Source organism: Camelus dromedarius, chromosome 7 (genome assembly GCF_036321535.1).
Source record: "Camelus dromedarius isolate mCamDro1 chromosome 7, mCamDro1.pat, whole genome shotgun sequence".
Lineage (NCBI taxonomy): Eukaryota > Metazoa > Chordata > Mammalia > Artiodactyla > Camelidae > Camelus > Camelus dromedarius.
Genome location: NC_087442.1, coordinates 24622034 through 24766212, shown reverse-complemented (window position 1 = coordinate 24766212; position 144179 = coordinate 24622034). Strand labels below are relative to the sequence as shown.

General features: G+C 37.2%; 2 protein-coding genes across 5 annotated transcripts; both read right to left on the bottom strand.

Moving 5' to 3' along the window:
- Nucleotides 1-53368: 53368 nt before the first annotated feature.
- Nucleotides 53369-113350, bottom strand: IQUB (IQ motif and ubiquitin domain containing). Of its 4 annotated transcripts, none has more exons than XM_064487390.1 (13): nucleotides 113262-113350; nucleotides 101745-102160; nucleotides 99154-99288; nucleotides 95985-96146; nucleotides 95728-95900; nucleotides 95361-95516; nucleotides 86192-86402; nucleotides 77218-77393; nucleotides 69339-69509; nucleotides 66860-67036; nucleotides 60742-60990; nucleotides 59639-59824; nucleotides 53369-55205 (listed from the first exon to the last, which is right to left on the bottom strand). In XM_064487390.1, exons 1-13 carry the CDS (start codon nucleotides 113333-113335, stop codon nucleotides 55023-55025), a joined length of 2469 nt encoding a protein of 822 aa, XP_064343460.1. In that variant the 5' UTR covers nucleotides 113336-113350; the 3' UTR covers nucleotides 53369-55022. The 4 variants fall into 4 exon arrangements, with proteins under 4 accessions (XP_064343460.1, XP_064343461.1, XP_031311144.2 ...); XM_064487391.1 differs by lacking the exons at nucleotides 53369-55205; nucleotides 113262-113350 and adding exons at nucleotides 103698-103746; nucleotides 107462-107636 and having other exon boundaries at nucleotides 58384-59824; XM_031455284.2 differs by lacking the exons at nucleotides 53369-55205; nucleotides 113262-113350 and adding an exon at nucleotides 107462-107636 and having other exon boundaries at nucleotides 58384-59824.
- Nucleotides 110961-125945, bottom strand: NDUFA5 (NADH:ubiquinone oxidoreductase subunit A5). Its single transcript, XM_010975607.3, has 5 exons — nucleotides 125848-125945; nucleotides 125504-125548; nucleotides 122128-122244; nucleotides 117309-117374; nucleotides 110961-114631 (listed from the first exon to the last, which is right to left on the bottom strand). The coding sequence occupies exons 1-5, from the start codon at nucleotides 125866-125868 to the stop codon at nucleotides 114530-114532; spliced, it is 351 nt and encodes a 116-aa protein (XP_010973909.1). The 5' UTR covers nucleotides 125869-125945; the 3' UTR covers nucleotides 110961-114529.
- Between the last annotated feature and the right edge of the window lie 18234 nt (nucleotides 125946-144179).

Genomic DNA, 144179 nt, shown 5'->3' with positions numbered 1-144179 from the left:
TGCCAGAGAGACAGCTCAGTCTCCAGGTCTGGGATGTTCTCAGAGAAGCAGCCACTCACCGTCTGTTCAACCACAGGCGCTCCTGTTTTAAAAACATATCTACTGATCTCCACTTTCCTTTCCTTTCCCTTATGGATGAATTAAACTCATGATCTGCACACCAAGTTATAAAAAATGACCACTCCCTGTTCCAGTGGTCCTTCCTTTCAAGAACATTATTCCATCTGGCTAATCCCACGCTATTTGGAACGACAGATGGCAAGGACCCCCCAGACATAACAACAGGAATGAGGGACTTGTCTTCATGCACATCCTGTCATACGGCTCTGATGCCTCCGCTCTTCCTCATCTTAGTGACCCGAACTCAGCCTCTCTGTTCCCACCCCCTGCCTCCTGCTTACTCAAGGCTCCCTGGTTAGGTTTCCTCTTGCTCTGCCCCCCTCCCTGCTGTCGGCAGGATGTGGCACTAAAAGAGCTACTTGGAAGTCCACTATAAGCAGACTTCTAGGAGGTTAAAATCAGAGCACAGAGGTTTCATTAGAGGACCTCCAAATGTCAGTGTCTTGGCTAGATATTCTGTATATGCACTCCCCCCACCATTACATCTCTTCTCCATTCTCTGTCCTGATTTGTGTCTTGGGAACTACACACCTGGGCTCCCTAAACAAGGGCGGTTGGGCAGACACTAGGAGGGTGCTGGTGACAGGACGACAAAGGTCAGGGTATCCCCTCCCCAACTCCTTCCCTACTCAGCAAGAGTCTCTAGCAGCATCTGGAACTCTGAGGGCTTTGCTTCACTGCCATACTTCTCAGTGGCTTCTATTTCTCCATTGTCCCTTCAGCCCTGGGGAGATAACGGCTTCCTATTGTTGCTAGCTGCTACATGACTCATAACCCCTCATTTGTACATGTACGGGCTGTAAGTAGTTCCTCCATTAATGTCTCCTCATCTGAAGCATCTAGCGTGAATCTGCTCTCCTGCCAGGACAGTATCCACAAGTCTTTTCTTTGGAGCACTTCAGCTTCTCCAGAGAAGAATTCTGTAATGTTCATCCCGGGAACAGGGGAAGCATATACCTGACTCTGAGTGCTCACACAGCAAGGAGCACTGGGGGAGGGGTTCACTTTCCCACACAGTCTTTATCATCTCCTTATCATTTATCATTTTATTACAACAGCTCTCCTTGTCTGGTGTTATCCCCAGTGTTTTCGAGATTTACTCTCTTCAAAGGAAATTTCCCGTTTCTTTGTAGGGTTGGGCTACAGGGGATAGAAGAAAGGAACATTAGGTCTGATTGCCTCTCAGAGATTTTTGACCAGTTCTTTTTGTTTTCAGCACTTGTCTCATCCCAGTCTTATGCAGTAATAGGTGCCTTTAAGCTCTGACTTTTCCCCAAATTCCATGGTATGAATTGATCTACTTCTTACTGATAAATGCATTCAATGTTATAAATTTCCCTCTAAGCACTGCTTTCTCTGCATCCCCAAAGATTGATAAGTTGTACGTTTATTTTCATTTAGTTGAAAACATTTTTAAATTTCTCTTGAAATTTCTTCTTTGATCCATATGTTATTTAGAAGCATGTTATTTAATCACCAAGTATTTTGGGAATTTCCACTTATCTTCTGTTATTGACTTCTAGTTTAATTCCATTATGATCTGTAGGATTTCTGTTCTTTTAAATGTGTTAAGGTGAGTTTTATGGCCCAGAATGTGGTCTGTCTTGGTGAATATTCCATGTGCACCTGAGAAGAACATACCTTCTGCTGTTGTTGGATGCAGTGCTCCACAGACGTCCATTATACCCAGCTGATTGATGCTAGTGTTGAGCTCAACTATGATCCAACCGATGTCCTGCCTGCTGGGTCGGTCTGTTTCTGGTCAAGGAGAGTTGATATCTCCATTTATAATAGTGGGTTAATCTACTTTTCTTTGCAGTTCTATCGGTTTTTACCTCATGCATTTTGTTTGATGTCGTGTTGTTCCATCTATGTACATTATGAATTGCCATGTCTTTTCGGAGTGGAGGAGAAAAACTAAAAGGTCAAATACGGACTTTTATGAAGTTTACCAAGTGCTTTGTGTTTTATAAAACCTCTCTGTGTCCTCCAAAAGTCCTCCAAATAACAGTATAAAACTTGTTTTATTCACTTACGATTTCTGGCTTGGATAGGCTTTAAGGGAAAGGGGCTGAATCCCATTATAAGTTAATGCCACACATGGAGACAAGCAGCATTTGGGTTCTGTTGCTCTTTATTTTCTTTATTTCTTTTTCTTTCCTTTTTTCTATTTAACTGACACTAACTAGGTACTTACATATTATACTAGCTGCTATGGATTAGAAATCTGTGCTTTCAATACATTTACAATAGAATTGGAGACACTGAGAGTAGCATTGATATCCTGGGGCAGTGAGGAAAATGTGTGAAGTGCTGTGGCAGAGAAACAGAGAGAGTGCTTGGGGTAGAGATGAACGAATTAGACAGTCTCAGTCCAAAAAGGGCCACATTCCAGACAAGGGTGGGGGTAGAAGAATACAGTAGAAAATAATGTTCTAGGCAGTGCAAAGGTATGTGCAGGGACATAAACCCGGAGCTGAGGGACACATTCAGGGCTCCCCATTTCATGTGGGAGCAGGAAAGGGCACAAGCGGGAAATTGCGCCAGGTGAGCCTAAGATCAGACTAGGAAGGAAGTAGTTGTTCTGACCTTCACTCTGAAAACTGTGGAAAGATTTTTGAGAATTTTAGGATGACAGATGGGGTATAAAGAGATTTATGTTAGTAGAGGACCACTTGGGAGCATCGTAGAGGATAATGAAGTGAGGCAAGAGGGGAGACCAGAAGAGAAGCACCTGCAGTCCAGTCATCATAACAGCTCCATGTTGATGAGCCTCTAACTCTAACAGTGGCAGGGAACCCAGAGATGGAGGAGGGAGCAGACAAGATGGTTCCGTGGGTGGTTAAAATCTACAGAATCTGGTAGTAATGGGTTACTGGTGCGGAAGAGGAAGCAGAATAAAAATATGAAGAAATAAGATCTAAGGTGATTCTTGGATTTCTGGCTGAGGCAACTGATTTCAAGGGATTCAAAGGTCTTTTCGAGATACTAAATACATACAAATGATGACTGGAGAGAGACCACTGCACTATCCTCTGAGCTGGCTCAGCTCATCTCATTGGAGACCTTTTGCCTTGGCCACTAGAAGCTTTATTTAAGATAGTGAACTTTATAACACTCCTGATCATCTGCAGCTTCTCTTATCCTTAGAGAGGGAGCCTATTATCTATGGACAAAAATAGGAGGAACAGGGAGAGAAGACAATCACTCCAACCAGCTCAGATGAGAACATCTGCAAAGTCTAGCCGACAAGTGGTCATTTTCTGTAAGACACTGAAACTTAGTTCACCAAAGAAATAAATGCACACACAAACCATACACCAAACATATATCTACCAAGGAACGGCAATCTTCATCACCTTCATCTTCATTATATTTAAAACCTAATCAATTTCTCAGTTAGGCTAGAAAGTAATGATGGCATATTAAAATTTCATTTTAGTAAGATTGGAATGGGTTTTCCTTTCCAAAAATGAGATGCCACATGCCTTGGGCTAGAGTGACACAGTGAAAAGCTCACGGGCTTCAAAGTCAGTAAGATATGAGGCTCACCACTGGTAGCCTGTAGTCTTGGACAGCTGTCTGGAACCTCATAAGCTTTTGTTTCTTTAACTCTAAATTGAAGATAAGACATACCTCAAAGGATTGAATGCCTTGAAACATGCAAGGAGTCTAGTGGCATTTGGTAAGATGCTTTCAACGAACATTACTCCATTCCCCGTCATGACAAAGATAGGTATCGCTCTCTGGTCTGTCTGTCTGTCTGTCTCTTTCCCCATCTTCCCTCCCTCCCTTTCCTTCTCCCTTTTTCTCTTTTACATTCCTTTAAAAACCTGGGGTTTCTGACTCTTGCACCAAAAAAGGAGATACCAAAATCTAAGATTCTATAAGATTCTTTGACTGTCTCCTTGTTAAAAAAGGAGAAAATATCATATTTTTCATTTTTACTTGTTTCTATGAGTCACATAAACATAAAACAGAGGAAGATTCTGGTAGCTCAGTGATTTTCCACTTCCCAGGTGTAACAGCGTAGCTGATAAGTCTCTCTGGCCCTTTCATCATCGCTTTCATCCAAGCCGTGTTCAGTTAGGATACCATTTGCATGTTGGCAAGATGGTTACTTTAATATGCAGTCATAAAAAAACCAGAATTCAAACAGGATACTAAAACACCTTTTTACTAACTGATGCATTAAATGAAAAACAGTTTTCTTTCATGAGAAAGAAATACATCACTTGACCTTCTGCAGAGACAAGTTCATTGGATTTAATTTTGAGGAACCAATTACATTTTGTCTAGCCAGAGATGGTTTGATTTGACTGAAGTCTGGTTAGGATGCAAAGAGGCTATTAAAATGATTTTTAGCATTTTTTCCAAAGGGCGAGCCATTAATTGCCTGTGAATATTCACCCCTCAAACCTCCTGCTCTATTAGGCTCAAACCAGAGTTGTAAAATTATGATTTTTTTATTGATATAATTAATAACAAATGCTACTCGTTAACTTGGTTATCGCCAAATTGGACGTTTGATGAATGTACTCAAGGCCTTACTCTAGTGAATTTAATATAGATATGAGGCAACATATCAACCTGAAAAGATGAGCTCAAGAACATTACAGTGGAAAGGAAAAAAAAAGTGGAGAAAGCGCTTTACCAAGCTTTGGAAAAGCTAAAAATAATTATTTTCAAAATTAATTCTTTTTAGGTTTCTCTGAACACCATGCACAAATAATTTAAGACATCTGTTCAGTATACAACATCAACTGAAATGTTAAAAGATACTTTAAAATACCAGAAGCAAGAAGAACACTGCAAAAAGCAGTAATATGCAACATGCAGAGATTAGATCATGGAGAAAAAAAAAAAAGATAACCTACCACTTTACTTCACTCCTCATTGTACAGCCAAGAATCTAGCTCCTGTATAATCAGCAAATCTAAGGAGTAACAACAAAATCTTTCTGCCCTATTGTAATTCTGCAAATTGTAACTTTGAAAATTGTACTCAGATGTATTCCAATGGATGTCAACTGCAAAATGGCATACGGAACTAGATTTGCAAATGTAGTTTAAGGACCTAGAATAAGATTTTCAATCAGGCTGCATCAATTTGGAATTTGTCCATAGCCGAGTTGATGTTTACCTTCAAGTGATTTGAAAGAAAAATCTAAAGGTAGCCAGGACTTTTCCTTAATTAAAAAACAATAGATGCTTTTCTAGCTATATAGCTTGAAACAATAAACTTTACTGTGCTAATCCCTGACCCATATAAACAGGCGGGGTAGGGAGATGTCTCATAGGGAATGGCTGGGAAGTGAGGAGCAATGAAAGAGGTGAACACAAGTGTTGACTTGGCCAGACATAATCACTAGCAGTTAGAGAGAAAATTCGGTTCCATGAGGCCAGGATAGTTACTGTCTCATCCCATTTTACAGATCAGGAACTAAAGGTGAGAGGTTACTTCTGCAAAATCCCACAGCTGGGAATCAATTCCATGTGGGTTTTCTTCCCCCTAAAGACCCCACTTTTCTTATTAGACCGTCTTCAGAAAGACAATGCAAGATTCTCATAGAGTCCCTGGTCAACAAAACATTTCTATGATTAACCTCCCTCCACCTACAAAACTGAGAGCCGGCCAGTGGCTCAAGGTTCCCCACACCCTGCTCTCTCAGTGCCCCTCTCCTGAGGCTGCACTTCTTTCTTGGTGCCCCTGGGCTACACTAATACCAACTGAGGTCTCAACAGGTAGAAATGAAGATGCCCCTTCTTCCCTCACATGTAGAGGTCACCTGTAAGCATCACTGTTAGGCACTGTGTAGGGGTTCAGAGAATTAGGATACAGTTCTCGTTAACAAGATGCTTACAGGCTGATTAGAAAGTGAGGGTAGAATCACTCTTGCTTTTACCCCCTACCCCAAAAAATAAATACAATGAGAATTTCAGGTAACTATGGAGAAAAGTTAAAAGAGATATTTTTGGTCGAGGACTTTCAAAGGTCTTACATATTAAAGCACATGGGCGGGAGCCCAACTCCCAGATGCATAAGGATATGTGGATCTAGGCAGGTGGGAAAACCTTACTCCACTCTTTTTGCACCCCTTTCTCGTTTTTTGGTACTTTTACACATGTCCCACTGTTCACCGAGTGTCTCTAGCTGCCAAAGCCCCACATCCACTGTGAAGGATAATTTTATGCTCAAGATCTTTTACTTTCATTCTTTTCCTTTCAAAACTCACCAGTCCTATTTCCCCATTCGCAGTCCTCTGCTCTTTCCTGGGAAAATTCAAACTTAAGTATCAGCTCTCCCAGATAAAAACTATGCTCTAATAGTTACAGGGAGTTACTTTTGCTGGCAGTATTAGCCATCAAGTTAGGCTATGGAGCTATCTTAAAGAAGATCACAAAAATCACTTACAAAGGAGTGCTTACTATATACTCTTCCTCAGGCCATGTCTTAGGACAATGGTTCCTAAACCAAACTTTCTTAGGACGTTTCTTTATTTATTTTATTTTACTTTAAAAAATGAATACAATTAATATTTTTAACAAGGGACCTAGCTTGACCTTTGTTCAAGTTCTTTATTTTAGTCAAAAAAAAAGCAAAAAAAAAAAAAAAGAGCTGAGCTACCTTGCTTAAATTAGTTAAAAATAATTCATTCTAGACACTTCAAATGTCTCAGTATTTTACATATGACTCAATCTGCCTAATTAAAAAGAAATGTACTTTGACTGTATCTTCAAGTTTTCACTGCATTGCACAATTACTGACCCTTAATAAATACTGAAAACTGAGACTTCAATGTATTTGAGGCCCCAGTATATAAAACAGACAAATTGAGTCTTATAGAAAAATGCCACCTTGGAGAAAATGTGGGGAAAAAAAAATGGAAGACTAAATAAAGTTGCCATTTAAATTACATAAATCAGAATTTCAACAAATACTTGGGTTGCTATGTAGTCATTAAGCTATTTGCCTGGTATAATCAATCTTAGTTTACATCTATAAACCTACATAAGAGTTTTATATCCAAAATAAGGTGCCAATATAAACACTGGTAAGAAAACACTATACCCAGCATAAACATGATTGGATTTGACACCTCCTAGAGAAATAATCCTCCAAGGTAAAGATTTGTAAACAGGTTGCTCACACAGCTATAAATCCTAAATCTTAACAAGTGATTTCTGGAGCTTTATAAAAAAAATAAAGCATTCTGAAATATAATTAACTTGGGAGAACTATGATCTTGGGAAAAAGAGAAAGTACAGTACTATAAGGGCTAAAATTTTTGGTGACTAAGTCATTCTAAATATAAAAATTCAATACTAAAAATTTACCAGTCTGTTTCCATCCCTGTCTAGGGGACTGGATAATTTTCCTTAGAAATAAAGTCCTATAATGGAGAGAGGGGATAGTATGTCTCAATTTTAATGATTATTTTAATTGTCCCAGGAGACTGTTTGACTCCCCACTCTGTAACAGTATAGCTACTAAGAGGTCTTCTAATATTGATTTTATTTTGTACCTATAAGAAACACCATTTACTGTCCAGCTTCATGGGATCCTAGTCAATTTCTCATTATTTTTGTTATTTTGTAATTAGTAAACTGGCATTATTATATATAAATAAATCCTTCAGCATGACTCAATCTTCCAGTACTTACTTACTCCTGACTAAAATGTGAAAATTGCGTTTCAGAATCTGCAAACTGCAGGATATGTAATCAGCCCATCTTTAAGCAGACACTCTGTGAGACTCAGGCTCTGAAAAGCAACTCTCTCTTTCACTTGGAACTTGCCTTGTTACCACAGTAAATGCTAATTTTTAAAGATTAAGCATCATTACTTTCATCTTTTTTTACATGCATGTTTAGGACTAATTTCTATTGTCTTGGTCTCACTTTTGGAAAAATGATTCACTCACAATATTTACACCAATGTCTTAAGCAAATGTGTAGCCCAGTAAATTTTTTTTGTAGTCCAGTAAATTTTAATAACATGTGCCAGGCATCATTTTAGAAGGGGACAGTGCCCTGAAATCAATCAGGAAATGAAAGAGAGTAACTTCCAAAATATTATGGGCCTCCCATTTCTGGACTGATAAGGACTCTCTGTGGGAAAAAGAGATAACAGCTATTGCAATACAAATATTTTGGGCATTTGGGGTTAAAAAAGCCCAGTCCGAGGCCCTGGGGCAGGCAGGACACACTTAATTCATAACTTGCTTACTCTCAATGACCAAAACCTATGGTCAATTGCCATTTTAAAAACTGTAGAATTTTGGATCCAGGTGATACTTCAGTGGTGATTAAACAAAATGCTTAATATTTCTGAAGATAAAAGGTTTATGAGAAGTTTTAAGATTTGCCTGCCATCTCATTGTGCCCCAGGAGTAAACTGGGACCATCGCTGTAGATTTAGAACTCTCTATGGCCCCACCCTTCTCTCCATATTAACTTGCACGGATGTACACAACTCATGCCCTTTAATCCTCTGTGGTTTCCTCACTCAGAAAGACAGGCAAACAATTATTTTTCGCTTAGGTTTAGTTAAGTTCAAACTGACTACTGTTGGCCTCAGACTTCCTTTATTCCTCAGAGTTAGTCTAATATGAGCAACTGAATCTATTCAGTTGGACGTGTGTTTGAGGAGTTTATGAACCTGTTTGGGGTAGGAGAAAAGGAAGCACCACTCTGCTGAGCAGGAAGTTTCAGCTGCTACAAAAAAGGGGACTGGAACGAAGCCATCCCAGCTCACAAGACAGAGCAAAGATAGCTGGAAACCAGGTTGACATGTACTCTACCTTTAGGTTTGAAAAAAAAAAAAAAGGCTCTGAAGAGTTGCTAACCTGTGGTAAGTGCATGTATTTCTTCATTTTAAATAGTTCCAAATTGTATCTAAAGAATCTTTTTCCACAATAGATCAACATTAAATGAAGAATGACTCCCATCTAGTATGTATCCCATCATATGTGAAAATAACTTATGAGGTATGGTAATTTTCAAAACATTTATTTTAATATCTTTTAAACAATTAGCTATAGGTTATATTTTAAATGGCATCATAGACTTTCTATTTAGGATATTGGTTTGTCTACTATTTCTTCTTCCACAAATCCAATTTAATTAACCCGTTCTGTTCCTCAAAACTACAGCAGGAAAGTCTGAGAGAGAGCAGATGGCTCAGGGCAATTGGCCTATGGGGACAACTCAACACATAGGTCCTGTGTGTCATTAGGATCATCTAGTACAAAGGACAACTCGTTTACCTCAAGCTAAATTAATGTCCAAAGTTAAATGATGCTAGGGAATCCTGAAGCCACCACTAAGATTTCAGGACTCTCCCTGTAACCGATGCATAACTTATCTTGATATCTCATTCATTCACTCATAAAAAACATTTATAGATCAACTATAAGTCAAGTATTGTGTGAGGTGTTAAAAATATCAAATCAAATGCAACAAGAGCCTTGCCCTTGAAGAGCTCATAGACTCGTTCTTATTAGCCAGTGTTATTTAAAGCTGGTTTCCATTCTGATTGGTCGACACCTATGCCTTACTGGTGTTTAAATGTTTTGAATATCCTCTCTCACCATGCTGTCTGTAATTATAAATTTTAGGAACATGGAAGAACTTAAGAACATGCCACTGAGTGAGATTTAGTAGAGGTTCATACAAGGTTCAGTGGGAGAATCCAGCAAGGAGTGGTGAAATTCACATGGTGGCCTTTGAGAAGGCTTCACGGAGAAGATGGTACAGGAGACTTGGGAGTGAGGGTAGGAATGGGGGAAGGGATTGAAGGGGTAGGAAAAGTCTGGGCCTTGCCAGAATTACCACGGCATACTCTTTCTTTCTGAGTAATATTTGGAAGCAGCTCAAGTACCACTATCACATGATATATAATTAAATATAGCAAATTTCATTCGGATGTTAAAAAGACTACCTTTCATAGTTTCCCAAAACATTCAAGGATTTCTGGGAGCATCATTTAAAAAAAAATTTTTTTTTTAAAGTAAGCAGTAAATAACTGGAGAATAGGAAAGATTGTGGCTCCAAAAATTGGTAAAGAGGTCTTAGATGGACTTTCCTCTGATTTCCCCTTTTCTGGTTCTGGCCTTCACTAGCCATTTAATTCTGGACTGAGGATGTTCAGGAGGATCTATGGGGAGTGCATCTTTTGGCTGCCTGCCATCCACTGAACTGAAGATGATAAAACACTAAAGTACAATAATAATGGTAAATTATTCTGTCTTGTTCCAAATGATTTAAAAATTTTTTGGAGAGCTTTCAAATGCTTTTGAATTAAGAGAATTATTGCAATCCTAAATTTTTTGGAGCATGAGAAAACTTAAAATGATCCTATTATTTTAAAGTTGAGGTACCTTCATTCTTAATACATGTTATTTTACAAGTCCTTACATATATCAAGGTCTAAATAGATTTTTGAAATGTTCTTAGAGTCCTAACTTCTTTATCTTAACAGAAATTAATAGACACTTACTTCAATGTATGAATTAAATATATCTTCAAATATCCAATAAGAGAATGCTGCATATTAGCTTATTAGTTAATTTACATTTTGGGAGTAAACAAATTTAGAGCTTATGAATGATACCAGACGGAGAACCAAAAGTTCTGACTGAAAAGATAGTGAGTGACCAGGAAGGTTAGCCCTGCACCATGCCTCAACCCTGACCTCCAGAGGCGGTTCTAAGAACGACAGAGGGTTTCCAACTTCCAACAGTTGACTAAACTGTATTAAAGCTGTCAGATTTGTCCATGTGCTTTGGTTAACCTGTCCTAGATCACAGCAAACAAATGAGGAAATTATCCTGTCTTAATCTAGAAAGAACAATTCCAAACTGCTTTTATTTCCAAAACAAGTCTTAATATTTTCCAACTGGCTGGAACTTCTACCCCATTCAAGTGCTACAAATAACACTTTATTCACTCTTCCTTCTATTCTTTATGAAGAACAATAACTCACCAGCATTCTCCATATTTCATTATCAGCAAAGTTAAGATTATCAGCAAAATGACTCTCAGTTTCCCTGAATGATTCCTTAATCTTTTCCTACATGTCTCATTTTTCTAATCTTCACTTATTTTTATGAGTCTATCTAGGACTTTTATTAGCTACCCAGTTAACATTAAAGATCATGTGTCAGTCATGAAAGACATAAATTTATTTATAACACTTTAGGGAAATTTCATATTTCTATACTCATAAGCTACCAAAAGACCATCCCGGAAAATTGCAGTTAATGAAATGAATTAGCTACTACTGAGATTTAAACAAATAAACAAACAAGCTACTGATGAGATTTAAATAACTTGAAGAAATGTTACTTAGAGCTCATTAGTAATCATAATACCCTCAAAGTGTTACTTTGACATTTATAAATGAATAAGATGGTGTCAGATGCCACACAGGATCTTGATTTCCAGGAACTGACTACTGAAGCTTACGCTGGGCACACATTTTAACAATAGAGAACTTACAGCTTTTAGAATCAACGCTTCTCTGATTGAATTCATGAGAGACACCATTTTGGTAGAATCCTACATAACTATAACTGAGCAGGACCCCACGGGGCCTTTCCAGGACAGACCCTTCCTCCAATTCCTCTGCTTTAGCTTCTCTCTGAAGTGCCTTGGTAACAGTGTAATAGGCAAGAACAAATCTGACTCCATATTACATCTGTTCCTTTGCCTCTAACCCTGTGCTCTGTTTCCTGTGCTTAGACATATTGGTTCTCACCTTTTGTAAAAGAACGTTGCCTATAGCCTGAAAATATACAGGATAGTCCATTCTCAAGACTCTAACCTTTAAGGGTATAACACTTTTCCATTCGTATAGAGATAAAAAGTTGCAGAACAGAGAACAACATTTGTCTTGTTGGAGGTTTACAGGAACATCATGACCTGATCTACACGGACAGCTGCAAGAACAAAGGATTCCAACACCAAGAAGTCTGCAGCAACCAACCACATCCACTCCCCTTCTTAGTATTAAAAGGAGCCTGAATTTTGTCTTGGGTGAGACGGTTCTCTAGGACATTAGCCCCCTATCTCCCTGGTCTGCTGGCTTTCCAAATAAGGTCGTTATTCCTTGCCCCAACACCTAGTCTCCTGATTTATGGCCTGCTGTGCAGTGAGCAGAACAAGTTTGGACACAGTAATAATAGTATTTGATGCATATTTCCTAAGTTGTTTTACAGATGCTTAAATTGCCACCAAATTGAAGAAATTACTTGATGGTCATGAGCACGGAGCCCCCAGACCTACCAGTGCCTAAGGACTGATCATGTTAACCCCTATGACACCACCCTGTTACCTCAACATCAAACAATCAGAGAACTGCGCACAAGCTGATCACATACACTGGGACGCCCCTCCTTCACCTTCCCTTTAAAAATGCTTGGCTGAAACCCATTGGGGAGTTCAGGCTTTCTGAGCACTAGCTGCCCTGGAATCCTTGTATGGCACCTTACAATAAAGTTTCCTTCACCACAACTTGATGTCAGTAGATTGGCTTCACCGTACACTCACGTTTGGTTCAGTAACATAACTACCACATACCTCCACCACTATCCACCAAATATCCACTTTTCCATTCCCAAGATACGTAGAACATGAATCCCAGAAGTGATCAGATTTGAAGATTTGCAGAGGGTGGTGTTATTATGACCTACCACTTTGCTAAGGATGACATTGTGATTTATAAGAAACATATGTAGGGAAAAAAAGAGATATATGTAGAACAACAACTAAAATGGAGTCACTTATGTTGGGAACAAAATGGAGTTGGCAATACAAGTGCATAAAAGGAAAGCAAAGCTTAACCTTACCTAACACCATTTGTGGAAATTTACAGCTCTTCTCAGAAGTCAGCAGTGGACACCAGTCAATCCATAAATGCCAAATGTCTTCACACCATCTCTGGACTTCCTCATTCCCCTAGGTCAGCAGCCCTGAACAAAAAAGAAGACCACAAGGCAACCAGTTAGCTGAAAAAGTCAAATAACTTCCTCATTTGCTCCATAAAAACCCTTTAGTCTGTAAACAGCTGGGAACTCATTGCTCCCATGGCCATGAGTTTCCCAGCTTGCAGGTTGAAACCCTTGCAATAAATTCACCTTGCAGCTTTATTTTACTTGGTGTGCAGAGTTTGGTTTCTCACATACAGCTTTGGCCATTTAGATAACCAACATATACTTCTCATATATATTTGGTCTTCATTCATGGTTACTAGCTCATAGCTTCCAAAACCTTTGGAATTTCCTGAGCTACAAGAGGAATGGAAGCATTTTTTGTTACAATATTTGGTCTCTAGTCCTCAGTTTCTGGAAAAACTTCAGAGCCATAAAGGTGAAATGGGTGTCTTGTTATTCATAACAAGCCCTTTTATCACTATGGGGTTTATCTTAAGGAGGTGACTTTTGGAAAGCACCTAAGGATGGGGGCTGGTTGCCAAGGGAACCAAATATTCTTTCAAAAGGGGTACTGGACCTGGCATACTTGAGAGCCACTGATTTGGTTCTCTTTTAAAGTCCCAAAATTAGTTCCACTTTCTTACACCTCTACTACCAATTCCTCTACCAAGGAAACAAAACCAAACAAATTTATTTAACTATAGCCAAGCCAAAGATGATGAAGAATATTTTCTAAATAAGGAAAGAAATTGGAAGAAATAATTGGCCAAGTCATCAAACATTTATTTCTTCCAAAGATGTTGCTAAACGTAAGCAGTCCCTCTAGCGCCTGGAGTCGGGGGCACCACTAAAGGGGGGGAAGGCTCAGAATTCATTAGGAAATCAATTCTGAAGATGATGTGAAAGAACAGAATAAGAAAATTTTGCTTAACAAGTCAAATTTGCACTCAAATTATTTCCTGTGTCCTTGTCAGTGCGTTTTTGTTTTGTTTTGTTTTGTTTTTGGTATTCATTGTGTTCACACCAGAATCGAAACAGGATGTCATCTGGAATCCACATAGATCAGCTTCGCAGCCCTAGGTGGGCTTGAGTCGCAGCCCCCAGCAATGCGTGTGGATGAGAAGTTGGAGAAGAGTTCTGCTTGGCATATCTAGTACTCTCTTTGGAAGAAAATAGCATAATTTTGACATAATAAGGAAGATTGACAAACCTATTTTAAAGGATACTTATTGAAGTGTTTCTACTGTACTAAAGATATGGCTTTTAATATAACTAAGGGAGTAAAAGTTTTAATCTCCTCATAAATGCTCTCTCACAAATAACTAGAGAGATAAGAAAAGTTCTGTTAACCTCTTCTGCAGCGATAGAGGAGAATCTCACCCCACAAGAGACAGTAGGGTGGGAAGGGTGTGATGCACCTTACCAAGCCACAGGATTAATTTCCCATCTCTTCTATTTGTTGCAACTTGCTTCTCTGAGCTGGGAGAAACGCTTCAATTTTTAGTGAACATTTTAAAAAAACAGTTTTGTACCAGTGTTTTGCCAAGTTTATATGGATTAGCCAATTAAAATTCCATATAATCATTGTCTGGAAGTAGCTTTTGGAATAATCAGTAATTAAATAAATTTGTTATTTTATTTTTAATGAAGAGGGGAAAAACATTTTCCTAAGGAGTACTTTTTTTAATTAATTGATTTGTTCTCCACATTGTAAGATGTTAGCATTCACATCCTGCCTCCACTTTACAGCTAGACATCACTTTTATCATTGAGCGGAGGAAATTACGACTAGCACTCAACAGTAGGAGTATCACCTGGAAAAATGAGTGTTTATCTCATTAAGGCTTTCAAAATTACTTCTGAGATGATGAAATATTATTTTACATTCCAGGAAAAGAAGAGACAACTGTAACTATAGTTACCAAGTGTATCAGGGACCCCTGCTTTCCAGAATAGCCTCTAGACTAAGTATTTATTCAAGGAAGTTGTCATGTAAACACACTGAGGGGCAGGAGGTTAGAGAAGACTTTAAATGCACCTGTCAAAAAACATTTTAATATGTGACATTTCTTATCCTCTTTTTTTCCCATAAAACACTGTGTACTTTGAAAATATCTTTAAAGAGAGAGCCTCCCTTGAGTTGCCCAGGACAAAACCATTAGATGGCCTTAGTCCTGGTACAACAGGTATCTATTTTCTAGACCTCACATGCCCAGGATGTTATGCTCATAAATGGCCTTGACTTACTTCATATTTTTAAGTGGCAAGAAGGAGTTTCCTACTGTTTTGGAAGACAGAAAGCAGAATGCCCAGTTCACCTTGCCTTTAGAAAACACCCTCTATTTACTTTATGGGGTTATAAAATTCCAATGTGCTATTTTTTTTTTCAAAAGAAAATCACTTTATTCTAATTAATTCACAAACAATAACATCAAAAAAGCACGTTTAAGAGGCCACACAAACATCTGCCTAGCCCCAAACTCAATGCAATCTCTATGAACTTCCATATAGTAAGAACACTCTCTTCCATGCAATTCTGAAGCAAGGAAGCTATTAATGATAGAGGAGAGATTTAACTGGTACTTTCACACTTTATACCTTCCTTATCAATTATTTTTTATGCTAAATCAACTTGGTTATGAGAGATGATTTTTCATGTCTTCAACTGGAACTTCTTGATTACGCTAATCCATTCGCCAATCTGCACTTCCGGAATTAACGCTGTCTTTCCCTGGGGCTGTGCTATGGGCTGTGTCATTTGGCCTACATATTGATACTCAACGTATTTGGCTTACTCAGAAAGTATAGGAACGTAGGATCTAAAATCAGACACTTGATTTTTCAGGATTTGAATACCGATGTTTCCCTTACTATACATGTGAGCATGACCAAGTTAACTTAATCTCTCCAAACTCTATTTCCCCATCTGTAAAATGGAGACAGTACTTGTGTCGTCCTCACAGGTCAGTTTTGAGGATTAAATGAGATAACTGTCCAAGGCTTAGTATCTTCCAACTTTCTCTACTAGTGTTAAGAAAATAGAAGATAATCTTTCTCATCCTTCCAAGATAATCAACAGGAAGCTACTCTTTAAACACAGACAGACATACACCTCTAAAGGAAGGGGGTGGAATTCAGTCAGTATAATATTGAAGAAAGTATTTTCCTTAAAAAGAAAAGAAGTGCAAAGTCCATAACTCACAAGATAACAGCCTAATATTATTATGCACAGCAGTGTCAGTTCCCTTTTGTTCATCTATTTGAGATGAACAGATGCTTCTTATCTAATACGTATTCATGACCACATTCTTGGAGGGAACAATTTAATATGTACACTTTAATTATTGATGTTGTTTGAAAAAGTTCAAATATTAGTCAAAAATATTTGTTTCTTTAAAATGACCATTAGTTTAATAGAAATAGAATGAAGATTTCAAATCACATTAAAAAAAGAATAATAAAATAATTTTACTCAATCAAGCAAAAGCCAGGACAAAAAAAAGAAGAATATGATGAAGAAAACATAGTAAAAATTAAAAGGACCTCTGCTTCTGGACTTGACAGAACTGGTACGAGGATCATTGCCTCTTACACTGTAAACTATTTAACTGCACAAAATACACAGGGGAGCCTTTTTCAGGGACTGAATAACGGGCAGCAGGGGACTATTAATTCTCCAAGAAGAAGAATACACAATGTGAGCCTCAAGATAGCCCTGAATTTCTGCCTGGAGGTTACTTTTCTACTTTGGTTCAAGGAGGTGGACTCTAAGAGGACTCTAAAATGAGTGATGGACGTTAAGGAGGCAGAAATTGAAGATCCAAGCTGCTGAAGGGGTTGGCATCTAAAGGGAAGCCACCAGAGCTATATTGGTGGAGGACAGGCAGAAGTCTGCAAAGAGACTGAACGTGGGTTATTGGGCTTGGCTGAATACACACAAGATGAGACTTTGGGAAACTTGTTAGCAGAGATCATCTGCTATGGGGCTAACTTTTGGTTCAACAAATCTGAAATGGCATTTACTAAGTGGTTAATACTCATCAGAACACAGGGGAGATATCATTAAAAATGATCTTCATCCAAACTAAGCAGAAAATATAAATAAACATAGAGGCTACTCAGTGTAGAAACTAAATGAGAAAGCAGTCAAATTAGCAAAAGTAACCCAAAATGCACAGCAATCAAGTCCAAGTGTAACATTACACGTAAAGAGCTTCGGTGAGTTTCTTTAAACTTGTTTCAAGAATCCCTTCCTAGTAAGTCATGTCTAAATTATAGATCTCAAGTTTAGATATCTTTGTCTAATAAATATCATAGCAGATTTGTGACCCATTTCTCATTTGAGTGGGTCAGTTCTGTTCTTACTTTTGCTGGACAATCAGAGCAAGAAAAACCAAAGAACCCTGGTTTCCTCATATGTAAACTAGAAGCAAATATCTGTCGGCTCCAAACCCAAGAGCTACTGAATAAATATTTTGATTATTTAGATTTACACTGCCAAAGGGGGCTATAAACTGTATACAAACCATAGTTTTATCATATTTTCCTATTAACTCATTCAACAAACTATTTTTTAGAATTAATATATGGCAGATATTATTTTGGGCACAGGAAATAAGCAGTGAACAAAACTATCAAAAATCTTAGCCCTAATGGAACTTGAAGATAATCATGAGGTAACTAAATTAATATGACCCATAGGACTGAGTTGTCTTATTTTATTTTTTCCAGGTTAATATTTTTAGGAATAAGTCACCCTTGACATTTTTTCATATTTTGTCTTTATTCCTTATCTTAATAGTTTAGGCTACTTATTTTTTAAAAATCACATTTGATTTATTCATAATAATTTAATATCAATAAATAGTTTTAAACATGCATAATACACTTGAAAATTTAAACATACTGAGAATTTACTCTGAATAAATAACTCAAAATGGGTAAAAGTATTTCACCAAAAGGATGTTCATCAAAGCTTTATTAGAGCATTTTTTTTTTTTAATTTTGTTTATACGTTAAGATTCTCTGTAATGATTGTCTGGTACTTTTTGTTAGAAAAACAGTATTATTTTTAATTCTTTAAATGTAGTTCCTCATATTATCCATAGAAAATTAGGTCATGAAAAAATATAAAACCTGCTTTTAAACTATTTTATTGAACCTAGAAGTCTACATACAGCTAAAACCTAAGCAAATTTGGCAATTTGTTGAGGCCTCTTTGACTGAAAAAATTGGGACATTTCTTAAAGCAATGGGCTGGAGAAAAATCTTTTTGTGAAATATTCCTTGGATAATCAAGCTTTAATTTAGTCCTTTCTGATGTGCCTTACAATATATTTTTACATGAAATCTGTAGAAAGCAAGCTTTCTGTTGCTTAAACAGAAATGCTATTACATCAGTGACAACTGTCCTGAGTTTTAAAACTGCCCTGGATGAATAGTGAAATCCTTCACTGTTAACACTTTCCTGAAAGGGACTGCTAAGGAATTTTTTTTTATTGAGTCGTATGAGCTGCTTATATATTCTGGAGATCAAGCCTTTGTCGGTTTCACTTGCAAAAATTTTCTCCCATTCCGTAGGTTTTCTTCTTGTTTTACTTCTGGTTTCCTTTGCTGTGCAGAAAGGAATTTTTTTTTAAATGAAGTCAGGTAAGTACAAAGATATATAGCTCCACATACCCTGACTATCCACGGAAATTTAAAAGTAAATTAGAACCACTATTGAAAATTAGACTGATATTTGTGGGTGTAGGTTCCTCTTTAAAAAAGAAAAGAAAAGAAAGATAGGCTTAGCCATCGAAACCTGTCATTGAACTGAGCATGAAGTCAGTGTGTCCTGAGCCCCCTCTTGTGAGTCCACTGCTCTGCGAGGTGATGATACACAGTAGGTTTGAGATTATTGACATGTGAAGGAGGAACGGAATACATCATGTTTCTATGTGCCCAGAAATAGGAACATTGGTAACAAGAAGTATTTGGGTTCTTCTATTATATCAGATGGAAGAAAAATTTCCCTAATTTTCATTTCGGTTTAGAGTTTGCTTCACTGGTTGCTAATATCTGAATTTATTTAAAAAGTGAAAATTTAAGAAACCCCATTTCTTTTGCAGAGGTAAATTAAGCTCTAATTATGAACACAGTCGCTGATTTTATCAGCACAAACAATTGCTAACGTAGCAGAAAATAACTACTACCTGGAAATGTCTTCTTGATCATGAGTTGAAATCTAGTGATCTTTAGGTTCTTATTCCATGTTAGAGGGTGTTCCCCTTGTATTTTGTCTTTAACGGATATTTCCTGAACACCTATCGTGTCTGAGCACTGTGGCTGGCACTTGGAATTTGAAAGGAAATAAGGCAAGATCATTGCCTTTTGGGAGACAGACGAAAAATAAATTACGTACACATTTTGATAAGTGTTTTAGAGGAAATAAATGGGAAGCTGAGCAGAAAATAATACAAAAGTGGAGTCTAGCTTAGATGGGAAAGCCAAAGAGATGAAATTTAAGCTCAGACTGGGAGTCTGAGAAGGAGCCCATGGAGAGTGAGGCTGGGAGGAAAGACGCCAGGGAGAGAAAGGGAAGTAATCCACCGTGGAACAAAAGTCCCGAGTACAACAAATCTCACTGTGTTCAGCCAACTCAAAGGAAACTGGCAAGAGATAAGGGACAGAAAAATAGGACTAGTTAGAGGTCAGGTAATTGCTGTTCCCATAAATTAGATGTTTTTAGCCTTTTCTATGTCTTAGAGCCCTTTGGCTATCAGTTAAAAGTTAGGAAACTTCATCCCAAAAAAAGTACATATGAAAAATTTATGTGAAATTTTGCAATTTTAGGCCTTTCAAAGAGTGGCATACATGCTTGATTTGACCTTGGTACAAAAGACCCAGGCCACTTCACTTGAGTGAAACACTTTCCTTGGCACAAGGCTCCCCTCAGATACCTGGGGAAAATCTTTTTACTGGAGTCCAGCAAACTGCCCCCAATTCCCAAACACATAGGCACATGAGCCAATGCATGTTAGATTACATTTTAACTGACAGTGTAGGAAAATTTGTAGACATTTCCCTTCACCAAGAAAGCTATGGTCTCTCAACAGCTTTACAATGCCTGACCATGAGTATTCCCACATGACATTTAGGGTCCTGGTTAGAGAACTTTTCATCCTTCTTCAGTGATTTATTTTCCCAGGGAATCCACTGCTCAGCTCTTTACTGACATAGCTTTTATGCCAATCGGACCCTCCCACCCTGTTCTCCTTGCCCTATTGTCCAGACAGACCCTAGCCCTAATAGCAGACCTCTGTTCTTCATGTAGACTCCCCGATGATCCACTGGGCGCTTGACTATATGTTGGCTGAGGATGTATAGAAGTTCTCATCCAGGCATGTCAGCCCATCCACTAGATGCAGAAATAAAACACCAGAGTGGGGCTGTCCATGCCCAAGAGTGAAGTCACACAGACCCCTCAGTGCCAAGCTTCAGCCTCCTTCCCCAGTCCCAGTCTGTTTCCTCTGTTTGCTCTCGTGACTAGCGTTTAATTTCCTCACGTAGTGCCTACAAACTACTCAGACCACCAAAATTCCAGCTTTTAAATCGTATGACAACAAATACCAATAACATGAAACCACTATATGATGCATAAGATTTTCATGTATCAATCTGCAGCTGAACAATTTCAAGTCAATATTCTATAAAAACAAAATAATCCAACCAGTCCTTCAAGATTCACAATAATGGAAGTAATGCACAAATTGAATTTCACTGCCTGTCCACTGAAGCGTGGACTCTGTCCTAGTGCACGACTTGCACTTCTAATATGCATAGTTGTGCTAGTGTGGGGTGAATTTTGCCACCCCCCACCCCCAAAAGGATATGTTGATGTCCCAACGCCAGTATCTGTGAATGTGACTTTATTTGGAAATGGTGTCTTTGCAGATGTGATCAAATTAAAATGAGGAAATACTAGATTATCATGTCCTAATCCAATGACGGGTGTCCTTGTAAGAAGAGGAAAAACTGGGACAAAGCACACACAGGGGAGAAAGGCCTGTGAAAACAGAGGCAGAGATGGAAGTTAGGCATCTACAAGGCAGGGAACACCAAGGTTGTTGCCTGCGGCAACCTACAGAAGCAACAAGGAGTGAACAGACAGTCTCTCAGAGCCTCCGGAAGGATCCAGCCACGCTGACATTTTGACTTTGGACTTCTGGCTTCCTGAACTGTGACAGAATACGTTTTGGTTGTTTGAAGCCGCCCTGTTTGCGGCACTTTACTATGGCAGGCCCAGGAAACAAAAATAGGGGCCGATGGCTTTATGCAAGGGGAAGACCATATGGGAGATTTTCTCTGTTGTAATATGTAGAATGCCATGTTTAAAAGAAAGGACAGAAAGAGTGTGTTTTACTTGATGGAGAGTCCAAAACCAGCTAAGAGTCCCTCCAATTCTTAAAATTTTATAATGCTCTGAAAAACTGTAGTCAAGCCATTATGCACAAACTGGTCCTCACAGGAATCAACTTAGTAACACATGGACTCACTGAAATGTGGCGGGCAAGCCTTGCAGTCTGAGTTGGGACACCTTCACTTGTGCTCTTTGGTGAAATGTTATGCTGATTTTTTTTTTAAATACTAAAGGAGAGTTTTGGCCTAAATGATCCATCCTGCCTACCAAAATTTAAAAAAAACTGCCTATGTTGCATAAACATAACTTTAGTGTTCATATAATTGTGGGTTTTTGTTTTTTTTTTCAAAATTTAAATACTTAACATCCTTTAAACGAGGGATTCCTTCGTTTCTCTTCTGGGATACATATATTTCCAATGTAAATTTTTTAAACAAAGAAAACCAGCATAAGTCGTTTCAACAACTGTGTTTTAAACTTGAACCAAATAAAAGCGATTTAGTGTTTTCTTGGGGAGACATGCTCCTTACAAAGCAGAAAAGGAAAAACAATAGAAATAGTTTTAAAACAAAGAGCTTGATTTGTTTAAGATAAATATAAACAAAGCAAAACAGAAAAGGTCTCATCCCCAACCAAACACTACAGAAAATGTCAGCATAACAGAAAATGTCAAAAGAGGAAAAATTTAACCTTTTTAAATCCTATTCATTTCCCACAGACTTTAAGGATCTTTCCTTTTTAAATAACATTTTTCTTCCTTTTTTTTTTTTTTTTATTGCAGGAAAGAATATAAATCAACCTGGCAGTGCCCTATAAAACCCAGACTTGCACTAAACAGGAGCAACAAAAGTGTGAAATGATCTTCCCTTCCCTTTCCGTAAAGGCCTTAGAGCATCAATAACAGAGACTACTTACCGTTCAAGGTCATGCAACAGAGAACAAAATGAGCCTTAAGGTTAAGTCCATCCTTCCCTTCGCCCAGGGCAATAGAGCAGAGTGGAAGGGCTGCCATTTACACAGCCCCAGGGGTGCCCTTCCCATCGCATAATCTAGGTTTGCAGCACCAAAGCTGACCTCTGGAGTGAGTGGGTAGGAGCCAATATGGTTTCATTACTTACTAGCCGTGTCACCTTGGCAATTCACTTAACTTCCTAAGTGTCAGATTCCTCACCAATTGAACAAGATAATAATATTCTCTATTTCACAGGGTTTTCAAGGGGCATAAAATAGTGCAAGTACCTGGCATTATTAGAAGGAACTCAACAAATATGTATTATTGATGTATACAAGCTCAAGATACGGAAAGCGAGGAAATGTTAAACCTTCCTCTGAGTCTCTCCTCTACAAGCATTTCGTATGCTTGTTCCTCATCCTACTTCTTGACATTCTCACCTATTTTGTTCTCACAATACTTACATTAAATAGCTAAAGCTCCAGTTACGAGGTCATATGAGGTCATATATGCTACTCAGGCTGATAGAGATTCAGCTTCCAATTCCCAGCAAGCAGTGGGAGGCATGCAGACCTCTGCAATGATGTTCTATCAGTGGCCTAGAGAAGTTACCAACATGAGTGAGGAGAGACTGAGTTAAAGACACACGTAAGCTGGAGCCTTCATGTATGCTCACCAACAGATGACCATTCGGGGCGTTAGTAGCCAGACGAGTGTTCTCTCTGCCAAAACACTGGTGATTTTTGACCGAAGAGCCAAAAGTCTACTGGTCCCTCAACCATTAAGCCTAAAGATGTGCACTGAATTGCAGCTACATCAAGTGTTTTACTTTACCCATGAACCAACACGAAATAGCAAGTTGATTCCTTCAAATGCCAACTGGTGTGTCAACAATCTTGGAATGGAGCTGTTGAGCCAAGTATCAGTTCTCCTTAGTACAAATAGTCCTGTGAGTATGTGACCCATTAGATCTATGTGAAGGCATCAACTCTAAAGAATTCCTTATATTAAGTCATAGTAAATTTTTCAACTTTCAGAATTAATGTCTTTGCCTTCATTCACCCAGAAGTAAGACTGGTCTTATTTTGGCAAACCTGAAGTCCTTGCTTTGGTAGAAATAAAACAAATAAAAATTTTAGGGACTTGTGAATATTTGGAATTATGTGTCTTGGGAAGAGAGGGTCACTTTCACAGTTCGTGTTATGTAACCTAAAAAACCATGCTGGCAGTTGAGTTTGGCTAAAAATTGCGAAGAAGAATTACTTCAGAATGAAATTCTAATGTGTTTTATTTTCCATCAATCACAAGCTTAAGTGAGATTTCATTTGTCAGTCAAGCATAATTTTTACAATTCAACTCTAAAATTATTATTTTTAAAACCCACTGGACTATAGCAGACTAAAGAGAAATGATTAATTTAAATGTTACTAAATGTCTTTTGAAATTTCTTGCCTTTGCTGCATGAGCTGTCAGTATCATTTTAAAAAGACAAAATCATCACCCAGATTAGAAGGACAGCTCTGGTTACTTTAAAAAATGGTCTTTCCAAACTACAAAATCATAAAAAACAAAACAAACAAAAAAACACCTACCATGTATTAATAAAATAAAATGTATTGTAGGAATTCTGCATGAAAGCTGGTCAGAGACACGTTCCACTCATGCTTTGTTGTATGTCCTTTATGAAATGAAGGTTAATGTTTCCTTAATGAACTGCAAATAAACTAGCAATTATACACATTTAGCTATTCCCAAAGTTGAAGATTTACTGTGGCAGATAATAGAACACTTCTAGTTAATGCTATAACTATGGTTCTCAGAATTTCTCTATAGACATAATAATTAGCCACAACCTTTTTTGAAAATGTCCAGTAATAGAAAAAGAAAAGCACTATATTGAAGCATTCATTATCTCACAATATATTTCAGTGTATTTCTGATGCATCCCTTTTTCTACAATACACTATGAACTTTTAGAGAGAAATTTTATAGAAAACATTTCCTTTAAAATTTTTGTAGATACGTACTCAGAGACAGAATGATTTTTAAATGTCATTGTACAAGTTGAAATGCGCACTGTATTGGCCATCCTTTTCTAAATGATAGAGACTAGATTTAAAATTCACTTAACTCCATGGAAATTCTACTCAAGCAGTGAAAGGAATTAATGGCTTATTCTGAATATTATATTTCCCTGTAGTAAGAATAACAACTTCAAGAATTACACTGAATGCTTACAAAGCACCAGACATAACGCCTAGTGTTTCATGTAGCATTTTGCATCTCTGTGTTGAAGTTGCAAAAAAACATCATGCAATAAACTGAAGTAACTTTCCCTGGCACTCAGTCAGGTAAGTAGCAAAACTGGGGTTTGAAACCTCAGTTCTGACTAGGCACATATGCCCTTATCCATTGCACTGCAGCCTCTAAAACTGAGCACTTTAATATGCTGATTCTAAGTATAGATGTGAGAACAGCTGAGGTCACAAATAAAACTTCCAGATATGGGAAAAAAAAAAAAAAAGGCCTGAAAAATTAATGTTTTCCCAGTTGGTAATGAAAATGCAAAAGCTGTCATTAGGAAGACAGATACATTTAGTATTTGTGTTCTAATTCATAAAGAGATCAAAACAGAGTTTAGATTTCCTCTTTGTTCCCAGTTCTTCTACCCTGCTTTCAAGCCTCTGTTAGACTCTTCAGGATTCTGCACTTAGCCCTCTTTCCTTACCTTCAGTTCCTGTTTCCTTGTTTCCATATATTTTTGATGATTCCTAAATCTAATGACCTCTGCATTTACCGCAAAAAATCCCTAAATCTGTGAGTGACTCAAAACTCATTGCCCCCATTGCCTTGAGTTTCCTAACTTGCAGATTGAAACCTTGCAACGAACTCATCTTTCAGCTTTGTTTTACTTGTTGTGCAGAGTTTGGTTTTTGACAATATTTTAAAAATGTATATTTGATCTTCATCCCTGTTTCTGGTACATAGCTCCTAAAACACATGGAATTTCCTAAGTGGTGAGAGCATAAATGTGTCTTTTCTTATGTTAATGAGGTGACCTTGGGAAAGTGTCTTAGGATGGGAGTTGGTTGCCAGTAGAACCTAGAATATGATTAAAGGGTTGGGACTTTTGGTTGTCCCCCCCACCCTCGGCCCCATCTCCCACTCCACCTCCAGGGAGGGGGGAGGAGCTGGAGATTAAGTCAATCATCAATGGCCAATTATTTAATCAATTGTGCCTATGTAGGAAAACCATTATAAAAACCCACAAGGAGAGGATTTAGAATGATTCTAAGTTATTGAACACATGGAGATGCTGGGAGACTGGTGCACCTCAAGAGGGCATGGAGTCTCTATGCCCCTTCCCACATACCTAGCCCTGTGTATCTCTTCATCTGGCTGTTGATTTGTATCCTTTAATATATTTTGCAATAAACTGGTAATCTAGTGAGTAAATGGGCTTCCTGAATCTGTGAGCCGTTCTAGCAAATTAATGGAACCCAAGCTGCGGGTCGTGGGAATGGTTGATTTATAGCCAGTCAGTCAGAAGCACAGATAACAACTGGACTTGCAACTGAAGCCCAGGGAGCGGCCTTTGGAACCACTGATCTGTAGCCAGTCAGTCAGAAGCACAGGTAACAACCTGGGCTTTCAAGATCTGCATTTGAAGTTGGGGGGAGGCGGGGTGCTACGGGCAGTCTTGTAGGACTGAATCTTTAACCTGTGGAGTCTGATTGGACGGGAGTCTAAAAGCTCCACCCCCTGTCTCAAGGCAGGACAGCATTTGTGGTATGATTTGCATTCCAGAATTCCCCCACTGTGTCTGATGATGGCCCTAGGCTCTTCCTGAAACTGCAAGGGACTGGATTCTTCCACACTCATTCCTCATCTCTGTATTATTTCTGTTCCTCAGAGTTTACTCTGAAGGAGCTACAGGCCCCAGGCTCTACCAGTTGGAGCCAGGAAAGCATGCCGGGAGAGATGCTGATGGGGCTGCATGAAGGGTGGCAAAAAAGTAAGGCTGGAAAAGGCAGAGTTTATCAATACGGGGGCACTCTCCTGTGAGACAAGATCTAATGTCCTGGCAAGAGCCCCAGTCCTGCAGCACTGCTGGGAAGGCTCTTAGACACTTGGGAAAGTGTTAGCTCCCACTAAATGGGTCACAGTCCCAGAAATGTTCTGGCAGAGTATGAAAAGGGATCACAGGTTCAGGGGAGTGGGCTTGCTCAAATGGATCTGTTCTGTAAGTCCCAAAGCTCCCAGCGGACTGTATTATGGAATTCCCAGAGGAGTCTCCTTTACTTAGTGGACTAGCTACTGGTCTCAGCCTCAAGGGGCAGACCCTGAGAGCAGCAAGCCTTGTCCTGTGACGTAGATCTCTCCAGGGTGCGTTATATAGGGATCCCCGGTGCGTGCAGCCAAATGGAGGGAGTCTGAATCACAGTATGTATAGATCAGCTTTTCTTTAAAAACTAAAAATATATGGGAAATAAGCAGGAAAAAAAAAAGGAATTTATTCCCTGCAAGAAAATTAGTGACTGGGGAAATGATTCTGAATTGATAAGAAACGCCCTGTTCACCCTAGAGAAAAGCAGCAACAATGGACACTGACCCAACTCAGAGGTTTGGTGTCAGGGCCAAGTCAGGACCTACATCGCCCAGGCCCTTCTCCGTTCAGCCCAGCTACCGTGGGGTCAGAGACTGGGGACTTGGCATATAAACATGAGACTCTGGAAGCAGCACAGAGCAGAACCTCTACATGCCCGTGAAAGCTCTTTCCCATCAGGAAGAAGAATATTGTCGATGGCACTGAGTGGACCATAACAAGAGCAATTACAGCAAGGGTGATCACAGCCTCGAGGACCAGCGCTTCTGTTATTCTGTCACAAAGGAGCATTTGGAGTCACTGGCACATGCTGTGTTGGGGAGGAACATAGTGTTGGCCCCAGAGAAAGGTGCTCTGTAGCTATGAAAAAAGTGCGGCCCTCCTCCCAGCAACATCTGTCCCCTTCGCGACACCCAAAGTGTTGTTATTGTGACTTTTTTCAGGATGTATTTTAGGCTTTCATTTTAGGCAAGATACCACATGCACATCGCCATCAACCCAATTACAGCATTTGCTGGGACATATGGAAAGAAGAGTGGGGAGCAGCATAGCATTGGAGAAGTGAAAAAGGAGCAGAGCCAAGACTGGTTCCCATCATTAACCCAGAGTTTGCCCAGGATGGAATCCAGGAAGCAAGAATGTCTGCAAGACATAAGACATGTCCGTTGTTTATAACATAAATCTCTCAGTAAACTCTGTCTAGCTGTGGTCATATCTGTGTTTGAAGATAATATAAATCAGTACAACACATACAAAATAAAGTGTTCAGCATTTTGCACACACTGGCAGCTCCACTCTGAGCACCATGCGTGATTTGTATGCCGTTGGGTGTCGTTAACTCTTTTGTCAATAATTTCTATCAGAAATCAACTGGGCTTATTTACTGTCTTTTAAAAATGCACTGGAAAAAAAAAGAAATCTGGTTTCATTTAACCTGTCTTGTTCTTAAGGTTGCTTTATTACAGCAAAGCAGCCATAAGACAGCACCACCGTCCTTTATGATCTTATGCCAACCATCTAGCCTCTCTGAGCTATCAATCTGACATCTGAAAAGCTCCTCTTGGAATTTCTAACTGTTGAACTGCTGACTTTCGGACCTGGGTAAGTTATTTGCAGGGTCATGAAAAACCTACGTCTACATAGTTAATTAAAATTATTCTAAATCCTAGAAAAAAAAAGAAAACCTATTTTTACGAAGCAGGTTAACACTTATGTCAAAATATATTAAAAATTGGACAAAAATTACAGACATCTTTTACAAAACTGGCACAAAAATCTTAAATGACTAGCTGGGACACTTGGAAAACATATTAAAAATATATAATGACCAACTTCAGTACACTACAGGAATGTAAGGTGATTTAGTGTTGGGAATCCAGTAACATATTCATCATATTACAAGAAGGAGAAAAATCATATGATTTGTGAAAAAAATTTGATAAAATTCAAACTCCATTTTAAAACCTCAGTTAAAAAGGCAACCTATTGAATGGGAGAAAATATGTGCAAATCATATATTTGATAAGGGGTTAATATCCAAAATATATAAACTCATATAACTCAATAGCAAAAAGACCAAACAATCTGATTAAAAAATAGGCAGAGGAGTCAAATAGACATTTTCCCAGAGAAGACATATGGATGGCTAACAGGTACATGAACAGATGGTCAACATCACTAATTATCAGGGAAATGCAAATTAAAATCACAATGAGATAGCACCTCACACCTGTTAGAATGGCTACTATAAATGACAAGAAATAACTAGTGTTGGTGAAAATGTGGAGAGAAGGGAATCCTTGTTCACTGTGGGTGGGGATGTAAATTGGTGTAATCACTATAAAAAACATTATGGAGGCTCCTCAAAAAATTAAAAGTAGAACTACCCTGTGACCCATCAATTCCACTTCTGGGTATTTATTTGAAAGAAACAAAAACACTATTTCAGAAAGATATATGCAACCCCATGTTCATTGAAGCTTTATTTTATAATAGCCAAGACATGGAAGTAACTTAAGTGTCTATCGATGGATGAATGGATAAAGATGTGGTATATATCTATGCAATGGAATATTATTCACCCATAAAAAAGAAGGAAATCTTACCATTTGCAACAACATGGATTGTTCTTGAGGGCGTTATGCTAAGTGAAATAAGTCAGAGAAAAACAAGTACCATATGTTTCCAATTATATGTGGAACCCAAAAACAACCCTGAACTCACAGATAGCAAGAACAGATTGCTGGTTGCCAGAGGCAGGAAGTAAAAGTTGAGAGCAATAGGTAACCGTGGTCAAAGGGTACAAATTTCCAGTTATAAGATAAATAAATACTAGGAATGTAATGTACAACATGATGACTATAGTTAACACCGCTGTATGACACATAGGAAAGTTGTTAAGAGAGTAAATCCTAAGAGTCTTCAACACAAGGAGAATATTTTCCTTTATTCTTTTCTTTTGAATGTATCCACAAGAGAAGATGGATGTTAGCTGAACCTCCTGTGGTAGTCCTTGCACAATATATGTAAATCAAACCGTCATGCTGTGCTCCGTGAACATGTAAATGTTCCACTCTAATATGAACCTGCTCTTTTGTCTTCCTACTTAGAATTGTAATTGTTAACATTAGAACTGCTAAACTGTGGATTTATAGGTTACAGATGATTCATACGCTAGGAGAAAGTCTCCGCATTTCAGCAGACTTTTCCACTCTTCTGAAGTAAATCCTCCTCACTATGTCTTTCTGAATTTCAGAGCCTGTAGCGGAACACTGCCTGCTTCCCTTCCTCCCGCCTTCTAATTTTTCTTACATTCCTCCTACACCTGTCTGAAACCCAGCCCTCAAAGGAATCAAAGACAGTGGTTTCAGTCTTTCTGGAAACAGAAGCACACATGGAAGAGAGGGGTTGTGGTTGAGTACTAGCAGACAGCACCTGGCACACTTAGAGATTTTTAAGAAGAAAATAATGAAGTAGGAATGATACCATTAAAACAGGCTTGTATCTTAACAGCTCTGGATAATACAAGTAAAAAATGCCCATTAAAAATTGTACATAGTGTCAAGGAAAAAATGGTTTTCTTAGAGAATAACACACAGTAAAGTAGGCTATTGACTCTAGCTAGCTTTTAAACTCTGCTTACTAGAAAAATAAATAAAAGCCAAGTTCATGTGGTACACCATTAAGCCAATCTTCGGAGTTAAAGAGATTTTCTCATTGAAACTTTACTTCATAGTGAAACAGGAAGCCAAAACACAACATCATTCATTCATCCACTCAACAGTCGGATAAGGAATGGGAGACACGCATTGTTTTAACTTCTGTGGATAGGACACGAACACCCATGGCTTCGTCTGCACCTTCACAATTGAGATAATCCCCTAATAAATAGAGTGCACTGTAAAGAGGCATAACAGATGTGTGTACAGAATGCAACGGAGGCATTGAGGCGGGTGAGTGAGAACACTAGAGGGCAGAAGAAATAGTATATGCAAAGTTACAGATCAGTGAAAAAAAAAAAATTGGTGGGTTTGAGAAGTACTATTGAACAGTTTCACAATATCAGTTTCACCTTGTTACTTTTCTGGATCTCAAGCCCTCCAGTGGCCTCCCCTTACACCAAAAGGAATCCCAATGTCTTTACAAGGCCCTATGTGAACCAGACCCTGCCTACCACTTGGACATCATCTCCTCCCACAGTGGCCTTCTCGCTGTTCCACCCTCAGTGTGGTCTCTTATTGTCCCCTGTGCCCAGAACTCTCCACCTCCAGGTATCCGCCTCGATTACTCCTTTGCTTCAAATAGGTTGCCGCTCAAATATCACCTCATCAAAGAAAACTTTCCTGACGACTGTTACTAATAGAGCTTCTCCCTTCTAACCTTGATTAACTTTTCTTAACAAGATTTATCTCTAGCCGACATTATATATTTATACTTTTGTATTTAAAAGTAAATATACTTCCATTCCATGGGTTCCGGGGGGCTGACTGTATTAGCCATTTTGCATAAGTGACTTGAGTATCTGTGGATTTGGGTATCCACAAGGGTCCTGGATACTGAGGGACGACTGTACTTACACTTATACGTACTTATACACTTATACGTTATATACATATATATTGACATTGTATTACTTATACATTGTTTGTCTCCCCTACCCAACCACACACACACACAAAGAGACAAGGACATTGCTTTATTCACCACTGTGCTGTACCTCAGCACCTAGAACACACAAGTACACAGTAGATACTCAATAATCACTTGCAAAATGAATTAATACATAATTGAATGAACAAATGAATTGACAAGTAGGAGAAAAGGGTGAAGACCTGAAGAGAGCACCCTGGTGGGAAAAAGGATGTGGTATGAGGGAATCAGGCCCTTGTGTTTGAGGTCAGAGAAGTGCCACCAGAATGGATGAATACATGGGAGGATAAAAGGGAGCCCCAATCAATTTTTTCCAGGTTCTGAATTTTGCCTAGCACTGCCCCTTCGGGAAGTAACTGTGGCTTTTAGATTCAGCAGGAAATGCTTTTGCTATACTGATGACACTTGCAAGAGGGGAGCTCTAAAGAATCTCACTTCAAACTTGAGCCTAAAAAAAAATAAAAATAACAAAATTTTAAAAAGGAGGCATTTGCTTCTAAACAGAATAAATTATGCTAAAGATAAAAATATCCCAGAAGTCTGATTGAATGACTAACTTGTGAAATCCCCTGCCCATCCTCCCTTCCCAATCACTGTCTCCCACAATAACTGCAGGGAAATCTCTTGGAGACACATGTAGCAAAAAGTGATCAGTTCCAAAGAGAAAAACAGGAGAGGGGGGATTAAAATTAGAATGATGACATGGCAAGTAAAATCAACACGAGAAAGAGAAAAAAGCTTGGAATCCGAGTCAGCCTGACAAACAACAAGCACCACTCAAACAGCTGCTCCCCTGCTGTACTGAGGGCTCTGCCTTTCTCCTTCCTGAAGAACTTCTCCCCATTGACCACCCCGTCTTTTGCTCCTCCGAAGCCCTGACCCAACACTCTCACTCCCTCCCTCTGTCTCCCTGACCTCGGAACCCAGGCTTGTTTTTCTTGAGGCCTTGCCGAGAAAAAGATGTATATTCCACATAAATGTGAAGCAGGACCCAGATGCCCCTCCTTGGCCTAAGAAGTTGGCTTTCCTGGCTGCTTACTTAACTGGAGCGCCAGCACATAGATTCTCTAAATTTATTCACAATGTGAGACACAAAGAAGGACATCAGGGAATCCAGACTGGGAAGTGGGAAGCCAGCAGGGCTTCGTAACTTTGCTGAAACATAAAACAAACAGCTACTGTTGCAATAATCATCTTAATGATGTAATCATTTAAGTTATATAGATAAGCACACATAAAAGTGAAATTAAAACACCGCTAATGAATTTCACCATGTTCTGTTCTATTTTGCTGCACTTTAAAGCTTTTGAGTATGAAAAGGCATGTTGATGAGGATGAAGAAGGTTTACTAGAACAGATGCATAATACGTAATTTTTCTGGTTTAGTGAAAGTTCTCTTGAACTCTCTGCCTTTTGCTAAATGCACTGGGGCATACAAAAGCCAGAGAATTACCCCTATAGTAGACTAGCTGGATTTAGCAAATAAAAATATAGCAAATACACATACAAATTTAACTGGACATTCTGTGTTTTATCTGGCAACTCTGCCCTGTAGGACTGTCATCTTGCTCAGTGTCACAATTAGAGCATGGCTCTAGAGACATACAGCTCTGTTGTTTTACTAAATAGTTTAGCCTCATTAAGTCTTTGCTTCCTTATTTGCAGAATGAGTTAATAACAAAACCTATTTCACAGAATTGTTTTGAGAATTAAATGATTCAGTCCATATGATACCACACAGAATGATGTTTCACACTAGAAAATACTCAATTAGCTTTTTATTCTTCTTATTATTAAAGTCATGGTGAATTTTTTAATCAATGAATAAAATTATTAAAAGATTTCTTACAAGTAAAATTCAAGCAAGTTTCCATATTTTGATTTTGTTTTCCTGTGTTTTTAACTCTACAAATTGCTCTTGAAAGTAAGAACAAGGACTACAGAAAATTACACAAATATTAAAAATCTCTACCTTTTAGTTCTATACTGGCTACCTAGGAGGTACGGGAGGTATGAGAAAGGAAAAGGAACAAGGGAAGACGGAAGAAAGAAAAACAAAGACAAGCAGATGTGCTTGGTTTGGCCTGCACAGTATCTGAAAAGTTTTCAGTTATCTTTCAACACTTAAAGTCCGGGAGTGTTCACGTAAACGTACACCATCCAGCTCCTCTAGACAGGTCGGAGCTTCGGGCCCCCAGGCCTTGAGTAGCAGCTGCCCTCGTTAGATGGCGCATGCACACTCCAGCTCAGCTCCTACCGTCCGCCAGACGCTGCGGCTTAGTGTCGGTCACCGTCACTCAGCGTACTTGCACTGTTGTCATTCTTAGACCTGGTCAGCTTCACTCGTTCATATCACTTGCCTGGCACAGCAGAGGGGCCCAGGTGTGGTTTATGATTGCATTACATCTTCAAAATAACCTCTCCCAGCTACCCCAAGCCACCCAAATAAATGTGCCTTGAAATGGCGGGCCTGGTGAGCTAAAACAACGTATGACAAGTCACGCAGATGAGTAGACTTCAAGTGCCTTTGCTCAAAGACCCCCTAAAGGAATTCTGAAAACCTTGTGCCTCTTGCACACTTTTCTGTTGAAATCTAAAAAATTCTGTCATATGTTTAAACAGTTGAAATGATAAAATCTCTAGCATAATGTAAGTACTAAGTTCTAAATAAAACTCACATCATTCCCTTTAAGGCACCTGAAGGATTTTAAACATGCTTGTAACTTTTCAGCATTTTATATTGACATTTTAGGCTTTCAGAAAAGATTCAAAGACAGTACAGAGACTTCTCTGTGCCCTTCCCCCAACTTCTCCAAATGTTCTTATCCTACATAATTGTGGTATAATTATCAAAACTAAAAAATTAATATTACTAAAAAGCTATTAACTAATACTGTGTAATACAGTACATAATACAATATGTAATACAACAATGACAGACTTATCTGGATTGCCCCAGTTTTCCCCTTCTCTATTCTAGGGTTCTACCACATTACATTTAACTGCCATGTCCCCTGAGCTCCTCCAATCTGTGACAGTTCCTTGGTCTTTCCTCATCCTTCAGTATCTTGACACTTTGGCGGAGTCCTGGCCAAGTATTTTATAGAATGTCCCTCAATTTGAGTTGGTCTGAAGTTATCTCACGTAAGACAGAAGTCATGAATTCGTGGGAGAATTCCAGAGATGATGAGCTCTTCTCATCGCATCACATCAGCGGGCTCCATGATCACACGATTCCAATATGTCGTTAGTGACGTTAACCTTCATCATTTGGTTAAGGTACCAACTACCATCTGTCAGCTTTCTCCCTCTGAAGTTACTAGTATGTCATTATAATTAATACATATGCTATGAGACTGTCTAAGTATACCGTTTCACTTATTGAGTATCCACAGATGGATCTTGCCCACAAATATTACTCTAGTGTTCTAATGGTGACTTTTCTATTTCCCTCATCCCTTCTTCATTTATTAATTGGAATTCTTTTGTAATGCATACTTATCCTTTTCCCTCTGTTTATTTATATTAGTACAGACTCATGGACATTTATCTTTTTCTTTGGGTTAGTCAAGGGTTCTCCAGAGAGAATGAACAGGATGTATATATACACATATACATATGTGAATATACACACATTATATTTTCGTGTATTTTTGTGTGTGTGTGTGCGTGTATGTGTGTGTGTACAATGAAAAAGAGAGAGGGGGTCTTAAGGAATTAACTCACACTATTGTGGAGGTGTGAGCCTAAAATCTACAGGAAGGGCCAACAGGCTGGAGACCCAGGCAAGAGTTGTAGTCTGAGCCCAAAAGCAGTCAGCTTGCAGAATTCCTTCTTGTTCAGGGAAGTCAGTTTTTGTTCTATATTCAGGACTTCAACTTATTGGATAAGGTCTATTCACATTATGGAAAGTAATCTGCTTAAGCTCATCCAAAACCACCTTAACAGAAACATCCAGAATAATGTCTGACCAAATATCTGGGCAGTATGGCGGAGCCAAGTTGACACATAAAATTAACCATCACAGATTCTAATTTAAATGACCACTGTTTATTTTGCTTCTCAAATTTTTCCAGCTTTAGTCATTAGGAGTTCCTTCAGGTTGGTGTCTAATTTCTCTTGACAAGCTTCTATCACTTTGCCCTTTTATACTTTCTGGAACTATGAAATATTCCAGGCTTATCTTGTATTTTACCTTCCCCAGCCCTGGAATCAACCACTTCTCCAAGGGACCTTGTTCTTTTTATGGGGAAAGATATTTGGAAACAAAGATCTAGGCAGTAGGTGTGCTCACTGCTACTGGGGTAGGCCCTTTCAGGGGACAGAGCTAAGAAATATGTGTATATACACTTGCCTACACATATGCACAAATACATATTTATTTCTGTCTCTACTTCTTGCATATTTTAAAACATGAGTTTGCATTGATATCTCTCACTCCAATTCAGTGCCACAGGGTTTAGTTCTAGCCTTCCCTCTTTGCTTATTTGTAATGTCTTTCTCCAATAGTGAGGAACCCTTGCTAACATTATATACAACAGATTACCTTGTTCGTTCAGTTCTAGCTCACGTATAAAATAGTTTCAGTATTGCTAACCCATGCTCCTGTAGGAAATACATATGCCAAGCAGTGTTCAGTGATTGTGTTTAGTAATTTTGTCTCTACTGTACATTATGCAATCAAAACACTGCTTTTCAAAGTTACTTAAGTCAGTTCCTTTCATTCCCACCCTCTTTGGTGTGATTATGCCATTCATCTGAAATATAATTAAAATCATCTGTCACAATCTACCTTCCATCTTTAGTTCCTTCCACACCATAGTCAATTTTATTTTGTTTACATACAGTAAAATTCTCTCTTCGCAGTGGACAGTTCTGTGAGTTTTTACATAGTCATATTATCTAATACTATGATAAATGATCTTAACATTTCACTGTTTATTAACTTTTTTCTATGTCTATATGTGTCAAAATTAACTTCGTAGTATTACTTCTGTCCTATCTGGGAAAGAATCTACCAACAAAATAAAAAGATTAGTCTTACAGATTATGGCCACTGTGTAGACTTCGTCGACTTAATACTGTTTTCCCAAGGATCACATGAGATGATCTTACAACTTTGTTTGGTAGGAGAAATTGGTTTCAAGCTTTTGAGTTACCATACATGTCTTTCTCCTGTAGAAACATAGTTTTGGCCCTTGTGGATATTAAAATTCATCTTTAAAAATAAACTGAAATAAAAATAAGTGATCTTTCATTATCCAAGCTTATTATAGAATCTCTGTGATCCATATGTTGATTCTAAAGATACTTTTCAAAAGCCATATCCATACATAAATTTACACTGGCAACATTCCTTTCTTCCTGCTGCAGTGCTTTAAAATTCAAATGCAAAGAGACCATCCTTAAATTATCTTTCCTTGTGAGTGACATCCTCTATTAAGGCCTAAAGTTACCTCCAGCCCACACAGAACCAGTGTTCACAGAGTTTGTTGCTATGAATTTTAATAGTTGGAATGAAGAATAGTGAAATAGAGGTGTGAGATATTACTTGTGCTGAAAAAAACTTAGCCTCACATCAGTTCAGATATCCTTTCTGAACATTTAGTTTCAAAGAGGGGAATTTACAGAGGTGCCGACTACAGACTTGGATTTGAGAAGAAATAGGAGGCATGAGTCAGTATACCTACAGAGGGTGGCCTGTGTTTTGTCACCTGAAATCGAGAATGGCCTTGGGGGAAACTGCCTTGTGGCACCTCCCACGCAGTAAAGCTGAAGTTAAAGGGAGTGGAGTGAAATTAAGATTTCTGTGCTGTGTCCCTGTATAAAGAATTTCAAATTTTATATAATGCCTGTGGAAAAAAAGAATGAACATCAGGTAAAAAAGTTAACTGTGACTTTTCTAGGTATCAAATGAGAGGTTGTTATACCAAAAAGTGGTTTTCCATCTTCCTTCGCAATGGAACAAAGATACAGGCCTGATCTATGACATGAAGAAGGATGGTTAAGTAACGGGAAGTTCCCAGCAGGGAGCACTGGTAGAAATGTGGAATGGTTAACAAGCGAAGGTGCTGGGGTTTCATTAGTGAAAGCATTTTGAAATCCATACTCACTCCTATGTTCACTACTTCCTTTTGAGGAGGGGAGGGGGATAGGAAAACGCACTTGATCACTAGCCTATTTCCAGTGCTCTTCCCATTAACTAACTCATTCCCCAGTTAAGGGACAGGTAACAAGAATTCACCTCTGTTGATTATGAAAGGAACAAGACTCACCACGGAAGAGAAAGCTAGCAGATGGTGAACGTTATTGGGAAGAAATCTGAAATGACAGGGGAAAGTTGTGAGTGCTAAGTGGTGTCTGGGAGCGAGTGGAGGACAGAAGACAGAGAGACGCTAGAAGCAGTGACTTGGGTGCAGCAGAGAGGGGGCTGGGTCCCGATGACCACTTCATCTCTCTCCGGGATGAAGACTTAAAAAGATGAGAGGCAGAATCTTGAGGGCCATCTAGGTCCAGACATGCTTATGAAAGTAATGGACACGAAATGGACAGAGTTTGCTGCTAGCATGGTTCACCCCCCGGTCTCCTCTCTCATTCTGGCTGCGGTTTCCAGACCCTTGTGCACTGTGCCCTGGTCAGCCAGTCCCTCTAGAGCCCTACACACCCATTTCATCCTTCCTCTTCTCTATTCCCCAAAACTCAGAAATTGAGGGTGGTCTGCATTCACATAGGTCTCTTCTTGTTCTTTTCCTTAAATATGCCCACAAAAGGAAGCTTTATCATTTTCTATTTTCTAACTGCTGGGGATTGTATTTCTTCCCTTCTCTGTTATCATCCCTCAATGTCCTCATATTGTGTTTCAAGTTTCCTGGATCCTGAAGGTGCCTTATGAGGGGGTAATAATACTCATAAACCATAGGCTGTTGTTCAGGTGCCTCCAGATAATCCAGGATTCTACCCCAGAAATTCTGATTCAGTAAGTCTAGAAAAGGATTGGACTTCAATTTTTTAAAGCCTCCTTGGTGATTTCAGTGAATCCACTACTTGGGAACAGCTGGATCAAAGCTTATTTCAAAGTGAAAGATTCACATCAGAATGCAAAACAGCTATCTCAACCACGTACTTTTAAAAGTACTGAGTATTATATTATTTCTGTTTTCTTATCATTAATGTATCCTCTTCATCCTTGTGAGTGTGAGTGTGCAATCTCTCTCTTTATAAATAGATAGATAAATATTTGCACCTTTCCTTTTTCTCATTTCCTCTTCTTTAATCTCTTTCGCTCCTTTTTTCTTTTTCTCCTGCTACCTCTGACTGTACTACAGATTTACAAGCTCAAATGTCTACAGAAGATGGCCCCAGAACTTTTATACAAGGGGAGCTAAGAGCCAGAAATAGTATAACAAAGGACGGCAAAGTGAGCAATCTTCAGCCTAAGGACTACGTGGCCCTGGGGCAGAGAGGGCACAGGAGGACCTTTAAGGGATGTAAGGACACCAATAGTTTAAATGGAATTAATTCTCATACTTCCAACATTCATTCACAATATTTCCTAACATTGACTACATTCTATTTCCCATCTCCCGTCTGACAATATCCCATCTCCTACCACAAGTCATACACTTAGTTATTAGGTATCTCACTATGGTACATTGTTCCAAGGGGTAGCAGCTTTCAAATTAACAAAGTAAGGGGCAATTGCAAATGCTATTTTGGGGAACCTCATTTAATGAGTAATGAGAGTACATTAAGCCTATCTTAATAAAAGCTTCCTGTCTTCCTGTATCTTACAGCGGTCTGAGATAAGTATGAAGAAATTGGGTATTTGTTAGGATGATCTAAAATTTGATATATTGTAGAACATGTTTACTCAGAGTGATGATTTCCCTTTTACAACTTAATCTCTCCATATTTAAACTATTATCAAAGGATTAATTACTGGGGGGAGGGTTTAGCTCAGTGGTGGAGTGTGTGCTTAGCATGCACGAGGTCCTGGGTTCAATCCCCCATGCTTCCATTAAAAATAAATAAAACTAATCACCCTCCTCCAAAAAACCACCAAAAAACCAGAAAAAGCAATAAAATTAAAAAAAAAAGAATTAATTACTAAAGAAGATGTAAGTAAAGCACATAGATAAGATTAAAGAAAAATAGAAAGGCTGAACATGGATTTTTTTCCTTAAGTTTGAGTATTTCTTTTCCATTTTTGTCAATATTCATCCACAGAATGGGTTATGAGGTGAAATGAAAAATACCTCCTAGTAACCAAAGAACAAGAAGTACCCATCGTTCTAATTACAACAAATAAAACCTGCAGGTGCAAATTAAATGTGATGTCATCTAAACTTGGTAAAATTAAAGCATACAATAAAGTAATACAATTAAGAATCTATTTTGACTACAGAGTTACAGTAACCAATACAGTGTGGTATCAGCACAAAAACAGACAGGTGGATCAATGGAACAGAATAGAGAGCCCAGAAATAAACCTACAGACCTATGGTCAATTAATCTTCAACAAAGGAGACAAGAATATACAATGGAGAAAAGATAGTCTCTTCAGCAAGTGGTGTTGGGAAAAACTGGACAGCTGCATGTAAATCAATGAAGTTAGGACACTCCCTCATACCTTACACAAAAATAAACTCAAAATGGCTTAAAGACTTAAACATAAGGCAAGACATGATAAACCTCCTAGAAGAAAACATAGGCAAAACATTCTCTGACCTAAATCTTACCGATGTTCTCCTAGGGCAGTCTACCCAGGCAATAGAAACAAAAACAAAAATGAACAAACGGGACCTAATTAAATTAATAAGCTTTTGCACAGCAAAGGAAACTGTAAGTAAAACAAAACAACAACCTAGGGAATGGGAGAAAATATTTGCAAATGATGCGACTGACAAGGGCTTAATTTCCAGAATATATAAACAGCTCATACACCTTAATTAAAAAAAAAAAACTAATCCAAAAATGGGCAGAAGACTTAAACGAGCAATTCTCCAATAAAGACATACAAATGGTCAATAGGCACATGAAAAAAATGCTCAATATTGCTGATTATCAGAGAAAGCAAATCAAAACTACAATGAGCTATCAGCTCACACCAGTCAGTGTGGCCATCATCAAAAAGTCCACAAACGACAAATGCTGGACAGAGTGAGGAGAAAAAGGAACCCTCCTACACTGCTGGTGGAAATGTAGTTTGGTGCAGCCTTTATGGAAAACAATATGGAGATTCCTCAAAAAACTGACTTACCATATGATCCAGCAATCCCACTCCTGGGCTTATATATCTGGAGGGAACTCCTGGGCATATATCCAGAGGGAACTCTAATTCGAAAAGATACATACACCCCAATGTTCAGAGCAGCACTGTGTACAATAGCCAAGACATGGAAACAACCTGCATGTCTATTAACAGATGACTGGATAAAGAAGTCATGGTATATTTACACAATGAAATACCATTCAGTGATTAAAAAAAATAATAAAATAATGCCATTTGCAGCAACATGGATGCACCTAGAGATTGTCATTCTAAGTGAAGTAAGCCAGAAAGAGAAAGAAAAGTACCATATATCACTCATATGTGGAATCTAAAAAAGAAAAAAAAAAAAGGAAAAAAGAGGATACTAATGAACTCATCTACAATACAGATTCAGACATAGTAAACAGTCTTATGGTTACCAGCGGAAAGAGGGTGGGAAGGGATAAATTTGGGAGTTTGAGATTTGCAAATGTTAACCACTATATATAAAAATAGATGAAACACAAATTTCTTTTGTATAGCACAGGGAACTATATTCAATATCTTTTAATAACCTTTAATGAAAAAGAATATGAAAACAAATATATATAGAAAAAAGAACCTATTTTGTCAACTTATATAATAAAATGTATATAGACATACACACAAGTCTCACATATGTATATATACATTATATGTAGTATATATAATAAAATCTTCATTCCAACTTTTTAATTCACCTTATAATATGTTTAATATTTACCATATTCTGTTAATATACATAAAAACACACAGTAACTACTAGGTCAATTAGTTTTTAGTAGTGATACTTTCTTTCTTTTGTTATGCATAGGAAAAGCTTAATATTAACATCCAAAAAAAAAATGGAGTTATTTCTGACTTTTCAAACATAATTCTTTTTTAATTATTCCCCAAGCTAAACATCACAGTCTAATATATGAATGCACACCGATTTGCTTAAGGAATACTATGCCCTTTAGCATCCTCTTTGCCTCATAAATAAATTATATTAGATATTCATATAATGCATTATTAAAATAAGTAATGAATAATAACATATACATTTATTATTGTCTCTAAAACCTTCCCAAAACTTACAGTAGTTACATTAGTATTAATTACATCATTTCAATCTTGAATTGACTGCTTTTAGTAATCTTTTATGAGATATATTCCATAATTTATCTTAGGCATTTTTATTATAGTCTGAAAATTCATATTTATGTAAATGTTTATGTAAACTGAAGGAGCCAGACTTTCTGACAGAAGTGAAGTCTAATTTGACTGATTATGCTGACTCTGAGGATTGGCTTTACTAATTATATTATACAGCAGATATTATGCAGAAATTTATGGGACCTCAGGTCCTCTAAGAAGCACATGTCAAGACACAATCAAACATGCAAGAGATTCACTAGGGAAAAAAAAAATCTATGGAGAAAAAGGAAGGAGAAAGAATTGGCAAGATAGCCTTCAGATTACTGTGTGATTCTGACACCTACAAAAGGAGAGGAGCAGGAAGAATAGGGTAGGAAGAGCCGCAGGCTGCAAAGCAGTTCTCAGAGAGTTTTGACCATGGATATGGAGAGCCCTGAGTCAAAACTGCCTATTCGAGGGACCTCTATTCACAGGAATGGGCTGGCACCGCTATCCCCGCTACTGGATGTGAGCAGCACAAGGAAAATACAGCCTCAGTGCAAACCCAGGGGTGGATCCAAGGAGCAGCAAGGGGGGTATTAGCCAAGAGAGCTGAGTGACGTGATCCAGAGCTGTCACAAGTTGAATGAGTTAAATCTATAATCTGTAGTCTTGAGTTTTGAAAAGAATATATTTAAAATATGTAATACAATAAAAGGCATTCTTAACCAAAATGTTGTATTGGCAAAAGTCTCTTAAAATTAACAATATTTTAATTTTTATAGATTGGCATATTGGGTTAAAAAATGAAAAAGTCTTAAAAAGTCTCTAAGTGAAAAACAAAAAAACAATTGATATAATTAATAAATCATTCGGCAAGTCTTACTAATTATCAGAATTAGGAAAATAAATGATTATAATGACTGAACAAATCCTACTGTAAGCCGGGTGGTTTTCAGTTCTTTGCCTTGCACAAAATTAAGGAAGAATCTATCTGAGTCACCAACTGATATATCAATAAAAATTATTTTTAAAGAGGGAACTCTATATGCTTTTTAGCATACAATTCACCAGTTTAAGGAATTAAGCGACATCACCAAAAAACTGAAATTCCAGTTTACATAAATGTTTTGTTGCATAGAAGTATGACTGTGATCAACAGAAGAATTTCAGGCATTAACATATATTAATTAGCTCAAGATAAAGTTCTGTAAGGGAAGCAGGAGTGTGAAAATATAATGTACGCATCATAGTTGCAAGAATGTTTAAGTAGTTGATGAAGAATATCCAATTGCTATTGTATCAGTTTCACCTTGGAAACTGGAAGGAGCATCACTCCCACTATTGCAACAAAGAAAAGCTAGAATAGCATCAGATTACCAAGTTTCCTTAACCAGTCAGAGGACTGAGGGCACAGGGCAAACCAAATGACCAGAAATCTGAGGACAGGTGGCTGCAGGGAGAAGTACTTGCTTATCTGTGGCTGATGACGTCGGAAACCACAGACACCAATAGAGTCAGCTGAAAAAATTAAATGAATTACAAAGGGATGAGTCTAGGCTAATATGATGGTGTGAAGCTCTTGAAGGCCAGATTATCCAGAGATACAAGGTCTTCCAATCTCTTTCTCACTGTTCCTCCATAAACCCCACAAGGCACTCGCTGAGATGCTTGGGAAGAATCCAGAGAAAGTTCCCTTGTGGTGCAGTTTGGGAGAGGGATCAGCAACCACTGCTGAAGAACACTGACAAAACATTTCAGATGTTAGCCTCCTGAGCCTATCCAAATTCTCATCTGGTTTGTGTTTACTGCAGACCTAAAATTCTGGAGATGAAAGCACCATAGAGATTATCTGGGCTAAATGGTTCATTGTAAGGATGGAGAAATTAAGTCACTTATCCAAAATAAATACAGGGTAAAATGCAGTATCAGGACCAAAACCAAAGTCTTTTCTAATATTCTGCAGTACCTTTCAATGACACCTTCTAATTCTTTAGCTGTGGTATGCACATACATTCCAGCCTAAACGACACGTATGGGAACGCTATAAAATTGTAAGTTAGATTTCCTGTCCAACCTGTGGAATCAGTCACATTCCTCTAGATAACGTGCGTGCATATGAGACAAACAGACTGTGGGTAATATTAAAGTCAGAAATGCTCATAAGCATGCCTGCTTCAGACAGGTGAAGTGTGGCTGCATTTCTCTACGTGAGCAATGCTGGCCAATGAAAATACAGACCTCTGCACACAGTGCATTGTTTAGTTTCCTGATTGGCACCCCTTCCCGGGAATGTGGTCAATCTTTTTCAATAAATATGAACTTCTCAGAGGCATATTTAGCCTTATTCATAATACACCATCAGAACAATTCAGAGAACAGAAAAAGAACATGAGAGAGAAAGAAGACAGAAATCTCAGAGTGGTTTGAACAGTTGAAAACATTCATCATCCAGATTTCATAGATGAGTAAACTACTTAAAATAAATCTAGTTTGAGTGAACACCCTTATTTCTTAGACTGAGTAGTTTTAAAACCTAATACATTGAGTCAATCTGATATACTTACATATTATTTTAGAGGAAATAATTTTTATGCCCAAAGTCAAATTATGCATTACACATATAATTGCATAGGAATAAAAACCTGCCTCAAACTTTTCTTCTCAGAAATGTGCCTTTAGCTTATGTATGGATCTGAGGAATATTATATATGCATAGAGTCAAATATATAAAAGACATGTGACTGAATACTTATCTTGAAAATATTGATTTTATTCAATGAATAGCACTTGATCATTCTGCATTTTTTATAAAATAAAACTATACTACAACTGCAACATATTAGATTTGTTGAATATAGCTAAAGCACTGCCTAGAGTGAAATTTATAGCACGAAATGTTTCTATGAAAACAGAAAAAAGATTTTAAATCAGTGCTCTAAGTTTCACTTGAAGAAACTAGGAAAAGATAAGCAAATTAACCCAATGTAAATAGAAATACTGAATTAATACAAGTAAAAGTAGGTATTAATGAAACAGAGAGAAAACAACAGAGAAAATCAATGAAGGCACCAATAAAAGAAGAGGAAAAGATATCCTTTTCAACAAATGGTGCTGAAACAACTAGATATCCATATTAAAAAAATTTTTAATCAATCCTTATCTCACATAACATACAAAAATTAATTCAAGATGGATCAAGGACCTAAATGTAAAGTTTAAACTACAAAGTAGAAGGAAATAATATCTGCTCAACTTTGGGGAAGGCAAGCTTTTTTTAGAACCACAAAAGCATTGACCACTGGAGAAACATTGATTAATGGGACTGTAACAAGTTAAAACCTGTTAGTCATGAAAACACACCATTAATAAAATTAAACAGAGAGCTAGAGAAAAATATTCACAATATACGTATCTAACAAAGAGCTTGTATCCAGAATTTATAAAGAACACTTACACCTAAATAATAAGAAAAACAACTCAATTAATGAATGGGCAAAACACTTGAAAAAACACATTCCAACAGAACTCATCAGAATGATCAACATGAACATGAGGAGTGTTCAACACCATTAGTCGCCAGGGAAATGCAAATTAAAACTACAATGAGATGCACGTAACATCCACCAAAATGATAGAAAGTCTACACCACCAACTGCTGGTGAGGATACAGAGCAAATAAAAATTCTTATAGGTTGTTGGTGAGGGTGTGAAATAACACAACCAGTTTTGGAAAACTGTTTAGCATTTTCTGCTAAAGTCAAAGATACACCTATTCTACAACCCAGTAATTTCAATTCTAGATATTTACTCAGTAGAAATGAAAGCATATATCCATTAAAAGGCGTGATAAAAGAAAGTTCATGGCAGCTTATTTATAAGAGCCAAAAAAAAACTGGAAATAATCCAAATAAAATATCATCCAACAATAAATATCAACAAACTGCTGAGACATCCAACAACATCAGTGAATCTTGAAAATATTATATTGAGCAGAAGAAGCCAAGCAGAAAAGAGTCCTTTATAAAACATGAGAACTGACAGTGCTTATCTTTGGTGACAAATCAGACTGGTGATTGTGTTTGGTGGGTGGGAACTGACTACAACGGGCCACAAAAGTACTTTCTGAGGTAATATCAATGTTTTTTAACGTGATTGTCATATTGGTTATACAGGCATACACATGTTTTGAAATCCATTGAATTATACATTTAGGATCTATGTATTCTACTGTTTGCAAATTTTACTTCAACAATAAAATTATGCAATAAAAATTAATTCCTTATGAACACTTCAACCATTGCAAATAAAAATTACAGGTATATTGGGGGAATTCGGGATTCTTTTTGTGAGTCATAGGTTGCCAGATTTGCATCTTGTAAAATACAGCTTTTGTTAAAAGAATAACACGGCTATATTTGCTATTTCTTATCATAATGTTTTTATTAGTGTATTGGTGTCTTTAAAACAAAGTATTATTATGATACCCAAATACCCAAGACTGCTTTCCTTCTCTGCACTTCCGTAACTCATGAAGGGAGCCTGACTGGTATGTGGCATTTTGGCTTACGTGATAAAGTTTTTCCTTAAGAGTTATTCACAAGGAAAAGACGATCTGAAAGGCAGATCAAAACCTGCTAGTTCAAATAATAATGTGCTAAAAATAATTAATATCTCTGAAATTTTGTCCAAAGAAAACAACTGAAAAATACATTGTTAATATAAAACAGTAAGGGGTTTTGTTTAGCAATAAGAATTTTTTATTCTGTATTAGAAAGCAATTTAAAATTTTTTTCAGCTCAGGGATTTTTTTCCTGGCCACTTGCTATGCATAATAAAAATTAAATAGTTTCTTATTCATACTGGGAGACCAACTCTAGTTGATTTTATTTGCAACAACTTAAAAACAGGTAAGGAGAATAAAGCTATCACAATATATAAATTTTTTTATTCTAATAATTGGTATTTTTAAAACTTTCACACTCCTAGAGAATATCTGAAAAATTATAAAGCCTAAAAAGTTCAAGACCGCACACAGTTCTTTGTTTCAAAGCCAAATCAGTCTCCCCAAGTTTGAGAGAATTACTGGCTTTACAAATTAGAAAAGAGAGAATTAGTGAGTTGTTGTCTTCCTAAAATTGCCCAGCTGCCTCTAATTTGGGAAGGATAAATGCAGGTTAGGAAGACCGTTGGAAGCTGCCAAACACAAGCTTTAGCAGGAAGCCAAGCTGAGTGGGAGGAGAGAGACAGAGCAATCCATTTGCAGATAAAGCTCTTGTAAAGTTGGGGAAGTATTTTTTTTTTTCCCTGAGAAAGTGCTTTGGAAAGTTCATAATAACCTCTTGAATACTTGTAAAATTCACAGCTGTGAGGTATCAGCAGTAGCTGTTCACACTTTATACACCTGAAACTTCCACCTCCAGGAAGTAGAGTTCTGTCTCTTTTGAACGGTTTTCACGTATAGTAAAAGGAGACGGTGAGGATAAGGGATGACACTTGGATCAAATTAGGATACAATGGCTTTGGACAAATTCCCACAGTGCCATGTCACTACTGTACAGTTAATAACCACATAGGCCACTAAGACAATGCCCAGTCAGTGAAGGATAAACCTAATTGCGCGTGTCTCCTGTCAACATGTTGCGTATGAAAGAATAAAATAAAGAGGATCATGGAGTCTTAAACACTTAGAGCAAACACACATTAATCCTTCATTAAACAAATATTTAACACTTCCTGTGTCTCACATGTTTTATAAACACACTCTAATTTTTAACGATCCTATAGCTGAAATAATGCCAACCTCACTGTATAGATGAGGAGGCACAGAAAGATTGCAATTATTTGTCTGTCTGTCTACATGGGTTCCTTGAGGGCATGGATAGCACTTTACTTGTCATCATGCCCTCAAGGCATAATAACTAATTCACATTAAACTCAAGGAATAAATAAATGTTGGATAAATTAGCGAATGAATGAATGAGGTACAGTTGGACTGACCTAGAAAAACACACCGGATTGGAATAAGCAGGAGCAGGGAGTGAAGGTAGAAAAGAGAACCAGGGGGGATTTCCAGCATCTCTCAGAGGGATAGGCCTATAGGTAGAGCTGAGAACAATTTGAAGAGCTATGAGGAAGAAATAACCCAATTTCCTTCTTTCAATTACTTGTTCTTGTACCTAATTCAATTCACAAGTCCAATACTGACATGAAATATCAAACTCCAGAACACTGTTTCGTTGGAGAGTCAGGAAAAATAGACTTCTGACTTGTGCAAAACTTTATCCTCTGTTCAGACCGATTTGTGTTTGCATCCCCTACATTAATCTTCACGCCAAGTCACTTGAATCAGCGATGATTAAACATTGCTGAATTCACTTTTGATATGCTCTTAATTTCAGTTTTGACACAGTGTAAAAATGTCAGCTCTCTAGAATCTGAGAACAATCACTCTTAGTATGTATTTGTTGAGACTGTAATTTAATGCTGTATCGTATGTGGGAGAGAAGAATTTCAAATGCAGTTTATGTATCACAAACATCTTGCAACAGCTGTCCACAAGTTCTTATGAAAAAAGCAGACTTTGACTCTGTAATTATCACAAACTGTTCAGATTCGACAGGTTCATAGTTCAGTATGTATTTTCCTTTCCTGATTACATAAATGCATATTTATGTAATTGTGTACATTTATGGGGACTGTAATGGAAATATTTCCTCCTGAATCACTAAGACTGAAAATTGAATATAGGTGTATGTTTTAAAATTAACAGTCACTGATAACATTTTAATCTATTTTTAAGTGTATTAGATGTTGTGCAATATAAGAAGTGTTTTTTAAAATATGCAATGCATTAACTTTAAGCTGGAAAAAGGATTAACAAATTCTCTCCAAGGCAAGAGCATGCTGAAGACTTCTGGTTTCCAGTCCAGCATGTGAAAGCTTAGAAGTCACCCCTCCGCCCTAACAAGTAAAAAGCTAAACAAACTGAAAAATCAACAACTCTTCTAAGATCCAGAAGAGATGTGAGGTCACAGGACAAACCACTAACCCCCATATGGGACAGAATGAAAGGCAAATACAGAGAATCACAACCTGCTGGAGCAGAAACCTCTGTCCTTTCAGAGGCCATTATCTGAGAGCCCCTAGAAGATCTGCTGTTTGTTTTTTCCCCAGGGCACAGACCTCTAGTAAATGACATGAGTCATTTACTAGAAGAGATACTACAGAGTTTTTCAAGGATGCTGGTAATCCACTTATGAATGCATTTATTAATGGCTTGGTGAAGACCCTCTTGTGGAGAAGACACACCTTTAAGAGTTGTCTGAGAAAGCTGCACATAACAGATGCACTCCAACAACCCATCTTCCTGAATAATGTTTTCCAGGGAAGTTCAGGCATTTCAAGCTCATTGATACAGGCTACTTTCAAGTTTAGGCTTCCGTTAACACATAGAGCAATTCTCAGGGCCACAAGACAACACATGAAATCCTGAATGCTAGGCAAGAACATAAACTTGGCTTGATATCTTTTTAAATCCTTTTTAGTCTAATACCTTTACAATAAATTCTTATACATATTTCCCTGACTCTTAGTAAAAATTGACATGATCCTGCAACTCCTTCAATATACAGGCTAACTCAGACCGGACCATACCTTGTTCTTCCTCACCTTAGCATGAGAGCTTACCTGGGTGCACGTCTCAATGACAAGACACCTCTTTAAACCTTACAGTCAGGCTCCAGACTAATTTTTAGCCACATCTTCCCTACATATACAGGATATAAGTAATTTCTGTAGAGTTGTCTTAAGGGCTTTCTGAATTTCTGGCCAGGTATGTATTGGACAGTCAAGGCTTCCAATTTATCCTTTTCGTTATGCGCTCTTTCTAGTGTAAGAAATAACCATCTTATGTTGCAATCTTTGTCATCAAACTAATTGCCGGAGCCATTTGAGCTCCCTGTGCTTATCCTCCATCTGCCTCCACTGGTGATATTTTGAGTAATCATGATGCTACCACATGCTCATATTACCAGTGTCCCATTTCCCATGAGGAGGGTACCCAAATGGTCCTCAAGTATGTGAGCAGCCCAAGCCTAGGATTATATTCAAAAGTCCGTTTGCTGGGACCACTCCTGGTACCCATTACTGTTTTGTTCAGGGTCCAGCAGGACCTGGTTTATTTAAGAAGTATTTAGTAAAAGGACTGTTTACAAAGGGAGAGGACACTGTTTAAGTACATAAAAAAGTGAAGCACTGTAACCTAGCTACAAAGGAAAGCCATTATCACCAATAAGCTGAAGCAGTAAAGAAAAGGAATGAGCCCCAGAATTCAAAGAGTTGTAGAGTAGGAGGGATGACCATCCAACCGGAGCTGTGGTCTTAGGCAGAGAAAAGCAGTCACTTGACAAAAATAGGCCAAAAAGCAGATGGGAGAAGCCAGGGGAATAAATATCCCAACCTCTTTCTTTCAGACCTCAAATTTCCTGCTGATGCTTCCTACTGACCAAATCCAGCTGAGGGAGGCTATGCACACATGGATGCCGGGCTAAGGGTCAGCCTCTAAGGGCACGGACCAGAGAAGGGAAGGGAAGGGCAGCGCTGAAGAGGTACATGATGAGTATCCAGAAAAAGCCATGTGCTTTCATCTTTTCATATATTTTTTGGATTTGGTTTTCTATTATTGTGTTTAGGATTTTTGCATCTATATTCATAGTGCAATAGGCCTAGCATGTTTTTTCTCGTACTCTCCTTGTTAAATTTTGATATCAAGGACATGCTGCCCTCACAAGTTGAGAAGTGGTCACTCTTCTTCTATTTCTTCAAAGCAGAATAACTAGTAGATTTAGAATCATTCATTGCTTCAATGCTCAGAAGTGAAACAAGATAATTCTACTTGCTTTCCATTGGGCAAAGCATGTTACATAATCCCGTCTCACTTCAAGAGGGTGGAGAATTGCAATCAATCACCCAGTGTTCCTGGGGAGAGAAGAGAAACAGCATTTTCTACCTCTTGACTCACTTTTTTTTTTCTTCATTTCTAAGGATATCCATATAAAGAATCAAGAAGTGTCTGAGGTGCCACTCTAATTGCAAGCTAGCAAGTTTGGTGCCACGACTTCATAAATGATAGCAGAAGACACAAGACTCATGGGTCAGAGATAAAGCACAACTTATTGTTCACAGAAACAGCAATCAGAGTATCAGGATTTTGCCCTAATTCCCTCAGGATGACACCAAGTCCACGTGACACACACACACAGTGAGCTGCTTTACAGACAGGGGATGCTGGGCTTAGAGGCTCTGAACATTTTACAGGAGATAGTAAACACTATCTCTATCTTCAAAGCTGCTTGTTATACACATTCCTTGGAAAAAAAGAGAACTAAGTAGCTCTGCTCAAAAGACATGCAGAAACATTAGAAGCCTACGGAGAACTGTTTCCCAACTGACTTTTTGTTTTAAACCTAATTTCAAACCTAACATAACGATTAATTAGTCATTTATATTGTGAATAATAATTTATCAAAATAATTTCTTCTGCTCTGCTATATTCTCAATTTCATCCTTGATATTAATATTGCCACCAATTTTCTGTTGTCTGCATTATGACTGATACAGTTTTACTAAATATCTTTACATGTCATTTTGTTTGGGTACATATCTGGTACACAGCATCTAGTTCACTCATTTGATACCATACAAGAATAATTATACTTTACTAGAGTTTTGATTTACTCAAATTTATGCACTGATATTTTTAATCTTGTTTTTCTCTTATATGTACTTTCTTTCTATTAACCTAAAAAACAAAACAAACAAAAACCTTATTTCATAATAGTTCTTAAGTTTGTTATTGGTCTCTTTTCCTCTCTAGAAATATGGAGTTTATAATTCCATTTTCATTCTGCTAGCAGTTGCCTTTAAATTTTTTTAGTTGCTTTTAAATTTTTAAATTGAGTATTTGAGTATCTACTTTCTTACCTACATTTCTATTAACTCTTCTCCCCTTAAAAAGATTTGGAACACTTTTATCCCTCTGAACCTTCATACAGCAGATGTTTAGTTAGAATACTCAGGGTATTTTTTTTTTCACGGATTCAGATTTTTTTTTTTTTTTGCAAATAGATTTTTATTTGAAAAATTATTTTTGTCCATTACATTGTGTCATAACATACAAGTGAGGATCATTTAGAAAGGATCTTGAAGTTGTCGTGCTCACAGCCATTTTTCATGTACAAGCTCACATCCAGACTTGACCCCACCATTTCGAGGGAGCTGAGTAGAGCGGGCACACGTAGACTGATGAGATGCTTCTGCCTAACAGTGTCTTTCTGTTGACTTCAGAAAGAAAAAATCCTCAGGTCATTTTTTAACCCTCAAAATTCAAAATTCTTCGATAGAAATGTTCCTCCCTCATCTTCTGGCATTTAGCATTGAGGAAGAGAAATCCACGCTGTTGCTACTTTTTTCTTGCAGCTTTTCCCCTCCAACTTGAGTGCTTATAGAATTTGGTCAATATTTTTGAAATCCAGAAATGTCATGACGTTGTGTCTATGTGTGTCTGTCTCTCTATGTTAATTCTTCCAGTATTTGGTAGACTCTTTATACAGCTAAGATTCTGTGCCTTTTCAGCTTAGGAAAATGAGCTTTAAATCTCTTTGCTAGTAGTTTCTCCTCTTCTACTCCATTATTGGCTTGTGTTATTTCTAGCGTAGACAGAGCAAAGCTGTTAAACTTACTATTTTTGTTTATCTACCTCATTTCTTTGACTTTTCCTCTGACTTCAAGGGGACCCTCTCTTGAGCTCATCCACCAAATTTCTGTTTTAGCTTTCAAGTACCAAATCTGCTCTTCATTGCCACCAAGGTGGGGGTTTTTTGTAATTCAGCAATTGTTTATTTTATGTAATAGCAACTTTTCCCAGTATCATCTTCTCCCAAAGGATGAAAAATGCTATCAAATATCCTTAACATAATTAAGAGATTTGTTAAACGAATATTTGTTTCCAGTCCTCAAAAGGATCTTTCTTTTGATTTTTGAATCTTTAAATATATGGTGGCTATTCTTTGTCAGTTGGTTTTTGCAATATTGGGATATAAAATTTCATTCTGCTCTACTGTTTAGGCCTTTATCCATATCATACAGTCTCCCTAAAGGAGAAAGAAGGAACATCTTCCACAGTTTCATTTGTTAGTGGGCCAGAGTAGGTGTGTCCATGAGGTTCTAAACTAGAGGAATGCAGATACTCTGAAGGCAGAGAGGAACTTAACTTCTTAACCAGCTGCTTCCCAATATCCTGGAGCTAGGATTCTAGGAGTAACAACCTGACTTCCCCTCTGCTGACATCTCCTCCAACCCCTTATGCTGTGGATTTTTGGATATCTGTGAAAAATGAGAATTGGAGTTCTAGCAAGATAGAAAAGAGTTTACCAGAAGAGCTGACTTTATTAAAGAAAGTCTGTCGTTGCGCTGTTTTGGTTTTTTTTTCCCCTCTTTGTGGTTATTCTCCCAGCCCTAAATTAAGATGCTGTCCCTTTTCATATGTGATTCAACTGTTCTGGTTGTCCTGCCCCTCTCAGCTGTGCTCCACAGTCTTCTATCACTGTAAGCAAATGCCATCTAGTCAGATGCTTCACTCCGAGGTCAATAAAGGAATTCTCAGTGTCCTTCATTTGCCTCTGTCTGACTATTGCCCTCTCACTGCCTGCCTCCCCAGCCCTTCCTACTCCGAGCTAGGGGATTCTCCTGAACTGTCTTGTGAAACTCTGCTCATTGTCCTTCCAGTGTAAACCCACTTTTGTCTGTGTTAAATCTTAACCTTTTTATCAGTGATCAGAATGGTCCCCAATCTAATCCTATCTGTAATTTACTGTTTAGAAAGTTCCCAGAACATCTGAATTGTCTATGAAAATTTGAAAATAATGGCGGCTTTATAGCACTTCCCTTTTTGATGTTTAGCTCCTTAAATATCCACGTGCCATGCATTTGCCAAGTAAAACCACTGTGGACATCCTAGAAAATATGTTGTTAAAGTGTTGGAAAATATTTTGTAAAACAAATATTAATATTTAGATTGAATTCCTTGTTTCCTTGATCACTAAGCTTGAGAGAACAGCCTTGCTAACTGCTGACTGGAATTGGGAGAATTCTCTCTCTATACATACACACATACATAATTATGTTGTGTGTTGAAATACTACTACTTGAATTACAGATCTTCATTTTCACTTTTAATTCTCTCTCAGCTGGATATCTTCTCCTGAGCCAGCCAGACCCACTCCCTCTTATCTCCTTTGATCTTTGCCCTGAAGCTGTATGAATTGTGTCCACAGAATTCTGTCTTTTCTGGTTTCCTTCTGGGTTCTGCCAGCTGGAAATCCAAGCAGGAGACTGGAGGAAGGGAGAAGATGAGATCAGAGTGTTTGTCTGTCAGGCTCATGAGATCATCTGGGCCCTGACAGCTGGTCACTGGTCCTCCCCGTTATCTTCTTTACAGTCTGTCCAGGTTCCCAGGCCTCTCCCTCCCCAGATTCATTGGAGATTAGGGTAGAGACAGCTTACCTAATACTGAGCCCAGGTTCCTACACTGTTCCCTCAGTTTCCCTACACTCTGCCCAGGCTTTATTAAAAAAAAATCCCTTTAAAGTAAACTCTCCTTGAATCATCCTATTTTGAATGTGCTGCCAATTTTGTTAAGACTGACTCATTATCCTGTTCATCATTGTGGGTCCCTGCCATGCATGTGGTCAAGGCTATTCTTTTGGTTTATTAGGGAAAGGAATTGTTAAAGTTTACTTGACCAAGTTTATTCTTCTTACAGAGTTCCTTATTGCCCCATTGGGGGGTTTTCTACCATAGAACAAAAGATATTTATCCTGTCTTCCAGCATGGAATGTACATTTTGTTTGTTTATAAATAGTTTCAGTTTTTCCATTGAAATTTTGAGAAGAATGGAAGATGAAGCTAAAATGTGAAGATTCAAATATTTATATTAAAACATAGCATCTTTTATCCTACCTGTAAGGATTTTCATGAAGGAGAATTCTATAATGTCTCCTCTCATCCATATACTGATTATTCTCCTTTAACTACATTTTATCTAAAATAAATATGAGTTGAAAGATAAGCCTAACTTTTGTTTTTCTGTTGATTTTAACTATAGTGTACCTGACATTTTTAAAAAATTTAATATGAAAAATAAGTAAAATAAAACGTTCTCTTCACTTTAAAATACTAATTTTGGGAACAAAATTGTACTTAAATTTAGCACTAACTGTCTAACAGTAAAGGGTTTATATAGGAAAGTTCTCTTCATACAACTTATGACAATATGAAAAACGATTAAAATCAACAAAAAGATAAAATTCTATTTCCATATTGTGTGACCTCCGTATTACTCTATTAGCAGTGGACAAAAATGCTGATCATCAAAAAATACTCCTGGATCTTCTAAGGGCTAGGCCTCTGGATTTCTATAATCTTAGGTGTGGTGTCTGTCTGATGATTCTTTCTGATCTCATCTACTTCACCATCATCAAGTAAAAATGCAGCCAGCAGTGGAATTTGAGAAAAATAGTTCTTAGCCAGGAAATGTTTGTGTTTGATCTTGTGAATAAACAAGGGTTCATATCCCTGAAAAGAAAAGAAAATCAAATTCTATTAAATGTCACAGATATATTTTCCAAATAAAAACACTTTTATGCCTCAGTGCCTTTTCTTGTCAGTTCTCTCTGACCAGAACACATTTTTTTTCTTACTTTGTCCATCATCTTTCAGAGTTCAGCTTTTACGACGCTTTAACCTGGAAGCCTCTCGATTCTCTCTCTGACCTCTTTAAATCCAAATGAATCCCTCCTTCTTCCATGCTTGCAAGCCCTTTCATGTATTTTAATTGCAATATTCAGTTCATTCTGCCTTGAATTTCACTATCTGCTTGCGAGTCTCTTCCATGGATAATAAGGAAAATTCCTCAAAGATTCAACCTAGGTCTTCTTCATATATGTGTCTCTTGGCACCATAAGGCAAATATTCAACCAGTATTTCTGTGTGAATGCTCTTGTCACCTTGGTTCTCTTCAAATCTATGTCAATACTGATATAATTACCAACTTGATTTTTTTCCTAAAATTAGTCCTTTCCTCCATCTTTCCAGAGTTCAAAATAGAGATCACAATGGTGTTGTGACAATGCAAACTTCTCTTTGGTCACCCTTTTTACTGTCTTAGATATGAGTTCCTGCACCATCTCTCTTCTGTTTTCCAAACAGAAAATGACCTTCTTGCCTCTGTTAAGTTTTTGTGCCTTTCCGTTTTTAGCTGCTCTTAATTAATTTTTAGGCTTCTTGTCTCTCTACAGCTATAACAGCACTTTGAACGTTGTTACACAGCTTTGCCACATTATAAGACAGTCTGTTTTCTTTTTTTTTTTTAACATTTTTTATTGATTTATAATCATTTTACAATGTTGTGTCAAATTCCAGTGTTCAGCACAATTTTTCAGTTATTCATGGTAAGACAGTCTGTTTTCTAATGAAAGGGGCACACTGCTAGTTGCCAAACTCAATATTCATTCTCTCTTCCATTCTATATTTAGAGGATTGATTTTATATAGGCGCCTGATTTTGTATTTTGCGACATGGCCAGTTTTCTTAGCCTTTATTATAGCTAGAGGAGGCCATATGACAAGTTCCTGGCAGATAGATAGATATTTATATATACACAATATATTTATACATGTATATATTTTTAATAGAAGCCATTAGATAAAGCTTATAAGAAAGTTTTTTAGAAGTGGGAAGACTCATCTGTTAAGTACCTTTAGGCTTTGCCATATCCAGAAGGTGGGTATTATGCAGGAGATGAAGTAGCTATCTTATCTCTAAACGAGTACACAAGCATTAGGATTAAAGCCAAAGGTTAAATACGGCTGAGGAAGAAATTAGGGAGCCTGGGTTTCTGAGAGCACTGGAAAGCTACCATACAAGCCTCCAGCTGCTAACCTCTGGGCTTCTTGTTTCATAAGACAACTGACCCCCTATTTGATTAAGTTATTATAAATTGCTGACTCTGCTATTTGCAGCTAAACTTAAATGCAACTAAAACAATAAAGAATTGTGTCCATTAGATTTTCTTGTTTTTTCCCAAGCACTAAGCACAGTATGTGGCACATTCAAAAGTAAATTCTGATTGAATTAATAAAAGCCATCTATTTTCTTTATTAATCTTAATCGACTCTTCTTTTCAATCAAATCACAAATATTAAGGATACCTACTTCTACAACTTGTTTCCTGAAAGTTAAGACATCCCCTGACTAAATACCCCTCCACAATGTCAAATCAAGTAAAGAAAGCCCTGGAGAAAAGCAGCCAAAGGCTCCTTATTCTTACAGAAAGCATTATGTAGATGTATCCTGGGCTTATCTTTAAGTTTCCTCCCTATGGTGTATACGTGTTTATTATTCAGCAATGAAAAAAAAGAATGGAATTCTGCCATTAGCAACAATATGGGTGGACCTAGAGAGTAAGTATTATGCTTAGGAAATTAGTCAGACAGAGAAAGACAAATACTTTTCACTTATATGTGGAATCTAAAAAATAAAACAAACAAATGTATATAATAAAACAGAAACAGACTCACAGATATAGAGAACAAACTAATGGTTACCAGTGGGGGGAAGAAAGTGGGTGCAGGGCAAGACAGGAGTATGGCATTGAGACACAAACTACTGTGTATCAAATAGGTAAGCAACATGGATATATTGTACAGCATAGGTAAATATAGCCATTGTTTTATAATAACTTTAAGTGGAGGATAATCAGTACAAATATTGAATCACTATGTTGTACACCTGAAACTAAAATAATACTGTAAATTAACTAAACTTCAATTAAAAAAAGTTTCCTCTCTACAGACAAATTCACCAGGTCAAAATACTCATCCTTTGAACTAATCTAACTTTATTCCACCACTTCTTAGCCCACATTTCATTCAAGAAACACTAACACATTTCTGTTATACAACGTTAGATAATACATATATAGAACTTTACAGATTTCAAAGGGCAAAAATTAAGCCAAAAAGTGATCATTAAAGATGGGAATAGCACATTATGGAACATAAATAAAAGGAACAATAAGTAATTCTTAAAGAATAATATAATGTGGGAAAATGTCCAGTATCCATTATCCCCTTTATAGATGAGAAAACCAGGCAATTGAGACATTAACAAACTTGCCCAACTTCTCCCAGCTCCTAGATAGAGCCAGAATTCAAAGCTAGGGCTGCTCTGATCCTCTTACTGATTCCACGTTTTTAGTTAACCCTTATAAAAATTTATGAAGCAAAGAAGGCAGGTTTTAATATCCTGCAGTTTGTTAGTGACAGAAATGGGAAAATACTGGGTCAGGCCTCCTGACTTTAAATCCACTGTTGTCCTACTTTGGCCAATATACACATCATGAGAAATTGATCTGCCTCACATACAGTTCAAAGAACAGAAGTCTTTTTCCATGCTTTTCCTACAATTTGTGTTGTGATTGCAAGGAGTCAAGATTATTTTAACTTTTGCATATTTTTTTTACTTACTGAGAAAGCAAATATCTCTATGTACTTAGGAAACTCTGGAAATGCTTTAACTTGCCACAAGACATAAACTATTCTTTAACTAGGCTGAATAAACTATTCTTTAACTAGATTGAATATTAATACTTAAAACAGCACACCAGCCCCAAACCATAAAAAGGCAAATTTATTTCAGTTTGTCTGAAATGACAGTTATATTTGAAGTCATTTCTTTATTTATAGTAGGCTTGCTTAGTGTAAATGGAGCTCTGTTTACAAAAATTCAGTAAGATCAGCTTCCTGAAATTAGAAATGCATGTGAATAGAACATTTAATTTGATACTGCAGTAATTTGGTTAAATACACAAAGGGAGTTGTGTGGATTAATTGAAGAAGCAGTGGAATATCAGCTTTGGGAATGAACTTCAATCCCACTATGGGTCCTAGATGAAATGATATTGCTAGTATTGGCTATGCTTCCAGTGATTAAATATTTATAAGGCAGCTTAGTTTACTAAATATAATATTTAACATAGTTTCAATTTCTTGTTGCCCTTTCTTTCAATCCCTAGAGTGAAATTTTTCTTAGCCTGGCTTCTACTAGAAAATTATTCAAAAAAGCTAAAAATTTAGCTAGTTTCTCCTCTTCACACCTTCCCCTTCCCAATAAGAACATAGGCCGGGGAAAAAACATGATTCAAAATGGCTATTATATTTGAAGTCATTTCCTTATTTTCCCTTAGCTGACATCTTGCATGGAATGAAAGTACAGCAGTTTAAAAAACGGAAGGCAGAGAACAGCATCAGCTGCAGGGATCACAGGTTTGCTTAGTATAAACGGAGCTCTCTGGGAACGCATCAAGGGCCCCTCAATTCTGTTCATCAAAATGTCATACAGATTGCATCTTGCAAGGTACTGAAATTAAATGGTATTTAATTTTTGCAGTGCTTTCCCCACTCCAAGGTAGCTGGAAGCAAATGAAAAACGGAGCCTCAGAACCCTACCCCATCAGTATGATTGCCAGTTAGAGCACAAAATTATGAACACAATTTATTTGAGAACTTAGTGTGCTTTTTTGATGATTAATCAAAGATGGCCAGATTCTAGTTTCCCTATTACCTACCTAGTGATAATATTCATTTATTCATTCAACAAATACTTATTAAATCACTAGTCTGTGACACTGTTGTAGGTGTTACAATATCCCTGCTCTTGTGGAATTTACTATGGAACTAATGTGCTTGAACTTGCTGTCATTAGGAGGACGTGGTATCACGTTAGGTACTTGTAAGACTTTCAGATATCTTATCTTCACCTTTTATGTGCCTTAGTGTCCTTTTAATTTTAATCTCTGCCATACATACCATCCCTGGTATTTTGTTATGTAAGTTATCCACAGGTTCTCTGTTTCTTAATCCAATGGAAGTATTTAAATTATGCACGGCACTCAAGTTATCTCTAATAATTCCAATGATCAAATTAGGGTCCCAAATAAAGTTTCCTACCTCTTCCATACTCTGCAGCTTGAGATGAGTTGCGCCTTCATCTTTGGTAAGAAGAATGCAGTTCCAGGGCGACCATTCCAAGGACTTATCCCATCTGACCATGACCAGATCGTTGAGATCATTCCTGGCACTGAGCGCCGACTGGGATGCCCAGATGTTCTCCGTCAGGTACTGAATATCTTCCAGCTGGATGTCAAGACATTTGTGAAAAAGAATGTTTTCTTCTAAATGTAAAATTTCTTCAAAGGGGTGGGGATGGGAAGGGATAGACTGGGATTTCAAAATTGTAGAATAGATAAACAAGATTATATTGTATAGCACAGGGAAATATATACAAGATCTTATGGTAGCTCACAGAGAAAAAAATGTGACAATGAATATATATATGTTCATGTATAACTGAAAAATTGTGCTCTACACTGGAATTTGACACAACATTGTAAAATGATTATAAATCAATAAAAATGTTAAAAAAATTTCCTCAAGATTATTGTATTACTGAGAAAACAATTCATACTGAGTATACACCTTATTCATGAGGTTTTCAGTGCACACAGTTCCTTATTTTTCACCAAATCTCTGTTCATTCTGCCCAAACTATGTTACCAATCTCAGTCATGACTGCATCTTTAACCCAGACTCAGCTGTGTATACTTCTTCCAGTATGCTAATTTGATTTTATATTTACATGGTATTAAGTACCTTTCAAAATTCATTAGTAACTATCATCTTATCCTCAGGGTTATCACAGGTCATTTTCTTCCCATTTTACAAGTTAGGAAATTAAGACTTAATAAAGAATAAGCAATTCACTTGGTGTTATTAAAAAACTTTGTTGTTTTAATGAAAAAAATAAAGAGGGAAATAACTGTTTAGAAACTGTTTTCAGAATTTAAACCAGACTAGCTAAAGCTCTTGAAATGACTTTTTATCAGGAGGTCTGCATATATAAACTTAGAATTGCCAGAGGGGCCAGCGTCACAAAGAATAAACACAGAACGAAGAACCATTACTTTGAAAGGTTTGGGTGGGAAAGGAGAAATCTTTTCTGTAAAATCAATGGACAAACTTCATCCATGATTGGCCATGTCTACTGATCATACCTGCATCAGGAAAGCAATTTTAGAATCATCTTCATAATCAGCTTCTGAATAGTAGAGTCGTTGAAGTAAACATTTGTACTTCAAAAATGATTCTCGCTTTCGAGTCTCATTGTCAAGGTTAATGCAGTGACGACACCGGTAAATGCGGTGTGAGGTGGATGATACAGAGAACTCTGTAGAAGGCAAATAGAGCTGGCAACTATGGCAAAAGTAAATCTTCTTATAAAACTTCAATGGGTCTTGAGGGACCTAAATAGTAAAAAAAAAAAAAGAAAAGAAAAGAAAAGAAAAGAAAGTATAATAGCCAGGCCAAATGCTAACTGACAGAAGTACTGAGGGCTAACATCTTAGAATGAGATTAAAAAGTCAGTTAATTTTAAAGTCGTATTTTCCCCTTAACTTCCTACTCTACACAAAACTTAAATTTCAAGCAGTATTCATTTACCCTTCCAAAATATTAAAAATCTCTATTATTCATCAACTTTTAGATATATGTGGTAAAATCACCTAGAAAATTAACTGACTGAAAAAAAAAATGAGTGGGTAGAGGCTTTGAGTTGCAATAGTAAGAAAACCTCACAAGCACTTTTGGCACTTCTTAAGAAGAATTTAGATTTTTTGATCTTTAGTGCTATGCTGTGTTAATTACTCTTACAGGCAATAGCTAGATTCACATATAAATAAAAGCCCACAAAATCGAGCGTTGTTCTCATTTTATTCATCTTAACAATAAATTTGGATTGGCTCAATGATCAATTTTCAAAATGTGAAATTCTGAATTATATAATAGTTCAATTTTTAATTTTTTGAGGAACCTCCATAATGGTGGTACCAATTTACATTTCCACCAACAGTCCACAAGGTGTCCTTTTTTCCCTCCTTGCCAACACTTATCTTTTGTCTTTTTGATAACAGACATTTTAACATTGGTGACATGATATTTCACTGTGGTTTTCATTTGTATTTCTCTGATGGCTAGTAATAATGAGCTTTTTCACATGTAGGCCATTTGTATGTCTCTTTTGGGAAAATGTTTATTCTTTTGACCATTTTTAAATTGAATTAAAATTATTTTGCTATTGAGTTGTACCTGTTGTCTTGGATATTAACTCATCGGATACATGCTTTGCAAATATTCTCTCCCGTCCTACAGGTCACCTTTTGTTTTGTTGAATTGTTTCCTTTGCTGTGCAGAAGCTTTTCAGGTTGAGGCAATCCCATTTGTCTCTTTTTGCTTTTGTTGCCTTTGCTTTTGGTGATGCTGCCAAGACCAATGTCAAGAAACTTTTTCCCTGTGTTTTCTTCTAACAGTTTTACAGTTTCAGGTCTTACATTTAAATCCTTAATCCATTTTGAGTTGATTTTTGTATGTGGAGTGAGATAAGAGACCAGTTTCATTTTTTGCCAGTGGCTGTCCAGTTTTTCCAAGACCATTTTTTAAAGAGATTGTCCTTTCCCCATTGTGTATTCTTGGCTCCTTTTTTGTTGTAAATTAATTGACCATATAAGTACGGGTTTATTTCTGGGCTCTCTATTCTGTTCCATTGATCCATGTGTCTGTTTTTATGCCAACACTATAAAGGTTTGATTACTATAGCTTTGTAATATAGTTTGAAATCAGGAAGTATGATGCCTCCAGCTTTGTTTTTCTTTCTCAAGATTGCTTTGACTATTTCGAGTCCTTTGTGTTTCCATACAAATTTTAGGACCTTTTTTTTCTATCTCTATGACAAATGTCATTGGAATTTTGATAGGGATTGCACTGAATCTGTAGATCACTTTTGGTAATATGGGCATTTTAACAATATTAAATCTTCCAAAAATTTTCTCAAGTACAAAACAAGCAATAACAAGCATGATCCATTTTACAAATGAATAAATTGAACTGTATCAAAATAAAAAACTTCTGCTCAGTTAGAAATGCTGTTAAGAGAATGAAAAGGCAAGCCACAGACTGAGAAAATATGTGTAAATCACGTATTTTACAAAGGACTTATGTGCAAAATATACAAAGAATTTTCAAAATTCAATAATCAGAATATAAACAACTCAACTGAAGAAATAGGAGGTGGCAAAAGATATGTCCAGACACTTCACCAAAAAGATATACAGATGCCAAAAAATGCATGAAAAGATGCTTAATTACTCATTAGGAAAATTCAGATTAAAATATAATGGGATACTACAGCACACCTATTAGAATTCCAAAATTAAAATAAAAACTGACAATACCAAGTACTGACAAGGATGCAAAGCACCTGGAACTCTCATACACTGCAGATGGGGGTGCAACATGGTACAAGCAACTTGGGAAAATTTCTGGCAGTCTCTTATAAAGGTAAATGTGCATTTACCATATAACTCAACGATCCTACTTCCTAGATATTTAACCCAAAACAACCAATTTACACAAAAACTCACAATTGAGAGTTTGCAGTGACTTTATTCACAAAAGCCCAAAGCTCTAAATAACCCAATGTCCTACAACTATAAATATTCTGGCACATCCAGATCATAAAAATATTATTCATTTGTAACAACAAACTAATGAAACACTAAATAAAATGAGTGAATATCAAATGCAGTAAGTTAAATGAAGGAAACCAAAAAAAAAAAAAAGACTACAGGCACACCTTGGAGATATCGCGGGTTCAATTCCACACCAATAAAGTGAATATCACAATAAAGCAAGTCACGTTGATTTTTTTGTTTCCCAGTGCAAATAAAACTTACATTTATGCTACTCTGTAGTCTGCTAAACGTGCAACAGCATTATGTCTTAAAAAATGTACATACCTTAATTTTAAAATACTTTATTGCTAGAAAATGCTAAGCTTCACCTAAGCCTCCTTTTTTCTGGCGGAGGTCTTGCTCTCCTTGATGGCTGACAGCTGATCAGAGTGCTGGTTGCTGAAGTTCGGGGTAGCTGTGAGATTTTGTGCACACCCTTTAAGAGCAAAGTTTCTGTTTCCTACAGTGCAGCCCTCCAGCTTTTCCATATGCCAGCCCTGGTGGCCTTCAAAGCCAGACATTCTGGGGACACGTCCTCCTGATGCAGAACTCCCGGGCTGGGGAGCCTGACTGGGTTCAGACCCCTCACCCTTTGGGAAGCACCTCTGCAATCGTGATCACCCTCCCATTTTGTGGATCATCTACCCGGGGGTGTGGATCTTGACTATACTACGTCTCGGCCCCTCCTACCCACCTCATTGTGATTCCTTCTTTATTATCTTTAGTGGTGGAAAATCTTTTTTGATTATCTTCAGGTTGTTCTCATAGATCGCTGCTCTGTAAACAGCTGTAATTTTGGTGGGAAGAGGTGAGCTCAGGATCTTCCTGCTCTGCTATCTTGGCCATACCTCTTCACGAAATGTATTTCTTAAATAATACGACTTGAAAGTCAAAATTACTGCTTAATCCACAGGCTGCAGAACAATGTTGTGTTAACAGGTATGAAAACAACGTTCATCTCATTGTATATCTCCATCAGAGCTTTTGAGTGACCAGGTTCATTGTCAGTAAGCAGTAATAATTTGAATGGAATTTTTTTTTCTGAGAAGTAGGTTTCCACTGTGGGCTTAAAATATGCACTAAGCCATGGTTGGAAAGAGATGTGCTGTCATGCAGACTTTGCTGTTCCATTTATAAAGCACAGGCAGAGTAGGTTGGGCATAATTTTTAAAGGCCCTAGAATTTTTCAGAATAGTACATGAGCACTGGCTTCATCTTAAAGTCACCAGCTGCATTAGTCCCAAACAAGAGAGTCAGCCTGTCCTTTGAGGCTTTGAAGCCAGGCATTGACTGCTTCTCTCTAGCTGTAAAAGTCTCTTCTTCCAATACAAGGTCATTTCATCTACACAGAAAATCTGTCATTTAGTGTAGCCACCTTCATTGATTATCTTGGCTGGATCTTCTGGATAACTCGCTGCAGCTTCTACATCAGAACTTGCTATCACACCTTGCACTTTAATACTATGGAGACGGCTTCTTTCCCTAAACCTCATGAGCCAACCTCTGCTAGCTTCAAAGTTCTCTTCTGCAGCTTCTTCACCTCTCTCAGCCTTTATAAAACTAAAGAGAGTTAGGGCCTTGCTCTGGACCAAGCTTCACTTAAGGGAATGTTGTGGCTGGTTTGATCTTCTATCCAGACAACTCAAACCTTCTCCATATTAACAGTAAGGCTGTTTCACTTTCTTATCTCTCATGTGTGCACTGCAGGAGCACTTTTAATTTCCTTCAAGAACTTTTCCTTTGCATTCACAAGTTGGCTAACTGGTGCAAGAGGCCTAACTTTTGGCTTAGCTCAGCTTTGGACATGACCTCCTCACTAAGTTTAATCATTTCTAGCTTGTGACTTAAAGGGAGAGGTGTACAACGCTTTCACTTGAACACTTAGAGGTTGTTGTACGGTTTTTAATTGGCCTAATTTCAATAATGTTGTTTCTCAGGGAATAGAGAGGCTGGAGGAGAAGGAAAGAGATGGTTGGTGGAGCAGTCAGAACATATTTATATTTATCAGTTAAGATCTCCATCTTATATGAGTGAGGTTCATGATGCCCCAAAACAATTACCATAGTAACTTCAAAGATCAATGATCACAGATCACCATAACAAATATAATTATAATGAAAATTTTTGAAATATTCCGAGAATTATCAAAATGTGACACACAGACATGAAGTGAGCAAATGCTGTTGGAAAAATGGTGCAAACAGACTTTCTTGATACGGTTGCCACAGCCTTCAGCTAGTAAAAACACAGTATCTGCAAAGTGATATAAAGCGAAGTACAATAAAACCTGGTGTGCTTGTGCACGGAGCACAGTTCCATTTCTATGACACTCTGAGTTAGGTTAAGTACAGAAATAAAATGCAGATCAGGGTTTGTCAAGGGTTAGGCAGCCACTGGAAGGGTTGATTACAAGTAGCAGGATGAGGGAATTTAGGGGAAGTGATAAGATCATTTTTTATCTTAATTGCTCTGTTGGCCATTGACTACATGACTCTGCATTTGTCAGAACTCACCAGAAAGACTGAATTTTATCAAAGGTAAATTTAAAAAGTGAATAAATGGTATAACATTATGTGAATGTGTAAAATATTAAATTCTATTATACTACTCCAAGTATATATAAACTAAGCCTATTGAGGACCAAAAGGTATCTTGGAAAAATAAAACATTGATGCAAATAAGAAATAATTCAGTGGGCAACTTTTCTCTTGAACTTTTGTTGTATTTTAATATTCTCCTGCAAAACAATTAAATTTTAAAAAGAAAAAATAAAAATTCAACAACTTTAATTTTTCTAAAAACTTTTACTAAATATTGATATTGTTTATGCTTAAAAAAAGCAAAATAGATGTTAAATCAGCTTCTTAAATAGATTACTACTCTAAAAATAATCATTGGAATAAAACACTATTTCAAGTTCTTTAGTAAACCCCCCAAAAAACGTTATTAAAAGTATTTTAAATAGTTTTGCAAAGTAAGAAGGCAATAACACACTTATCTTGGCTTTATAGAGAGAAAATTGCTTACAGAAGCCTAAGCATATTGGAGGTGGAAAAGGCAGTTTAATTCACATACATGTCACATTTGAAGTTCTCACAGGGTATCTACATGGATCTGTTCAGTAATAACTGTAACTATGTGGTAAGTAGTATAAAAGGACACAAATAGGTACATGTAGAATCTCAGAAATGTAGAGTTTAACTCTCTCTGAGGCCTAATGAAAGAGGGTACATGTGAGTTGTGTCTTAGAAAATCAAGAAGAGTTGGCTGGTTGAAGAAGGGGACAGCATTCCAGGTAGAAGCTGCAGTATGTGCAAAAGCATGAAGGTGTGAGAAATTACGATGCATTCAAACGGCACAGTTTCCAACTGGAAATTTGCTTCAGAGAGCAGGAGAGAATTCAAGGTTGGAAACACGGACAGACAAAGTTAAATGACTAATTTATCAACATAAAAAATATCATTCAAAGGCAATTTTACCAATAAGATGGTCTTCCATGTGGACCCCTAGTAAAGCATTAAAGCAAAATTTGAATATACTTCAACTTACTCTAGCACATTTTAAAATTCTGATAAAGTAATACAGGAAAAAAAAAGTAGAGTGGTACCTTAAGGTGTCTTGCAACTTCTGGATTAAACAAAGGTGTTCTGATGTAATGAAAGAAGAGTGTTGCAATCCTTTTCCTGAGTCCTTCAAGGTTATGATGTTTGACTCCTCTCATCATAAGGTCAACCTCCCTGTCAATCAATTCTAGAATTTCCTGAGTCAGTTTACATGCATGTTCCTGTCCAAAACACAAACATAGTCGGTACAGAATTTTAAATATCACTAAGTTGAAATTACCACCCAAACTGAAAATTCCAAAAGTAATGAAACACTAATGATAGAAGTATAAATTGGTACAACTAATTTGGAAAAAAATTTGACATTATCTAGTAGAGTTTAAGATATGCATAAGTTACAATCCAGCAATTCTACTCTTGAGTGCTTTGGAGAAATGTGCATGCAGTCATTGTTCACAGAAGCTCGAAATCAGAAACAACCAAATATCCATAAATAAACTGATTACATAAATAAGTGATAACTTATTCATATAATAGTATATTATCTAATATATGGAAATGAATGAACTACAGCTATATACAATAATAGGCTTAAATCTTACAAATTAATGTTGAGCAAATCAAGGCACAAAAAAAATACAGTATCATTCCATTTAAATAAGATCTAAAAATAAGCAACACAATACTATATTATTTAGAAATGTATACAGAGGTGGTAAAATTATGAAGAAAAATCAAGGAAATGATGACCATGAGAGCCAGTATGGTGGTCACTTTTAGGGGACCAGAGGGTGAATTATGAATATGAAGAGAAAGGAGGATGTTGGCAATGTCCTGTTTTTAAGCCAGAGAGTGGTCACATGTTGGTGGTTTTATATTTGCTAGACTGTACATATAAATTTTATATGTTTTTTCTGCATTTTTATATAATTCACAATAGTTTGTAATAAAGTAATAGAAATAAATGCTGTTGAATAAGAAAGCCCAGGTAAGAGCTGAAGTCATTAAGGTAGAGGATTTAAAAGTAATAAAATGGAAGCTGTTCCAACTGCTCAAGAAGGGACTATAAGAAACATCGTTTGAATAAAGAAGTCAGAAGGGAAAGTCAGTAACTGTAAAATAGTGCTCTTCTGTTCTTTGTAATACACACTTGACATAGCTAATACAAGAGTCTGCATCAGTGGTTTTTGACCCTGAAGGCACATTAGAATGACCTGAGGAGATTTTAAAAGATTTTAACACTGCCCTCACACTTGAGATTCTAATTTAGCTGCTCAGAAATGGAGCCTTAGATACCATTCTTACTCATTTAGCCTCATATTGTCTCCCTTTCTCCCTTCCTGTTTCTCTCTCTGTCTCTCTCTCTCTTTCAAGCTCTCCAGATGACTCTGGTGTATACTCGAGTTTCAGATTCACTGGTATTAATAATTGTCATAAAAATATTACCCATTATTTACTGAGGACTCCCTATTTGTAAACATTGAGATGTATAAATTATATTTTTATTTATATATATATGTGTGTGCATATACATATATATATTTATATATACATATCTTTATGTCCTCAAAGCAAGTAATTTTACAAATGATAAAACTGGTTTTCAGAAATATTAAATAACTTATCTAAGGTTGTGCAGCCATAATGAGTAGAGCCAGAATTCAAGTTATGCTCAAAGGCCTTAACTTCCATTAAAATATTGTTAAATAAATGCATAGATGGATATATTAGTGTATTAAGCAATGCATAACTTATCTTTTTTGAGTCCATCCTTTGGCTTTTTTCATTAACCAGCTAATGGTCCTGCACTCTCTTTTTTTCCAATCTGTTCTTTTTACTGACATCTGCAGATATTCTTATTTCCTACCTCTGGAACTTCTGCTTCTCCCTCTCTTCTTAACTATGTCTATCTTCAAAGGCATAGTCACTAGACAAACATCCTTGAAAAGGCAGTCCAGAGCAAAGGTCATCAATGCTTAATTAAGTCCATGTCTCTGCTCTCAAGACGGGCAGAAATGTGAGAGACCCATGGAGACCGACTTACCTTCCAATAAGAACCATTTGCTCAACTACTTATTGCATCTTAAACTAACTAATGATGAGGGAAAAGAGATAAAAATACTTACACTAATGCTGCTTTAAAATTGCTAAAAATAAAATTTTGTCAAAATATATAGACAGTAATTGCTATTGTATTGAACTAAGTTGAGCATTAATTTCATGCTATATATATATCTGCATTCATTGCAAAGCTGAGGATATATTTACATGGGGAATTTTCATTGTGCTATATTTGTGTGTCATAATATATAGTTTGAAAATTTTTAGATAAACATTAATGCATAAATCATATCTCCCCAAATTATACCCAAACAATATAGTTGTTGACAAAATAAAATTCATACATATAAACATTTATTAATATCTTTATAATTACTTAATACAAAACATCTCATTTTAGTATTCAATTCTTTTTATTGACAGTGGTTATGATACCCCCAAACTAAGAGAAAGTTGACATACCTTTACAGTATGTTTAAGCGTTAAGAGTACATCCAGCCTCTCATCTTGAGAGATGTTTTTCAGCATAATGCATTCATAGATGCTTTGCAGCTCTCTGGCTCTGATGGTGAACTGTGTATCCATCTCAATTATTTTGCCATCAAATCTTCTCCACATCTTTGGAGCTGAACACTTAAAAATAATATTATGTTTATAATTATCAGTTAAAGGTTCAAAAGTAATTTTGTTTCTTCTACTGTAAGTTAACCTTACTATCATGAGCTTTATGAATATCACAAATTGATTGAAGAATTTTAAGGCCATGGGAAAGTAAAACATTTTAGGAAAAAAAAATACGAGAGAGCTTCAGGTTATAAACATGCAAATAATCCTGAATCCTCAGGATTCAGAATTTGCTACTAATTTTCCCTAACTAGTATGATGGAGAATTTGACGGGTTTATGAAACAACTCATTACCCACCTTGGGGAAAAAAAAAAGTATGCTATTTAGAATGCTAAAAACAACTTATTTAGTTCAATCATATTGAGTTGTATGAATGTGTCTTGATCATGCTTTGCCAATTGAGGACAACCTTTGTGGAACACCTGCTACAATCCTCAAAGCGTTAGACCTACAGATAAGGCAAAACGGGACTCTTTTAATTATGGTTTTGTTTTCTGCAAAAAATAAATCTATAACAAGTTCACAGTTCTTCACAAAGCAGATGTCCATAGTGAAATAGCTGTGTTTAGCTACCTTAGCGGGGCTGTGGTCCCTGCCTCCCTGGTGATGGCTAAGATTTTCACTTCCTATTTCCAAATCTGGCTTGGTGCCTCCCAACCTAGCCTGCCTCTCAACCTGAGGGTCCAAGATGGTGTTCACTTGCCCTGAAGCTCCTCTGAGGACTCCCAGGCTAAGAATTTAGAGACAGGAAGTGGAGTAAGCTCTGCTGGCTCGGGACCCCAGTACAATCTTTAACAGTGACTAAGACTGTGTTTGCCACGGTTTTTGTTCCCTCCTACTGAGACTTCAGGAGAAGATTCATTGACCTAGAAATATTATAGTGAAAACTCTATTTTCCCTTCTACTTTAAGGTATAAAGCTGCTCAGTTTCTTTCCCAGATTATAATCTATCAGAAAGGAGGGTACGTTGCTCACGACCACGAACTGGCCAAATGCTGTATTATTTGTAGGCTGATTGGTAATTGCTTTGGAGACCTGCAGTCCAATTTATAATCGCCACATACTTGTAACCATTTAAATCTTAGATTTGATATAATTAAAGTTTAAATAGAAGCCGATGTATTGGAACAAATCATCAGGAGTTAGAGTAGCCAAACAGAGAAATAAGGCTGCATTTAGTATGACAGCCTTATGAGAAACCTTTAGTCTCAATTTACCTTTAAATTTTTACATTTCATATTAGCTAAATTACATTGAAAACTGCAAAGCTACCATTTAGCAACAACTATACATGATATGTGTTCAAAGTAATGGCATCATTTTCTGATCAAAGCTAAAATGAACGTTGTGCAGAGCCAGGAATCTTCATCAGAAACTTTAGATCCTCAGGGTCTAGTTTCAATCCAGCAAATGAGAAACTGCAGCCCTATGATTAATTTATATTTTCAGAGCATAAATCTAATATTAAATAATGTAGAGTTCACTAGCAGACTGACAGAATTAATAAAATTTATTAAGGATTATAGTAGGAAAATAGTAAGAAAATATTTTATCATTTAATTATCACTTAGAAATTTTTAAAACATTGTTTTTGAATGGATACAGCCTTGTCTGTGGTAGGCCTCAGAGTGTTACTGAGATCTAATGTTTGTTGCAAAGCTCTTTTTAAAAGTTTTAAGGAATAAGCAATCTTAGGCTGTTTCATTTTGCAATATTCTAAAGTCTAAGGGCAATCTTTGTATGCAGGCGTCCTGAGGGTGGCTCTATTAAGTGTAATTTCCTTTCTTCCAGTAATGTGGACAATACCTTTAGCTCTGCAAGCTGGTAAACTATTTCATTTGTAATAATCTCAGTATAACAGCCTTTTAATGAAATGCTTACTTCATCTACTTGATTGTGTTTTTTCAACTGTTGTATTGACTTAATTCTACCTTCCTTCCATGTTTTTAGCCCCATCTAAGGTAAGAGGATATAGTCATACCTTGGATTTTTTTCTAAATATACTCAACATTCATATCCTTCCCATTCCTCAATTTTTAACTTAAATCCTACCTTCTCCATATAGATTCCTAACACTATGGTTTCAAATCACTGAAATCACTATTATCTGAAGTCCTATTGTACTTGTAAAAACAAACACATGCACACACACAAAGTATATAGTATCTCTATTTCAATCACTCAGGGAAATGCAATTTGGATACAAATTGTTACATATATATTTATCATAATGTTTGTTAATTCTATTTCTTCCAAAAGATTATAAGATAAATTTCTCATGTAGTTCTGTATTTATTCAATCAACAAATATTTATTGTGTTTACTATATATTGGACAGTGTGCTAGATAAAATACTATCCTGATTTCAAAAATTCTTAAGTCTAACGGGATGGAAAGATTTTTTAAAAAGTAATTAAAATAAAGGGTGATTATGCTTGATGGTGCAGGTAAATAGGTAACTAAAGGTTGCTATGAAGGGTTTAACTGGTGAAATGAAAACAGTACATAAGCTAAAACCTGAAGACTAACCAGGAGTAAACCAGATTAAAGGAAACTGAGTGATATAATCAAAGATTCCTAGATTTGAAGTCTGAGTTCCCTAGCATAAGCACTGAAAAGATATAAAAAAAATCTGTTTGGCAAAGCAGTTTTTATATTTGGATTTATTTCTGCCAACACTAATAACTTGGTCTTCAAGTCTAAGCTTCTTTGATTTCAGGCCTTAAGGTGGGTTTCTTGTTTTTTTTTTAAACTCTGATGCAGGAAAATGTCAACTTTGCTTATTTCTCTTTTCTATTCCTTTTTTTCTTTGAATGCTTTGGCTGTAATAAGAGATGTACAACAATCATGTTCTTAAAACTGCTTCAGAAAGCAGGAGCATAATAAATTCCATTTAGCTGCCAACAAATGAGGCAGCATAGACTCTGGAGGAGAGAGACAGAAGAACAGCAGGAAGACACATTTCAAGGAAGGGAAGGTGGAGAGACAACAAAAACCTTGAGCGCGGCAAGCCTCCATAAAATAGAAGAAATGACTGTGCTGTAAGAGGAGGCCTTTTCTTTCTCCTAAATTAATACTCTAGTCCCTAAAGGCACAAATTAAGAACCACATAACCCCTCCAAAGCTACTGGGTACTGATCAACTTTTCTTTTGCCCAGCAAAGGGGCTTTGTTCATCCACAGAGCATGTGCCTGTGTACTGTGGTGCTCAGAGAGCCCCAGAGCTGGTTGCATTTTTCTATCCCATTAGCTGTTGGCCACCTGAGTAAGGAGAAAAAAAATTAACAGACACAGCTAAGGCAGATTGCAGTTTTGTAGCCTGTGATTGTGACAAGTGGTGGGCGAATCAAAGAGACGCAAGGAAATAAATGGCCTTGACTCTAGGGGAAACCTCTTGCAGAAATTCAAATGGTCTCCTTACACAGTTTGGGTAAGGAGCACCCAGGCTATATTAGAAACTGGCTTATGATTTTTCATTCAAATTTCTTGACCCGAATTTCTTCACCTTTGTCTACTTGTGAGGTTTTAACATTTGACAACCTGTGGATGACCATGTTTGATGGATTAATTTGCAAATTATTTAATTAATGCTTCAAAAATCTTTAGATTAAGACTTTTAAGGAGAATGAAGGCTTAATATCAAATTCATAACAACTGATTAGTTCAGTGCCTTGATTGGACTAACTTAAAATAATATGACTCATTACTCAGAGAAATTCTATATTCAGGATGAGAAGATAAAAAATAAAATATTAGCTCAGTACATGACATAATAGTTAGATAAAATGAAGTTAAACTAAAACCAAACCATAAAATTTTATTCTCCAAAGTTATTTCCCAATTACAGGGAAGTAAATAATCTCTTTACATACCTACATGTTCTCGTCCTAAATCTGGATCTTAAAATCTGCATCATGGTTCTGGTTGTTAGTGTTAACATTTGAAAAAAACTCTGGCTTTATTTAGCCTCAGGGATTAATTACAAGCTATTTTTCCCCAGTAATAAAAAAAACTGTAGAATAAGTTACTCCAAGTTTCATGAAATCAACACTGACTCCTGAATACTGGAGGCAATGCAAGGCATGGTGAGGGGAGGAGACAGGCATGAAAAGGAACAGACCTTGATAAGTATTTACAACAGAAGACTAACTATAAAGTCTATCTTAATTGTTTTCTATGATATTTAGTATGGCATTATATACAGAAAGGTGATTAAAATGATTATGTATTAGAATAACAAAGATTTTAAAGTTTACTATAACAGGTTAGAAGCAGCCCAAAAGTCACTGTTAGCCAATATTTTTAAAGACTGGACTAATGAGACTATATAATGGACTGGGATTGATGTCAAGTGTAGTTGTCCCAGTCTGTGGTGGTGTTTTTCTTGCCCTGTATAACACTTTGGTCAAAACTGATTTAAAATTTCCTCATATTAGCTAAAGTGTCCATTTCCTCTAAATCTTAGCCTGGGCATTGGTGAGATTAACTGGCATATCAGTTGGGGTGAACAAGGGTTCAGAACCCCAAGTCTAAAACGTACGGCCCACACAAAGCCGTGCCTTGATTTCTTGTGAACCCACAAGCTCTTGTGGCCAGCTTTTCCATCCTCCCTTCAACCTTCTTGTCTTGCATCTTTGTGTGCTGCCCTGCATCAGTCTGGACATTAAGGTCCAGTCACTGCTCTTGTTCCCTCTCCTCTGACCAGAACGAATCTTCTTACACTTAATAGTTCATTTATTTAGTAATACAATTAAAGAAGCCACACTGCACCTCGTTGCCTTCCAACTGTTTCCTCCCTCCCTCTCTCCTAGAAATACTCAAAAACGCCCATTTTCCTGGCATAGAGCAATTCTTCCTATACTCGGGACCTTTCTGGGTCTCAGATTCTACCTCAAAATTTATCAAATTATTTACCCCACTTCCAAAAAAAAAAAAAAAACCCCAGAAAACAAAAACAAATCTTCCTCCCTCCTAGGAATTCTTGTGAACAAAATTTCCCCATCTCCTTATTTGGTGAGATTTAAGGAAATTCTTAGAGTGCTCTGCTCCATGACAGGGGGCAATGGTCATCAGCTGGCCCCAGAGTCACTTTATATGGCAGGACTTGATCTACCTTTGGCCTCACTATGATTCAAAAAATGTTTAGAGACAATGCTAGACATGAGACCAGAAGTCGGGGGTGTAAAAGCATAATGAAGAATAGACATTGTATAAATATTTGCAACAAGAATTTAAAATAGTTTATAGGGAACAGAGCGGCAGATCAAGAACAAGTAGGAAACCCTGTAGAAGGTCCAGCCTTAAATAAGGAAGGCAGGTGCCACCCATCTTCCCTGTCCATTAGCACCTCAGAGGCCTCTAGCTCCTCCAGACACTCCTGTGTCCCCTGGTCCACGCTGGTTGGTAAGAATAACAATCAGACACATAAGGAACACAGTGTCCAGTGAGGAAGCTGGATTCAAGATAAAGCAACTTGCTAAAGGAATACGTTTAGTTTAAAGAATCACCCTGCAGAAGTATGACTATTATGGCTTCCTTATAGTAGTACTCATCTTTCCTAGAACGAAGATATTCAAGAATTTGAAATGACTTTATCTATGTTGCATAATTTCTTGATAATACCTGAAATATAAAATTACCCAACCATTATTTCTATCCCTTGTTTTTCCTCTCTACCTTCCTCCACAAGCATGTATTGATGCTCTGTGTTAAGCACTGCGCTAGGATATGAGGATACAGAAATAAAAGGTAGCTCTTGCCGTAAGAAGCTCAGAATCTAGGAAGGATTCACTCATATAAGTAGCCGTAATAAAAACTGATCACTGGGTACAAAGGCAGAAGCGACGCAGAGTCTTAGGAAAGCATGCGGAACAGGCTAAAGCAGGGGCATCAGCAGTGCTTCCCAGAAGGGGCACCTGTGCTTGTTTTTGGGGGGGGTGGCTGGCTACTGAGGAAAGAAAGGATGTTCCGGTAGAGGGCACACCAGACGTAAAAGCACTGAGTGCGCGTGGCCCCCCTGAGACATGCAAGGAACTGAGCATCGCTGGAACAGTGTGGCTGTCCTGTGCGAGGAGAGATGACGGTGAGACAACAGTGGGACGGGTGAGGTGAGCCAAGAGTCCATTACAGAAATTTTCATTCCCTGAGGGCGGCGAGGCGGGTAGGGGCAGAGCCGTGTTTAATGGGATCACTTTAGCTGCAGTATGGGTGATGGAGGAGGGAACTGAGAAGTGAGACTGGAGGTCAACAGCCTAATTCAGAGACATAAAATAATCCAGATGGGAAGGAAATCCAGATTCAATTCAATCAGTGTCCAGCTCACACACACAAGATAAGACCTGTCTCATGACGGCCTCCCAGGGGACACAGGAAAGCCAGAGAGGGGAGCTGATGCATAACGCCTCCTCAGATACTTCTCATCCTCTCATGCTCCAGCAGGACCGCAAGGCGTTCTGCCAAGACTCAGATTAGCTGCGGTTCAAGTCTTTGCTGACACAGCCTGTGTGGATACAGGCAAGGTTATCAAGGTGCCACGGCAGAGCCACTTCCCTGTAGGCAGCGGTGGTGGGTTTGAAAAGGAAGAAGTAAAGAACAGAGATTATTCAAGTAATAGAACAGTCTGGCGGCTAAACAGGACATCAAGAATAGCGCCCAGGTTTCTGCCTGAAGCAACTGAGGAGATGAGGAAATCTTCATAGAGATAAACTATGTGAGTGGTACAGCAGAGGACGAGCTTAGAGGTGAGGAGCCAAGGAATGGTTAGATGATATGGCTTAGGGGTTGACCTGTCAACTGGAGGTGTACTCTTGAGACATCCAAAGAGCAGTGATAGTAGGCAATTAGCTATGACTTGGAAGCTCCCAAGAGAAGTCTGGCTGGAACTGTAGGGAGTTCCAGGATGCAGGGTAAAGCCACAAGAAAAACTGAGATCAAACAGGAGAGCGTGTAAGTGAGATGAGAGGAGCGCATTTATAGTATCACAAAAATACGGTTTTTAAGAACAGATGTTCTCACAGAACAAGCATCATACAACTAAAATCATGACAGGTGAATATCTTAAAAAACTCCATCCCTTTTCTTCTCACGGCTGGATTGGCTTTTAATTGCTTGGAAAGATCAAGTGCATAAAAGGAAACTGGTCACTATGGAAACAAGCTAGTCAATATCAAACAGGCAATTTCACCATGAAAGGGTAATTAGTTTTTCCCTTAATTGTATGTTTTCATGGTTTTCAATAATCTTACATCTTTTTAGTCAGAAATTTCCAGTCAGCTAAGGACCTGGTGAGCAAAAGCAGAAACACTAGTCTATGCTATTTTCTCCAGGTTGTTTACTCTGGGGCACCCCAGATCCAGGCATTTTGTGACTTCAAGACTACATTTTATCAGGGTGTGGAATTCATCCAATTTCTACAACCAGCCTAAATCTAAATGAACAGAGTCACAAGGAAGGTGTCTTCACTTTTTCCTTCATGGACAAATCTCTTTTGTTAACAGCATGTTAATTCCATATTACTGGTCAATTGTTATTCTAGGCTGCAGCAAAAATCTAAAGCTGTATAAGAAAAAAAAATACATGCAAAATTTAAATAAACACATCACCAAAATGCTACACAAAATTCATGCAAATTCTTACGATATAAGTCTCTTCAGTTCATTATTCTACATTTTTTAACTCAGGATGCATTCATATTTAAATAATTGTTACTTCACTAACCTGATCCAAAAAAGTTTGTATTAGTGCTTTCTGGTTCGCCATATAAGCGATGTATCTATGTCTCCCAATGGAAGCAATTATCTGGGTCTCTTTCTCCAGAAGTTGACACAAAGCAGCTTTCCTTTCAGCTCCAGTGAAAGATTGGTTAATGCGTGCAAGTTCTTCTTGCCGCCAGACTAGAGCAATAACATGAAAGACTCTTGAGTTTTTAAATCCCACATCTTTCCAGAGCATTTTTTACTATCACATCCTGACAAGCAGTATTTTATTTTTATATCACTTTAAATAAAATTAGACTTGAATAGAATCATTCATATTGTACACGTGATATCCCCAAAAAACAGGATGAAACAGAAGCTAAGTGACTTAAAGCGATAAAAGAAGAGTCCATAGTACATCAGTACGGATAATGTCAAATTATGCCTCCAAGTGAGCATGCACACACCCCAGTGTTGAAAAAAATGTGGCCTGGATGTGTGGCACCTATGAACACGTACTGCTCAGATCTCCCTCCAAGGCAGTGCCTGCTGCTAGGAGTTCAGGAGGCTGACAGTCTCAGCTACAGCACTTCGGATCTGCCGCCACTCTGGAGCACAGGCCACACTCTCCCCACTAAGCGCCCAGTCAATGACTGAGAACCAGTGGGGTACCAAGGGCCAGCAGTGGTCTCTCCTGGGGTCAGTCGTTGTATCGGAGCTGACCAGTGGGCTGACTGAGACTCCCTCCGAGCTCTGTCTCTTTGAGGCTTTCCATCCCTCACCCTCTCTCCTCTCTGTCAGCTTCACAGGCAACAACCCACATCTCAGTCTGAAAGGAGACTCTCATGTCCTTTCCCTGCTTGGTCTTCCCTTTATTTCTCACTTCAAACTCCACCTTGGTATCTGCTTCCCCCAGTACCCAGCGTGACACAGTTTTATTTAGAACTGTTGGCTTCAACTGTTTTCTTCACTACTAGCACTTTTAGTACCATCTTCCACTTATTTACAAAACCCTAATTATATTAGCAAGTGTTATAAAGTAATTACTTTTACACTTCCTCAAACTAATGAATTATGATAAAATAATATTCATAATATTTTAAAGCGTTGGCTACTATTAATAAAGAATGTGTTGCATGAAATACATCCTAGGACCAAACCATAAAATGCCAAAGAATAGTATTTTTATAAACTCAATTTACCTGAAGATTATTCTCAAAACTAACCTCAGAAAATACTCATTACTAGGTCCTACTCCAAACTTAAAGAAGTCAAAATTTCTGGGCTCAGATACATTTATTTTAACAAGTGTCCCATTCAATTCTTATATATGCTAAATTAAGGGAAGAAAACTGTTTTATATCCCACATTTCAAAAATGTCTAACTTATTTACAATAAAGGAAAATTAGTGCTGAAAAGAAACTTAGAAATTAAATAGTTTGAACTATATTCAATATCTTGTAACAGCATATAATGGAAAAGAATATGAAAAGGAATATATATATATATATATATATATATATATATATATATATATATATATGACTCACTATGCTGTACACCAGAAATTAACACAGCATTGTAAATCGACTATACTTCAATTAAAAAATTGTTCAAAAAACAAAGAAGTTAAATAGTTCAACACCCCTCCCCATTTAAGACAGCATCCTCCTCCCAGCAGCCTGGACAGGCTGAATTCGGTCCTGGTCCTGGTACCAGCCTATGAGTCAAAGCAGAGTCAGCCTATTCTTTACACCACATGGCATCCCTGCGGGTATCGAAGACAGCTGTCACATTCCACTTAGTTTTTCTCTTTTCCAGAAAAAACACTTCCCTTTCTTAAACTGCACATTATTTGGCATAACTTCATGTCCCATCCAGGCCAAGCAGCTCTTTTAAATATGGCATACCAAATTTCTGACAAGATGGAGGTTTATATACAGACTGCTCATTGCCTCCTCCTAAATTCTTATTGAAATAATACAAGAAATATGAAATAGAGGAGAACAGGGAGAGACCAGAATCAGTACTGGAAATCAGAGAGAGGTGTGATTCATATGTAGAATCTTGGGGGAATCTCCTTAAGGTATAGCACAGACACTACTGGAAGACACTCAAAGAGGCACCAATGCCATCACCCAAACTGTTGCTGTCCGTCTCATCTCAGAAATGGATGCTGTAGCAAAGGACAGTAAACCTTAATTCATGGACTCAGAGCTAGAGAAAAGGGTAGGCTATGAATCCATTTGATAGCTTCTCATGTTTTAAGAACGTCTTTGAAAAACTTTAAGAAGGAATGAAAGAAGAATGCCTACATTTCAAATCAATACAGGATTAACAGTCACAAATGTTTATGAAGAAAAAGACAAAAAAAATTAGAAACAGAAAGCATAAAACTAGATTAGAGAAGCAAAATTAAGTCTAATAATTATCTTTAAAATATGAAATGGTTAAATTTTTGACTGAAAACAAAACATTACAATTTTTTAAAAAACCAATGATGTGATGTTTTCAGGGAGCACATTAAAATAAAGTGACATCAAAGATTAAAGTTAAATATAAAAAGGTTGGTAAATATGATATAAAAAGGTTGGTAAATATGAACAAAAAAAGCAGAAGCAGCAATATTAATATATTGAAAATGGAGGGGGAACAATCAAAATTCAGTCCTTGGAGTAAAAGACAATTTTATGATGAAAGGTATGACTGTCATAAGTGTTTATATTGAAAATCACATCCCAGCAACGTATATAAAACAAAACTTCTATTAGTTATAAATACTACTGTGGTGAGTATATTTTATAGCATATAAACATAAATGAAATACAAATGAGTTAATCTATGACAGCCAAGTAAAGAAGAATTAAAAGCATTAGCATATTGACACACTATGATTAGCAAATTTAAACTAATTAATACGCATCAAGCTTTGAAAGCCAAAAGCTGAAAATATATCTTATTTTCAAATTGCTATGAAATAGTTAAATTTATATAAATTCTAGGAGTAGGAATGGAAGAAAACAAAAATCCCCCAAATCAGAAAAATTGAAAACTGCATTTTTGACACAGTACAAACTACAATTAATTACAAAAGTTTAAGAATGTTCCCAACCTCTTGAAAATGTAAAAAATGCTATCAACAATAACATTTTAATCAAATAAGAAGTAAAAGGTATGACTGTCAACCATCAAGGAAAGAAAGAAAAAACAATGCTAATATCAAAATGCATAAGATGTAACAAACATTGTGGTAAAGTATGTTTTCAAAGTAAGCCTCAAATTCAAATCAGGCACCTATGAAAAGTGTGTCCCGAGGCAGGGAGCGGGGCAGACTTATAAAAAGCTGTAATGTTTGAGACAGGTAATCACCGGCCTTCTCTGGAAGGCCATGTCTTCTGGCTCCCATGCTCCATGATTATGTGCGAGACCAGTGTGGCTCAGATCCCCTGGCATATAGAGTCGGACTGGGAACCTGAACTCACCGAAGCCATGTTTGTTCTCTGCTCTTCATAGAGAACACGGAAGCAAAACAAAGGTTGAAACAGTGACCTACTGTTCTTTATTCTGAACAAATATTCCCCAGAGTCACTTTAGTCTTTTGACATTTATCACATTCCTTTTCAATGTGAACTTATTAGTTGGTTTACTACTGGAGAGCCATTTTTACTTAATGGCTTAATTAGCCATCTAATTCTTTCCTTTTACATGGAGGTGATTTATTATTTTATTGTCAGAATAATGAAGTTTCAGAGCCTCATGAGCTGTGCTCTGGCCGTAGAATCAAACCTGTTTTTTTCTCTGAACTTCAAAAATCCTAGTTCCCTTATCTGGTTATTATATTTGCCAAAACCCTATCATTTCTTTGCCAATTCAAAACACTCAACTACAATTTTTGAGCAATTATCATCTGAAAGGAACTCTATAAGGTTTGATGGTACATACAAAAGTGAGAGAGCGCAATGCCTTTTTGAAGGAGCGAGCATGTCCCCTTGCCTCTCCCTGGTTGGACAGACTGTAAAATCCTTCCACTAGGGCAGAATTTCTGCCTCTCATTACCCAAAAGCTTGACATGTTTCACCATTAGGTTTAAATACTTCCTTTGGGTACATCTCCTCTTGACATAAGATTACTTCCTCTTATCTTGTATCAGATATGATTCAATCAAGTAAAATGTACTCTCCCATTGTTATATTCCAGGCATGATTACTTTCTCAACGTGTTGCAGGGATGTTTCAGAATACATTACATTTATATATAATTTATATAATTATAAATTATATTTTCCTCCTTCTACTAAAATTTCCAGTTTATTTTAACACTCTTCATCGAAAGGTAAATATCTGAAGCCTTAAGTGTTGTTTCTGGCCCTCTTGTTATAACCACTACCTTTCATGATATCTAGTTTTATCAGATTGTTTCTTCCTCCTCTCAAATTTCGATTTGAAATCACCGTGATCAGGTCAAGGACTTGCTGCTCACGTTCTTTACAAGAATCCATTCTGACCCTTACCAAGAACACATTATTCAGACACAGTACACCTTGGTCTGCTCAAAAAGAGGATTCGTAAATTTAAACGCTAAATTGTTTTCAGCAAAAGGGTTGTAAATTTAAGAGCTAAAATATGCTATGAAAGTCCAGAAAATCCAAGATTGATGAGTGTATCATTTAAGAGTAGTTTTACCAACCAAAAAACTTTTAAAAATTTGACAATATCCATATACCAAAAGGCAGTATACGAATGAAGAAGAAAATTGCTTACTTGTGGAAATAATAACTGAGAATATTTACCTCATGGGATTATAAGGATGCTCCCAGAAAGCAAATAAAAACTGAATGATATTAGTAAGCCTATTTTACTTCCCAGTTTTACATTAGAAAACTTTGTAACCAGTAATATATTTAGGCCACTAGGATATTATTTATGCTATTCTGCCAACAACTTCAGAAACCAATATACTGGTCTGCTAGACTAACACTTCAGTCCTGGGTGAATCAGGGGGCACATATATGTCATATAAGCTCAGATCCTACATTTTGCTTACATTGTTAGTATGACTTTTAAAAAGGAAACAACTCAATGAAGCTAATTAAAAATGAAAATAATTCTAGTAAAATTCTCCATTAGATGAACAACCTCCCTGTAAGTCTAGAGTCAGGGACAGAACATGGCATCAGACAAATGCCACGACCCAACTACCAAAATGGAACAGAAAAGCACAGGAACCAGGAGCAGGTGAACAAAACTGATTTTATATCTGATTTGACAGTTTCCAGAACTATACAGGGAAGACACTGAGAAAAATGAGAGATTCTTCCCTTTCATAAAATATATATTCCCTGAGAATGATAATTAAAACAAAAAAAATTTGGAATTCTATATTAGTTTGCTAGGGCTGCCATAAAGCTACCACAGACTGGGTGACATAAACAACAAAAATTAATTTCCTCACAGTTCTGAAGGATAGAAGTTCAAGATTAAGGTGATGGCAGGATTAGATTCTCCTGAGCACCTCTCTCCTGGGCTTGTAAGTGGTCATCTTCTTCCAGTGCCTCCTCGTGATCTTCACTCCATGTATGTCTGTGTTGTAATCTCCTCTTCTCATGAGGACACCATCATACTAGATTAGGGTCTACCCATTAGACCTCATTTTTAATTCATTACTTCTTTAAAGGCCCTATCTCCAAATACAGTCACATTCTGAGGTACCAAAGGCTAGAACTTCAACATATGAATTTGGGAGGAACACAATTCAACCCATAACAGATGTCAATAACCACCAATATTTTAAAAGAAAAAGATATTAAAGGAATTGGTTCATTTGAAAGAATATATTTATATCCTTAACTTATCCTCTTGGATAAATTATCTAATTTCCAGGGTCTGAAGTTCTATACTATAAACTATAAATGAAACTGTAAATGGAACTGTAAAATGAAAGGATGGTACTAGTATATAAAGTCCATACACTTTCTATAATTTCTCAGATCTAAACTCGCAATTTCCAAACGAGAAATAGCAGAACATACAATATTTTGTCCACCACTGGCAGTTTATATGCATTTGCTGGAAGCTTGAATGGAAAGAACCAAGAAAGATTCAGACCGAAACCCCAGGGCCAGATCTGTCAATGGACGGGGCCAGGGAGTCTCCAGAAGCTAGAAGTCAAGGTACTCTGAGATCGAGGTAATAATTAGAGACAAGTCAGAAACCACCTGGCTTGACTTTTTGACTTTTGTCAAAACAAGTCAAAGGGTAGAAGATCCAATTCAGCAAACATCCATTAGACACAATAAGCAAGGTTCTATCAGAAACCCGAGGTACAGACACGGACAGTTAAGAGAACGGTGTAAACAGAGAATTACAGGGCAGGGAAAAGAGGCTCCGAGCCCAATTCACGCTGTCGAGAGAGGTTTCCTAAAGACGATGACTCCTGTGTTGAGTCTGAGATGAGAGAAACAATTTAGATCAATAGAAGAAGTCACCCTCAACATATTGCTATAAGAAAAAAAAAAAAAGACATAAAAATCTAACATTATTGTTTGGAGACAAATTTTCTTTGATGCAGTATATAGTTAAATTCATTTTCTTAAATTGGTACCATTTTGCTGTTATTACTGAGGAACAGGTTATCTGCAGGAAAAGTTAAACTTTGTATTAGGATTAGCTGTAATTCAAACTATGTAATTGTCACTATGAGCCACAAGAGGGCAGCAGTTTCAAAGACTGGTGTGAAGAATGTGGAATGAAAACTATTAAACAGAAGAGCTGTATAAATTACTGAGCTTGTGAACTTGAACTTTAACTACCACAAATCAGACCTTTAAAAAATATTATTCTTAGAGCTCTAATTTAGAATTTTAGGGCTGGAAGGAAACTAAGAGATCTCTCTTTTATGTAAAATTTTGTTTTCATTTTCTTTCATATAAATCATGTTGTAAACATAAAAAATATATCTGTTCTACTTTAATATAGAAAATATGCATAAAATTATTTACCTTAGTAAATAGTAACATATATATATACGTCTTTGCACTTTTAAGTACTTTCATAAATGTAATATTTTGTATTTTTCACTTTATAAAGCCCTCTGAAGTAGACGTGCCAGAAATTATTAAGTCTTTTCATAGATAAAGAAACTGAAGCCTAGGAGAAGGGAGTAACTTATCCAAGTTAATATCACTCATAAGTAGAAATAGTAGAACTTCACTGAGCATAGTTTCTACTAGTTTGCACAGCTGCTTGTTAACTAAACAAAATAACAATGATACCCTCTGGTTTACTCCTATGTGAATTTGGAAGATTATTTGAATAGAACTCTGCTCTGATAGAACTTTAGTTTAATACTTGTCAATGAGACCTTTCACAGACACCTTGCTAACAGTGCTCTCTGTTTAACTACTACCCTGAGAAACAAACTTTGTTTTCAACTGAGAGAAAATGGAAATAGAAGTGACGTCCAAAGTAAAACAGATAGTATTTGCTGAGGTCAATGATTAGGAGAAAGGGAGAGTGGACATACGAGCCTCAGAAACAGGTGTAACTATTACCTCAAACGCTGCCACATTCCTAAAGCCACTCAATTTTGCGCCTTATCAAATAGATAAATGTATTAATGTTGCTTGTAAGACCTAGTGTTTAATTGTATCCTCTTCAGTGAACAGCGTGCTGTCACACAGCTATTTAAACAGACCGATATCTGACACCTAAAACTGTATTGGATTAGAAAGGGAGACACAGGTAACAGAACACAAACACCACCACAAACAAATAGTATACAAAGAAGCAAAGTTAAAGTTAACATCATGAATAATCATAGAGAATTCAGAGACTATTATTTCTGTGGATGAAAACTCTGTCCAACTAAAAAAAAATTGAGGATATTAACATTTTTTTTTAATTCTTCTATGTCATCACAAGAGCCCAACTTCACTTTCTGGCATCTGCTCCAGTTACTCCCACTTCAGAGCCGTTCCTGGGAGAGCAGAAGCTGGAGAGCTGCATCACCACGCCCTCGGGTCGCCCTTCACTCACTTGCTCATTCATCTGCCACCTTTTGTGGGGCATGTGAGCTAAGCACAGAAAATGAGAGATCATCCAAAGAACAAATACGTCACTATTCCCTTACGGAGCTTATACTCCAGCAGTGAAAGTCTTAAACAAAAAATGTACTGTTACAAAGTGTGGCGTTATAAATGAAAAATCTGGGGTGCAGTGAGAACCCTTAGATGATAACAGGATACCCAGGTGGTATCGTCAGTTCACAAAAGCCTTTGAGTAGGTGACACTGAAGCTGAGACTGCAAGGTGGGCATTGGGGAAAAGCTTCAGGAAGAACAGTGTACCTACTGCCCAAAGGAGGGAGTGATTGGCTTGTTCAAGTAACTGCGGGTAACTGTGTCAGTGACTAGCACACATCCTGTGGAAGAAATGAGGCACAGAAGTCAAATGGGTGGACAGTGCACGTACATACATACATACCTATATGTTATATTTAATATATATTATACACACACACACACACACACACACACACACACACACACAGAGTCATTAATGGAGGGGAATATAAAGGTATTGCCAAGCCTTTCCTCTAAAGAGCAGAATCAGAGACAGGATGCAGGGCTGAGGAATTCAAGACAGTTCAACTCTGAGTTCACAAATTCCCAAGACTATCAGAGAACCAGACTGGACAATACTTTCTATTTTTACCTCACAGGAATGAAGATCAAATGAAATAATATACTAAAACTGAATAAGGCACAGAGCAGTATTCACATCTTATTTATCCACTGTTAATATAAGAGCACTTTCAATTTCATTCCAGTCTTAATTCCATCCTCAAATGTAAGACATTATTCACCTTAAATTCTCTAGTCCAGATTCCCAAGACATCCTCCTAAAATAACAGTCTTCCTTTTGTCTTTAGTAAACCTGTTTTTCCTACTAATGAAGTTATAAAATTAATATTTTATGCAAAGCCTATTTCAAACTTACGTTCTAGTGCATTATAAAGAAGTTCGAAATCTTCTTTTGTTTGAGGATTATGCCTCCGGTGATAGTCCAATTTCATCCACTCTTCTTTTTCTTTTATCTTCCTTAGTTCTTCCTGTGCCTCCCACTGCAACCTTAACATTTTCTGTCTTCTTAAACTTTCTACCACGGCTTTAGCATGCCATTGTCTGTAGTAAGTCTGTAGCACTATTACCTACAGGTAAATTAAAAGGAAATAAAAAGTGTCTATCATCAACTTTATTAAGACAATAAAAGGCAACAATGATTATTTCTATTCCAATTCAATAACTACTAAAAAATGCTGAGAGTCTAATTTTAGCTCTATGCCAGGTACTCTCACATACATTACAATACAAAAGTCACAGGTAAGGCACTCCAGCCATCTGACTTTGAAATCTCAAGCTGCAGGTACACCATCATAGGAGGCAGTTAGTATGACGCTTAAGAGCACAGGCTCCGGAGTAAAACTGAGTTTAAATCCTCCCTCTGCTCCTCACTAGCTGTTTGATTTGGGGTAAGTTACTTGCCATCTCTGTGCTTTAGGACCCTCATCTGCAAAATAGTGATAATAGTAGTACGCATATGAAGGGCTTACCTCAAGCCTGGTACACTTTGATGAATACTGTTATTGTTATAAATATTAGTTATCTCTACTTTATCTTAACTGTCATTAGCTATGCTCATATCTTTTTAAAAATGTAATCTACTAACCACTCAGCAGGTAGGTTATGTGTAGAAACCACCAAAGCAAACAAGTATATATTAAATTAGGAGGAAAATATATGTGTTTAAAGACACAGTATAGTACCAGATCCTCAAAAAGCTTGCAATGTAACTGAGAGAGTTCTTCCTTTTATTTCCTAAACTCATTTTTTTTTTTTAAAAAGGAAAAACATGGAGAGGCTAGGCCAAGATTGAGGGCAGAGAACGTGCTGACACAGCCCTTCCCCTCAGCCTGATCCCTAATAATTACAGAAAAAGCACATAAACAGAAATCAATAAACATATTGGACCATACTGCAGGAGTCCTCCAACAGAACAGGAAGTTTGAAGAGTCCCCTCAAGAAAGGAGACAGGCGGAATAAATTGAAGAAGGAATCTATCTAGTCATGCACTGGAGAGGAAGCTAGAAAACCCAGAAGTGCCTCGCAAACTGGTTTGCAGAAGGGGTTTTAGGGCAACTAACAAAGTGACTGCTTGCCCCTTTGCAAAAGGGACAGGCTCTCTAAGACAATTTAGGTAAAGAGCAGCAGAGGTATTTGCCTCTAGGCAAGTGTGGTTAGTGTCCCACAAGGCTGGTGACACACAGGATGAATAAAAGCCCCCTCTCCAGAAAACTAGCTCTCTTCCAGAATCAAGTCTTGCCCATCCCCTAAAGCCGCTGGGGTAAGACTATCACAACCAAATACTTTGTAGCACGTGGGACATCTGGAATTTCAAATACTCTGGGTTCATATCCAAGAATAACCAAACATTTGAGAAGAGGCAACAAAATAAAAGGCTCCTCAGTCACTTAGAACTTACATTTGTGTGAAACAGAATTACTAGAACAGAGGTTCTCAAAGCATGATGGCCAGACCACCAGCGGCAGCAGCATCTGGAAAACTGTTGTGCAAATTCCCAGGCCCCACCCCAGAGCTACTGAATCAGAGGTTCGGGGGGGAGTACGGATTCTGCGTATTACAGGCTCTCTAGGTGCTCTGATGCACACTAAGGTTTTAGAGCCACTCTTCCAGACTAAAGCAAAACAAAAGAACAACAAAGCCAAACTGGACAGAGCGAGTATTTTCAGAGAGAAAGGAAAGGCTATTCAATCAACATCAAAGGACCGGGGAGGAGGGACTAGTTCAGGTGGCAGAGTGCAGGCCTAGCGTGCCCGAGGTACTGGGCTCCATCTCCAGTACCTCCTCCAAAAATAAATAAACCTAGTTACCTGCCCCACCAAAAGTAAAAATAATAATAATTTAGTAGTACAATAATAGACAAATAAAATTTTTTTTTAAAAAAAGACCCAACAAAATACTGTGACAAAATTTTTGGTTTTGAAATTTAAAATATCAGTACAATGTGTTTAGCTTGGGTGTTATTAAATTTGTTGAACTTGTAAAGATACTAAAACACAGTTGTTTAAACAACAGTTTTTCCCTTCTCGCATGGTAATCCAGGGACTGGCAAACGGCTTGGGGCTAGTAGGAAGCTCTGCCTTACTCACCAAGTGGCTTCCTACTCCTGTGTCCCAGTGGCTGGTCCACTTCCCATCTTCCAGCCAGTAGAGAGGGGAAAAGACAAAAGAATTACCACCCAGTCACTTTAAGAACAATGTCCAGAAGGGGAACACATCAGCTCCCTCATCCCCTTTTCCAGGCCTTAGTCCTCTGGCCTCACCAACACAGAAAAGAGTTGTGAAATGCGGCCTTCAGTGGTGCGGCCCAGCCAAAGTTTTACTACAATGGGAAGAATGGACATCAGCCAGTAACTAGTAGTTTATTGTAGGCTGTTCTGCAGAATGTGCAGAGCCTACGAGGGAACTAGCAAGCAAGAAACTTAGACAGGAAAATCTTTTGGAATGCAGGGTAAAAGGTCATAAAAATTAGAAAGAATGGAGGAATATTAAGAGATATGGAAGACGAATGCAGACATTCCAAAATATGTCTGCTACAAGTTCCAGACAGAATGAAGAAAATTGGATTCGAGAAAATGCTCAAAATTTCATAGAAAATTTCCCAAAACTAAAGAAAGACATGAGCTCTCAGAAAGGATCCATCCCCAAGTCTCAAGCACATCACAGTAAGATTACTAAGGATAAAGTGAAGACCCTAAAAGCTCCCAGGAAGAGGAAACAAAGAGCTGAGAATCCCACTGACATCAGAGTTTTAATTAAAAACAGCTTTGAAGTTATAAAAGAAAACCATTTTGAAAATAAGTTTGGATCTAACCTTCTACACCCACTCAAACCAAAACCCGAGTAAGGTTCATTCAATGACCCTTAGATGGCTCACCTCCCAGGCATAATCTCTGAAATAATTACTTAGAGAATACGTTCCAACAAGAACAATAAATTAAAGGGAAAGAATTAAAGAAGTGAGCAAAAACTTTCAAAAAATTATTAGGGCTAAATATGTATTATTTGAAAAAAAATTCTACATATTATATCCATATAAATATATAAAACAATCTGAAGTTATAGTTATGCAGCAAATTATAATTATGTAATATACATGTAACTGTAATTCCAGATCAAATCCTCACTGGCTGGGAGGAATGAGAGAGGAGAAGCAGGAAATGAAAAAGAGCCTGCTAGGGTCATTGATTTGTTCATGGAAAAGACAGAGAGCCTGATTAAGTGCATTAAAAATTTTTATAAGTTACCACTTGAAAAATAGAAACAAAATACCTACTTCAGAACTATGAAAGAATAAAAAAATTAAAAAGTTTGGTCAAACCAAAGGAAAAAAAAAGGAAGCTTAGTAAAAGAATAAACAAACAGCAAGAATGAATAATAAACAAAAACCAAAATAAGATGGCAGGAATGAGTACAAAAATATCAGTAGTCACACATAATATAATCTTGCTTACTATGAGAAAGATTTAAAATAAATACTAAGCATCGAACTCAAGAAGCTCAAGAATAAAATAAACATAATACAAAGAGAAAGGAATCAATCAAGATTAAAGCAGAACTTACTAAAATGGAAATTTACTCCTTATCCTAGCCTTTAACCAATCTCTCTGTTTATGGCTCAATCTCCAATTCACTCTCCGGGATTCTTGGGGCAAACTGATTTGGTTCTTGATGCCATTCTCCCTGGCAGGCATTTATTTTCACTTTCTCTGCTCAAGTAAGTCACATTAACACTTCTCCATCTGCTTTACAACTTTAAAAACTCAAATGACATTTACCCTTCTCTTTTCTCAGATATTCTTTGTTCCTGTATGTTTATACTTCTCTTATTCCCTTAACATCATTTTATTGAAGTTTGGAAAGTGCTGTAGTATAGCGTAGTGTTGTCCACTCTGCCACCTAATATCTACTCCCTCCTACTTCGTTGCTAAGAAAAATCTCAGTCTTACTGAGGAGCAACGATGTGAAACTTTAGAAACGTATTTATCACATACTGGTGGCCAGGATAGTCACATGACCCAGTTCAGGCCAAAGAGATGTAAGTTGAATCCCTGGGTAGGGCTTTCAGGGAAAATTCTTGAATGCCACGTATGGGACATGCCCCCTGAGCTTCTCCCTTCTTGCAGAATGCAAACACTATGCTGAAGGCTGATTAACCATTTTATCATAACAAAGTAACAAACTCATGATGAGATTAATAGAGAGGAAAAGTAAAAGGAATTCAGGTTCCTGATGACATCACAGAGCCACCAGCCAGACCCCATACAGTAAGAAATTAAAAATTAGTTTGGACTAAGAAAACAAGAATGTATCAGGCTGGAGTAACAGGCCCTAATAAAGTCAGCTACAAAATTAGCAGGAAATAGCATTTCTCCCAAGGACATTCTGCAGCTATAAAATATCGTACCAACCCCTTTCTTTGAGTAAATACTATCTTCTTATTCACGGAGAAACTTTGTTCTCTAAAATCATAATCTATCAGAAACTCTGTTGTCTAAAATTAGATCATTAAGAATGAAACATCTCACTCTTGCCTGAAGGATCGAGGTTACTTTGACAAAGAGAATTGATTTACTACCAACATGCTGAACTTCAGAGAAGAAACAAGATTCCACATCTCTCTGCTAACTCTGTTACCAAAGGAACAGGACTCTGGCCCACATCTCAGTCCAAACCTGACCCATTTATACACAACCCTGTTTTACCCTGAGACAATCAAGATACTGCTCACTTAAATTTCACCAAAACTTCACTCTTCCTCAAAAGTCTACAATAACTCCATCTTTTCCTTCGGTGAAAATTAGTTTTGGACTGAAAAGGTAAAACCTCTTCAGGCTGAACTAATTAGAGGCACTGATAGTCAGCTACAGGGTTAGTCCCGTGGTTCCCCTGGTTGCAGTGCAATGAGTTAAAAGACTAAGGCTACAGACTCCTCTCTCAAGGTCCTAGGCTCACTGGGCCAGAACAACAGTCTAGCTCCAGGTTTCCTGTCATACAAAATACAAAGTCACTGCCATCAGTTCTTTTTACGTGCAGCAAAACGATGCTAGGAGGTAGCAGAGACAAAATGCACATGCTTCATATGTCATGTTTAACTGACATCCCTAATGTTTAATAGGATAAAGGTGTCAATTTTTCCCTAACTGATCAGTGTACTTCAGATCAAGAGCTTCAACTTTTCATGAAAACTGCAAGCTGACTTTAAAATTTATATGGAAGAAAATTTTGCATTAATAATCAAGACAGTCTTAAAAAAGGAAGAACAGTGAGATAGAACCTAATGTGCCAGTTCTCAAAACATATTATAAAGCAGTAATAATTAAAACAATACGTTACTGACAGAGAGAAAAAGACATATACATAAATGAGAGAATGGAGAAATCAGAAACAGATGTATGTATAAATGAAAATTCAGTATACATTAAATTACTGTGGAGAACAAACTTGAATACTCGTAGTACTTTGCAACTGGCATTACATTTGAGAAAAAAATTATAACTCTTCTTCATATCATTGAAAAAGTCCAGATTAAGTATCCCCAACACATAAACTATAAAAGAAAGTTATATTTATGACTGGGGGGGGTGATACAGCCTTCCATAACAATATATAAAATGCAAAACCATAAAGGGGACTATTAATAAATTTAATTATAATGAAAGGTATCATTAAGTATGAGTGATAGGCTGACAAAAAATATGAAATATATGTAATATCTATAAGATGACAAAAAATTTGAAAAATAATATGTGCTATTGGTGAAGTCAGTGTGGAAGGGGCTCTTATAAATGGTTTACGGGTGTAAATTTGGTACAATATTTTAAAAAGTCGTCATTTCTGCCCTAGTAATTCAACTTCTAATATCTCCTGCCAAAGTATTTTTTAAATGCACACTACAATTTATATATCATTAAGACTTTGATGAAAACATGTCTATATGTCCTACAAAGGAAAGTAATTAAATATGCTGTTTACATTGTAGAAAAATATGGTGCCATTAAAATGTTTTTAATAAATAATGAAAGGTAGAGAAATGCTTGTGATATAATGTTAAGTGTACAAAAAGCTTCTTTAAAGTTCCATGTACAGTTGTCTCCAAAGTAAGAAAAAGAAAAAACTAAGTGATGAATTTTCTACATTTTTTTTATACGATTAACGCCATTTGGAAAAACAGAAGGAAAATACCATATTGACTGTGGTTAGGGTTAGATACGGAATACGTTTTTGTTTAAAATTTATGGTGAGAGAATATCAATGAAGAGACAGAATTTTTTTTTTTAAAGAACCAAATGGAAATTTGGGGGTTTAACAGTACAGTAACTGAAACGAGAATACAAAAAACAGACTCAGCAGAAGATCTGAACTGACAAAAGAAAGAATAATAAACTTGATGATATATTATTAGAAATTATCCACTTTGGAGAGAAAAAAATAAAGGAACAGAGACTCAGAGGCCTTCAGGACACCATCAAGCAAGCAACCACATACAAATACTAAAGGGAATTCTTCAAACTGAAAGAAAAAGACATTAGATGTTAATTTTAACCCAAATGAAGAAATAAACAGCAGTAGAAAATATAACTATGTAGGTAAATATAAAAGACTGTATAAATATATTTTCCTTTTTTCTACTCTTATTTAAAAATGAATTACATAAAAGCAATAATTATAAAAGGAATTATGGGGCTTAGAACATGAAAAGAATGCACACATTTGTATGACAATGACAGCACAAAGGAGAAGGAATAAAACTGGAGTTCCACTGGAGCACGGTTTCAATACTTTATTGCATTTCAGTTAGTAGTAATGTAAACTTTTTTGCTATAAATGGATGTGTATATTCTAATCCCTGAACTACACATAGAGCAACCACTTAGGAACTAAGAAAAAGTTTTGTAAACAATAAAGCAATAAAAAAGATAACTCCATTAAAAATGGGCAAAGTATCTGAATATACATTTCTCAGAGAATATATACAAGTTGTTAATAAGCACATGAAAAATACTCAGTGGCATTAGCCATCAGGTTATGCAAATCAAAACCAGAATAAGATACCACTTCACACTCACTAGGATGGCTATAATTAAAAAGACAGACAATAAGAAGTGTTGATAAGGATGTGGAGAAACTGGGATCCTTATACACTGCTGGTGAGACATAAAATGGTGCAGCTGCTCTGGAAAACAGTCCAGCAGTTCCTTAAAAAGGTTAAAAAGAGTTACCAGACAATCAAGCAATTACATTCCTGGGCACATACTTAAGAGAAGTGAAAACACATGTCCATATGAAAAACTTGAACATGAATGTTTACAGGAACTCTATTCCTAATAACCAGTAAGTGGAAACAACTCAAATGTCCATCAACTGATAAATGGACAAAGACAAGCAAAATGTGGTATATATTGGCATACCTTCAGCGTGTTTATATACAGTTGTGTATTTACAAAGGAATATTATTTGCAATATAAAGGAATGAAGTATTGATACATGTTACAACATGGATGAGCCTAGAAAGCATTATGCTAAGTAAAAGAAACCAGTCACAAAAGACTATACATTGTATGATTCCATGTATATGAAATAACCAAAATAGGCAAATCAATAGAGGCAGAAAGTAGATCAGCAGTTGCCTAAAGCAGAAAGGATTGAAGGGAAATAGGGAGTGGCTGCTTTAGGTGTGGGATTTCTTTGGGGATGATGAAAATGTTGTAAAATTAACTGTGGTAATGGTTGCATAACTATTGATATAATAAAAAATCATTGAATTGTATATTTTTTTAAAAGTATACATTGTATAGAAAATAAAAGTTCTAAATTTAAAAAACAGAAGAATTAAAATGGTACTAGAAAATATCTATTTAATATAAAAGAAGGCATTAAAAGAATAGGAGAACAAGTGGGACACACAACACATAGAAAGCAAACAGCAAAATGGCTGATATAATCCAACTTTATCAATAATTACATTAAATATAAATGTATTAAACACTCCAATCAAAAGCAGAGATTGTCAGACTGGATAAAAAAAACAAGATCCAACTACATGCTGTCTAAAAGAAATATATTCCAGATTGAAAGACTCAAATAGGGTAAAAGTAAAAGGATAAAAACAGACCACGCAAACAGTAACGTAAAAGTGACGGAGTGGCTTTATTAGTATCAGAGAAAATAGATGTTAATATCCTTTTGATTTCAATTACTCTGGAAAGCTCCATAGGTGATTCTGTCACAAGGGTTAAGGCCAAAGGACAGAGGGACTGAAGCCAAGGGACAGAGGGGACAAAGCTAATAGTGCCCAATGGCAACACACAGTCCCTGGAATTCCCTAAGGGAAAGGGAAGGACTGGTTGCATTTAGCGTTCCAGTTCCTCACACTGAGGAGGGGAGGTGGGGGGACACACTGGAGATAAAGGCTGCTTTTACTCCCAATAAAAAATGACTCACACTGACAAAGATTCTTTCCTTGATCAAATTCTAATCAGGCTCCTTTGAGCTCTTTTTCAACTAAGCCTTGATTTTTAGGATTCTGTGTTCATCTCTGCATTGTTCAGTTTTAGCAAGCGTCCTGCTAAGTCAGTTTAACCAGAATCCCTACCCTCAAAATCTGATCACCCTTGATATTCCATCGGGTTCTTCATCTTGCACCATGTTTCAGATGATGACTAATCATTCTGGCCTGCCTTCAGCAAAAATCCTGCTAAGCTGGTTTAGCTAGAATCCTCCCTTATTCCAGATGTTTTCTCTTAGTAATTTTCCATCCACTGACCCCTACCCTGCTCCTTGGCTATAACTTCCCTCTTTTCCCTGTATTCAAAGCTGAGCCCAATCTCTCTTCTCTACTACAAAATATAAAACTCCATTGTAGTAGCCCCTTTTGAATAAAGCCTGCCTTACCATCTCTAATGAGTGTTAAGAGTAATTTTTTCTTTCACATGCAAGTGTGGCGTAGGGAAACACACACAGACACACCAGAAAAACAAGCTCAAATACCTAATTTTTAATATTCACTTATAATAAAAGTTATCTTACCGCCTCTAGTCTTTGAGCATGGTATTCTGCTGCTGAAAAATATTTTCCTGGTGTTACCAGTTTATCAGTCATATTTGATACATACACACCAATTTTAGTCATCTGTGTAGATGTTGTATTTGCAGTTTGTTGGAGCTTTCTTTTCTCAAAAACTGTCTAAAATATAAACATAAAAAATTTAAATAAGTATTCATTATATACACATCAAGAGTAGAGAGCATATTTTCCTACACATTTAAGTGAATACTCTTTTTTATTTTATAAAATTATAATTCCTTAGAATATTTTTAATTTTAGAGAGATACACAATACAGTATTTGTTGATTCTGCAGCTTCAAAAATCTACATGGAAAAATAAAAATATTACCTGGGTATCCCTACAAAATGCATTCTGTTTTTCAAGAATTTTTTTAGGTAAAGTCTGTGTTCCAGCATTGTGATATTCTATTCCTGTTATTTTATGCCTGAATCCACCAAGAAATGGTTTGTGAAAATCAGATTTTATAATTTCAACACCCACTTCCTGGTACAGATCAATGCCTGAGGAGATAAAACCAAGACTGAATAAAAGGTACTACAAAGGTACTCAAAAATACTTTATCTAAAAGATATCAAATTACTAACCAGTTTGTACTCTGACAGTTATGATTTGAGGGACATCATTTAATCCAGTTATTCTTTTGAGTGGATATAGATCTGGCTGTAAAGAAAAGATTTCCACTTGTACAACATCCTGGGGCTTAACTCCATGTTGTAGCAATGTCTCATTATTTTTAAGAATCACTCCTAAAAATGAGAGAAAATTATAAAAAGTATTATGACAAAGAAATGACTATATGTACTCCTTTTCAGGAATGGCAAACACCAAAGGTGGTTACATGAATGCATATTGTTTAATTACCAGAGTATTAATGGTGTCCACCGCTTGCTATAATGTTAGTACAGAAAACGCCACAATGGAAAATGTTAAAGTGATACTCCTGAGCAGGAATTCATCATTATAAGTGAAGTAAAGCTACAACTCTCAATTCATCAGAAATACAAATATGCAATAACCACGCAACTCTGAACACTTGAAAATAAAAAACACATTCTATAATATGAGCAAAACCGTATGCTAAACAGTGAATCTCTAGAAAAATTACAATGTGTTATATGTAAGCACAAGACAATTCCGCATCAGGGAAAGCCTGATTATTTTAATACACACCACTCTCTCAAGGGTAGAAAAGTATACACTCAGAGTTCTAAAGAATCCCTTCTTTTGTCTGTTTCTATAATCAGAAATTCATATAAATTAATTCTTGCCAAGGCGGAGTCAAGCCTCAGCTTATTTGCTGAAAAAAAGTGTACATCAAGTTACTTTTATGTTGTATTGCTTCAACTTATAACCCCATTGGTTTATTCTATAATTTGACCATTATTTTATTTCTACATTCTGCAAGGCATACAGAAATATGAACAATGTTACTTGCTGCTGTTTTGTATAATGGAAAGTTTATTGATAGAATCTGTGTCAATCTTCCAATATATGGTCTTCTTAAATTACAATTAGGAATTTGAACATCGCAAAAGTTTGTCTTACTCATTCTTAGAAATATAACAGATACCACTAGTCTATATGAACTATGTTCAAAGCACACTCAAAAATCTTTTGAGTTTCAATTTCACCCTAAATTCTTAATTAAAAAAATTAAAATGTTTTCTGGGTTTTCTGGTAGGTTGAAAATGTCCCTAAAATATATCCATGTCCTAATAACCCAGAACCTATGAATGTTACCTTATACAGCAAAAGTGACTGCAGATTTTATTAAGAATTTTGAGATGTGTAGATTACCCTGGATTATCCAGGTGGGCTCTAAATGTAATCATAAGTGCCTTTATAGGAGGAAGGAAGAGGGAGATTTGATTACAGAGAAGATAATATGACAGAAACAGAGAGAGAGTTAAAGATGCTATGCTGTCGGCTTCGAAGATGAGCAAGATGCCATAAGCCCAAGAATGCAAGGAATGCAACTCTAGAAGCTGGAAAAGGCAAAGAAGCTTTCCCAGAACCTCCAGAAGGAGAACAGCCCTGCTGACGCCTTGATTTTCTTTATGCAGTGAAACTGATTAAGAATTCTGGGCCTCCAGAACTGTAAGAGACAAAATGTGTTATTTTAAGCCACCAAATTTATTGTTAATTTTTACAACAGCCATAAAAAACAAAGATTCCTCTTCAGACTAATACAGAGTCCTCTTCATCCCTCTGATTGTCTCTACAGTAGGCTTGGTCCCACCCAAACTCAAACTCCAGTTCTAGTACTAGAATAAAGTACCTGTCTTAGAGGGTGCTTGGCATAGCATCAAGCTCTCTTACTAGCGCTGCTGACATAAGCCTGCCACCCAGTGGCGATGCCTGGTAGTTACACATAAAGAAGAAAATTCAGGCAGTGCAGATTCTTAGGTACCACTGGCTAGCTACTCCAGTTTCAAAGTGCTCTCTCTTCTCCAATCTTGAACTTCACCTTCTAGTTAATACCAAGCAGTTTAAAATTCCCTTTTTTGAGTCATACCTATATTTAAGTTCAAACTCTGCCACTCATAGGCTGTGAAAATTTACACAAGTTCCTCAAGCTTTAGCTTCTCGCAAAAACGTTAATATCTACCTCAAAGCATTGTTACGTGGACTGAATAATAATGTGATGATGTAGGCAGAACATTTTGTAGAAGATTGGCACACAGTAAGTGCTCAAATTAACCAATATCATCATCACTTTTATCATTATTATTATAATAACTATTTAAATTTTAGCTCTGTTTCCTCAATCAGGCTTTAATAACCAATTGTTTGACTATTTGAACATCTTTACTGTTAGAGCACATTCACTGCAACAGTTTTCTAGAAATAATTATGTGATTGAACTGATTGTTCTTCTCGGATTTGACAAGGAGGAAGAACTTAATAGGTATGGCTTACTTCTTTTTAGCACATAGGATTTCCCCACACACAAAAAAAAATTGGTCTTATTTCCCTGGAAACTTTTTTGGCATTTTTATAAGTTAATACCAATTTTTTAATAAAATATTATGATCTGTGCACTCATATGCTGTGGAAACATTTATTTAGCTATGCTACTCTGCTTAATTCTCAGTTACAAAGACTACATTCTCTCATAACACAAGGCTAATATAAGGTTGGCTGCTCAGTATGCCCACAGAATAGAAACGAACATGAACATCATGGGAACGCGAACTGATCTTAACGTATAGAAGACTGATAAACCATTCTCAGTCCTCTTCTTCTTCTATACTCACTCATTCATCATCTTTTTTTTCAACTTCATTTCCTCTTACTCCCCACATAAAGTTTACTTCGGTCTCTCTAAGCTTCTTACCACTTCCCCAAATTCCCAGGTTTTCTCACCTCTTTGGGGCTTAGCACAAGCATTATCATTTTTATTAGATGAAGCTTTCTAGATCAGTGTCCTTCCTCCCTGCTTCTCACAGCTTTTTGAGCACATCTCCACTAGAACATTCACACATCGTGTGGTAACCACTGCACCTGTCTTCTTCCTGCCTAGTCTGTAAACAACTTGAAAACAGGGCTTTTATTTCATGTTTCTTGATAGTTGTTAGCAAAGTATGTAGAACAAAAGTCTTCAATAACAATGCATTGAATGAATAAATGTGTAACTACAATATAATGTTCAAGCAGGAATTATCAAGACATTTAGTTTAATCAATAAGGATCCTGATTATTTACATGTTAAGACAAAATAAGTTTCGATAAGTTTACCAGCCTCCAGCTTACCTGAACTTCTCAGCTGCAGTACATAAGGTGGGACACCTAACAGGGATGAAAAATGATCCTGGAGGTATTTTAAAATGGTGTCGATTTTAAAGGGCATTATAATTTTCTGGCCCACTGGAAGAAGTACAATTTTTACTGTAGATAAAAAGAGAAAAGAGTCATAATTAAAAGCAAGGGTCAGCAACCTAGAGTCCACAAGCAGACAGAGAATTATGGGACAATTTTTAATCACATAGAATAAGGCTGCTTCTGACAAGTCTTCCCACACCTCCGTGATAAGAGTTACTTTTCATTTTCTATGAGAAGTGACATTCAGTTGCAACATTTTGCTTTGAAAATCAGTCCATTATCTCAAGAATTAACATTAATAGCCAATGCCTGCTCCCCCAAATCCAACTCGGAGTTCAGGTTTCTCTTCCATTGCCTGCTGGAGGATCACTGCACGTTCGAGGTTACCTCCTCGCCCAGGATACCCTGAGAAATAGGAAATGAAACTAAACCTCCTTTAAAGATTCTTTTTAAATCATTTAAAAATTTTAAACAATATCTAGTATCTATTATTCAGATATAAACATAGGAAACATCTCAGAAAATCAAGCGTTTTTGTGTAGTAAGTATTAGAAATGGAGACCCTGAGATCTGAATTTAAAAACGTGCATGTTTTGATTACATGCATCAGGAAATCAGTGACTATTCATGAAGTTAAAAAAAAAAACCAAGAGGGAAATTTTCAAAGGAAATTTTCCTTGGCCTTGCAACGACAAGAGATTATCTAAGTCCGTTCTTCCTCCCATTGTTGATTTATATCTATAGTTGGCAAAACGCAAAACAGAAGATCACTTTATTACAAGTATCTGGAATAACTATGTACAAATCTACTTTTCACAAAAATGGACACTATGTGGCTCACTCCAAACTCTATAAAATAAAAAATCAAGACCCTTACATATCAAAAATAGAGAAAAACCATAATTATAAAATGATTATCTGTTCACAAATTATAAGAAGGAAATATAGTCCTTAAAAACTAATTATGGGGTAAACTTTCACATCTACAGACTTTAAATTCTAATGAAGAAGATACAATAAGTTAAAATGGAGTGTAGAGTGCACATTGTAGGCCAAAATAGTTTTGTATGTTTCTAGATGCCTGACAGGACACTTTTCATAAAGCTACATGAGACATTTATCAGTAATGCCAGCATGAAATTTAAGGAGGCTCTGTTGATGCCAAGCTCCTTTGAGCTCGTTAAAACTTGTTTTCACAGTTAGCTATCAACAGAGAGGACACTCTCACAAATGTTAAATTATCACAAGCTATTTCAATTGTTTCCTGGATTCAAAATTGTATGATTAGTATATGTTAAACTTTTCATAGCAGCTACTTCCCAAGCTTTGGGAAGGGAAAGTGTGTTAAGGAGTCTGTGAGCCTCAAGAAGTACAGGATCAAAAAAAGTTTCTTTTGTGTAGCACAGGAACTATGCTCAGTATCTTGTAATAACCTTTAATGGAAAAAATATGAAAACGAATGTATGTGTGTATATGCAAGACTGGAACATTGTGCTGTACACCAGAAATGGACACGTTGTAATTGACTGTACTTCAATTTAAAAATAATAATAAAGTTAAACAAAAGAAGTACAGGATCAAGACCACTTTTTTTTTTTAAATCACCGTGTGTTTGTTATAAGCTACAATATCAGAGAATCACAGAAATAAAAAACAGAGCTCAAATTTATACTAAAAAATGAAACTGAGGGATAATAACTTCAATTAGGTATAAATGGGCTTGATTACTTCCTTCTCCTTTTCATTCTTGTGTGGACACACCATACAAAGACCAACGACTCCACTGGATTCAAACACTACATTCTGCCAGTCAAACTGAGTTGCTGTTACTGTTAAATGATAGCCCATGTTCTCCACCCTCTGAATGGAAACTCTCCCAAAACTTATGGACAAGGAGGAGAAGGAGCAGTCAGTTAACCATCCAAGAAGAATTCCTGCTGCTCCCCTCCCAATTTGTTACCAACAGCGTAGTAATAACTCCAACATGCCATGCCATCAGCCTGATGTCTTTAAAATTAACCTATAATGAAATACAACAATGATTTTTCTGGAGCTCAATATAAAGTTAACACCAAGCAGAAACACGGAAATACGTAAAAGCCGCAAGATACATGGAATGAGTACTGGCTAGGAAATGAGGAAAACATGGAGTCCAGCTCCCATCCCACCGCTTGCTGGCTATGTACGATTAATTCCAAAGTGGCATGCAAAAGACTCATAATTATACTAAAAATATGTCCCTAAACACTTCAGAAACCTACTCTATTTGGCAAAAATAAATATCAATTTGAAATTTAATGATGTCCATTTATTTAGGGAAAGCAGATACTGCAGAGTAAGTAGCAGAGGGGCTTCTCACATGATCAGGAGATTCAAGTGTTGTAGTCATAGAAGGTTGATGGATAAGGGAGAGGAAAGCAGTATCAAGTATAAAACAAATTTTCAAGCAAAAACAAACAAGAAAAAGCAACCATTCTTCAAAATGAGGGGAAAAAAAACACCCACTCACCCCTAGGTAATACCTGTTGCTGAAGCATCTTTCGTTGATGTTTTCAGAGATTCTTTCCCAGCCTTTATTTTTTCCAGCAACGTCAGAGGGTCTTCTGTGTATTGTTTGGCTGACTCCACTGCATTCACAGACTTAGTCAGAGAGTCTCCACAGTCTCTCGGAGAATAGGAACCTTGTTCGGTTGACGTACCGTCTTCCATGAGTTGCTCGACATCATTTAGTTCCAGGTTTGAAATGCTCTGGTCACTGTGTAACTCAGCACCTCTTTCTTGGCCTCCAGCAGATGGTCCTGGTTCAGATTCACTGTCTCCAGTTTGATCTGACTCTGGAACCTTTTCTGAGGGAACCGGAATATTGATCGTCTTTCTTTTTCCTGATGCATCAACAGCATTCTGAGCATCAGGGCCTTTCTCCTGGTCAGACATTTTCCTGAATTGAAAAAAAAAATGCATTTACTACACATAAAATTCCTACACCAAATATCAAATTCATTGCTGGTATACAGTAATGTTCATAATATAGTACAATGTGGCTCATTATTTTGAAGTATTATCTTAGTAATGGCATTAGGTAAAAACATTGGTGAATTTTTAATAAAAAGAAAGTAAAAATGTGTACCAAAAAGAGAAGCTCAAACATAATAAGTTTGAGAGAAATCTTCTGTGAAGAATATATTGAAAAATATTTTAAAATATATCGCCATCTCTTCCCTACTCAATGAACAATTCCTTGTGAAAGGACTTTTTCAATAATTTTTTTCCTAAAGACCGAACTAGCACAGGATTCGTGCTTCTGGCACTACGACTGATTAGATGCCCCAAGGAACCTGCCAGGTCCACAGCCACGATAGGCTGGAAAGTACACACTCTTTTTAGTAGCTTTGTTCTCACAAATTGTAGCAGAGATGACTGATAACCTCTGCCCTCAAAAGAAACATATCAACAAACAAATGTGGATCGATCTGGGAGCTGACTAGGGCCTGAGCAACGAAGAGCTTTGGTTTGGGAGACAGTGTGACAGCACCCGGGAGCCTGGGCCACGGTGGCCCAGAGCAGCCCAGAGGCAGGCTTCCGAGGCAGGAGCTGGAGCAGGGCAGCAAGGAGCTGGTACAGCCAGGAGCCCGCCAATAGAAGTTGGCAGCAGGAAGAGGGGTAGGGGAAATGGGCCTGAGGCCGATTTCTGCGGCAACAGCATAGAAAAGATTAAAACTTGGAATAGTAGTGAGGTGGAAAAGCTGTGTTTGGGACTTCCACTCTAAACACAGCTCGTTATGCAGAAAAAAATTAACCGTAGTCAGTGAAGTTCTCTGGCTACTAGATGACAAATTAAAAAAGAAAGAAAAAGAATATCTGGAATAAAAATATATAATAGTTGAATTCAATGAACACAGCATAAGAGCTGAGAGGGGGGATGAGGCAGGCTTACTAACTCTGGCTGACTAACATCAAGGGAAAGAAAGTGCCAGGCTGTTAAAAAAAAAAAACAAAAAACAAAAAACAGGTTGTTTCTCTCATCCCGCAGCTGGCTCCTTAGTTCCAAGGACACAGCCATACAACAGGACATTTTATGTTCCACAACTGCTGCATCAGTTCAAAGGACATAGCTCAGTATCTCTTTCTTTGTTCTCTTTTTTTCCACCCAAGTTTCTGTTTTAGGGCTGAGCTCCTCAAGAGGAGAAGGCCTGTAACAGAACATGACTGGCACCACCGGAATAAAGGTAAGCATGGCAGAGGCTTCCAATAAAAGACCCCGTGGCCCGATTGGGGGGCCGGAGCTGTCCCGACTGGCTACCTGGCTGACGGCTCCCTGCTTGAGTGCTTTCTTTCTTTGTTTTTTTCCCTTCTCTCTCTGAGTTACAAAGCAGCTTTCTTTTTCACTTTGTCCCTCTGTCTCTATTGAGAATTCTTTCTCAGTCGACGAACAAGGACCCACATCTGGTGGCAGGGAGGGATGGCAGCTTGCCCACCTGTTTGCGGGGCTTCCCAATTTGGGGGTCTCTCTATCCGCTAAGAGAGCTGGAAGAGAAATAAAAAGATTTTATACAGAATGTTGCAAAGAGATAAGGATATGAAAACTATGAGAGATTAAGAGTCATGGGAAAGAGGAAAAGAAAGTCTGGCATATTTTTCCGCTAAGCATGTATCTTCCTGTGAGCTAAGAACAGCTTTGTATTGTCAAAATAAAACACGACGAAGAGTCTGCAACAGAGACTGCATGTAGCCTGTGAAGCCCTTTACAGAAAAAGTCTGCCAGCCCCTGATCCAGCATATGTCAAACTGGAGTCCCAGAAGAAAACAATAAGATGGAAGAGAGAAAATATTTTTAAAGGTAATGACTGAAAATTTGTCAAAACTGATTTAAAAAATATGAATCCACAGGTCCAGGAAGCACAACATAAAAATATACCTAACAGGATCTACCTTACACCATACACAAAAATAAACTCAAAATGTATCAGACTTAAACATAAGACAAGATACAATGAACCTCCTAGAAGAAAATATAGGCAAAACATTATCTGATATACATCTCAAAAATGTTCTCCTAGAACAAACAGTCTACTCAAGCAATAGAAATAAAAGCAAGAATAAACAAATGGGACCTAATGAAACTTACAAGCTTTGGCACAGCAAAGGAAACCATAAGTAAAACAAAAAGACAACCTACGGAATGGGAGAAAATTTTTGCAAATGAAACCGACAAAGGCTTGATCTCCAAAATATATAAGCAGCTCATACAACTTAATAAGAAACAACCAAACAACCCAATCCAAAAATGGGCAAAAGACCTAAACAAGCAATTCTCCAAGGAAGACATACAAATGATCAATAGGCACATGAAAAAATGCTCAATATCACTAATTATCAGAGAAATGCAAATCAAAACTACAATGAGGTATCACCTCACACCAGTCAGAATGGCCATCATTTAAAAATCCACAAATGACAAATGCTGGAGAGGCTGTGGAGAAAAGGGAACCCTCCTACACTGCTGGTGGGAATGCAGTTTGGTGCAGCCACTGTGGAAAACAATATGGAGATTCCTCAAAAGACTAGGGATAGATTTACCATACAACCCAGGAATCCCACTCCTGGGCATATATCCAGAAGGAACCCTACTTCAGGATAACACCTGCACCCCAATGTTCATAGCAGCACTATTTACAATAGCCAAGACATGGAGACAGCCCAAATGCCCATCAACGGATGACTGGATAAAGAAGAGGTGGTATATTTATACAATGGAATACTACTCGGCCATAAAAACTGACAACATAACGCCATTTGCAGCAACATGGATGCTCCTGGAGAATGTCATTCTAAGTGAAGTAAGCCAGAAAGAGAAAGAAAAATACCATATGAGATCGCTCATGTGTGGAATCTAAAAAAAAAACAAAAACAAAAACAAACAAACAAAGCACAAATACAAAACAGAAACAGACTCATAGACATAGAATACAAACTTGTGGTTGCCAAGCGGGTGGAGGGTGGGAAGGGAAAGACAGGATTTCAAAATTGTAGAATAGATAAACAAGATTATACTGTATAGCACAGGGAAATATACACAAGATCTTATGGTAGCTCACAGAGAAAAAAATGTGACAATGAATATATGTATGTTCATGTATAACTGAAAAAATGTGCTCTACACTGGAATTTGACACATTGTAAAATGACTATAAATCAATAAAAAAATGTTAAAAATATATATATACCTAACAGGATAAATACAAATAATTCATAAACATACATATTATAACTAAATTAGAGAGTAACAAAGTCCGGAAAGCAAACAGTGATAAAGGACGTATCATCCACTGTTTTGAATTATATTAATTTGCTGGCATTAATACAAAGGAAAGAAAAGTAAAATCACTGCAAATATTTCTTCAGAAAAATAGAAGCCAAGGCAATAATGGACTAATTAAAAGAAGATAACTATCAACCCAGAACTGTGCACCCAGCAAAATTATATTTCAAAAAGAAAAACAGGAAAAAAAAAGGAAAAACGGAAATATTCACAAATAAGTTATCACCAAGATAACTGCTCTAAAGAAATTTCTAAAGGATACACTTGAAAAAGGGGGAAAATGGTTCCCATGTTAGTCTGAAGTGAAAGAAGAATAGGCAAACAAATAAATCAAAAACATATGGGTAAAAACAAATAAATATTGTCAACACAAAATAACAGCAGAAAATTAAAATATGAGACAATAATCATACGCAATTGGGAAGGGAATGATGAGAATAAACTTATCAAATCCTTATACTGTTTACAAAAGTGAGAGAGATGATATTCGTAATGCTAGATTTTGTTAAATTAAATACAAGCGGTTAAATTTCAAGAACCACCAATAAAAGAACTGAAATAAAGTTTTTAAATGCCAGAACAGTACAGAGAAAAATAGTAAAACGAGACAAAACTAAACAAAACCTCAGTTTTTAAAAAGTTCAAGAAACAACATGGGTGACTCTCCATTAAATTATGCTCAATGAAGAAGCCAGTTCTAAAGGCTACATACTGTACGGTTCAATTAAGGGAAACACAAAGCTCTTGGTTCACAACCTCTATAATTTCCTGAGTAAAACTGAAATTGAGCCCAGCACACAGATGGCAGGGAGAACTGGAGAAAGAGGCAGACCATTCTAGATTGTAGGTGGCAGGTTTAACAAGCAGGGAAACTTACAAAGGAGGCAGCCTAAAGACAGTAAATCTCAACATCCACCTGCCAAAATCTTAAGAGTCAATGAGAATTTTACGGGGTTCAGTCACGTGTACAGTTCAGATGGTCTTAATAACACATCTCCTGGTTCAGCAACAGTGGGCAGAAGGTACATTCCAAGGACAGGGAAGGGGGAAAGAGCCTCTCCTCCAATTGCCCGCCTGGGTACCGGGTCACGTCCTTCCAATGACCTCCTCCAACAAAAGCACATACCAGGATGAACAATGTTACAGATACAACTACATATTTGCATATGCATAGAATACCTCTGGAAGGCGACGTGGAGGGCGGGGAGGTGGCGGGGGACGTGGGTGGGAAGCAGATTTTCACTGTTCATTCTTTTTACTGTTTGAACTTTTTATCAACTTTATGTATTAAGCATTCAAGCGTAAATGTTATAATCTTTTTAAAAAAATGTTTAAAAAGAAAAAACACTCTACTATGATTGCATATTTTAAAAATCCCCCTTTCACCTACAATGCATAATTTCGTTGCTATATCTAGAATATTAGTGTAAGTATTAAGGCAGGGACCCAGTTTTGCCTTCTACCAAGTAGTCTTGTTGAGTTTTTAAGTTTTTTTAAGAGGCACAGCAAAGACCATGGGTGGAGAGGAGTGAAAGAGTAAAGTATGAAAGCTCTCTATTTACTAAAGGCTGAAAACGGTCACCATGGAGGGCTGAACGTCTTTTAATGCCAGACCTGGGTTACACACCCGTCTTGCTTTTATACTACTACCGTGGGAAGTGAGGTACACCTCCTAGCTTGATGCTGCTGCTTCCTAACCCCAAATCAGAGATCTGGAGCCAGAAAAGGAACCAAGAAAGATGGGATGCTTTGCACAGGTTTGTAGGCAAAGGTGGAACATCCCCGAGCGGCCAAACAGCCCCCAGAGCCCAAGCTGCATCAGCGCCCCACACAGCCGTCGGAGCCCAGCGCCTCAGCCACCCGCTCAAGGTCGCTCTAGGGGTCGGGCCGACAGAGGGCAGCCAGCACCTGTCCTCCTACCTGACTAAGAAACGCAGTAACTCGGGTGGAAGCGGTTCCTCAGGCTCCTAGTAAGCAGAGTCCATACTCGCCGGACTCTCGGTTACGGGTCGTATCCTAGCAACGGTTCTGGCACCCTGTCCCCAACAGGGCACCGCTCCCGCGAGAAGAGGCGGTGACCACGCTGGAAAAGAGGAGGAGGGGTGGAACCAGGGGCGAGGGGGCGGAGAGAAGGAATGAGGCGCGGGGAGGGGCGGGGCGAGGGGGCTTGTTACCCGCTCGTTATCTGGAGCCGAAAGTGATTTGGACAGAAGCCGCTCTCTCAGATGTCTTTATGTTTGCGAAATGGCACAGTTCTCCCAACCAAACAATGAAAGCAATTTGCGCTTTGGGATACGAAAAATAAGGGTTAGGGAAAATGTAAATAAGAAGTGAGTGAAGACCTTGACCAAGGAGAACACAGTGGTACAACAATAGATGCCTACTTGCTTTTGCTAAATTTGGAACTTGGCTATTAGCTCCTTGGCAGCCAAAGAGAAAAGGGAGATGGGCGCTATTAAATAATTCCCCCTTTGAGTCAGGAGAAGCAAAGCTATTGTTAAACACTGAATTATAAAGTTTTTTCTTTTTCCTATCACTATAAATTCTTTAAATTGAGATGGTTTTTAAAGAAGCACATATTATTGAAGGAAAGGATCAATTATGTTCCTATTGCAAATGTAGTAACAAATTTCATGTGGCTTTATAATCGTAACATTTATTAAGTATTATTTATTCCTAAACACTTTACATATATTTTTAATTTAATTCTTACAACAATTTTATTAAGGAAGAACTGTGATCAGCTTCCTTTTACTAATGAGGAAACTAAGGCTCAGAGAGGTTTAGTGGGGAGCCAGAAATAAACGCAAGCAGTCTGACTCCAGAGCCTCCATTTTAAACCACTATTCTATGCTACCCTTGACTTACCACAGTTTGCTATTTAGAAAGGGTGTAAGATTGGGGGGAGGGTATCGCTTAGTGGTAGAGTGTGCCCTTAGCATGCATAAGGTCCTGGGTTCAATCCCCAGTACCTCCATTAAAAAATAAATAAATAAACCTAATCGACACCCTCCTAAAAGGATACAAGACTAAGTAATAAAACTTAAATTTGTGTCATATATAGGACAGGTTCATTTTTCTTTCATGATGTTCAGTGTCTTCATTCCTTTATACCATTCTGTTGAAATTACATTCTCATCTCCCCAGTAGCTTCCTAATGTCCAATGTCATTTTTTCAGTCTTTATCTCACACTAAAATAGATATTTCTTACCCAGAACAATATAAAATATGGATTATAGTCGCAAATAAAATTGACTTTACTAAGGGGTTTTAAATAAAAGCAAATGCATTTAAATGCACTTCCTGAAGCCACATATTCATGAAGAGCAAAGGGCATTCGGATAACCACTAGAATTAGTCTTTCATGAATAAACCAAGTGTGATTGGAGGTGTGCAGACAAGTTCTTCCCAACACTCCCCCATCCCCATCTCCAAAATCATAGTGTTTCTCAAATTTTACTAGTAATGAGAATGCCATTGGTTTTAAACATTCACCTTTCTGGGTCTCCTCTTTAAAATTTATCATTCACTGTCCTCCATGTTAGGGACAGTATGAAAATACTAGGTTAAGGCACAGAAGCAGGAGGTGGAGGGAAGAAAACTTGGTGGTAGAGAAATTTAAGTACTTCACAATGTTAAAAGGTGACTTGATACTGTATGTTCATATTTTATTTATAGTTTGCTGTGGAGGTGATCTTATACAACTCAATTGTACAATATAAGCCTAACTTAATTGATAGGCTCCCCAAGTAGTCTATGCAGCTTAGAAAGGTTATTAGCACATCAAAATCACACATACACACACACACACACACACACACACACACACAAACACAAACATATAGTTGCTTGGTTATATTAAAAAATGTAAATGCAAGATGAAAACAACCAATAGGAAAAAGACCCTCAATTCTGAAAGTGGAAAAGTAATTTTAAAATATCATTTTCCATTTTATTTTTCACAATAAACCTATGCATTTTTTTCTCAGGATTTATTGCCCCAAATGACTTATCTTTATTTCTCATGAAATAAGAATCTACCTTTATTTATCTCAGCCTTTATTTATACAGTAAACATTTCTTTTAAAGAGCTTTTATTTTTATAAAGATGCCATCTAGTGGCTTTATGAAATCAAGCATTTCAAAATATCTCCCTTTAGGCTAAAATGCATTTTAATGTAAATGAATGAATTAGAAAAACATATTGGAAGAATAATTTAGAAAGCTAAGGACCTGCAAATTATACTTTGGAAATTACATGTATGAACTGAATTTGGATAATAATACCTTTGTGAGCTTGTTAAGATACTGGAAATACAGATCCATAGCCGCTTTTCTGAAACCTTAAAGGACAAATGTGTTTGAAATTCAGATTTTTTCAGACTTTTGACATGTAATATGGGCACATACCCTATGATCCTGTAACATCTTCAGTGGGCTTGGGGACGTACTTCAGAATCAAATACACTAGTACTTCTGGGGCAGAATATATTCACATTCGCATCAAAGTGGGATAAAGACCACAAACAGCCTTCTCTCAATTCAGGTCAGGCTTTGCTTATAAATAAGTTATGAAAAACTTTTCTATTTTCAAACATTTTTGGAGTCTGGAATTTAGATAGGGAATTGTGGACCTGTTTCACCCTGAGAAAAGGAATCAAACTTCCAATTATAGAAAAAGAGTAAAATGAAATACACTATCATAAAATAGTAATGTTTCTCTTTAGAAATGCCTCAAATGTTCACCTGAAAAAGAAATCAACCTAATATTTGAAGATTGTGAGAAATACCAATAAAGAATCTCTGCAATGCTTTTCACTTACAGTCATGTATGGAAAGAAGCTAACCTACCTTACATTTCACATAAGCACACAACAAACAGCTATTACTATAAACCGAAACCACGTCGAAAACTCATTATTAGCAATGCATGGCAAGCTAAATTAATGAGTTCTTTAACACACTCCAAAAAAAAATTGTTTTAACCTTGGCTTTCTGTTTCTTTTTTGTTTCCATCTGTGATTTGCCATATTCCTTTTCCCCTGCCCCTGTGTCTGTGAAAGCATGTGTTGAAATGTCATCATCTTCAGCCTGGATCCGTGTGATTCTTTTGAGCACTGTCAACCCTCATTAGACATGTAATATGAATAAGAAACAAACTTTTACTGTCTGAATAAGACAGTGGGACTTAGGGGTAGCCTATTCTAATTCACTATTTTCCTCATATTTTCCTTCACTAAGGAGAGTTTTGGCTTATTATCTCTAAATAAAAACATTCAAATAAATTACTCCAGTCCCCATCAATAATTCAATTCCTGTATCACGTTCCCACTTTGATTCTATCGGGGAAGAAGAAATTTTCCTCTACCCTTCTAGGTTCTTTTGGCTGGTCTAAGAATTAAATTGACATAAGACAGATTAACAAGAGAAAATCATTCAAATTTTAATTACACGTAAACACGGGAGAGGCCAAGGAGAACTGAGTCATTCACCAAATTGGCCGAAAATCTCACATTAAATACCATCTTCAGCTAAAGACAAAAGAGGATGTTGCGGGTAGTGGTTTAAGACTTCAAAGGGGAGGAAGGCAATTCACAAGGATATAGAAAAGCAAATGTTTGGTAAATGTTTGCTAGGCCATGCCCATTTGAAAAGCCTACTGCAGCAGGTAGAGACTTAACTTCTGAAGGTAACACAGCACATCTTCCCATCCTAGTAGGTCCCAAAGGTAGCTCCTGAAGAATCTGGTGACAAGACCCACGTGGAGCTGAGGGAGCAGATTGGACCCGAGTGAGAGGCAGGCTGACCGGTGGGGTAAACCAGGGAGAAGAAGCCCTGCATCCCACTTTGCAAAGGTGGGCCAGGCAGCCCTCAGGGACCCTGTGCAGAGGCTGACAGTTTGCTCGCCCCACCCCTACCAGCATCCCAATAACATAAGCTGCCTTTTTACAGTGAAAATATAAAAAAGAATCTTGATCTCCACTTGACAGATTTGACAGAAGACTCCTTTCCTTTTTATCTAGTATCCTATTCCTCCCTGCTTTGAAAATAAACCTGCTTTGCATTATAACAACAAAAAAGCTCAATTAGCTTCACTTTTCCAACTGCACTTTAGGATTAGAAAAGGAAATAAAACAAACTTCCATCCCCAATTCTGAGGGAAAGCGCGCCAAGGGGTGGAATAACGGAGAATGAAGAGGCACAGTGACACCTGGGGTCTGCAAGTACATGATGGCTGCCTCTGCTGGCATCACATCCTCTCTATCCAGATGGCAGACAACTTCCCAAGTGCTCCTGGCCTAAAAAGGTGAGCATCCCTCAGGCTGAGCCATATCCTGTGTGTCCAGGATAGTCATGGTTTATATCTGTTATTCTTATCTACTTCCCTTCACTCTCAAAATCATTACATATTGAATGAAAAAGTACAGTTATCCTACATATAAACCATTTTCTTCCCAAAGGAAAGAATGCCAAAAACTTGGAATACTGTACACTCAGTTCACAGATAGGACAAAGGGAGCATCACTTTGCTGCCACTTTCTTCTTTGTTTGCAAAGCTCAAACTGATTAGCTCCTATTTCTTTTGAGGTGTCTGGAGTATGATGATTAACTTGAATGAAACATATGAGGAGCCTAGGGAGACTGCAATGGGCCATTCTGAAAATTACTCAAATTAGTCTAGAAACCACTCAGCAACACTGAAGATCTTTAAACAGAAGAATTAGCTGCAAAAGATCAGGAAAATTTAATCTGGAAGTTTATAGGAAGCACCTGGAAAACATCTGCAGGCCTAAAAAGTCAGCTGTAAGATGACATGGGCAGCTGGAATAACAGGAAGTGTAGAAGAATGATGGCCCTCACAGCAGTGCCTTTCAGGCACCCACCCCCTGACATTATCTGCCTATGATCCATAAGAAGACTTCCATGCAAAATGAAATTCAGTTTATTACTTCTGTTCATATTTGTTCTTATTTATAGGTACTTTGATAGAAAAAGTCAAGAAGCAGATCTAGGTTCTTCTGGTGCAGCCCATACAGTACAGGCAGGAGGGACAGCACCCCAAGCTACGCATAAAGAGTAATATAATGGTTAGGAGAATGAGTGCTGGAGCAAGGCTGTCTAGGCTCAAAATTTAGCTCCACGTCTTACTATGTGACATTGGGCGTGTTATTACATTGTCTTTGTGCTTCAGTTTCTCCAGGGTCCCTATGTTGCCTAATTGCAGGGGAGCACTACTCACAACTGAATTCTCGTTTCCTTATCTGGAAAAATGGAGATGATTTGCAGGACCTCACTCTTACGGTTGTAGTGCAGATTCACCGAGTAATGGCAGTCAAATACTTAGAACTAAGTGTCTGGCAAATATTACAAACATTAGTTATTATTGTTACTGTGACTAGCATTGCTATTCAACTAGCATTTCTAACGCAAACATCATAGAAGGCCCCCTTTTACTAATAGCCACAGGAGCTCTGTTGGTGAAATATAAAAGACGCCCAAGGACTATGGGAGAAGTGGAGATGAAAGTACGTATCAAGCCACCTTTCTGTTTTCATGTGCCAAAAGGACCTGAAAAAAATTGTTGGCTAGAAAATTAGCTTGAAAGCATCTATGCAAACATGCTTTGAGATCATACGTTTTGACCTTAATAAATACTATGTATTATATATTAAAGCAATGGTTAGAACTGAAAAGGAAGTTATAAATCATACATTTTACCTTTTACAGAGAAGGATATAAACAGGCCATTCTGAGAGACTGACAACTTGTCTCCACTTCGTCACTGAGTTCATGATGGTGCTGGAACCATGGGAATGAGAACCCCTGGACTTGACTCTCCCTCTAATGCTTTTCCCACTTCCCCAAAGAAGTTTCTCTTGCAATATGACTGCTAAAAAGCAACTCAATCCAATTCATTTAACATTCAATTTACAGCTCTATGAAGGGAGAAATATACTGCAGAAAAAGAAAAATATAATTTTCTACTCATTCTAAAAATTCTGAAAGGCTCTGTTTTGTTACAGGAGACAGCAAAAACACATTATGCAGATGTAAAAATACACACACAAAAAAGCAAAAGTACTATCTTTGAAGGTAAGAAATACCAAATTTAGCCAAATATTTAAAAGTGATAGCAGGCTAGAAGGTGAGGACATATAAAAAGTAATTTTATTTTTGTTTACCCTTAAACTTGCCAAACTGCTTCTTTCTTTGAACAGCATTTATCTTGTTTGATATCTAGCTGCACTAATATTGGAAATTAGTGAAAACTACTTAGTGATTCCACTTTGAAGTTATAACCATACAACTAAGATGTTCTCAAAACAAGCCTATCTGTATGTCTTTAGAAACTTTAGAAACTCTGAATGTCTCTTCTTTTACAGAAATTCTATCTTTATCTTGATGTACTTTGGTTGATCAAAAAACAAAGGCAAAGGGCCAGAAAGATAACTTCCTTAAATAAGAAAAAAGTAAGTTTATCCAACTACCTCTATAAATTAAAAAAAACTCTTTCCAATACCAAATTTTCTCAACTGTACAATAAATTCTAATTTGATGGTTTTTACTCTTACTATTTCACTTCAGTGACCTATAAAGTTGTTCAAATAATAATAATAAAGTACCTTTTCTTTTTTTTCAGGATAAAAAAAATTAAACAATGTGAAGATACCACTAAAAATACTTCACCTTTTGAATATGGACCCTGCATTGAAAATCTCTAGGAAGTTTCCCAATTAACTTTCCAAACTTCCCCATATCCTCTCTGTTTAAAAAAATATCATCTCTGAAATAATCTGAATGAATGTTTTATAAATTAAAAACTGTTTCACAAGTCCTTATTACCATTCTCACCAAGTTTAACAAGTCTCCTAAATATGTTTGGTATCAATTTTCTTGATTATGTTAATAATATGGAAACATTTTTAATATAACAGAATATTTAATTACATCAGTTTCCCATCAACACACAGGTCACTTAATGATGTTTATATTGGCCATTTCCATTGGTTGGCAGGAGGCTCTTCCACTAAAGGCTCCCATGGTTTCCACTGTATCATTTTCCTCGCCAGACTTAGTTCATTTTCAGCCTGTTAATAAAAATTTTTTAAAAGATCATTTGATTACACTGCTTAATAGATATTTACCAAAGCTAATAACTGAAGTATAACTATTAGAGCTATTACTTTCATGTTAATAACTAATAAGCTGTTCTACCATCAAATGCTGAACATCATTAATTAAATTACCTTAATTCTCACAGCTACACAATCATCATGAGTAAGAAAGGACAGCTTCTGAGTTCTTTTATTTTATCAAAAATTTGCTATTAGATTGTTCAAAAGTTTAGCTGGTGAGTTTTCAATTTTAATTGTTTCACAATTTACACTACAAATTCTTTGAAGAATTATGTCTCAAACTATGTCAGTAGCTTTCAGATTTTATTTTACCATGGCCCACCATTAAAAAAAATAAAAATTTTACTAAGGGATCCAGAAATATACACATGTAACTAAAACAAAACTAAAAATATCATCACCTTAACTAGTTGTCACACACACTATTTTCTACTGAATGTAAAAAAAAAAAAAGAACCACTAGTCATAATCCACTTAACTGATTTTATGATCTAAAATCACTTGAGACAAACAATTTGTAAAACAGGGATCTATGGAATAATTCAAGAGAATACAATAGGTGTATTTGTTTATTGAGCAATCGAATCACTTTCCTTAATCAGATTGTTACGTTTAATTTTTCCTTTCAAACACAATATATACCATATTTAACAAATATATTTTAGCTATCTTTTACTGCACATTTTTTTTCTACAGCAAAAAGGCCTATGATGACTCTAGCCAAGTTAAAAGAAGAACATTGCTGAACGCCTGTCAGGACATCAGAGAAGGAACTAAAACACAGAATGGGTGCTGAGATCCTATCAGAGGCTATATTCTCTAGTTAAAAGGCAATGCCTCATTTGTGCCAGTGATGCAGAGCAGCCAACCTATGTTTAGCAGCAACAGTCTAAAATATACACAATCAGTTAAAGAGTAGATTAATAGAAATCTGGGGGTAGAGGTATTTACTAATGCTGAAATGAGAAAATACTGATTAAAAATATTCCTAAGGATGGCTGTTTCCCTGACTGCCCTTTGGCCAGTATCTCTTAAACATTCACACTTCCTCTATGCCCCCAAGGCATTGCAGGGTGGGGAGGGTGCCTACTCCTGAGCATCACTGACGCCAGCTCTACTTCAGGGAGCTGGACTCAGCGGCACATAGCCCCAGCATCCACTCCCTCTTCTCTGGCTTCTAACACACTATTCTTTCCTCATTCCTCACATATTGTACCTCCAGAAATGGGCTGCCAATATGGTAGCCACTACCTATATGTAACTACTGAGTGAGCACATGAAATGTAACTAGTGCAAATTCAGATGTGCTGCAAGTATAAAATACACACCAGATTTTAAAGACTTGGTATTAAAATAAAAAGTAAACTGTCTTAATTTATTATATTAATGATATGTTTCAATAGTATTTTAGATCTATTGGCTTAAATTAAACATTATTAAAGTTAATTTAATCTTAATATTTTGCCCATCAAAATGTGGAGAACTGCACAGCTAACTTAAAAATACCTAATGTACCCTAATGTATAACTGCATGATAAATTAACATATCAGATAAACTAAAGTCATGATTAAAGTGAAATCAGGTAGAAAAGAAAGAGGAACAGGAAGAAGACAACAAGTCTGCAGCAAGTTCCCATAACATACCAAGTACCATATTCAACCTGGCAAATGAATAAAAGGCCAAGAAAATAGGTCTTTGAATGACTGAAACAGTCTACATGCCTAGAAAGCTATCTGAATGCTCCATTCCTCTTTTAACAGGGCCATCTAACAATTCTTTTGAACTTGTATATCACATCTATTGGTTATATACTTTGATAAAAGGTAAGAAAATGTAAGAAGAAATGGTTACACTTTTTAAAATGTGAAAAAATAAAAATTAAATGAAACAGAATTGAATATTTATCAGATCCTTATAAGGGGAAGACATTCTAAACTTGTAATACTGGGATAGAGTGGGACTGAAAAGGGGGTGGACAAGGGGAGGGCAATTTGACCAAATAAAAAATTAAAAACATCTACATAAAGGAGAAAATATTCAATTGAAGTCAAAAGGCAAAGAGACTAAAAAAGAATAAACAGACAAGATAGCAAAAATTTAAGGTTAATAGCTTTCATTAAAAAAAAATGAAAGATAAAAGAAAAACACTAAAAACAAATGATGGAGCAAAAACGTTAATAATTTACAACATGAAATACAAGAACATATTTTAAAAATTTAACCAACAGTGAAAAATACACTTTAATTTTATGACCCAAAAGACCTGTGTTTTCCTATATTAAAAATATAGTAACTCTTTAATACATAAAAGTATTTGTATCTAAAAACATAAATTATTCCAATAACAATAATTCTGTATTACTAATTTCAACTAAGGAAAGGCAAACAAGAACACACTGATTAAATTCCAAACTTCCAACAGAAGCTTCATAAATTCAAATTATAATCAATGATAAATGACATACACATGTCAGAAGTATGTATTTTCTATATGTCTTATATTTGATGAGTTGATATAAATTTAAAAATTTAGTTTTCCTTTCTTTCTGGAATATCAGTTTTGTACCTCTATACCTTGTGCCTTTGAACATTTAAAGCCAAACATCTGAATATTCAGCTTTTTCTTACCTGAAGAATCACCTCTTCTATTTGGCCACCCTGAAGTTGCTCTTCTAATTTTTTAACATCTGGTTCCTATAATTTAAGGGAAAAAGAGAAGAAAAAAATATTTATACAAAGAAGCACAAAAAGCACTTAATTGTGACAAATTAATTTTTCTTTCCCTGTACCCTTGCTAATTTTTACCAAATATTTGGTGGAAAGTCATTTTATCTATTATTTTATTGCTTTTCCATCTTAAAAGTGTTAAATGTTTACTGATATGCTTAACAAGGGTAAGAATATGATGCTTAACTCGGTTTTCCTAAAATACAGATTCTAAAATAACACTTTATTTGCTTAGTATTTCCTATATTTCCCCCTAAGCATTAGCATTAAAAATAAATGCTTTCTTAGGATCTAGAAATCCACTCCTAGGTATATACCAAACAGAAATGCATAATACGTTAACCAAATGACATGTTCAAGAATGTTCACAGCAGCACAAATTACAGCTCCAAACTAGAAACAGTCCAAATGGCCATACATAGAGTAAATTATGGTATTTTAATAGAATAGACTACTACAGAGCAATGAGAATGAACAAACTACAACCACATGCAACAACATAGACGATCCTCTCAAACATATTATTAAGTAAAAGAAACCAAATACATATTGATGATTCCACTTATAAAAAGTTCCAAACTACACAAAATGAACCTGTGGTGTCAGAGGCCAGAAGAGTAGTTACCTCTAGGAGGATAGCAACCTCCAGGGGAACGAGAGGGTTTTGGCATTCTAGAAATGTCGTCTTTTTTGAATTAGTGCTGACGTGTGATTTACTTAGTGAAAATTCAAGTTCCATAGTTATGATTTCTGCACATTTCTTTATGTACATTATTCTTCAATAAAAGGTTTTTAAAAAAGAAATGTTAATAGGGTACCTAGAATATTCGCAACATATTAATTTTGTAGTAGACTAAGCTTTTTGATAGCCAGAAACCATGCCCTGTATATACACATGCATTTGTAAATAGGGTGGGTTTTTGGCCTATAAATAGAATCAAAAGAGGGAGAAAGAGTATATTCTACAGGAATTGGCATCTGCCTCAGGGCATCTGCTGGCTGGCCCAAAATATCTGTATGGCTTATTCCTTCACTTCCATCAAAGTCTTCACTCATACATCATCTTCTTAGCGGGGATCACTCTGATAATTTATATTGTTGTAGGCTGAATAATGCCCCACAAAATATACATGAACTAATTCCTGGGACCTGTGAATGCCACCTTACATGGTAAACACTTTGCAAATGTGATTAAGGATCCTGGGATGGTGAGATTATCCTGGATTATCTGAGTGGGCCCTTAATACAATTATAGGTATCCTCATTAAGATAGAGGCAGAGGGAGACTACACACAGAAGAGGGGAAAGTAATGTAACCATAGAGGCAGAGACTGATTGTGATTTGGCCACAAGCCACCAGAGCTGGGAGAGGCAAGGAAGGAATTCTATCCTAGAGCCTCCAAAGGGAGTGCAGGCCTGCCGACACCCTGATTTGGGGCCCTGATTCTGATTTTGGACTCTGGCTTCCAGAAATGTAAGAGAATAAATTGTGAATGTTTTAAGTCACCAGCACTGTGGTAAGCTGTTCCAGCAGCCACAGGAAACTCATCCTGTAGCATCCCTCATCACCCTCGGACACGCCGTTCTTCCTTCTTTAACTTCCCTCACTGCATTTACTATCTTCTAACATACTATGGAATGTACTTATTTATTCACTTACTTGTTTTATTTATTTATTTATTTGCCTCTCATCATTAATGTGTAATCTCCAAAGCAGGTATTTTTACATTTTGTCCATTGCCTTGTAAGCACTAGCTTCCATGCCCAGAACTATACGTGGCATGTGACAGGCACTCAATAAGCATTTCTTAAACAAATACAAAGTAGCTGGAAAAGAGAGGGGAAAAAAAAAAGCAGATGAACATGTTCAAGAAAGACTGTTTAACTCAAAAGTGACTGAGTTTTGAAGCCAAACATCAATAACAAAACAGGGAAGCTGGTCATTGTTATGAGAGACCCACGAGGGAGAAGGGGAGAAGGTTAAGAAAGCAAGGAATATTCAACATGGTTTTCAACCTCAGGAAAAAACCCACATTGGGAAAATAATTCAAAATTTGTCTTACTTAAGGTGAGTCAATAATGTGACTGTTATTTACCAATGGCACGATAAGGCACCATGTACTGAGTGCTCACTACATGCTTGCAACTGTGGTAAGCACTGTGCATGTATTACCCATTCAGTCCTAATAATTAAAGTGTTCAAGGCAGGTATTATTATACCCAAGTTAAAGATGAGGACATTGAGACAGTGAAAATAGGCAATATGCCAAATCAGCAAATAAGTATTAGAGCTGAGATGAAAATTTTAGACCACAGACCAATGCTTTTCACCAATATGCTATTACTATCTCCCTAGTATAATCTGAACAAATATTTACTTTTACTTCCATTTTAGGCTTAGTAAATAGATATTTTATAATCATTATAATATTCATTGAAGACCCTATGCCTCCATGGGGGATTAAAAATTTGTGATAATTTTACCAAAAACAGGATAGAGCAATACAGCTATTACATAGTGCTTGGTGTTCTTAAAAACTATTTATATTTAGCCTTTTGGATAAACAAACATTTCCAAGGACCTTATTAAGTGCCAGGTACTAAGCCGGATTCTTGGGATATAAAGATGGATGCAATTCACAAGTAGCTTATGGACTAGTAGAGGAGATATAAAAGGCTTCAAAGAAGAAGTGATGAGTTTTAAAGACTAAGAACTGCCAGGCAGACAAGGTAAAGGTATTCCAGAGAGAGAGAAGAGAAAATACAAAGGAACCAAAAATAAAATTGCATGGAATTCACATAACTGTCGGTAGTCTGGTATTACTAAAGTGAAGTGTACAAAACAGGAAATGACAAGATAATATTGAGGAGAAAATTTAGAGCCAGATTTTGGGAGGCTTCCATACTAGGATAAGAATACTATAAGCCAGTGGTGCCCAAGCCTGGCTGTACATCAAAACCACACAGTAAAGGTAGCTAGGGTGAGTTTCACACAACCAGCCCAGTGTAAGTCGTTAAATTCAGCCTTTGAGAAACAGTGAACAGGAAACGGTAGAAAGATTTTTAAGCAGAAACTTATCACAATTAGATTTACATATTGAAAGAAAATTCTTGGCGGTGTGGGGCATATAATGAAATATGATAGAACCATACACAGACCAATTAGTTATAAGGCAATTAAAACAGCCCAGGTCATAGAAAAAAATTTATAACTACTAAGTGAAAGTAATGACAATGAACTCTTCTTTGGGTGACACTGGCTATGAGAGAAGAGAGAGAAATAGGGCAAAAGTAAAGGAAAATATAAAGATAGGTTTTCTTCTTCTTTTTTAAGATAAGAAGCTAAATACATTTTGAGGCTATCTGAAAGTGATAATAAAATGGGAGGCTAAAAAGAAAAATAGAAGAAATGATTAAAGAGGAACAAGGTTATGGAAAAGGAAAGCAGAGAAAGAATAAAAGACAGAGTTAAAGAGATTCACCTCATGAAAAGAAAAAGGGCAATTTCTTACTCTGTGATGGGAAAAAATGCATAAGCCCATTTTCCTTAAAGAAAAGTCTCTCCCCTTTAAAGACTTGTAATCTGTAAATTACCTCCAGAATTGTAAGAATAAGAAGAAAAGTTCCAAATCAAACTGCATTGTTTTGCTGTACACTTAAGGAAAGTATAAGAATTCTCTTTGGACTAGAGTTTGGTAATCTAATAAGAAAAATATGTAAGGACCACTTATTGCATGTATATGTTACTTTTGGAGTTTATGACCACTTTTTTGGATAATTACAAAAGTCCACAAAATAACTGCTGCTGTGCAGATTTAACAATAGTACAATATAGTTTGGTATGAAAGCATTAGCAGCAGTCTACTGTGTGCCTGCCTAGGGCCTTTGATTCAGAAGCTGTAAAATGTTTGTATGCCTCCACTTGGGCTGCCATAACAAAATACAAAGACTGGGTGGCTCAAAGAACAAAAATTTATTTTCTCACAGTTCTGGAGACTGAAAGTTCAAGATCAAGGTGTGGCAGGGTTCAGTTTCTGGTGACAGCTCTCTTCCTGGCTTGCAGACAGACACCTTGCTGTGTCCTCACATGGCAAAGAACATGAACTCTCTAGAGTCTCTTCTTAAGGACATTAATCCTATCCGATCAGGGCACCACTCTTACGACCTCATTAACCTTAATTACTCCACACTGGGGGTCAGGGCTTCAATTTAGGAATGTGGGGGTTGGGACGCAAACATTCAGTCCATAACAATGCTCAATATAATTTTTGATAGTTAAGAGACTTAGTCCTCTTCTTTCTGCAACAAAGCACTTGTTATTTCTGACAGTTGCTAAATACAACACACATTTTTTTTTCTTCTGTTTTCATTCTTCTCTACTCTGAAACTAGAAAAGAGAGATAAAGATTGATGTATCTATAGATAAGAAGTAAACAATCAATAAAGGACTGGACAGGTAAGAGATGTAAAAGAAAGCTACCATGCTGACTTAAGGAAAGGACTTGATCTTATTCTTTCACTCCTGTATTTAGTAGTGCCTTGCATATTGCAAGTACTCAGTAAACAGGAGTTTGGTGAATGAAAGGGAGAAAGGATGAAAGAAAAAGCATGGAAGGAAAGAGAATAGAAATGAGAATAAAAATAAGCAACTGAATTTTTGTGTTAAATGTTGCACTGGATACCATAAATTCAAAAAAACAAAATCAAGTCAGCTACTTACCGCTTTAACCATACTCAACTTCTCATTTGTAATCTGTTCTGTGTACCTTCTATATGCTGCATTTTTAGGGATTTGTCCAAGAACATCAAGAATCTTTGCATACAATATTTTTAGCCTCTGAAAAGACAAAACATACAAATTTCCAGCTTAAAATATCACCAAAGATTTAATGGAATACTTCAAAAAGTCTCACAGATTATTTTTTTAAATTCATATCTATATTTAAATTGTATTTAATTTGTATTTTATATTAATCTGTATTTAATTTGAAATTTGTTTTAGCTTAATTTAGTTTATACAATAAAATTATAGGTGCTACTACCTAATTTCATTCATATATACTCACCATACATATGAATAAACAAAATCAACCTTGAGGGCCTCTAAGAATATTTTTTTCTTAAAAAGTAATTTGTATATTTAGACATTGTTTACATATTTGAATACAATGCTCCATAACAGAGTGTATTTTACTATACTAATGTAGAACTTGTCAGATAACATACAATCTGAGTCGTGTGTGTGTGTAGGGGGGGTTAGCCTCATTTCTTAATTTTAGCAAAGGGTATGACACTAGAAAAGCCTAGGAAGAGATTTGGGTTCTGAAATGGGGATGTTAATAATATCTGCTTCATAGGATATTGTATAACTTGGAACAGTATCTAGCAAACATTAAGTTTCAATGTTAGCATTATTATTTTATTGGGGAAGCAGATATCAGAGAAGTTTCCATAAGAAGAAGCAGCATCTGAGAATGACCTGGAGGCATGGTAGGACTTGGACACTTAAAGACATTGGAAAAGGTAATTTTATACAATTAATACATATAAAGAATTAAATGGCAAAAAAATAAAGGAACTATCAAGGAATTAGTACACAGTTCTACTTTCCTTGAACTGTGTTCAATATAGTAGCCACTAGCCAAATCTGACCACTGAGCACTTGAAATGTGACCAGTCTGAACTAAGATGCACTGTTACGGGTAGATACACACTGAATTTTGAACATTTAGCATGAAAAAAGACTAAAATATCATTAATTTTCATACTGATTTATATATTGAAATGGTAATATTTTGGATATGTTCAGTAAATTAACTTTTTCTTTATTAAAAAAAGTGATTCCTAGAAAACTTTAAACTACAAACATGGTTTACATTTATGACTCGCATTATATTTTTATTGGACAGCACATGGCTATAATACAGGACACACAGGAAATGCTTAGGAGATCAGGTTGGAGAAAAGGGGAGTCAGGTTGTAAGTGGTTTCACATGTCAGGTTAAAGCATCTGGGCTTTATTCTGTGGATAGTTAAAAGATACAGAAAAATTGTGATTAGATGCATGCTTCAGAAAAATTAACCTGGCAGAAGTGAATTAAATGAATTGGATGAAGGAAAAACAGAGAAGAAGGTCAGTAACAAGCTTGCTGCAATTCTATGAACAAGAGCAAGGGACTAAACTGTGGTACTAAGAGTAGGAAAAAGAAAGAGGGGTCAGAATGGAGAGCTGTTATAGAAAAGGATCGACAAAACTCATCACTGAAATGAACATGAAGATACAAGGGTAAAAGAATTATCAACTGGAACGTTCAAATTCCCAGCCTGGGGAGTAGAAAGACTCTGACACATCAATAAAAATAGTCTACAGTGGAAGAAACAGATTTAGAAAGGGGAAATCAGGAGTTCAGTTTTAGGCACTGAGTCTAGAGTCATTACGAACGCATAATGAATACAAGACATTAACACAGCAAACATTAGTTACTGAGCACACACCACGTGCTAATCATAGTTCTAGCAGTGAACAAAAGACTAAAACAACCCTGTCTCGATGGAAACCTACATTCTAGTAGAGAGAGACAACAAACTAGATAAATCAGTAGAATACAGTCTGTTGAATCTGGAGAGCCACTGTAAGGACTCTTATTCAGAATGAAATGGAAAACCATTGGAGAGTTTGAGGAAAGGACTCACATGACTTGACTCACATTTTCACAGGTTGACTCTAATTTGGTTGAAAAAAGATCAAACTGAGGCAGTGACAAGCACAGAGAGGCAGTTAGGAAGTGAAAGCAATTATCCACAGCAGTGATGATGGTGGATGAGAATAGGGTAGTAGCAGAGGAGATGGTGGGAGGTAATAAAAATCTAGATATAACTTGAAGGTAGAACCCAGACAATTTACTGAAGTATTAAATGTGGGGTCTGAGAAATAGAAAGGAATAAAAGATATCAAGGTCTGTGACATGAGTGAATAGAAGGATGGAACTGACATGAGCAAGCCTGAACAAAGAGCAGATTTTAGGGAGAAGATCATGAATTCAAACTTGGATATTAAGTTTGGGTTGCTGACATCCAAGTGGAGATGTCCACTAAGCAATTAAATATGCAAGACTTTCATAAAGGGAGAGGTCAGTGCTTGATAAGGAAACCCAAGAGTTATCAGTGAATAGGTGGTATTTAAAACCATTAGATTGGGTCCAGACACCAAGAGAGGGCAAGTATAAGTAGAGAAAAGACCCAGGAATAAAGTCTTAGAACTCCAACATTTAGAAGTAGGAATATGAGTGATAAGCCAGAAAAAAGATGTGGCAAAAAAAAAAAAAAAAAAGCAGGAAAAAAACACCAGGAGACTGAAAACTCCTGAAGTACAGGAATTAAAGTGCTTGATGGATATAGTGCCAAATGAGTCAAATGCTGCTACTGAGTCAATTAAGATGAGAAACGTGAGATGACCATTGGATTTAGCAGCATGGTGACCTTGAAAAGAGCAGTTCTGGCCAAGCCTGACTGGAGAGTCTTCAAAGCGGAATAACAGAAACAGGGAATGGTAAAGTATTGATAACTTTGAAGTTACCTGTAAAGGGAAGCACGGAAATAGCGTGACTATTGGAGGGAGAAGGATCAAGGGAAGTTTTGTTTGCTTTGTTTTTTAGATGCAAGCATGCCTGAATACTGACAGGAAAGATCTACCAGAAGGGAAAACTGATTACAAAAGGGAGCAACCGCTAAAGCGGTATCTTCGGTAATGGGAAGTGTATAGAATCTAGAGCACCTAAGAAAAGGTGAGGAGGGAGGAAAGGGTGGAAAATGAAGATATAGATTTGGGAGGGCACTCACAAAACTAAATGTGACGCCACGAAAATGCCACGGAAAAAATCAACAAGAAAAGTGGTTCGAAAAAGAGACCATAGAGGGGAAAAAAAAGTAGCATCGGATAAACGAAGGACTAAATACCGCTCCTGTCTCAAGAGCTCAAGCTGAGTTGTAATTTTGGATTAAACTATCCGTATCCCGTTAACCTCTCAAGAAACAAGGTCTGAAGGTTCTAGCCTTCCTTGGGAACTCAGGAATGAAAAAAAAAAAGAGGTACATACCTCGTGTGGACTCTCACATACAGCCAATCCCATAAGGCCAGTAGTCTGTTCAAAAACAAAACACGATTCACACTGTTTACTATAATTCCAGGCGTCGCCACGCTAAGGAAAAGCAAAATCACCACTGTCCTGGCTAAAACTGGGCCGAAAACCAGCTACCGGTCTCTCAACGCCTCTCGTTCGGAGCTTTTTTCCAGCCTCTCCGATTGGAGCCACTAAACTGGTTACCTCTAATGGCAGAGCAAAATGAGTCCCGCAAAAGCACCGCCAAGCCCGCGCCCCCCACCCGCTGACTCCATCCCCACGATCTGAAAAGTTCCGTCAGTGACCTCCACCCGGCTCACCTTCTTCAGCACGCCCGCCATGACAGCACCGAGCAGCCGGGGCGCGCAGCCCTCTGGGAACCTCGATCAGACCCGCTCAATCCACCGCCGAGGCCGCCTCTCCGTCACCTTGGAAACAGTTTGGCCCCGCCTCCTGAGGCTCGCCACCCGGGCCAAGGCTCTGCCCCGCCCATTCCTTCCGGGAAAGTTGACGCATGCGTAGTGAGTGCACAAGTGTCTGAACCCGGCGCTTGGGGAAAGGATTCCCTTAGGGTCTTACATCTCAGTTCCTGTCCCTCTCACGCCGACCACTTGCCCAAAGGTTGAAGGGAACACTCCAAATTACAAAAAATCTCCGATATAGTCGCTCTAGGAACCTGCATTCGGCTTAATCTTTGGCGAATTCCTCCCTGCCACAGCGTAGTCTGCAGTAAAATGAGGGTGGTCGTGGAGCATTCATCTGAGTGATCTCTGAGGTGCAAAGGTTAGTTCGGTGTTCAGTATTTCATTTCACTCACTGAAGCACATCATCCATTTTCTCATTTTCCCAGGCGAAGCGATACCAGACCACACCGCTTTTTCCCACTTAACCTCTTAAACAATTTCCTGAACACCCATTATGTATTAGTTTCTGGGACATAATTTGTAAGACAGGATCTTGCAGCCCGGAATTTCACAGAACCAATGACGAAGACGTGCATGAATAGGTAATTTGGTAAGTGTTCCAAAAGAGGTTTGTGCCAAGTGCAGTGGTAGCAGGGAAGAGGATATAACCAAAAATTGCGGGGTGACGAGTTAAAAAGGGCATTTGCTTAAAAAGTCAATGGGAAAAGAGCACAATTGAGAATATATATATATATATATATATATATATGAATAGAAAAAGGCATAACTTAATATTAAAATAACCTACAGAATGGGAGAAGATATTTGCAACTGCTTATAGTCACCAAAAGATAAGTGGTGCCTAGAATATAAAAGGAACTTCCATAAATCAGTAAAAAGAAGAACTAATAACCAGGACAGATCTTCCTGCTTCCATTCTTGCCTCTCTCTCTGGAATATTGTAAATGAGTTAATGTATGTCTAGTGCCCAGCTCAGTGCATGGAACACAGCACCACACAAGGGATTTTGTTATTAATTTTTATCTTGCTATTAATTTTCTCAACCCAGTAGCTATAATAATCCTTTTAGAAAATATTTTGCTCAAAGTTCTTTTGTGATTTTTCACTCGAGGTGTAAAAGCCCAAGTCCTTCCATCTGCATACAGTGTCCTATAAAGCTGCCCCCTCTGCCCCTCACCTCTCAGACCAGACCTAACATCCTGTTCCCTCTCCCTACTCAGGTTGCTGCTCTTTTAATCCTTTTCTTGGAAAACCTTCCACCAGGCAGGCAGATGGCTCTCTCCCCCACCTTTTTCAAATCTTTGCACAATACTACCTTCTTAATGTGGGCCGCCCTGGCCACGAGATTTAAAACTGCAAATCACCATGAAAACACTCCTTACCCTCTTCTCTGCTTCAATTTTCTTCATAGCCCTTATTACCTTCTAATATACTATCTAATTATCTTATTTATATTGTTTTTGTGTATCATCCTTTCTAGAATATAAGCCATATATGGATGGAAATGTTTTCTTACCATATCTCAAGTGCCTCAAATAGTACCTGGTACATAATGGGCACCCAGTTAATATATTTCCAGTGAGTACAACACAAAAATAGTCAAAAGAAATGAATCGATAATTGACAGAAATGGAAACAGAGACAGTAAATAAACATGAAAAGAACTCAACACCCCCTCCTATTAAACAAGGAAATGCAAATTAACTATAATTTTACTGCCATCTTATGGACAAAAATTAGGGACCGACAGTTCCAAGTGTTAGCAAGGAGGTGGAGCAACAGGAATACTCATACACCTGCTGGTGAGAGTGAATTGGTATAATCACTTCAGGGATTATTTTACAATAGTTAGTTGAAGATATGCAAACCTGTGATTGAGGGTGATGGGTTGAATTGTGCCCCCTCAAAATTCCTAGGTTGAAGTCCTAACCCCCACTACAGCAGAATGTGGCCACATATGGAAATAGGGTTATTGAAGATGTAATTAGTTAAGATGAGGTCATTGGAGTGGGACTTTGTCCAATATGACTGGTGTCCTTATTAAAAGGGGAAATTTGGACACAAAGAGATGCACACAGGGAGAATGTCAAGCAAAGATGAAGCCCACAAAGATTGGGATGATGTTTCCACAAGCCAAAAAACACCAAAGATTTCCAGAAAACCACTAGAAGTTAGGGGAGAGGCATGGAATGGATTCTCTCTCTTAGCCCTTGGGAGAAACCAACACTGCTGCCTCCTTGATCTTGGACTTCTAGCCTCCAGATGGGTGAGCTAATACTATTTATGCTGTTTCAGCCACTCAGTTGGTGGTATTTTGTTACAGCAACCCTATAAAGTAACACTGAGTGTTACATGAGTTTGATTAAATGCTCCTCTCTTCTCTTAAGATAGCCGCCCCTGGAAACATGAGCCATGGGGATATAATCTTTCCAGCTGAGATTACCCAAGAATTAGGCTTTACCATAACTTCCATCATAATTTCCAACTTCTAGTATTGAAATCTTCCACAATTACAATTCAGGACAAAGGAAATGTAATAGTAACAAATATGTACGTGTTAATGGCATTTTAAAAATACACAGACACCTGTGCATGGATGTGCACACAGACATAAATACAAAGAAACTACTGATTTGAAGCAAACCATCTGATGCACCCATTTGCTCCTACAAAGGTGACATATATATTTAGAAACACTAGATTAGATTCAGGAAATTACATTAGGCCTGGGAGGAAATATCCTTGTTTTTCAAACTAGATAATGCTGAAATAGTCACTGGAACTTAGATGAATGGAAGTTTATGAGGTCACAGTCTTCGTTCCCTGCCTCTCCAGATTCTAAGAATTTTCGTCATTGTAGAGTGTGTTCCAGAACATGGAGTCATGTGATTATAAAAGATGCATGTGTTTTCATTGGTTGTAACTTTGGGTTCAGGCTTCTGCCCTACCACATTTACTAAAGACACCATGGCTAAAAAGACCTAACTGATCCTGGCTAAGGTACTGCTTAGCTAATGAGTCCTCTGTGGTGGGAAAATGTGCAGGGTTTCTGAGCCAGTCCCTTTGCAGAGATGCAGGGCTCTGTGTGGAGTGGGATCGACAGTGGTGTCCTGTGGCTGGTGACAGTAGAATTAGCTGCAAAGGGAAATCAACACTGGCATCTGTGATATCAGAAAGGGATTCGGGAATATCCTAACGTGAGTAACAGGGCACCAAATGCCCTGTATTCTCAGTTGGGTGAGAGTTCCCCAAGGGGTCCTTGTTGGAATCCTCTCAGGAAGGAGACAGATGTTGGGAAGTTCTTCTGCAAATGAAGTTAGCAGGCCAGGTAACTTAGAGCTAAAATCTGGAGCTTGCGTGTTACACAATTTAATCTGTAAGACCTCCAGCCTATCTAGTAAGGGAAGTCTTTTTTTCTCCAGTTAATTAACTGGAAGAGTTAGGACCTCCTGTACTGCTTCTTAATGACACAGACTCTTTTCTGAAGGGCTGGATCTTACCAAATGTATGCAGTTAGGATATTTGCCTAGAATGTAAGGCTCTTGAGCTCTGCTGAGGGAAATTTCACCTGAAGGAGGCATGAGACCAAATGACTGAAAAAGAAGAAAGCATCTCAGTTTTGGGGACAGAAAGGGCTCACTCCTGAAAATCTAGAGGGGACACGGACTGCCTTGGTCAGTTTCCCCTTAGCTGTTACGGTTGGGGAGAAGAGGTGAAAGTAATCTCTACTCAAGGAGTGTTCTTTCCTCTCCCAGTTTGGCAACAAAGAAAATCATTTTACTCAAGTTAATTCTTAGAACAAACTGACATATTAAAATTCTAATCGTTCAGATATTACCCAACTCTTGTGCCTCCATTCATATCAGGCCTGGTCAAAACAACTTGGATTTTTTTCCTGTCTTCTTCTCTCTCTAGGTTATGGATACTTCTAAAACATGTCTAGCCAGATAATTGAGTGTTTTTGATATGGTGGTTTTTAGAAAATCATTCTAAATTGGGCTGAACTCAGATAAAAAAAAGCCATTACTCAGTTTTATCAGAGTGCCTATCAGCTTCCACATATTTGACTTACCTAATGTGTGAAAATGGGGGCTATCCGACACTCGCATCCAGGTTTGGACTAAGTTTAATGTTGAGGTTAAATACAAATATCCCTATTGAAAAGCAGAACCTCTGGGAGAATTGAACACTAACAATGTCGATGGGGGCATGTCGAGCTGGATTTCCCAGTACCAGACGCTGCTGCTCCCCATTCAAAAGCAAGCAAGAAAAGAAGTGATGAAAGGCAGGAAGTTTGTTTAAGGAGATGAAACTTTTATGAGACTAAAATGAATATTTATTAACATACATGTAATAAGAATATGTGAGTAAAATGGTAATAAAACAATAATTATTTTAAAAAATGAGTACCTAAATAGAGTTTAGAAATAGGGAGATACAATTAAAAATAAGAAACAAATTGAAAAGGGTCAAAATATATCATAAATGTCAATATTATATTTTTAATTAGTCTCATCCAATGTAAAATGACACATTAACTGAAACAAAATAACCAAGACAAAATGAGGGTGCAGGGAGACAACATAGCTAAAGCAGAGAAAGAACTTCAGCATGGGAGATGAAGCAGATAATCACTTTTGAAAACTGGATAAACAGCAGAAAAACTGGAACAATCATTTGTTAAGCAAATGCATGTGGATTATGCACTTTGTATGAGAAGCTGCAGTAGATGCTAGGGGTCTATAAGTGAAGCAGACTGACAGGTCTCAGTCACCAAAGAGCTGCATTCTAGTGGTTGGACACATAGTAAATAAGTAAACCAATGAATAAATAAAATGACCAAATGTTGTTCTCCAAAGGGAATGAACACTGCACTATGATAGATGGGTACCTAGTAAAGGATGCAAGAAGACCTTTCTGAGAAGAAGACATTTGTTCTGAGACAGGAAGGAAGAGAAGGATCGAGTCACACAAAAACTAGCTAGAGCATCCAGGAAGAGGGAGCAGTAGGCACGAAAGTATGAGGAGGGAAAGTGCCTGCCCAGAGTTATTACTGGAGTTAGAAGCGTGAATAACAGGGTGGCAGGGACTGAGTTGAAAAGATGGTTCCATGGGAATGTTTAAATACGTTTAAACTGTGAGGAGATCTGATCGACACTTTGAAAAGACAACTCCAGTTGATACTGGTGGAGGGATGGGATGCAGCAGAGAAAGAACAGAGCAAAGAAATGGTTAGGAGAGGATTGCAGTAGCCCGAGCAAGAGTGATAATGGCTTGAACAAGCCTGCTGGGAGCGGAAGAGGGCCGATGCATTGTAAAATCTGAAAATGAAACCGAAGAGCTCTACTACTAGATCGGACGTGAGAGGTAAAGGAAAGGACCGAATGAAAGAATGGCTCCTAGGGTTCTGGCTTTAGCAACACGGCAAGTGAAAATTCATACAGAAGAATGTTTTTAAAGAAAAAAAAAATGAGTTTCAGAAGTTTAGCATCAACAAATAAATATTAGCCAAATTACAGACTAAAGAATAAGATAGCAAAACCAAACAAATGAGTTTAACAAAAAGGAATATTTAAAGTTATAGGACCCAATGTTTAACACCCTCACACAAAGCAAAGCAAAGACCTTTGGGCTACGGCAGCTACCAGTACCGAACAGACACTCCACGTGTCATCTTCCCAAAGACTGCGGTTCACTGTATTAAGTCGCATGGGAGCCTAAGGTCCTTGGTAAATTTCAGGACCAAAACCATTGGGCCAGAGGGGGATTTTTTTTTTTTTTTTTTTTTAGTATTCATAAAACAAAAGACTGCTAGGTGATTCTAGCTGCCTTTTCCTCTCGCCCTCAAATACAGCAAAGCCCACTTACTCCAAAGAGTCCCACAGAGGAAAGCAAACTGGAAAAAAGTCATGTTTTACTGGTAGCCCTGGGCAAGACTGTTGGAGAGTAATAACAGAGAATAATGAAAGAATAAATTTAAAGATGCTAGGGACTGACTGAAGGGGGAATGGACATGAATTACTGCAGTGATGACAAAAGATAAAGAAAAATTGACAGGAGCCTCCAAAAATTCTGATTAAAACTACAGAAGATATTATAAAGGCATCACAGTGGAATTTTTAAAATATCTTTTAATGTATAAATTTCAAACCTTCCTTTAAATATTCTGTTGGGGTCCTGCTTATGAATTCAGGTGCTCTGAAAAGCTGAGTAAATACTTTAATCATGGAAACCTTCAATCTGAATTTCAGGGTCAGCATAGCTTTCATTCCTGAGAGTTCTTGAGAAAAGTTCGATTTTATTTGCAATATTATATAATACGTAATAAAAAATGTAGTAAAAAAAAAAGTCTCAGGGATCTTATCATATACTCAGGCAACTTGTCCTTTCCCCATTACAACATAATCCTATAATATAAAGATATTATAAAGTATCTAAAATTGCCTTTGTTTTCCATAGAAAGCCAGTTAAGATGACTTCGTAAACCATGCAGGCAGTTTGCCAGGAGGTGGTGATAGAGAGATAATATTAATGACAATATTGGCAACCTTATACCATTGAGGGGATGAAGAACTTTATTTCTTTTAGGTGTTCTGGCAAATTCATTTGGTAGGAAACCTAATAAACAGTACAACACAAAAGAGTTTGGTCTGAAATACCTCAAATACATGTAGACAGCAGGAAAAAAAATCTAGCCCAGGAATAGCTAAGACCCCAAAAGAACCAACCTGCCATTTAAAAAGTCATTGCTAACAACAGTAAATAGCAGAATAAGGGGGCCTTGATTATGTGACTTTACATGACATTAAAACATTATCACATGCATCTTTAATAGTTGGAGGACGTATGAGGCCGACTTAAGGGGCAGTAAAAGAAGGAAGGAGACAGGGAGTCAGTATGTCACTGGCAATGCCTGGCGGAAGGAGGGTAGCAGGGAAAAGGAACAGGCTCAAGCAAGGTGGACACCGTTATTAAAAAGCCAGCTGAACAAGACATGGAATCAGCACCCACAGTAGCGCGAGGCCAGTAAACAAGGTGGTAAAGGGAAGCTAAGTGGAATTCACATAATATCTTACAAGCACAGTGTGGCTGAGATGGTTGTAGGGAACATGGTGGGGAGACTCTTGAGGAAACTGAGAGGCAAGCATATTAAGTATAATTGATTTCTCTGGTAAATTACAAGCAAGAGGATGCAGACGAGAACTAGCATGTGATGGACATGCCTTACTATGGGTAACTAGGACAATTAGAAATTAGGAATAAGTAATGATTGCTATTATTATGCTTTTCTCTAAGAAAAAGTGTGTTATCATGGGGTATAATTAAATCCTTGTCGACCATGCTGAAAGCTTAAACTATTGTCATAGACCTTAAGGGACTGTCCACTCTGATAGCACAGCTGGTGAAAATGTGCTGTGGTTAGTGAAGGTCAAGTAAGATTGGGAGCAATTCATTACATTTATACAAAGAAAGCCTAAACAGTTTTGACTTAGCATTGGTTTTTAATTTTTGAAGGGATATTAACATTTATACAGGATATTAACATTTATACAGTCAATATACAGAACACTTCCACAGCCATAAGGATCTCTCATGTTGCCTTTTTATAGCGACCCCCACTGCCATCACATTCACTCCCCCTTTTGCCCCTGGCAAACACTAACCTGTTCTCCATTTCGAGAATGTTCTATAAATGAATAAATACAGTATGCACCATTTGGGATTCACTTTTTCTCACTCAGCATAACTCTCTGAAGATTCATCTAGACTGTTGGATGTATCAGTTCATTCCTTTATACTGCTGAGTAGTATTCCATGTTACAGATATACCACTGTTTGTTTAATGATTTACCTGTCAAAGGACATCCAGATTGTCCACCACTAACTTTAGTCCACCCATTTCTTATTTCAAACAAGAAATAGTTTGATTTCTGCTTCTCCTTGCTAATTCTGAGAGCATGAAAACATGATTTTTATTTATTCTACTTTCCCATGGCATTTTCTGCAGAGACAGCCAGAAAGTAGGTGTACCTAAGTGGTATTGATTGCAAGTAAACCTAAATCAATTGATAGATTGTTAAGGCAATGAGGGAATCATCAGCGATTGCAAGCGATGGAAGAAACTTGGATTTGAGAACCATAAAACTTTTTTTTAAACCCCCAATATTTTGTTTTTACCTTCAGTATTTCAGACTGAAAGATCACTGAAGGAATATAGTCAACCAGGCTCTAAGAAGTATTCATGAGCTTGAGCATTAGCTATTCTCTATTTTTCACAAGCATATTTTCACCTTCGATTTGAGGCTACACTATTTTTTATGCCTTTATTTTTAGTAATCTCTATTTACTCTACCAATTCATTCTTATAGCTGGGCAGTTAGTTCTTTAACCTACTGCGTTTTGTTCAAAAGACCTTGTATCAGTATTTTTTCCTTGAAGAATGGATTCATTTCTTATCCAGTAACAGGCAGTTTATAATGTGCTTAAGTACTTCCAGTCTCATTTTCCTCCACAAGACTTATTTTATTTTTCTATTTCAGTCTTGAAGACTTTATTGGATTTACATCCTTCTCTATTAACTCCCAGCTCCCTTGGGCTCTATTTAAGACACACAAGGGAGAAAAATATGGAAAGAAAGGTAAGAATCCACCATAAATATATCAAATTGATCCTTTCCCTTAATCAACAGCGAGCTCATTTTCATTTATTAATATGACAGATATGGTTGCTCTGGGTTTTGTAGTTTTTAAAAGTACCTTTTCCTAGTCAGTCCGTTTTTATTTTTTATGTAGTTCTTCAGACATTTAAAACGACTTTATTTTTTGTTTCATGGCTAACTTTATATCTACAATATTATAAAACTCTCTTGGTTTCCAATTTTCCTAGACAGCACCTGTTGGTTTCCCACTAGGAAAAATTGATTAAATTATCATGTTCCCTTTTCCTTTTTCCTTGCTTCCTCCACATTCCCTCTCCCACCCAATTTTAGTAAAAAATACTACTTTTCTCAGTGTCCACCTTCATATGTTAAACATTTTTATACTTCCATTATCTAACATGTCAGATTTGCTTTTTATCATTTTACCCCCAGCTACACCAGATACAGCAATCAATACCACTTACCTTCTTTTCCTTTCTGTCCCAAATTTATGTTAATTGTCTCATATGTATGTTGTCAGGGCATATAACATAAACATTCTGTTCTATAACCCTAATTTCTACATCTCTTTTATTATTAGCTCTACAGTAAATATATATATTGTCTACTGTCAAAGATGGGAACAATTTCCCTAGCCTCTTAATTATTTTGGCTGGTCTAATAATTAAATTGAACCAAGGAGGATTAACAGAAGGGGGAAAAAAATTTAATTTCGTATGTACAGGAGGTTGTAGAAGTATGAGGCCCAAAGAAGTAACCAAAGCAGGCAGCTTTTATACCTTTTGGACAAAGAAATAATAAATTTGTGAAGAATTGACAAAACGAAGAGGTTTGGACTTGGTGTAGTAAATGCATAAAGAAGTAACAAGTTCTGTTTATTACAGCTTTCTTGGCCCTGAACTTCATATCGCTGGTGATAAGGATGTCTCTCCGCCTCCTGGCACAGGGAGGGCGCCTTTCACGTGGGAGATTCATTTCCTGCTTTCAGGAGAGCACAGAAGGGTTGGCGTGTCCTTCTTGCACCAGCTGGTTCGTATGTAACTTTAATTCAAAATAATCAATATGCCAAAGTGGGGGCTTCCTGCCCTGAACTCCATCACTGCTAATCCGTATGTCATAGTTACCCGAGTCATTTATTGGCTGAATTAATCCTCTAGCAGCTTTTTTTTTTTCATATAGGTGAGTATCAAATCTCATCTGAATTTATGCTGACTTGTTATACATGTCAGCAGTTTCTGAGGTCAAGATCTAACAGCTTCATTTTCCATATGAATTTTAATATTGCTGTTGACTGTACATTGATTCACTCAAAATGATTGTGCAGGACCTGCTCTGAGCCAGGAAGTATATTAACTAGACTACTGCAAGTACAGCATGGGGAGAAAGACCCAGACGCAGGAACCACCACCCAGTCTTTATATTTATCCATATTATAGGAATCTTTGCCATCTTTCATATACACTCTTTTAGCATCTGAGCTAATGCGAGAGATTGCTGTGAACCACAATAATTTCGTTCAATGCCTCACCCTTTTTCTTTCTCAGTGAAATGTGTGTGTGCATGGTAAGAATTTTCTGTGCTATAATCTACCCTCCCTCTTGTAGACAGTCAGGCAACTGAATCCTTGCTTTCTGGAAACTTATGAAGTCGTATTTCTCCTACTTCCTGTCTGAAATATCCAGTTTTGTTTTTCTTAATTTATCTAAATCTATAATAACACAATTAATATGTAAGATATTTTATATGCCAAAGGTTAAGAATCAAGTAACAGTATTTATAGTAGGTGTTATCCAATACAGAAAAATGTGGGTCATATTTATTTTACCAATTATATTGGAATACATTGATTTCATAGTAACAGCATGTTTTCCTTGATAATTTCAAAGCTTAACTGAAGAAAATCTTAGATGAAAATATCTTCTTGGTTAAGATTAAGAACAAGGATCTTAGATTTATTTTTTAAATGAATATCTGGTGTTAAATTTCTGCATTGCTGTATATTCACCACAGAGGTTATAATAGTTAGGTTCTCTGAAATCTTTTTTTTATCACCAATTCATGTCAATGAAAAATAAATTCGCCATAAATATTCTCAGAAATATCCTGAGTGACCTTTCTGTTTTTTTCCCTTCTACTTAATTACTGCCTAACTTTAGCCTGAGAATCTAATAGATAATCATAGTCCAAAATGAGAGTTTAAAAATAACTGAGAACTAGTTTCCAACCTGCCTGGTACCAAGGGGTTTGCAAATCTATAACTCATTCGGCTCTTGAGAGCTGAGTTAATTATGGCAAATCACACTAGTTAAATTATTTACTAGTTCTTTATTAAAAACAAATCTATTATGTTTTAGAATGCATTGCAAATTTGCCTTAAGACTTCCAGCTTGTCTTTCCGTGTATTCTGAAATTCCTACTTAGATGTTTAGTTTAGGTGAGGACCTTAAACATATGGTGAAGCTGCAGGTCTCTCTTTCTGTTGTTTAGGTCCCCAGGCCTTCAATTCAATTCACATTTATTGAATGCAACGTTGTGCAAATCCCATGTGGTACACCGCGTGTCCTCAAAGGTTACAAATAAAAACCTGATGTAAGAAATGTACATACATGATTACAGTTCGAGGCAAACAAACAAACAAACAAAAAAACACCATAATCAGGAAATAAAGGAGAAAAAGAGATGGGCTCTGATAGGACTGGAAGAACTTCTTAGAGATGGAGAAGAAAGATTTAAGCTGGGTCTTAGAGGAGCAGAAGGACCTCTACAGGCAGAAATGGGGAGTGGCAATGCGGTATGAGACAGGTGACAGTGTGAACAGGACACAGAGGGAAAAACATGCATAGCCTGATCAGACAGCAAACAGACTAAGGTAGCAGGTGAAGTCTTGAGGTGCATGGCAGCCCCTGGGTCCGTATTGGTGTCTGTGGTTTGGCTACTTGTTCAGATGCTTGAGTCATTGAAAAAGGAACTGTTACAGTCCCACTTGCCAGGCACAGGGGCAGCTCTGAGCTTGCCTCTGCTTTGGGCCAATTGAGCAGGGGCTTCTCTGTAGTGGAAAGACACTGCACAACATCTCTCATTCCAGTATGGGAATGGGGAGGGCAGTGATTCTACATGTAAGCACCTGTGCGCACACACACTCACACTCACACTTCTGAGAGGCCTCCAGCATGTGGGCAAGACTGTAAAAATCCGAGCTCTGCCCCTACTAGCCATGCAAACTTAACTTAACCCCCTAAGCCTTACTTCTTCCTTGGAACTTCACCATGGTAGTATAATACTTACTTTGCAGGAATGTTGTGAGGTTTAAATGGGAGTTAATGCATATACAGGACCAGGACTGCATCACACAGCACCTTCGTGCAATCTAGGAAATTTCAACTCTCTCTTTAGGTAGGTAAAATCCTCCTCCAAGGCACCAGTATTAATGAGTAAAGATGAAGATGAGTTTTGGTCCCCTGGTCCCTTCATTCAAACATCCTTGTGCAGGGTACATAGAAATCCTGAGGAAAGATCTTAGCGTGACGCTTGGTTATAATAAGAACTCAATAAGTATTGACCGTCATCAGACAGCAAACCACTCCAAAACATGGAGTTGAGGCTCAGTCGAAGGCCATCTGGTTAAGCTGTCTATGAAGAGAATGATGCATTCACAATGGACACCTAAGTCTTAAAAAAGTAGTTGAAAATACGAACGTGGAAAGCAAACCAGTAGACATCTACGGTTGTGTGACTGTTCGCCCACTAGGTGGTGCTGTCGTTCATGCAGGCAGGGCTTCCGCTTGCTTCAGTGGAACTGACCTCCGTTTAGAAGTGGCTTTTGCTACTCATGGACGTAGAAAACAAACTGTGGTTACCAAAGGGGAAGGGGGGATGAGGAATAAATTAGGAGTCTGGGATTAACAGATACACAGCACTATATATAAAAAATAGATAAATAAACAACAAGGACCTACTGTACAGCACGGGGAACTGTATTCAATTTCTTACAGTAAGCTGTAACGGAAAAGAATCTGAAAAAAAAAAAATATATATATATCTGTATAACTGAATCACTTTGCTGTACACCTGAAACTAACATTGCAAATCAACTATATTTCAATAAAAAGTAAAATAAAATTAAATAAAAAAAAAAGAAATTGTCTTTACTTACCAATCAATCAATGGCCAGGTAGTATCTGTCCTATAGGCTCCCTTCTGCTCTTCATGGAGGAGGAGGTGTTGCTTCTGTGTCAGAGCACGAGTGTTCCACAGTATACTTAAACACTGCCCCAAGGACATGATTCTAGGTGGTAGAACGCTGTTAATGGGCTGTCCGCTGCTACAAAGAAACTCCATTAACTTTCTAATGCTTCGAATTTAAAACCAGAATGTTGTCAATAATTAATTTGCCAAATACCAGCACCACTTTGCTATTTGATACCTTTGGCATCAACTGTGTCATGTAATAAAGTTCTTTTCCAGACACCTAGTCTCCATGCCAAAGGAAGGGTTCCTGCCCAACTTAAGTCCCATGACTACATTTTTGTCATTTTTTATCTTTATCGTTTTTTATTTATCTGGTTCTAAATAACCTGTGAGCTTCACTACACAAAAGAGAAATACGTTTCTGAGCAATCTATTAGCTAAAGTTGTTAACGTCAATTAACCATGTTGCTTGAGGATAACTTGCTACTCAAGAACTTATTTAATAAATTCCTTTGTAAAATGAAAAATTTCTCTTATTGCTATTTAAGTCCAGTTGGGAATGTACCATGTATGTTGGCCTAGTTTTTCCCTTTTTGCCACTCCCAAGTCTGACAGATTTTAAGAATTTATGAAACTTCAAGGATATTTTTTTCAAAAGATTTCTGCAAACCATTTAAGACAATGTGAATGAACTTTTTAGGTAAAGCAAATGCAAATTAATAAACTGTAAGAACCTTTTTTATTGAAGTATAGTTGATTTACAATGTTGTTAGTTTCTGGTGTTCAGCGTAGTGATTCAGCTATACATATATGTGTGTATACATATATATTTTTATATTCTTTTTCAGTATAGGCTATTGCAAGCTATTGACTGTAGTTCCCTGTGCTATATAGTAAGAACTTCTTGTTTATCTATTCTATATACAGTAGTTTGTATCTGCTAATCCCAAACTTCCAATTTATCCCTCCCCTCCCTTTTCCCCTTTGGTAACTGTAAGTTTGTTTTCTATGTCTGTGAGTCTGTTTCTATTTTGTAAAGATGTTCATCTCTGTCATTTTTTTTGGATTCCACATATAAGTGATACATGGTATTTATCTCTGTCTGACTTAGGTCACTTAGTAATGATAATCTCTAGGCCCCTCCATGTTGCTGCAAATGGCATTATTTTATATTTTTATGGCTGAGTAGTATTCTATTGTATATAGACACCACAACTTCTTTATCCAATCATTTGTCAATAGACATTTAGGTTGAATAAACTGTAAAAGCCGTTTGACTGCTCCAGCTGAGCATTCTGGGCAGTGCTGGGGTAGGCATTGCTGTGTGTCCTTCTGTGAACAGATGTTTTTTCATGATAAAACATCTGAGAAATGAGGAGAGGGAGTAGAAATTATTAAATCAGATCACAACATCTTCTTGCCTACAGTGCTCCTGGGGCTTCCTCTTGCCACGGCGGTTCTCAAACTCTCAGCACACTTGCAGGGCAGACTTATTCCAGACTTATTCCAAGTGTTTGAAGGTTACATCTTTGTAGAAGGAAGGCTGTGTGAGAATGTGAGGTGTGGTGATAGAAGAACATCCAAAAGGTGTTCACAATGTTCAGACCACGTACACAGCCCTTAGAGACTCATGTGAGGAATACCGCTCATCCAGTTCGCCCAGGGAGAAAGCCCTTTCTCACCTCCACTGCCCTCGAGAAAGAAATAGAATCCTGAATTCCCTAGTTCAGTACATAACGCCCTACACATTCTAACTCCTGCCTAAATCCCCTGCTCCTTTACTACAGGCTCCGCAGTGCATTCTGTGACCAGCTCGAATAAGTGTTCATGATCCCCCCACATATGCCATTTCCCCTCAGACCTATTTGCATTTTTTTCTGCCTGGAATGCTTTTCCCCTTTTCAGATTATACATATAAAAAAAAATCTTTCTCACTCTTCAAGTTTTAGCCCAAGCCTTTATCTTCTCAGTGACACACTCTTGTTTTCTCCTGGAAGCTAACTGTCACCTTCTTTTGGTCATCGCTTCATCTCCTCCTCCATCAATTGAGAGTAAGAACTCCCAAGTGTAATATTATCATTGTACCAGGCACATAATAACAAGTAAACCCAGGCCTCGCAAATGAGAGAAGGCAGTGCTATTCAGAGGGGATACACCTCATTTAGGTTGCTCTGAAATGATAACTCAGGACCGTGAAAGAAACCAGTGTAAATCTTATTTAAGAATTAATTGACTAGCCCCTGTTGTAGAATCTAATTCAGATAGAAGGCAAAGCTATGGTAAGCATCACAAACAAAAACACTTTAGCAGAATCTGAAGCTTTAACAGTAAGGAATGTTCAGGCTATAGAAGATAAAATGATAGCATTATAGATTCTTCATATTAAAAGAGAAATTCAAGCTCATCCAATTGCAGGCCTAATTCAGTATTTCAGCTGAGAAAGAAAGGAACCAGAGCGGTAAGAGACTGAGCCATTTCAGAATATCTCAGGACTTTCCTTTCTGATGGTCTTCTGTCACAGGAGCAGATATCCTGGGAAGTGGGCTCTAAGGGGAAGCTGGAATTGAGGACCATAAAGTGCAGCAAAATTCTAAGCAGCCTCCAAATTTCTCCCAGACTGTGGTCATCTCACCACGGTCCTACCCTCCACCTTGACCGCTTGCTCCTCCTGGTCTCAACAATTTTCTAGGAAATTGTAATACGACAGCTTTCAATTCTACTTACGTTTCTGTTATATGACATTCTTCTTATTCTAAAGCAGCTGCTAATAGAAACTTTAAAAGCACTGATTTTTATACACTGACAGCCCTGATTCATAACATGAGGCAAGCAAATGAGCGGAGAAGGATTCTTTTCAGAGAGAAAAGGCATAGGAAAAGGTAGTCCCTTTCCTCAATTCAGGGGAGCTGTACATGGGCTTTCACGCCCCTAAACGTAAGAGCGCTGTGTCTCTCTTCTTCATACTGGGAAGCATGGCGGGGGGAGACAGATGGGAAATCTCTGAAGTCTGGGCAGTCAGTGAGATGACTCTGGAACAGAAGACAGACTGAAAGGTTGCTGAGTCTCACGGTGAGTTCTTAGTCCTCATCTTACTTGAGTTACTTGAGCAAGCAGCAGAATTTGATACAGTCGATCCTTCCTGCTGCACTCTGTCTCATAGCTTTGGGTAGCCCCGGGGCCCATGCCTTGAATGCCTTTATTTTTATATCTATGTGTACTTGTTTGGTGAGCTCATCTACCCTCATGGCTTTCCATATCACTGACTTGTTTTTCTAGCTCAGACATCCCCCCAGACATGGACTCACATTCACTTGCTTATTTAACCTTTCCTCTTGGACTTTAACAGGTGTTTCAAGCTCTCCACGCTCTAAACTGAGCTCCTCTTCCTCCTCTCTTACACCTGCTCCCTCTGGAACTTTTTCCATCTTAGTTCATGGCAACTCCGTCCTTCTGGTTGCTCAGTCTCCACCCTGGTCTTCCCTCTCACATACCCAACATCGAATCTAAGGCAAACTCTGTAAATTTTACCTTCAAATCTGCTAGTTACTTGGTGATATGTTGTACTCATTGCTGTAACCCTAGTACCCAGAAAAGAAAGCCCTCGTGAAAGTATTCACTGGCACTAGGTGGTCCAGATCTTCAGGATCAGAAAATCACCCAGACGTTCCAAGTTGCATCAAAATGCTGTAAGAAAACCTCAAAATTCAACTTGATTTTACCGTTTTTGAGTTATAGCCCAAATGAAGGAAATGTGAAAATTTGCCTCATTTGTATGGTAATTGCGTATTAAATCCTCAAATCAAACCACAACTAAGCTGAATATAATGTATAGCAGTAGAAATACCATTTTGGAAAAATTAGAGTGTTTTGTCTCAGGAGTGACCCAATTTACTAGAGGGAAATCGAAGTCCAGCAGAAATAATCACATTTTTCTAGTTTCCTGAAAGGACCACTAAGCTTAATTTTTATACTGGAATTGTTTGAACAAAATGATGAGTCACATTTGAAATGTAAAAAACAAAGTTCTGATGCAAAGGTGGGGGTGGGTGGGACGAGGTGGCGATACCGGGATCTTTTAATGGTAATGGACTTACACTGAAATTTTTAAATTTTAGCATGATAAGTTTTCTTCATCAAGTTCATATAAATTTTTCTATAATTAAAGTGCTCTTTTTCATAATTAAATATTAATTGATGGAATGTCATGTGTTAGCAACTTCAAAAAAATTGAAACAAAACAGGTGCACAGTGATAAAAAGATCACTTCTCAGAAAGAACAATAGAATGCTGAGTTTTCAGTAATTCAGATTTTACTTTGGTTGTCAACATAAAGCTCTATTATAGAGTCTTGATTCTGATTCCATTTAGTTTATATAAAATCAGATAATAAGAATAGTGAAAGTCTCCTTGCCTTAGCACTGTCAACTGGGGTACATAAGAGGTTAGAATTATGAAAGATGAGAAGGGAAAGACACACAATACTTTGATTATCCATTAGTGTAAAACCATTTCCTCTTTTTAAAACTCATATACAAATGTGTGTGTGAGTGTGTGTGTGTGTGTATGTGTGTGCATTTTGTTCTCTGACCCTCTCCTCCGTAGCCTACTTATGTCTTATCTCTCTTACCCAATTTGGGCTTCTTTTCTGTTTACTTTCTCCACACGATGGTAAACTTCTTCACGACTAGATCTGCGTATCCCACCCACCTTGCATGCATGCCCTCAAGAGATCTAGCACCAAGTCCGCATATACTAAAACGTCTGCATGTATAAAATAGACACACAGTTATTTTTAAATGTCCATTTTATGTCCCAGAAGTATGATATTATTAGTAAGTCCTCTGTCTATATGGGGATGACTATTTTTTTCAAAGGACTTCCATAATGATGCTCTTATTTTATTCTCATAACAGTGTGACATAATGAGAGCAGTGTTACCACACAGGGGTTATCTGAGGCCCAAACATTTAAGTGGTTTGCCTTAATTCCTAAATATGTGAACAGATCTGAGGCTAAAATACAGATTCCCTGCCTTGTTTTAATCCAGGGTTCTTTCTCTTAGATGCACTTGAAATGTCTCTTGCAGAAGTAAAAATTAAGAGCTTTGTTCTTAAAAAAGAAAGAAAGAAAAGAAAAAAGAAAGATCAACCTGCTTTCTTAAAATTCGCTGCAGCTCAGTTATAATTGAATCAGCCTTTAGTTAAATTAGACAGGAAATAACTACGAACCCATATGAACAAGCCACCAGTGTTTGGCAAGACATTTAGCTCGCATTTGATGCCTGCTTTCTACGTGGCAACCCTTTACCAGATACTGGTGATGAAATGATAAGTGTAACTGGGGGCCAGTAAGAATTCTCCCCACCTTTTGCTCACCTTTG

Excerpts from the sequence above, each read along its gene's own strand:
- IQUB (XM_064487390.1), bottom strand. The coding sequence starts at position 113,335 with ATGAACTCAGTGACGAAGTGGAGACAAGTTGTCAGTCTCTCAGAATGG. Across the intron at positions 96,147-99,153 it reads ACTGCAGCTGAGAAGTTCAG|GAGTGATTCTTAAAAATAAT; the intron begins GTAAGCTGGAGG and ends TCTCATTTTTAG. Across the intron at positions 95,901-95,984 it reads AACTGTCAGAGTACAAACTG|GCATTGATCTGTACCAGGAA; the intron begins GTTAGTAATTTG and ends TTATCTCCTCAG.
- NDUFA5 (XM_010975607.3), bottom strand. The coding sequence starts at position 125,868 with ATGGCGGGCGTGCTGAAGAAG. Across the intron at positions 122,245-125,503 it reads TATGTGAGAGTCCACACGAG|AGGCTAAAAATATTGTATGC; the intron begins GTATGTACCTCT and ends TTGTCTTTTCAG. Across the intron at positions 114,632-117,308 it reads TAGAAGAGGTGATTCTTCAG|GCTGAAAATGAACTAAGTCT; the intron begins GTAAGAAAAAGC and ends TTTTATTAACAG.